The sequence below is a fragment of the Trichosurus vulpecula genome, chromosome 3, assembly GCF_011100635.1.
Source record: "Trichosurus vulpecula isolate mTriVul1 chromosome 3, mTriVul1.pri, whole genome shotgun sequence".
In the NCBI taxonomy this organism is placed as follows: Eukaryota; Metazoa; Chordata; class Mammalia; order Diprotodontia; family Phalangeridae; genus Trichosurus; species Trichosurus vulpecula.
This window is the reverse complement of record NC_050575.1, coordinates 280,686,134-280,830,312: the sequence shown is the minus strand read 5'-3', so window position 1 is coordinate 280,830,312 and position 144,179 is coordinate 280,686,134. Positions and strand designations below refer to the sequence as shown.

The 144,179-nt window shown below is 38.1% G+C and overlaps 1 pseudogene; it reads right to left on the bottom strand.

The window, feature by feature from the left end:
- Positions 1 to 50,051: 50,051 nt before the first annotated feature.
- LOC118842485 lies at positions 50,052 to 104,003 on the bottom strand (annotated as a pseudogene).
- Between the last annotated feature and the right edge of the window lie 40,176 nt (positions 104,004 to 144,179).

Below are 144,179 nucleotides of genomic sequence, written 5' to 3'. Positions count from 1 at the left end.
GATTTCAATAATTATTAAGGAAATTTTTCCTGACATCTAGCTGAAATCATCTTCTCTGTAACTTGCTCCCACTAATCCTAGTTGTTGGAACTAACTGTTCCTTATGACCACATTTCAATCAACATTATATTTCCATGGAACCAATTATAGCCCACATAAGCTTTAGGAACTCCTTATCTTACTTGCTATTCCCGACAAAGAGTAGGCTTCCTAGAGCTTGACTACATCGCCACTTCAGAGTTCTAGGGGTACCCCTGAGGAATTAATTCTGATTCTCTAAAGGCTTTGACTTAAGCCAATACCAGTGTGCTAGATAGATAATGCTATAGATATAGCATTGAGCCTCTAGAGTCAAGAAGACTTGAGTTCAAATTCAGACTCAGACACTTATGGACTGTGTGATCCTGGGAAAGTCACTTACTGTCTGTTTGCCTCAGTTTCCGCATCTGTAAAATGGGGATGATAATAATAATAATACCTATGAGACACTATTTGTAAAGTTTTTAGTATAGTGCCTAGAACATGATAGATGCTATTAAATGATTATTTCCTTTCCTCCCCCAACCCAGGATTATTAGCTGAGAGTCAATTTAGTCAGCCATCCTTAAATAGCTTTTGAGAAAGGGGCATTCAATAAGGTTGTACAGTAAGCGCAATTGGTATACAACACACCAAAAAAGTGTGACACAAGCAAATATAAAGTCTATAAGACAGTGGGCTTCAGGTTAAGGAGTGCTTTGGCAAAGGGGTAATTCACAGCTCCTCATTGCTAGAAGTCCTTTTCTCCAATTTATGGGATGCTGACGAAGTTCTTCTTAAGCATTGTGAATATGTGTGCACCTCTCCTTGGTTCCTTGTGCAGACACTGCTATCAGATGATCTGGGGACATCACAAGGACACCAATTCAAAGATGGGAGTGATTACTGTCCTAAGGCTATGGTGCCAGAATACCAATGGAAGATCCAACATTTTCCAGACCTTTCAAAACTGTCAAGGTCCACCCTCTGCTCAAAAGGGGGAGGAAGAGAAAAGGAAACTTGAGCAAAGCCCCCTTTCCCCACCTCAGGAGGTCGTTTTTCAGGAGGGCTCAGCTAGAATTCCAAACTTGCTCCATCATCTGAAATGAATCCCTTTCCATTTGTTTGATAATTATTGAACTCCCCCCATCCATCCCTATGCCCTGCCAAGCATATAACCAAGTTTCTAAACTATTAGAATGGACTGTCTCATTTATTTCACTTTATCCAATGGCCTTTCAAACTTAGTCTAGGGCCTTTTGATGGATTGTTATGTTCTCACCTAATTAAGGTAGCAGATCTAAAACCAGAACCAATTAATATTATGTGATTAATGCTTGCATGTGGTCTCTCCCTACAAATCCCTAAATTGAGTTTAGACAGACAGGGACACAAGTCCACAACTTTAAGAACTACAATGATAAGGATATCTCATGAGCAACCTGCCAACATGATGACTAAATCAAAGGTGATGCCTTGATTCAACGATTAAATTAAGCTCAACAAGCATTTGTAAAGCACAGACTGGGTGCTTTACAGTATACCACCACCAGGTGCTGCAAAGACAAAATAAAAGTCTGACCTTGTGGAGCTTATGTTCTACTGATTCCTGGAGAGACTTTTTTGTGATGTTGAGCACCAAAAGCAGAGAGAGCTATTTTGGGTAGAGAGACAGTTCAAAGTTGGACCAAGATGCATCATTATCATTAAAAAATTACAGCTGGATGCTTTAAGATTAGTAACTAGCATTGATCAACCAGTCAAGAAGTATTTATTAAGCATCTACCAATTTCTAGGCATTGTGCTAAGCTCTGGAGATTCAGAGAAAGAGACAAAAAACCAATCCCTTCTCTCAAAGAAGTTAACATTATAATAGTGGATATCATTTAGTCTAACTCCATTTTATTTTACAAATGAAGAAACCAAGGCCTCTAGAGATGAACTGTCTTCCTTAACATCATACCACTAATTAGTAAAAAAAAAAGTTAGGAGTACAAACCTGACATTCTAAATCCTAGTCCATTACCTTTCTAATACCCCGTAAATTATAACAAGACCCTTGAGACGTTTGGTGGGTTTTTTTTAAGAGCACTAAAATGTTAATTCTGTTTTAAAGAATATGTATCATTTATAACTAGGCATAATGACAACATGTAACAATGGATCAAAAGCAAACCTCAAAGAGAAGAAAATCTGAGTTCCAGTGCTACCTCTGACACACATTAACTGTATTACTCTGAGCAAATCACTTAACTAGTCAGTGACCTAAGCAATTATTTAAAACCATAAGCCACAGACTTTGTTCTAATCTCTACCAAAAGGCAGAGTGTCCTCACTAGGACTCCCTATAGCACTGATTTTATCCCCCCAAAATGTCTTTATTTTAACTAAGAAAATGACTTATATAAGTTTCTATAATCCTCAAATCAATTACATCTCATTACTTTATAATCACTGTGTATTTCCAACACATTGATGTGGACTATCTCCATTTCTTACAAAAGTCTATCCAGTGTGAAGCTGTCACCACAACAAGGAGGCCAAATGATCACAGAAATTACCAAAGCCAATAAATATATACCTCTTTGCTAAGTAGAAAGCCAGGGAAGCTAAGGTAACAAGAGTTTAGAACATTAATTCAATTAAAAAATATTATGGAGGAGAATAGTGGAAGAATACAAATTATATCATCTCATAAAACACCAGGATGTTAGAGGAAAAAATAAATTGGTATAATGCTTGGCATGAGACTCAGCTAATACAGAATTATGGCAAATGAAAAGTGAAATAAACCTGCCAGAATTTCTATACTAAGCTGTTTCCATCATTGAAAATAGTATAACCACTATATATGGATTCTAACTATTCATGCTCCAATGTGTATGTATATGAATATTTCTGTAGTGTCCATTCAAGATATGCATGTGTATTATAGACAGATAAAAAGATAGATAAATAGATATAGATGATATAGATATAAATATTTACAGAGAGAGAAAGAGAGAGAGAGAGAGAACTCAAGTGAACAACTATCTGAGCCCAGGAATAAATGATTAGAAAAAAGTGGTCTGGACTACCTTTAAGAATTCTCACAATGCTTTAAACAATCCCAAGAAGGCCCAAATCCTCTCTCTATCTCTGTCTTTTTCTGTCTATCTATCTATCTATCTATCTATCTATCTATCTATCTATCTATCTTTCTCCCATGCACACACATACACACACAATCCTTTGAATGCCAATATTGTTCTGATGGTGCTATATAGTTATAAATCAAGAAATATCATGATCTCTGAAAGATAAAAATAAGATGTGACCCTATAGACAATGGGCAATGGAAAGGCATGTGGTAGGAATAAGAAACTTGAAATCAATTACCAATAATGAATTATGCAGAAGTAGTGGAAATGATATCATCCATGATAGGAAAAGGAGGTAACACAGTCATGTAGTGAGAGCAAGAGATGATAGATAAATGAATAGATGAATGTCTTAAATGCATCACTGGTACACAAAGAACGTTAAAAAGTCCTTAGGAAAGGACATTGGGTACCTAAAGAGCATAGGAGCCACTACAGAAGACAGAGAAAGTACCTTGAAAGAGTGGGGATGCCAATGACATACTTCATAGACTTCAGAATTTTGCTGAGGGCTGGCTCTGCTCATGGGAGTTAGTAGCATATGGTCTGTCTAACCAAAAGAATTTATTTTCCTAAATCTTCAAACTAAAGTAAGAAAACAAAGCCATTTTATTTCTGTTTGAAAAGCCTGCCAAGGTTGAGTTTTTTAAGGACTTTCTAAACCTTTTATTGGTAAATCAGCTTAACTGCTTTCTAGGGCCTGAAATTTGCATGCTGGATTTCCAGGCTGTGAACAGCACTGAAGAACATGTTTAGTAATAAAAATTAATGTGTCTTTTTATTTTTGGTCAATGTAGGGGGAAAATAAAGCTCTCTACAGATACACAAATGTGGAGCTGCCCATGATACATTAGCTAAGTAATGGGACTAGTCAATGATTAATGTGCAGATCCTAGTTGGCACAGTGGAATAGAGTTATCACTTCCAATTCAGTTTTGTTTTCGTAAATCTGGTAGGCATGAAAACAAGCTTGGGAGCCCACATGGTGTGAGCCAGGCTGAGTGCAAAAAAAATTCTCTGCAAGTATGTCCTCACACAGCTTTGCTTGTGCACCTCAGTTCTGGCCTGTTATTCTCCTTTTGGGTTGCTCTCTTGTAGCCTCTGCCAATGTTTCTGAATAGTATGGTGGTTTCGTGTTGTGGATAAATGTCCAGTGTTTACTTGGATGAAGGTACCTAATTCATATTTCCCTGATTCTTGTTCAGTTTATAACCTAATCCTCCAGAGGTAGAAGGTGTATTCACTCACTGACCCCCACCACCTTGTCTCCACAGCACCTTTTCAAGTTGTGGTTGGAAAACCAAGAGAACTCCCAAGTCTGGACACAGGCATTTATTATGACCAAATACATTGCAAAAGGCAGAGTCACTGAAATTCAAATAAATTGAAAGAATAAGGTATTAGCTGCTTTGGGGAGGGGGTAGGAAAGGCAAACCAGAAAGTCTTAAGGAAAGAGAAAAATGCAAACACCTTAGGAGATGTTGAGTCTAAGATCAGAGACAAGCTGGGAGACAGAACATTTGGATGTTTCTTCTCTTTCCTGTGCCATGCTGGAGTCTGTGTAGCATAGTGGAGAGAGCCATGATGGAGGGAATACCCACACTGGTGAGATCATAAATCAATCAAAATATCAACAAATAAGAATAATATTCCACCTGTATATTATGAATGTATCGCTTTGATGAAAACATTTGGTACCTGTATAAAACAAGAGCCTCCCCATTTCATGACAATTCTATTTCAGTTAAGTAGTCTGCTCTTTAGAGCATGTTAGCAAATCAATAAAACCTCAAACCAAAGAATGACCAACACAATTTGATAAATAAATATATATTGGAGCCTTGATAAAACACAATCTGCTATGAACATCATTTGATCTTGCCTCCCATCCAAACATATTTGATTACTGAAAGATTGAATCACCTATGAATTGGTACCATGGGATGGCCCCTATCTCCTTAACCATAAAGTAAGAAAGCTCCAGTGTACCTACATTTTTAATATTTCAGATCCCACTGGATTTGGGATCAAAGGATCTGGCCAGCCTTGCCCTTCCCTACCTGTTTGCCCATGAGCAAATCACCTAATATTTCCGGGTCTCCATTTCCTTATGAGGGCGATTGGACCAGATCAGGAAGTTCATCTTTTTTTGTCAGGAACCCCTTTGGAAGGGCAAAAGGTATGGACCACAGGTGAAGCATATCAACCTTTCTCAGGATAATATTTTAAATGCATAAGATTGCAAAGGACACCAATTATATTGAAATAAAGACACGTTTTCCTGTCCAAGTTCACAGACCTTCTGAAATGTATCCACAGACACCTTGGAAATCCATGCTTCCCAGGGTAAGAACTTCCAGACCAGATGATTTCTAAGGTGATTTCTAGCTTACATTGTGTAGCCTGGATTGTGGGGGCCATTCCTTGGAGCAGGAGCAGACATACCCTGTCTTGTTTAAGTTCATCATACGGAAACTTGGGGGGAGCCTACATCTAATCATATGTGGCTGAGGGGCTGATACTGAGTGATGATGAAGAGTTCTTATGTTGGTTGCTGAGCCTGCAGAGCTATTGACACAGGGGCTGAGAGGAATTAGGAAATACGATAATAATGACAATTAATTTCATAACATTTTGATTTGCAAAATGTGTTATATATGTTATCTCATGTGATGCTTACAACAACCCTACAAAGTAGATGCTACTGTGATCTCTATTTTACAGATGGAGAAATTGAGACAGAGGTTAAATGACTTACCCAGGTCTACACAGCTAGTAAGTATCCGCGGCAGGATTTGAACTCACATCTTCCTAACTCCAGGTCCAACGTTTCTTCCACTGTGCCGCCTATCTGCCTCCCAACACCCCATCCCTTTCTCCATTCTTCCTTTGTTGGCAGTGAGTGAGTCAGGACTAGTTTGGGTTGTCTTCTAAGAATTAGGTGAGAAGGACCAGCTACCCCCATTTCACCACCTGGCCATCAAACCATGAAGACATGTCTATACTCTATCCTAACGCAGACACTAATCCTCACCTTCAGCCACCACTATTCTGCACTATGCAGCAGCTCCCACCTCACAGGCCTCCCACGATTATCAAACTTTTCAGAAGCCTGGAAACTTCTGCCTCGGAATTTAAGTTCTCCTAAGATTGGTAAAGAGCAAATAAAAAGAGACAAAGGTGGACAAATTGTCATGGCTGCTGCGGTCAGGTGGGAAATTGGTATAAGCTGCCCCTGCTCTCCCTAGCTTTCTGGAGGCATCTCGCCTAGTCTTCCTTCAGTCATCCAACAAAAGAAAGAAAATGATGGAGGAGCAGCTTACCCCTCCTACATATTTATTGAGTTCTGCCTCAATAGTCAATTAGGGAATTCTTCATTTCCCATTGCAAGCCCTTGAGCCATTAGTTCTTCTGGCTTAGCAACTATTTGGCTGCTCTTCATCATTCTGTCTCTCCATTGTACATTGCCAGAAGTGGCCTTCCCACAAGTTTTCACCTGTCAGACCAGAACCAGACAGGGGATATTTTTGAATATTACAACGATCAACCCCATTGCTGCCATCCACTCATGCTGCTATCAGTCATTTAACAAACATTTACCAGGCACTTGCTATGCGGCAGGAACTATGCAAAGCACTAGGGATACACAGAAAGGCAAAAACATGGTCCCTTACCTTAGGAACCCCTAATGGGGAAAACAACATGCAAATAACTATATACTTACAAGATATATGCAAAAGAGACAAAAGGTAATCTCAGGTGGATGCACTAGCAACTGCTGAGACTTGGAAAGACCTCCCACAAAAGGTAAGCTTTATTTGAGTTCTCTTAAAGAAAGCCACAGAGGCTAAGAGAAAGGCCTAGTTCTTGCTCCCATACTGATATCTGTTTCCTAGAAGCTAGTGGTAAAAAGATTAAAGTTTTATATCCCCTTCTTTTGGGAGCAGTCCAGAGAATTAGCTGAAGTCAGGATCAGCAATTGATTTAAATTACTGGAGTTGTTTTAGCATTTATATAGGGCTTTAAGGTTTCCAAAGGGTTTTACAAACATTATTTCATTTTATCCTTACAACCATGAGAGATAAGTGCTCTTATTATCCCTATTTAACAAATTGAGAAACTAAGGCAGACAGAGGTTAAGTGATTTGCCTAAGGCCTCACAGCTAGTGAGTGTCTAAGGCAGAATTTGAACTGAGATTTTTTTTTCTGACTCTAGGTCTATTGCTCTCTCTACCATGCTACCTAGCAACTTTGAAAAAGAAACATTAAATTTTTTTCTAATTAAAGATGGTCATCTCCTCCCATCCCATTCCATCATTTAACTCTATGCAGCCTCACAGGCTGTTCTGTTCATTTTTAAAATATGTGGAACTGGTTTGCTCAAACCCCAAACATGCTTTTCCATATGCTTCTCTTTTTCCTTTTATATTTCCTTTAAGTACAAGTGTTAAATCTGTGCCATATTTTTTATTACTTTTACACTGATGTTGTTGACATTTTTCAGAGTTATTTGATGTCTCAGAAATTTGTGAACCTTTTACCCAATCTTTTGAAAACTTTTTATTTTGCTGTTTTAAAGGGAGATAGAAAAAAGGCATTTTTTTTCTCCAGTGGGGGAAAGTACCTTATACCCTCAACAGACTTTAATTAGGATTATAAACCCCAGCTTCTTATCTCTTAACAGACTTTTATTGATAACCAACTCTATGCAGGGAAATGTGGCTCCACACTTTACTAGTGGAGGAAATTCAAGGGCATTTGATGACAAAGCTTTCACTCAGCCTCATCTGTCCCTTGCCCCCCTACCCAGCCAGCTCAGTCCTCCAGTCAATCTCTCCCAGACATCTGATGCCAGTAGAGAGAGGGGAATAAGATGAATTATGGCTAAATTTGCTCAGATGATTTGTGATCTCCAGCATTTGCACATGTGCTATCATGAGGGACATATCAGGCTATGATGGGTTTTTTTCTTTTTTTCTTCACATCTGTTGGCTCAATCGGAAATCCAAATACAAAAGCTAACACTTGGGAACAGCATGTGGATTTGTGATGCTCCTCTGGGATCTGAAGATTTTGAAAGCAAAGAGCCAGTTACACTGATTCATATAGGAAGAAGTGTTTGTGTATAAACTTACATGAACTAATGTTAGTGATTAAAAAGCTGGGGGGAAGAGAGCTCTATATTGATACACACTCACACACATATACATACATATATATACACACATGTATATATATATATACATATGCACACATGTTATATATAGATGTATATACACACAATATAGATATAGTGATATAGATATAGCTAGATGAGGGGAGTGAAGAAGGAAACTGCCTTTTTCAGTACTAGTTGTTCTCAAAATGGTTTTATGACCTTCAGAGAAAAACTGACATTTACCCTAGGAAGGGTAGCTTATAAGCATAGTGGCCAGTGAGAGACATCTCAGATAGTTGGCAGGGGGAACTCTACCTTCCTACAACATACTCTTCACCTCTTTCTTTTTTCTTTCTACTCTCTTCTTGTTTTCTTTTAGTCTGTTTTCTTTTATCTTTATCTTCCATTAGTCCCTCTTTTAAAAAAAATCCTCTCTCTTTTTACTTTTCCCTTCCCTGTATCTGTTAAGGGGAACCACTTTTTGTGAGGTAGAGCAAGGGGTCACTTATAAGGTGGGATTTAAGGCAATGCGAGATAGTGGAAAGGGACTAGATTTGGTGTTGGAAGACCAAGGATCATATCTTGCTCCATCTGTGTTATCTTTTTTCTCTATAGTTTAGCTTTAATAAAGGAAGTCATTATGGGGAAGGTATAGCACAGGACTGACTTAGGGACAGAGTGAATCCTTCTGATGAAGTATGAGGTTCTGGAGACTCATATTACCCAGAAACCTAGATATTTTACCCAAGTAGCACTGCAAGGGAGAGAGAATTAATAGCTCAGATGTCACAAAGCAAACCTTTGCTTTCAATTGCTGCCTTAAATATTTCAGTATAAATTGGCTATCATTCCTGCCAAATAATACTCCATACCCCACCTGGTTTATGGGGACCAATATACCAAGGAGAGAAGGGAATGGAGAAAGAGGTGGAATAAGTCATGAGGATTCCAAGTAACCTAAAGCCAATGATCTAGCTACACCTGTCAGACTCCTCATGGAGCTTTACCAAACTCAACACAGAGAAGCAGCTAGCCTACATCATGAATGAACCCTGACTCTCCGTTCTGCCCTATGATGGCTGCTGGGGTAGCAGAGGCAACTGCGTGCCAAACTATGCTTTGAGCTCACAAAGACAAACAGGAAACTGCTTATGTTCTACACAGGGATAATATGTACACAGATAAAGAGGTTGAGTGGAAGAGCGTATACACACATATACATACTCATATCTGTGTGTGGGTGCATGTATATATACATATATATGTGTATATACATGCATATATATATGTATATACACACACACACATATACATGCACACAGCCATTTTGAGAGCCCTAGTAAATGGAAGAACCAGGAGAAACTTGAAGAGCTTGGAGAAAATGGCACCTAAATTGAGTCTTAAAGGGTGGTAGGAAAATCAAGGGGCAGAGGAGAAAAGGGAAAGTATTTGAGGTAATGAGAACAATCTATGCAGAGACATGGAGTTGTGAGATGGAATATGTACAGGGAAGAGCAAGTAGTCCATTTTGACAGAAACGTAACATGTGTGTGGGGGAGTAATGTGAATTCAATCTGGAGAGGCAGGTTGGAGCCAAATTATCAATGGCTTTAAATACCAAACAGAGGAGTCTTGAGGCTATAGGAAGATGCTGAAGCTTCTAGAGCAGGGGAGTGGTCTGGTCAGACCCATGCTTTAAGAAAATCATTTTGGCAGCTGTATGGAGATCAGATTAGACTCTGAGACTCCATTTCCTTATCTGTAAAACGACAATATTGGACTCTCTGATTTCTAATATCTCTTCCAGCTCTAAGTCCTGTGATTTTATGAAGAGTTCTCAGAAGCCCTCTCTCTCCAAATATCTTCCCCATTGGTCAGAAACTAACATCTGAAAGTCCCACCATTAGTGATTCTTTCCTTTGGGTTAATCTATCCTTCAGTCTTGATTTAAGATGCAAATACTGCTACAAGGGGTGGCTAATTAAATCTCTAGTCTAGGCCCTTCATCTGGATTATTTTACCCTCTTTTCTCTCTCTTCCAGATTCTAACATCTGGAGCAGTATGAGAATACAGGTGCTAAAAGATCGAAGAAGAAGAAGGTAGAAAGAGATGGCCATAGAAAATGACACAGTTCACAATTCTGGCCAGCACTGATTTGCCTGGCAGTAACATCCAGAGATCATAAGATTAAGAATTAGAAGGAAATGCTACAGATGAGGTAAGATTCAGAGAGGTGAAGAGACATGGGGTAAATGGAAGGGTTGGGATTTTAACCCAGATTCTTTGACTCCAAATCTTGTGCCCAGATAGATAGATAGATAGATAGGTAGATAGATAGACAGGCAGATAGATAGATAGACGAAGAGAGATGGAAAATTGGATAGATAGTTGGATGAATGGATGGAAGGAGAGAAAGAGTAAGTGTAGTCATATAGAACAGTGCTTCTTAAACTGCGCGTCACAACCTTGTATGGGATCATGTAACTGAATATGGAGGTTGTGAAAAATTTAGCAACAGTAAAAGGTTTCTGAATGTGCAACGACCAAAAATTAATTCAAAATCAAATGCATAATGAATCTGAGGTGTTTCTGACAGAGCTTGCCCATGTTGCATGCTGCAACTTCACTGCAGCCTTGGTTCTGAATACACAATATGCCCACTTTGCACTGTGCATGTCATCACACCACTCAACACCAATGAACGCTGACAGGAACACCTCAGCTCAGATTTGAGACTATAGTATAGTATGAATTGTAGTGTTTTTACTGTACATACAAAATTGTTAAATGAATTTTGGCTTGGGATTAGGACAGAATTTCCAACAATTTCTGAAATGGCCCTAAACACATTTCTTCCATTTTGTACTATGTATTTATGTGAAGCAGTGTTTTCAGCATTGATGATTATAAAATCAAAATATTGATCAACTCTGAAAAACATTGAAAATGTTCTACAGCCTGTAGAGCCAAATATTCTACCAAGATTTAATTCTTTACGGAAAAATAAATAAGTACATCCATCTCATGAAAGCAAATCTCTTTTCTTCTTTAATAAATGGTAAAATTATACCAAAGAATTGTTTTAAAATAAATTTCTTTATGATTTATTATCAGTAAATATTTGATTTGCATACTGATTTCATATATCTATACACCCGAGGTCGCATAAAAATTTCTCAAGCAAAAAGGGGTTGTAAGTGGAAAATGTTTAAGAAGCCCCGATATAGAATGTTGGATGGAACACAAGTAGTGACATATTCAGGATCTGAACCCAGATCTTGAATTCAAATCAGGTGCTTTTCTTTTCTTTTCTTTTTTGTACCACCATTTGTTGGCATTAAGCCTTAACTTCTTTTGGATATATAAAAGCTTTGTTTATCTCTTAACCTGAGAACTACGTTTACACAGGTAAATGGGAAGGCACTGAGCTGGGCTTGGTGAATTCTCTTCTGCTTGTAATGGAGGACAGAGAGAAGACCGGGAGTTTCCAGAAAAATTGATGCCTACGCCAGCTTGGAATATGGAACTAGTAAGCAACTCCATACTGAAAATCAGGATTCTGGAAACTGTTCCAGGTTATGTGAGGGTTCTGCTGAGGGAACTTAAAAATGTTTCATCTAATCCCAGGCTCTTTTCAACCTATAAAATGAAAGCTGACTTACTCTGGAGAGTGATTAGATAATGTCTACAAAAGTGTTTTGAGCTCCTCCTGGGTCATACTATATTAACACCAAAGTTCTATGATAACTAGGGCCCAGATGGCTGCACTAGCATCCATAAAATTTCATGACTGTTCAATGAGCAGGCTGGGAGTCGTTCCCATATGGGAGAATTTTCCTGGGAACTTAAAAAAAAATTGAAAATTGTAATTGTACCATTTTTGTTTTGTTTTGTTAAACTATCAGAATGAATTGAGTGGCTTCCAGAAATCAGAGTGCACCAGGCTTCAATGTATTTCAAGCAGTTTTTATGAAGGAGGAGGGGAAAAGACCTGCATTCATCTCTCCTCCGAGAGTTATAAAATGACCTTTATTAAAAGTTGTGCGTCTAGGCCATCTCCAATACTCTTGCACATCAGTGTGGACCATAACAACTACCTCACAGTGACCTCAAATGTCAGCTCATTAATATCACCCATCCTGTAACTTTAAATTATAAACACCAACATCGTATTAAAAAACAATTGATGGATTGCCCTTTTATTTATAAAGTAATACTTTCAAATAAACCGCTAAGTGACAAAAACATGTTGGCAAGAACTGCAGTGCACAGTCTATACCTCTACTGGGAGCCTGTTGCCAATTCCTTTCCATGCTGTGATTTAATGGGGGTGGAGGGGGTGGGGAAGAGAGAGAATTACCCATTTTTTTCCTTTTTAAATGGAAACAGTAATGCCACTGCCTGCTTCCAAAACCTCACTGATTAGGAAAGAAAACAATTCTTTCTCCTGTCTTTTAAAGTCAAAAGGTAGCCTGAGTCAGGTACAGATAGGAGGAGTGGGCTGGATGTGGGGAAGGAGTAAGATAGAATTAACACACTCCCCTTCCCCAATAAGACTCTTCAGACTTTCAAAGCCCTTTAATCTATTTGCCTTTAAACATAGCGGGGGGGGGGGGGGGGGGGGGGGAATGGCATTTACATGAGTAAACAGCTACTTACATTTCAAATAGAAGTTTAATCTGTTTATTTAAAGGATTTAGAGCAAATCATTCAAACAGCCTTCCATGATTATAGCTATCATTTTTTTTTCCCTTGAAAGAAAATATGGGACAACCTTTACTGGACATTAAACACTAAAACTGGTTTACAAATACAGAATTTCATAGGAATACATAGCAGCTGCACCAGTCTTAATTAAATTGCAAATTTCTAAAAAGTGAGAAACTCAAATTTCTCTTTACAAACAACCATCTGCATAATCCCAAAGATTAAGGGTTAAACTAGATAATCTTGAGGTGCCTTCGAACTCTAGAATTCTATGACACTGAGGGAATTATTGTAATTCATTCTAAATGTCTTTTCTCCCACTTTTTTGTGGACCAGGTCTGTGTACCTGGGGAGAGAGAGCAAATACCAACAGTGATTTTAGTATCTATTAGGATTCATATCCAGTAGAATCTCAGAATTGGAAGGGAGTTCAGAACCCAAAGAGTTTGACCCCTGTCAGACCTAAACACTACTCAATATCCCCAAAAGCATGAATCAATCTCTGCTTGAAGACCTCCAATGAAGGTGAAACCACCACCTCCAGAGGCAACCTTTTGGCCACATAATTGTTAGGAAGTTTTGCCTCAAATCAAGTCTTAACTGTGTATTTACATATCCGCATCTATGTTGTCTTCTCTCTGTAGAATGTAAGCTCTGTAAGGTCAATGACTGTTTCAGCTTTGTCTTCCTATCCTATCTGGAATACAGTAACTTAATAATGTATGTGGAATTGAACTGAATTGAATTTCATACATTGTTCCTAGTTCCCGTCTCTGAGACCAAAGGGAACAAGTTGAATCCCTCTGCTGTGCAGAACTGACATGTGTTACAACAATATTAACTTTCAGGGTTTACAAACACACATCCACAACCCATGACCATATGCACCTCTCCCCAACAACCCTGTGAAGTGGGCAGGAGAGGTAATTTTGTCATCTCATTTTACTGATGGAAAAAAATGAAACTCACCCAAGACTATATACTCCGTAATTAGGGTGTGAGGGGAGGGGTAAGAGCAAGAATCCAGATTCCTCATCCAATATCCTAACCAATATAAAATCCACCTTAAAGTCATAAGTAACATGCTGAGTAATTTATTTGAGTATTTAAGAAAATGTATGTGTGTGTTATTGCACAACAATAATATTTTCTGATTTTGTGAGTAGGGGATCTACTTCCACAGGCTGGGCAGATCACAACCCATCTATAAATAAGTTTTAAAGAGTTTCTTAGAGGTCAGAGAAGTTACATGATTTGTCCATGGTCACTCAGCAAGAAAGTCATAGTATCATAAATTTAAAATGGAAAGGGAACTTGCAGGTGAATTAATCCAACCTCCTCACTTTAACAGATGAGGGTCAAAGAGATTAGGCAACTTGCCCAAGACTGTACAGGTACTAAGCAGAATGAGGATTTGAACCCAGGCCTTTTGATTTCTAATCCAGCACCCTTATCCATAAGTGTCAGGGTCAGGATTTGAATCCATCTCCCTAATTCCAAGAGAACACATCATTCTACCCTCCACACCAGGCAGCCTCAACACATAACCTCATTAGTACTTTTAAATGTTTCTAATTTCCCTTTAAAAGGATTTTCCCTTCAAAAAATTTTCTTCATCAATACCATTGTTCATTTATAATACATTAATAATTTTAAACATACCAAATTTATAGTGGGAAGAGAGATGAGATAAAGTGGGATGTTTTGGATCACCATTTCCCAAATTACTTTGTCCATGAAAGATTTTTGGGTTTGAAATATATTGACAGGACTAGTAAACATAATACTCCATGGTTAAGGTCATAGGTGAGTCTGAGCATGTCCTTATTAGCCAAGATTAGAGTTTCAATTCAAGGAGGGAGTAGGTATATGTGAAATTATACAGGGCAAAGGTCAGAGCTGTAGCATTCCACCTCTTCACCTCACCTTTTTCTTTCTCTGAGGAAAGAAACAGGAAAGACATGGGAAATAAAAGGCCAAGGTGTAAGGGAGGAGTTGTTTGCAATCTCACACAGCAGGGGTAATCAGTCAATAGTTGGTAAGAATCTATCAACAGATAGATTGACTAAATAGCTATAGATTGGCTAAATAGCTATTGTCTCCTTCGGGACACACTCTTGATAGGTCAGGCAGGGGAATGAAAAGACCCTTATTCTGATTTACGCAGAATGAAAGAATTTATGGCCAAACAAGAGATACAGCACATTATAAAATGTAAAATGGATAGTTCTGATTACATTAAATTGGAAAGTTTTTGCACAAAGCCAATGCAATCAAAATTAGGAGGGAAGCAGAGAACGGTAAAGAATTTTTACAATGTCTCTGATAAAGACCTCATTTCTAAAATATATAGAGAACTGAGTCAAATTTACAAGAAATCAAGTCATTCCCCGGTTGATTAATGGTCAAAGGATATGAATGGGCAGTTTTCAGAAGAAGAAATTAAAGTCATATGAAAAACGCTCTAAATCACTATTGATTAGAGAAATGCAAATCAAAACAACTATGAGGTACCACATCACACCTATCTGATTGGCTAACATGACAAAGCAAGAAAATGATAAATGCTGGAGAAGATGTGGGAAAATTGGAACACTGGTGCATTGTTGGTGGAGTTGTGAAATGATCCAACCATTCTGGAGAGCAATTTGGAACTATGCCCAAAGGGCTATAAGACTGTGCATACCCTTTGACCCAGCAATACCACTTCCAGGGCTGTTTCCCAAAGAGACCATATAAATGGGAAAAGGACCCACATGTACAAAAATATTTATAGCAGCTCTTTTTGTGGTGGCAAAGAATTGGAAATTTGAGGGGATGCCCATCAGCTGCGGAATGACTGAACAAGCTGTGGCAGATGAATGTAATGGAATACTATTGGGCTTTAAGAAATGAGGAGCAGGCTAACTTCAGAAATACCTGGAAAGACTTGAATGGACTGATGCTGAGTGAAGTAAGCAAAACTAGGAGAACATTGTATGCAGTAGCAGCCACATTATATGATGACTAACTTTGATAGACTTATCTCTTCTTAGCAATGCAAGGGTCTAAGACAACTCCAAAAGACTCATGATGGAAAGTGCTGTCCACATCCAAAAAAGAACTGTGAAATCTGAATGCAAATCGAAGCATATTATTTGTTGTCTCTTTTTTTTCTTTTTTTGTAGGTTTCTTCTTTCTCATGGTTTCTCCCATTGGTCCTAATTCTTATATATAACATGTCTAATATGAAAATAGGTTTAATATGAATATACATGTTGAATCTATATCAATTTACACTCCATCTTGCGGTTGGGGGCAGGGAGAGATGGGGACAAAATGTGAAACTCGAAATCTTATGGAATTGAATGTTGAAAACCAAAAATAAATTAAATTTTAAAATTAATAAATAAAAAGAACCTTACTCTGAGTTGGGAGAAAGCATCAACTCTTTCAAGATAGCTCATTAGCATCACTTTTCTCATGGAACCATTATTCATGCTGCTAAGATCACTAAGGTTCCCTAAAACACCAGTTTGGGAAATGCGATTCTTTAATCATTTTCTCTATGAAGTTATAATGGATTCAATTCAAAGCTTACAATAAACATTTATCAAGTGGCCACTCTTTTGCAGGAAGCTAGGGGAAATAAGTTTAGCTGAGACAAGAATTTACAGTTTAGTATGTCTTATAAGATGCAAACACAGGCAACCATAATACACAATATTACATGACTAATACCTTAAGGGTTTGCAAAATAAAGTGCTAAGTGAGGTCTGAGGAAGGACGGTGGCATAGTGGATAGAGGGCTATCCCTGGAGTCAGGAAGAACTGGAACTGAATCCTGCCTCAGACACTTACCAGCTGTGCAACCCTGGCCAAGTCATTTAACCTCTACCTGCCTCAATGTCTTCTTCTATAAAATGGGAAGAATAATAGCATCTACCTCATGTGTTTGTTTTGAGGAGCAAATGAGATAACATTTGTAAAGTGCTCTGCAAACCTTAAAGAATTATATAAATGTTAGTTATTATCACTACACAAGAAAGAACAAGATCGCCACCTCGTACTTAGAATGTTTGCAATCCTCCCCCCCACCCCCACCCCTACCACCAGGTCTAACTTCTTTCCAAAATTGCCTTCTTTTTGCTTTGTATATCTTTTGTGCATACTTATAGATATGCATGTTGATTCCCCTGATGGAATATGTACTCTTTGAAGGAAAGAATTATTTTATTGGTGTCTTTTATTTGTATTCCTAGTGCCTAGGACATAGCCTGTACATTGTTGTTGTTGGTCAATCATGTTCGACTCTTTGTGACCCATTCAGGATTTTCTTGGCAAAGATACTAGAGTGGTTTGCCATTCCCTTCTCCAGCTCATTTTACAGATGAGGAAACAGAAGGAAACAGGGTTATAAGACTTGCCCATGGTAACACCGCTAATAAGTATCTGAGGGCGGATTGCAACTGATGAGGATGAGTCTTTCTGACTCCAGACCCAGCACTTTATCCGCTACACCACCACATGCCCCAGCCTGATACGTAGTATTACCTCTTAAATGCTTACTGATCTTGGTTGAAAAGCTTGTTTTGAGTTGAGCTTTGGAATAAAATGGTAGGTTTTCATTGGGTGGAGGGATGAAAAGGAGGACATTCCAAAGATGGGGAGTGAATGGCATGAGCAAAGTCACAGAGGCAAGAAAGTTTAGGGAATATGACCTTCTAGAGAGAGAAGGCAGCCCAGTTTGGACTGGCATATTTAGTCAAATAAACAAGTCTTTATTAAAAGTCTACCACATGGAGGCAGAGCAGCTAGGTGGTGTGACAGTGCATGGAGTGCTAGGTCTGGATTCAGGAAGACTCATCTTCATTAGTTCAAATCTAGCCTCAGACAGTTACTAGCTGTGTGATCCTGGGCACTATGCCAAGATGCTTCTTATCTTACATACAGTAAACTCTTAAGAGACAGCAGTTAAATTGAACTCAGATATTTGTTAATTGACTAATTAACTAATTAACTAATATTGATGAAGCATTCATTAGTCAGCTCTAGGAAATAACTGAGATGCCCCTATGACTCTTCCTCAACACATTTAATTTTCCCTGCTTCTGTTGGCATCACACCCATGATCAGAAAATTCTTCCCTAAATAGTAGTAATTCCTCCCAAAAAAATAACATTTGAGAGAAAGGAGACAAATTAAGCCATTGGCTATATTTAACTCCCCAGATGGCATAGTGAAGCTTCCCTATTACTTCAACCTGTGTATCAGCTATGCTAAATATTTCTCTACCCAGCACTGTGTGTATAAACACTTTGGGGACACCTATAAAGCCCACGAACTATTGCTCCTGTTCAGGAAAAGTCACTCATGTGTGCTCACTGCATTCAAGCAGGTAAATTCCTCTGACCCTTTCAGAGGCTGGAGCGCTTGCTATAAAAGAGAGCTTTAGGAAAATGAAAATCACCAACAAAGCCACCTTTAGGGAAAAGATGGGGGCCATAAAACGGTCTAGAGACAGTTACAAGTAAACTTCAAAACGTGCCCAAGATTACTTTATGTAGAACTGTGGCTCATAAAACAGGCAGAAAATCTCAAGAGATTAGGGTTTTGTGAGTTTCCACCACTTCCTGATTTCTGAGATGTTAAAAATTCTAGTCTCATGGTCGGGCATGAGCAGCTCAAGTTCTCCTCAATTCTCTGCCAAAACATGTTTGCCGGTCCAAAAGAACCACTCTTAGAGACAGGAGAGGTGATCTTATTCCCCCTGGCCTATACAGATCTTAATGCCTCTGGCGAAATCTCAAAAATAAAGCCTTCTTGTCTCAGCTTAGCAGTGGGAAGGCCTCTTCATTGAGGAAATACAGGAAGTCAGACTGTTAAAATATCTCAGCTTCATTTGGACTTGGAACCAAAGAATGCTAGACCCAGAAGGGAGCTGATGGCTCATACAGTGCAACTTTCTCGTTTTACAACTGAGGGAATTGAGGCCTGGAAAGGTGAAGGGATTGGCCTACAATCACACATTTGTTAGTGGCCCAGTCAGAACTGAGATACAAGTGTACCCATTTTCTGTTTGGTGCTCTTCTGCTACACCCTACTACCTGCAGATGGAGCCCGGGAATATCAATAACTCAGTATATATTCAACTCAATTATAACAATTACACAGCTAGCACTTACATAGCTTTAAGGTTTATAAAATGCTTTACTCGTTGTCTGATTCATTCTGCACAACCATGCTATGAGATGGGCATCATTACTATCTCCATGTTGTAGATGAGGAAGCAAAGCCTAAATGAGGTTACATGACTTGCCCAGAGCCACACATCTATTGGGCAGGATTCAAGCTGAGGTCTTCCTGAATCCAGACCTGGCACTCTATAACTACTCCATCTTGCTACCTCTTTTATTGCTGCCACAATTATTTAGGCTAATAGTTTAGGAAGAAGGTGAACCAAGTTCTTTGCTTCTCCTCTTCCTCATTACCTACCACCTATTCTCCTGATGCAGAGCCAAATGCAATGAATGGACCAGCTTTTCATCTTTCTGATTTACTGAAGGTCATTTGGGCTTAGTTGAACCCATGGAATCTGATTTGGTATCTGCCTGACTTGGAGTCCCCAGAAGTGGCAGGTCTGGAGAGTGCAGGACAATATAATTTCATCCAAGGATGTCAGGGATCATTTCTTACTCCCCCCCCACCAGATATATACATACATACATTCATATATATATATATATATATATATATATATATATATATATATATATGTGCATACATTGTAGCAAAGGATATCTAGTCTGTCTAGACTGTCAGGATAGTCTGGGATCTCTCTGAGGGCCAAAGCAGATTGGATTGACTGAGGGGACAAAACTAGCATTTTATGTTGACTGTTTCTCCCTCTTTGTACCTCCTGTCCATCAAATAAAAGGTTCAAGATCTGCCACTTTTGTTGTTCTAGATCTGGAGTTCTCAACCTAGTATCTGTTAACTTATCTTTTTTAGTATTTTACTATTTCAATATAATGGATTTCCTTTGTGATCCTACAGATTTTATTTTATGCATTAAAAACATCATCCGAGAATCAGGCCAGCCATAGGCTTCATCAGACTCTCAAAGGGTCCATGACATAAAAAAAGGGTTAGAATTTCTATTAAGTCTCATTTGACCAATTTCAAGTACCTTTTATTTCTCATATAATCTGACTTCAAGAAGCTTAGAACTAACTGGGAAAAAAACTAGGAACATTGAGCTAAGTTAAAAATCTGGAAACTGGTTCAAAATTTTAGAAAGACATAAAGTAGAAGGTAAATAAGCAGATGACTGCTCTGAGCCCTCTTTCTCAACCAACCTCAGCCCATGACCCGTTCTGTAAAGAACATGTCTCATCCCCCCCCCCATTTCTTCAAATATTTGATATTTAACTAAATCAAAATTGAGGGATAGAGGTAGAAGAGGAACAAATGTGTCCCAGAACTGGAATAAAAGGCTAGCCACTTGACCTGTCCCCAAAACCTTTCTCTCTTTTGATGGAACAATCTGAGAACTCAGAACAGGGGAACATCTCTGGCAGTAGCCTACAACTGTATTATTTTTGTTATCCCTCTCAAAAATAACACCCACAGAGCATTTGCCAAGGCTCAAAGCAGGGAAAGTATTGTGTTTAGTTCTAGCTACCTCATTTTAGAAAAGCCATCAATAATCTAGACAGCTTCCAGAAGGATGGTGGCAGAACTGGAGACCATGCTATGTGAGGATCAGGTAAACAAACCAGAGATATTTAACCTAGAGGAAAGAAGACTTGTGGGAAGGGGTCAGTGGCCATGAGAATCATCTTTAGGTATTAAAAAAAAGATTAAAAAATTTTTTAAAAATTAAAAAGATTAAACTTTCTTCTGCTTATCCCTAAGAGCAGAACTAGGAGGAACCAGTGGAACTTGCAAGGAGGCAAATTTCAGCTTGATACTAAGTGTAGTGCCCTAATAAACAAGAAAGGAAAACAACACCTATACAGTGGAGTGAAGCGCATCAGAGGGTCATGAGATCCTACTCACTGGAAGTCTTAAGTCAAAGCTAAGATGGCCACTTGCAGGATATGTTGTAGAGCAGGGCTGTCCCACCTTAGGTTTTTATAGAAACAATAGACAGTATATTTTGATTTGCCCTTTTAGCGAGAGCTCTGCAGTAGCTCGGCTTCATTTACTAAAGCATTTATGTAAATTCCTATGCTTGCAGGTGGGCCCCATAAATCGCACTGCGGGCGGTATTTTGGATAGCCCCTGTTGTAGACTATGCAGACGCAGGTCAGTGGCACAGTGGGTAGGGTGCTGGGGCTGGAGTCACTAAGACCTGAGTTCAAATCCAGCTTCAGACACTTACTAGCTGTGTGATCCTGGGGAACTCACTTAACCTCAACTGTCTAATGGAAATCATAATAGGGCCTTCCTCCCAAAATAAATGTGATGTTTGTAGAGTGCTTAGCACAGTGCCTAGAACACAGTAGATACTTAATAAATACTTATTCCCTTCCCCTAGAGTATTCTACTTCGGATATGGGTTAGACTAGATGCTTTGGGAGGTCCCTTCTAACTCTGAGATCCAGGCATTGAGAGGTGCACAGGGCCATGAAATAGTTAACCTAAAAAGAGTGGTTGCCTGGAGTTATATTCTAGACTAATAAATTTTACTTTGTATAAGTATTAACTAGGTTGGCTTTCTTACTCATTCTTTGATATACTGTATTGGGTGAGACCCATTGCTCATGTTGCGTCCACATTTAAATGTTTTCCTACTTAAAACAGTCTGATTTTGAGAGTCTGAGCCAAGGCAATTTTTCTCACCATTTAATGTTTTCCCACTTGTCGAATTTTCTTTGCTTTTGTCTCTTGTAAAACAATCTAAGTGAGTCACATTGTGTTCATGAGCGTGTAAGAGGCAGAATGGGCCTAAGTGAGTCAGAAACCGGGGGCCTCAGAATTTATTGGAGACGGGTTGTAATGGAGCACGGAGCATCCGATTGAAGCAAGGCTTGAAACAGAGGCCCCACTCTCCTCAACTTTTTGTATAGAGCGGCAAGGAGGAGTAGGGACAGGCACTAAGCAGGAGTCAGAGGACCTGGGTTTAACTTCTGTCTTTGAGACTTACTGGTTGGGTGATTTGGGACAAGTCAATTAGACCCCCAGGCCTCAGCTTCCTCCTCTGTACAATGATGGATCAATACTAGATGGACTCTGACTGCCCTTCCAGCTCTTAGCTTATGTTCTTGTGATCCCTATACCCCAGAAAGACCTAGGATACTATTCCAATAAACCCTGTGGGTACTATAGAAATCCTATAAGGACCTCCCTGGAGGCAGAGTTTATTCCCCTCCTGCCTCGCTTCTCAGAATCCTCTTCCCTTTCTCATCTCATCTCTTTTTGCCTTAAACTTGAAGAAGAATTAAATGGGGTGGGGCAGGGGGAGTTAAAGAGAGCCAGATGTCTTTTGAGTATGTCTGCCTGAATTGTATCTCTTCAAATGTGAAACCACATTGAAAACAGAGGGAATTATATCTTCATTCACTTCTGAACACTAGACTCTGTGGACATACCCTGTGGCAGATGGGTCAGACTTTCAGAGGTGACAAAAAAGGGAGGAAGAGAGCATCACAGGCCCTTTATATCTGTAAATCAGTGCCTTGTCCATCATAGGCATTTAAAAACTGCTTACTGAATTGAACTGACAGGAGAGTTTGGTTTGGAACTCAGAGCCTCGGACACTGGTCCCACATTGCCAGTTAGGTCTAAACTATTGAGGGAAATATAGGGGAGGAAAAAACATGGAAAGGGGGGACATCAGGAAAACTCCATTAATTTTAAATAATTTAAATAGTGAGATTTATTCCCATGCCTGGTCTTCTAAAATGCATCTCAATTCTCTCTTCCTGTTATTTTCTCCCTCCTCCCCCTTCTCTCCCCCCTCTCCTCCTCCAGAAATAAACCTGGGTGTCTCTTGAACTCATTTCTGCTCTTTGCTTCAATCACTTTTCTCAGTAACTCATTCCATATGTATACAACACTCTGCGTGAAGTAGTTCTGCCTGAGTTCTCTGTTTACTCTGAGTTTCCTAATATTATGAACAATTTCCTAACAATAAGACCAATTAGGCTATGGAAGAGGGTTCCAAGCAAAGTGGTGGAATCCCGTCACTAGAGCAATTCAAGCAGGGGCCAGAGAAAGCACTTGGGAATGTTCTTATGGAATACTCTGACATTGGCAGGCCTGCTAGGCCCTATGAGCTAATACTGGAGATATTTTTTCCATCACTGACTCCTATGATGCCGAGTGGGTTCTATGACAACAAAATGACTGATATGTCATCCTTGTACAATAGCAAAGCAAGTTGTTTCTTTTTCCAACATGAGGGCCATAGAAAGAAAAAATAAAAGGCCCTCAGTTGATTAATGTGATTTGTTTTAACGATTACTGCATAGGTGGGGTTTTTATGTGTGTTTGTAAAAATTATTATTAGTGAAGCAATACCTGGCAAGTATTTAGTTCATACTTCAAAATGATATATTTTGGGAGAGGCCAAAATAAAGTATAAACCAATATAATTTTAATGGAGCAAAAGCCTCTTTACAAAGACCATGATTCTCATGTCCACCTCTTTTAAAGTAAACTTTTACTCAATGCTACATTGGTTAGTCATTTTTCAGTTGTGTATGACTCTTCATGACCTGTTTTGGGGTTTTCTTGGCTGGAATGGTTTGCCATTTCCTTCTCCAACTCATTTTACAGATGAGGAAACTGAGGCAAACAGGGTTAAGTGATTTGCCCAGAGTCACACAGCTGGTTAATGTCAGAGGCAGGATTTGAACTCAGGTCTTCCTGGCTTCAAGACCAACACTTTATCTACTGTGCCACCTAGCTGCCCTATGGATTTGTTTAAATCCAGCATTTTTCTAAACCAATAAAATTGTTCTTCTAACAGTAAATTTTCTCTAACAAATCATCTTCCAGCCAATACTATCATGATAAATCCATGGCTTTACATTTGCTCCCCACAAATACACAATTACATAAGTTAGCTTACATCGATGACTTTTTTCTCTTCCTGTTAGTCAAACCACATAAAATATTCCTCCAACTGAATATTTTTACTGAGACCAATGCATACACATTCCAAACAATGCATTTTTATTCAAATTCTTCAGAAGTTTAATCAAAAAAGTTTGCATTATCTGCTATCAATATGTCATTATTCAAACCATTCTCCTTTATTTGATTCAGCTTCCTTTCCCATACATGTGTCCATTGTCTACAATGCAATAATTCCTTACTCACTGTGACATCTTTTCCTTTGAAGCTCGTAGCAATTCCCATAGTATACAGCAAGTTATGATTGTCTGCTTTTTGTGCGTTAGGAAACTGTGAAAAGGAGAAAGTCATTCAATTCTATTGGAATATTTCATATTTTCTGCATTTATCAATAGACGCACTGAGGGTACCTGTGCCCAGACAGGAAAGAAAGGCCATATCACACACGATGATCACTGCCTCTATCCCAGGGAATAACGTTAGGCAGAGCTCGCCTGCAAAGACTGTACCTTTGAGGTCATAACTTTATCCTTTTTCTTTTCTCTGGGATCCCTTCTCCATATGGGATTTCTCCCCAAATACAAAGTGTTCCACTGGGGAGGGGGCGGGAAGTGATTTTACCATGTAAGAAAATATATAAAAACTCCATAAGGCAGAAAATACATTATATACATAATTCTTATTGGATCAATTTGGCTCAATTTAACACAGTAGACTTGCAGGTCAGTCATTACCCCCAAACCTTGATAATGATACATGCTAGTTCACATTTTCTTCCCCAGGTCCAACTAAAGCTAAACTAACTCTCTCTCTCTCTCTCTCTCTCTCTCTCTCTCTCTCTCTCTCTCTCTCTCTCTTTCTCTTTCTCTCTCTCTCCCCACCCCCCCCAGTCCCCTGACTAATTGCCTATTGGACATTTAAAATTAGATCCCATAGATATCTCAAACTCAACAGGCTCAAGACAAAGCCCCCCTTTTTTCAGAAATGGATATTGTTTTATTAGTGGAAATCGTATAAAGAAGATGCATTCCTATATGTTTTGATGTTGCACCCTCAGGATCCTGAGGCCTTCCATTTGACTTGCAAATCTCCCATATGTGTTACCTCCTTTCTTTAAAATGAGAGCTTCTTGAGAGTACGGACTGTCTTGCTTTTCTATGTGTATTCCCAGTATTTAACATAGGATTTCACACATCCTAAGTGCTTAATAAATGCTTTTTCATAAATTTATTTACTCACTCATGGGGAAAAATATTTCTTGGCTTAATTTCCAGGTGCATACCCTAGCACACAATCACCACCTTCAGTCTCAGATCTATATGCCCCTTAAAAGCCCCCTGGTATGAGGTGGGATGTACTTCATTTGGAGCTAAAATTGGGATCAAATCCTACTCTGCTATTTACCACCTGTGTAGCCTTGAGTAAGATACTTTACCTCTCTGAGCCTCAGTTTTCTCATCTGTAAAAAATAGGGGTAAATTAGATGATGTCCATGGTCCCTTTTAACTCTAAAATCCTAAAATTCCAGTTGAACTATTCCTTGTTCCTCTCTTCTCTCAACTATCAACTCCTTTGACTTATTTTTTCCTGGCACACAATATAGGGCAATGACCAAGGAAGATCGTTCTGTCATCCCTAACTCAGTCAATTTCTTCTCTTGGCACATACCAGATCATGAGTTCCGGAACCTTCTTATAAGAATCACCCTCTCCAATTGATTCCATTGACTGTCCAATTCCTGTTCCAGTTAAAACTATAATGAGTCTTCTGTGTTTTCATCCTCCAAACAGCATTAGCTACTACTATGAGCAAAGTGAAGCTAGTGACTGCACAACCTTCACTCGCTTAAATCCAATTCACTTACATGTCATGGCATCACCTCCCTGATGTCACCTCCTCTTCAAGAATAAACAACAGCAAATTCTATGAGCATATCTAAAGGGCCAGGACTACCTACACCCAGGCACTGGTTCCTGTGCCCAAGAGGAAGAATAAAAGAAGAAAATTTTACTTCAGGATGAGACTTAGAAAGATACATTGTTACCGCATAATATTGCACTGATGTACTAGACCTCCTGAATTCTGAATTCCTGTATTTCTTCAAATCTGTGATTTGACCAATCCTTCACCTACACAATTAAGGCCCCCTGCTCAGACTCCTGAAAACTTGAGTCCATTTTCCTCACCTTTTCCTCCTACAGTGGCTTTATTTACCCCATTAAACTGACTCAATCTAATAACATCGCGTCCTGACATTTCTTACCAAGGTTTTTTGTTCTTAATAATTCTGTAGATTGGTGTGTGTCATCCTCTCTTCCCTTGCTGTTAGACATGCCCTCCCTCTCTCAACCTCTTAGACAACACTACATGGGAGCTTTGTCCAGATCTTTTCTCGTGACTATCTACTAGTTTGCCCTGTTCAATCTGGGTTATAATTCACAGAGGCCTCCCTGATAGGAACAACAGTACAATGACTGCATTTGCCCTTCAAGGTCAGGATTTCAACTGACTTCCTGGTTCTTATACCTTAGGTGTGCTTCTAACTATTGACAATTGCATACTTCTTAGACGGCCTGGAATCCTTGGCTTCCTGACTTTAGTGACCAAAAGAATGCAAGTGTAACTGTAACCGGCCTAAAGGCCTAAAGGCCTAAAATCTTCTTTGTGTCATGGTCCTAGGGCAAGTCATTTCTCTCTATGTATTTCTAACTAACAAAGTTGATTCTATGATCCATATACCTTCACATTAAATTCATTAAATTTTCTAGTAGAAATAGAAAAGAAACATACATTATCTTTAATCAAAAGAGCATCAAATGAGACAGTATACGTAAAGCCCTTTGAAAATAATGAAAGTCATTTATTTACCTCTTAGATTTCAAGCTCCTTTACCCAACATTCAGTCTTCCACAATTGTTCGTCACCTTACCATTCATCTTAGTCTTATACTGCCCCACTTCATTTATTCTGAACGTCTGCCAAACCAGATTACTCTAAATCCTAAAAAAGTCCTGGGCTTTCCCACCCCTGTGCTTTTGCTCACATCGTGCCTTCTGATTGAAACAGGCTCCCTCCGCTTCATCACTAAGTTCCTACTGATCTATTAACTTAACCTCCTCCATGACGCCTTTTTTGATTCCTCCTATTGGCATTGATCTTTTCCTTCAGACTTTCATAGAAAGACTTGGGTGAGTTTCTCCAAATCTCCTAGCCCTGCAACTGTTTCAACTCTGTTAGAGGAATATGGGGGCTGGGAGAATAGAGAATATGGGGAGTGGAGGGAGAAGATCCGTACAAAGACTGCCAATCATGGATAATTATGCAAAGGGATGGGAATGGACATTTACTAGGGATGAGGATGACACCCTGAGGCACATTTCAACTCAAAAACCAAGACAGGAATGAAATTGAAGCCAGATCTTTGGAGCTGAACATTCTCTTCATTATTCCACCACACATTAAACCACAAACTCTGCCCTTTTTTATTTTACAGCTGACGTAAAATATCTGAAGATAATCAGTATTGCAGCATCCCCAAGTTAGATAGTCCATGAAATAAAAGTGTCTTCAAAGAAAGGACTGGAAGAAAATATAGGCAATGCCATCCTAAAAATGGGAGCTATGGCTTCCTAATCCACATTAATATTTCTAACAGGGAGAGTGAAGCTTTTTCATCTGTTTCAGACAATGTGATGATAGCTCTTTGATGACGACAGGAAGCTTTTATCCAGCTAAAGGCAATGAAAGTAGACATGGACAGAAAAAGAGACTACAGAGTAACTTTCCAAGTCAAATTTGAATTCAGAAGCATGCTCTTGCGGAGTGGGATGAACTACACCAAGGACTGGTTGGTTCTTCTCATACGTGAAATGTGCTACTGCCAATTGGCTTTGCTGAGACAGGAATTATCTCTGCACAAATGTAAATGAATAGACCAAATTAAAATGAATATCTCCCACCAATAATGTTCCTGGATAAAGAGCTTGAAAGCAGAGCAAAGTGGTGCCTGAACTAACTGCAAAAAAATTGTTGTTAAAATGTACTTAACATTGTATTTATATAAATGCATTTTATAAATTTAATGAAATAAATTATTGGCTAAAATCATGTTTCTAAGTCTGACTGTGTACCTCCTCTTTTCAAAACAATGCTCCACTAAGTGTATCTAGGAAAAAATAAAAACTTGGCAGCCTAGTATTTAAGGTCCTCCACAGTCTGGCTTCAACCTACTTTTTTAGGTTTAATAAATGTGTGTTGAGTTGAACTGAATTGAATTTTTGTATTTCTAAGACTTAGTTCAGGTATCGCCTTCATGAAACCTTCTCTGATTCACTCAATCTACCTCTACAAATTCAATTCTCTCTTTTTATCTGTTCACATAATATATCCCAGGAGTAGAATATAAGCTTCTTGAAGTCAGGAACTGTTTCACAGTTACATTTAGATCCCTAGTACAAAGTTGTAAACTAGTTCCTTCTTTTAAAAAGTTCAAATTAAGGTATGCTTTTTAAATGCTCTATTTAATCCATTAATACTAAGAATTTCTAAGACATATAAATAATAAAATGGTTTTGTTTTAATGAAGACATTTTGAAAATATATCCACAATGGAATAAAGATTTAAATGATTGAAAGGCTATGAGCAGAGTAGTTTGTGGTTCCTATTACTTTGCTATATTTCTTTGCCAAGAATGCTGCAAATAATTTGATAACATGTTTTAATGAAATCTGTGTCATGGTTCTTAAAATAGCTTCATACAATTTATACCATGACACAAAACTTCAATTCTACAGATTTTCTATTAGTATCGATGTGTAAACTGATAGTAATTGTAGACATTTCCCCCTGAAGTCAGAGAACCAAATTGGAACGTTTTTGCCCTAACTAAACAGCTAGACATAATTTCTACTTAAGGCAAAACTACTATATTGAGCTATAGAAATGAAAAATGCTTGTGTAGCTCTGCCTTTCATTCTAAATGAATATAAATGCTTAAATATGTCATAAATTTAGGCTGCAAGTAAATTACTGCCAAGTTTGGGTACATCTCATGCTCTACCAGATTCAGACTCCTGCAGCAAAATAGAAAACATTTGTTGGATAGATCTGCTGGAAGAGGAAAGGAAATGATGTAATGTTTATGATATAGGCAGTTTTGATAAAATCCAATTAGCACTGTAGGTTGCTCTGCAGAATGTTTCAAGCAGATTGGCTAGTGTGATTGACTACAAAACATATACACAATAATAATATCCCCATGCTGCTGAAGGACACGAACAGCAGGGGGCTCCCATTTCTTGATACATGCACCCAACTCAATGAACCCATGAAATAGCAGTAGTAGTAGTAGTAGTAGTAGTAGTAGTAGTAGTAGAGTAGTAGTTGTTGTTGTTTTTGTTGTTGTTGTTGTTGTAGTTAATAGTAGCGAGTAGTGGTAGTGGTAGAAGTCATAGTAGTAGTAGCATTCATAGTAGTAGTAGTCATCATCATTGCTGTAGTTGTAATCACAGTAGTAGTAGTAATAGTAGTAGTAGTGTAGTAGTAAATGATTGATAGGTGTTAGTTACATAGCACATTAAAGTTTGCAAAGTCTTTTATGTTTTTAATCTCATTTGATCTCCCCTTGACAGCTCACACTCTCATGTAGGGAACATGGGGCTGCTTATACAGTGGGGCTGCTGTCAGAAACACAGTGATTCTGGATTCGATGCATGTTTAGCTTTTAATGATAATTTACATTCATACAGCATGTTAACATTTGTAAATCACTTTAAGTACGCTGCCCCCATTTGAGCCTCACAACTTCCCTAGAACGTAATTACTACAAATAGATAGTTATTCCTATTTTCCAGATGAGGAAACTGAGACTTAGAGAGTCTATTTGAAGCTCTTTGTCCAGGGTCACCAAGCCAGTGTGTGTCAGAGGCAAGGGGGGAACCCAGATTTTCTTGGCTTCACGGCTGGCACTCTGTGTACTTAACCATGCTATGTACTAAACTATGCTATCTCCATTCCTGAGACCTTGGGTTATACTGACGTGTTAAGCTGATCTTTTTACATAAAGAAAATAACTGCTCAACCCCCACCCCCGCCCGCCCTGGTTTACAGAATGTGATAACAAGAACAGAAGGCCATACATCTGCTTTTTGGCACCATTCCTATTGTTGTCGTTCAGTCATTCTTCGGTTACATCTGACTCTTTGTGACCCCATTTGGTGTTTTCTTGGCAAAGATGATGGAATGGTTTGTCGTTTCCTTCTTCAGCTCATTTCATAGATGAGGAAACTGAGGGAAACAGGGTGAAGTGATTTGCCCAGGTTCACACAGCTAAGAAGTATCTGAGGTTGGATTTGAACCCAAAAAGATGAGTCTTCTTGACTCCAGGCCCAGCACTCTATCCTAGATGCTCCACTGTACTACCTAGTTGTCCATTCCTATTCTGGGGTTAATTAATCTGGATGGGCCTTAATTTTGAGCAGAGAGTCAGTCAATCATTGAAACAATTACAATCATTACAATAAATAGCTCAGAAGTTCTGGATGGTTTTCTTATATTTTGTGTGTGTGTTTTTCTCTTTAGTCATATTATTTTAAAAGATTTGTGTTTTGAGGCAGCTACGTGACACAGCGGATAGAACGCCAGTCCTGGAATCAGGAAGATCTGAGTTCAGATCCAGTCTCAGACCCATACTAGCTATATGAGCCTGGACAAGGCACTTAACCTCTGCCTGCCTTAATCCACTGGAGGAGGAAATGGCAAATCACTCCAGGATCTTTGCCATGAAAATTCCATGGATGACATGGACCATAGGGTCACAAAGAGTAAGACACAACTGAATGACAGAACAGCAACATGATGTGTTACCTATCTTCAGGGCCTATCTACACTGAAGTATTCATTGCAGTATTTGTTTGTGGTAGCAGAGAAATGGAAATAAAGTAGATCTCCATAGATTGTGAGATGGCAAAACAAATTGTAGTGTGTGAACATAATGGAGTGTCTTACTGTGCTGTAAGAAACAGTAAATGTCTTGAATGCCCAGAAGCATGGGAAAACACAGGAACTGATGCAAGAAGTAACACTGTGCATGATGACAAGGGTAGATGTAAGAAGAAAACAACTAAATGCTGTATGATTATAACAATCATGAAGCCTGACCTTGATGAAGAGATGAGAAAGTGTACCTCCTTCCCTCCTTTGCCAAGGTGGGGAACTGCAGAGGTGAGGTATTATATATACTTTGTGACTTAGGTCATATATTGCTTGGACTCGCCTTTTTTCTCCCTTTTTTAAAATAACTTTTAGTAGCCATTTAGGGAGAAATGAAAGAGGACCATTATTTAAAAATTAAAGTGATATAAAAAGATATCCATAAAACTAAACTAAAATAAAGATCTCCCTAGTCCTGCCTCCTATGCAAATGATTCTCTTATTCTTACGCCCAGAAAAAACAGCTACAAAAGCTGATACAGGGTAATGGAGACAACTTTAATCCCTTGTTTGCTATGCTAATGTTAATGGTCATTTCTCATTTAGTAGCCTACATGGATCCATTTGACGAATGTATGCATCAATCATTTAATTACTTGGTAATTATTGACATTTGAGGGCATTTATAATTATATGTATATGTGTGTATATGTGTATTGTATATATGTATATGTGTATATGTGTGTATTTGTGTGTATATATATATATATGTGTGTGTGTATGCCATCATGATCCTTGCACCCAAAACAACATTGAAAATGGAAACAGCAAAACAATGTGGGTATTGTCTGTGTGTGTGAAATGACTAAATGAGATTTGCTATTAATAGCTAAGGAGATTATAATAAAGGAAGGGCCCCAGCACATGTTGGTTTAGGAACTTAAGAATTTAGGAAACTATTCCAAATAACAGAATATCTACTCTCCTCCACGCTCTCCTAATCTCTAATACCAGTCACAGAATGAAGGAAGGAAGAAATAGATTAACCAATCACCAAGCTCTACTCCTTCATTATTGCCTAATTCCTCCCTCTAATAAAATATGGAACAACTCGGTGGCACAGTGGATAGAGTGCCAGGCTGAGAATCGGGAAAACTTATCTTCCTGAGTTCAAATCTAGCCACAGACACTTACTAGCTGTGTGACCCTGGGCAAGTCATTTGACCCTGTTTGCCTCAGTTACTTCATCTGTAAAATGAGCTGGAGAAGGAAATGGCAAACCATTCCAGTGTCTTTGCCAAGAAAACCCAAAATGGGGTCATGAAGAGTCAGACATGAGTGAAATGACTGAACAATGAAATCATACAGCACAGTAAATTCAACAAACATTCACTAAGAGCCTTTTAATGACTAGATTTTCCTCCCCCTTCCCCCGAACTTACCACTGTAGCCTTGACTCATGGAAGCTAATACAGATTACTGATCAGTGATAATTCAAAGGTGTTCATAGCAAAAAAAAATAAATAAATAAATTATCTCATGTAGGCAAGTTTCCTATATAACCATAGAATCCTAAATTTAGAGCTGGATGGGACCTTGAAGATAACCTAGTCTAACCTCATTTTGTAGCTGAAGAAACCGAGGCATAGAAGGGTGACTTGCCCAAGACCACACAGATACTAGCAGAGCCAAGATTTGACTGCCCAGCCCTCTGATTAAACCTCTATCTGCTTCGCCACAAAGGATTCCAAGTAATTGAAGTGTAACATACTTCCCCTTTAAAATTTACTCCTAGAGGCAGAGGATGCTAAGTCTAGCCCCAGTTAGGCTGCTCACTAGATTTGTGACTATGAGCAATTCAATTAACTTCTCTATGTTTTAGTTTCTTCACTCAAAAAAAAAAGAGAGAGGGAAAGAACTGTACTTGAGGGTTGCTAAGGTTTCTTACTACTCAAAAATTATATGTCTAACTGATAGTACACAGATAGCAAGGGTCTAAAAGATCACTCCCACATGTCTCAAAATAGAAATGAACCAACCTCCTTGAGAAGACGTGAGTTGGTGATTGTCAGTTCATTTCAATGAAATGTTTATCCTTTGGAGAGAGGGGTGAAGGCAGGAGGAAAAGGGAATAAACATTTATTAAGTGGCTCCTATGTGCCAGGTACTATGTTAAGCTCTTTACAAATATTATCTCATTTGATCCTCATAAAAACCCTGAGACATAGGTGCTATTATGCTCCCCATCTTATAGATGAAGAAACTAAGGCAGACAGATTAAGTGACTTGCCCTGGATCACACAGCTAGCATATGCCTGAGGTCAAATTTGAACTCAGCTCTTCTTGACTCCAGGTCTGGTGCTCTATCCACTGTACCACCTAACTGCCACTAAAATCGAGAATGCATGTCACATCCAGGCAGAATTTACACTCATCATTAATGTGGAAATTCACATGAGAACCAGTTTTGGGAGGAGGTGGGAGGGGTGGGGGGTATAAATATAACCAAAGTAAGATACCAAAGAAGTCACCATAGACTGAAGGATGATGATGTATGCTGAGAACCAGAATTTGCATAGAGTCATTGGATCTTTGAGGTAGGGGAGAGAGGAACGGAGAGAGTGGAGAGTACTTTTTTCCCCCAGTAAACAGTGGCACTCTGCACAGAGCCCATACCTTTCTCTCCACCTCCCACCACCATGTCCAAGGTCTCAGATCTCACCCAGGGCCCTGATGCTATCCTCCCTCTCTGAAGGCCACGATCCTTGACTACTTTTGCCTGGTCTTAAGACCTGAGGCAATGGACTCCCAGGATCAATGGCAGATCAACAGAGAAGGCAGCTTTGGTATTACCTAACGCCTAAGGTATTTATCACCTCCTCTTTCAACTGAATTGAGCTGAGATGCCAGGATTTTCATTTATGGTTCTAGGAGTAGGAACTGGACCAACTCCCTTAAGAGGATGTGAACTTGGGAGTTTTGAAGAGAGAGTATATTGTGATACAGCTGCTTCAAATTCTAGAATTTTTAATTCCACCATCTATATGGTTTAGCAGATGGAGTTTGAAACTGGAATCAGGAAGACCTAGGTTCAAATCCTGCCTCCAATATTTACTAGTTGTGGGACCCTGGGCAAGTCATTCGGCCTCTCTGTCTCTATTTCCCCATCTGTAAAAAAGGGATAGTAGCACTTATCAAATGAGATAATCTATGCAAAGTGCTATTCAAATCTTAAAGTCAGTCACTAAAACACTACATATTTATTATTAGTCATTCAATAAGCACTTACTATATGCCAGGTGCTATGCAAAGTGCAGGGGATGCAAAGAAAGACAAAAGATAGTCACAGTCCTTGAGAAGTTCACAATCTAATTGGGGGAAACAACACGCATACAACTATGTACAAACAAGCTATATACAAGAAAAATAGGAAATTGAAGACATTGTCTTCAAAGGAGATATTTGTGGTGGTATTTGGCTATTGCAAAAAAAAATATTGAATCCAGCCTCTTCCCCTTGCCTCCTTCCTTGCCCATGAAACCAAGAAACCCCTAATTAGATAAATGACACTTTAAAGCAAAAAAGAAAAATCCCTTTTTAGAGCCTACTTTCTGCCAGCCATTGTTTGTTCTAAGGGTTCCTCCATGTGTGGGGTATTTGATCTGGGTCATAAGTTTGCTAGTGGTTGCTTTTGACACTGTGGGCTAAGCACACAGTGACCTACACTTTAGCACTGGCTAAAGTCCTAAAAGCATCCTCTTTCTGCTTTGGGGAATATGGTCTTTCCAGCTCCAGCTCTCAGAAGCACCTAATACAGAGCAGGGAATATAAAAAAGAAAGGGAATGAGGAGAAATAGCACAGGATCATGGATCTAGAAGGCGAAGGCACATCTGATATCAAGCCCCTTATTTTCTTCAAATAAGAAATTGCAGGTCTAGACAGGTGAAGCCAGTGTCCAAAGTCACACAGGGATTAAAGGGCAGACTTGGGACTGAAACCTAGGAACTCTTGACTCCAAGTGCAACATTCTTCATGCTATATAAACTGCCAGGTCTTTGGGGAAACATTTAAATTCTAACTACTACTAAGTATGTGACTATTCTCTAGAACACCCTCCACAACTCACCATTTTCGATGATGGTGTTAGGTTGCCTTTAAAAAAAAGTAAATTGTTCCCACTAGTGTAACTATTGAGGCTTTGAGGGAAAGCCAAGGATGCTAAAGAGGGCAGGGGAAAGGCATATGTGCAGGAAGGGGAAAATAAAGCATTTCATTCTTTTTCTTTCTCCCATCACAACCCCTGACTCACTCAAAATATAAAAGACCTAATCTCCCTATGTCAATTACAGCTAGAATTATTGGTGTTTTCACTGCATTAAGGTGTAAGGATTTAGTAGAAAAGACTAAGTCAGAAATAAGTTGACAAATGGATAAGTAAACTTCAAAGATTATTTGTGTGGGGAAAGGGAGAATATTAGTGGAGGGGATCAATAATTGAACTTAATACTCATTCTTTATATTCACTTTTATAGTGGAGATTAATTGCAATCAAATCCTAATTGATCTAATTAACTAATAGAGGAACTTCAGGCAGAGAGGTTCAGTGAGTAACCCAAAATTGTGGGAAAATTTGATGAAAAGGCTTGGACTAGAACTCAGAGCTTCCCGAACCCACTATTTAGACCACATGTTTCCAGCATTGTATGCTTTAAATACTGTCATCTGGAATGAGTAACTTTAGGTTTTATTGCTTCCTTATGATGATTATTCAATTCGTTGTACTTTTAAAATATTAATGTTTTCTATTTTGCATGTATATTTTAATTCTCAGCTTTCATCTCTATATTTGGGCTTGTTTAAAAAAAACTCAGTGAAAAGGAAAAAAAGTAAATCAACCAAAAATTTGCCAAATCTCTTAAATGTGGTCCACACTGCATTTCTGAAGTTGTGACTGTAATGCTAAGACATTTTTTCCATGGTAAAGAGAGTTCATCCTGAAAGGAAACAAGGTGAGTGGCCATATGGCAATCACCAGGAAGGGGGAAGAATGAAGGCAAGCCTGCATTCCAACGTCTGCACCCCATTTCTGCTTCATGAAATGAACAACTTCTAGTTAGGGATCATGGTCCATTTTCCTTGGTGACAAAGTAGCATTTGTTTAGAGGATAAACGCGCGATTTCTGTACTGACATCAAAACATCTAACATGGAATATGAGCAGAGAGCCCAAATATATAAGTGGGTACAGGTCAGAGAGTGGCTATGCCCCAGAAGCAAATGGAAGGATTCCAAAAGGCCACTGGATACTCAGTGGCTCCTGGGGTATTAAATCTGTCTACTTTGCCCAGCACCTTCTCTGAAAACTTATGACCTTGGTCTGCTTTATATTCAAGTTTTTCAGTGAACATTTCTTGAGGGCTTACAGGGTACTTTACACCATAAGGTGTGGGTACATGATGTAGAGAAACAGATATGCAGCCTAAGGGAGAGGTTTACAATTTGATATGGGCTAATAAATAGGAAACAACATACCTTTTTTAGGTTCTGGAATAAACATGTTGATTGACAGTCAGGATACAGGCAGATGTAGAAGAGGGTAAAAGAGCACTAAACCTAATGTTAGGAGTCCTAGGCTCTCTTCTAGGGCAAGCTCAGTCACTTACTACCTGTGTAACCTTGCACAAATCATTTAGGTTCTCTGTGTCTCAGTTTCCCTTTCTGGTGTTTTCCAGGGTATTTTAATTCAATTTTGCTAAGTTCAGTGTGTGAAAAATTGGAAGCATTCAACTCTGCTTTCCTTCCAAATAGATAGAGTGTTCTCCCCTCTCCCTCACCCTCTCCCTTTTCCTCCCTATACATCCAACTCTCTCCCCGTCTCTTTCCTCCTCCCCACCCCCTCTTTCTGTCTCTCTCCCCATCTCCATCTCTCTCTGTCTCTCTGTGTATGTATCTGTATGTGTCTCTGTCTTTCTATCTCTCTATCTCATCTATCTATCTACCTATCTATGTCTCTCCCCCATCAATATTCTTAAACGTTATATGACCTAGATAATAGTACTTAAATTACTGACTTCTCAGAGTGCTTGTGATGCTTTGCAAATAGTAAAGCAATATAAAATATGAGTAGCAATTATCCAAGTTAGTAAAAAGTTGTGGTGTTTGACACTTATTGTACATATATGTAAAATTCTTCATTGAAATTCCAGGATGCTGAGAAGCCAGAATGTGTGAGAGATATATGCAAGGAAGTCAAAATAAAGGAAAACATTAACAGTCTCATTAGAGGAAAGTCACAAAAATTCTATCATAGGGTTTTTGATAGAAAAGGAAAAGAACACTTGTTCTAGATCATCTCTCTGCCCTACTGCCCTCCAGACTACCAAATTTCCTGAGACAACAACATTTATTGAACACTTACTATGTGCTAGGCACTGTGCTGGGGCTCGGAAATATGAAGACAAAAGTTAAATGGTGCCTGGTCTCATGGATATTAAATTCTATAGGGGAGATGATATGTATATATATATATATGTGATATATATACAAAAATATATCCAAACTGAAATAAAATAATAGAATGAAGGGAAGCACTTGCATATGTGGAGATCAGGAAAGCAGATAAAGATTCTAAGTAAGAGAAGGTTAAGGATATGAGCTAGTGGGTAAAAGGGAAACACTGAAAAGTTTTAAAATTAAGAATGATAAGTGTAAACACAACTTCTTGGGACACTTGGAGGAAAATATGAGAAATGTTCAGAATGAGAAAGCTGACCAACACCTAAATAATGGAAGTGCCAATGAGAGAAAAATAGGTTTGAGTAGTGGAACAAAACTTCACTCAAAAGATTTAACAAAACCTTGAAAATTAAAGAAGGAATCCAAAGTTGCCATAACAGTCCATCAGAGATAATATGGCATGGTGACTAAAGTGCTGTGCTTAACATCAGGAAGAACTTGAGTTCAAATCCATGCCCCCTCCCCCAAGACTTTCACTAGCTACATGATCCTGGGCAGGTGACTCAACTTTCTTCACCATCAGTTTTCTTTTCTGTAAAATGTGGATAAAAACATACTTCACAACTTGTCAAGATCAAATTAGATAATGTACGTAAAGTACTTTGTAAACCTTAAAGCTATAGGTAATACAATTATGATATTTCTGAACAGGAAAAAATAAGGGATCGTACTACAGAATGTGAGATTTGGAAGGGAATCTAGAAACCATCCACTCCACCTTCACCCTCATTTTATGGGTGAATGAACTATAGCTTAGAGAGAAGAGGATAGTCCAAAATCATAATAAAAGGTGTTTCTGGATCTAGAAATTAAAGTCTCCATACTGCCAGTCCAATGTTCTTTTCATTGTAAATGCTGCTTACTCCACCGTCAATAAATTTAGGAATAAGAAATATAGGCTCCAACAGTTTTTAAGATGGTCTTTCAGTTGTTTCAGTCATTTCTGACTCTTCGTGACCCCATTTGGGGTTTTCTTGGGGCTTTCTTGACAGCAATGCTTAAGCAGTTTGCATTTCCTTCTCCACCTTATTCTGCAGATGAGAAAACTGAGGCAAACAGGGTTAAGTGATTTGCCCACAGTCACACAGCTAATAACTATCTGAGGACAGTTTTGAACTCATGAAGATGAGTCTTTCTGAATCCAAGCTCAATACTCTATCCACTTCACCATCTAGCTGCCCCTAGAAACACAGCATATGCTTAATAAATACTTGTTAACTGACACCTTCTTGCAACAGGTTTTCCTAGCCCTCTCAGTTAGCAGTGCTTTCTGCTCCAAGGTTACTTTATATCTACTCTGTATATATCTGTTGTTCAGTTATTCAGTCCTGTCTGACTCTTTTCTAACCTAGTGGGCAATACTATCAATAAGGTTTTCTTGGCAAAGATACTGTAGTGGTTTTGCCTTTCTTTCTCCAGTGGATTTAGGCAAACAGATGTTAAGTGATTTGCCCAAGGTCGCACAGCTAGAGTCCATTTGAACTCAGGTCTTCCTGACTCCAGGCCCAGTACTCTATCCACTTAGCCATCTAGCTATCCCTGCATATATTTAGTATATATTTACATACTTGTTGTCTCCATCATTAGAAGGTGAGTTCCTTGAAGGAGGAGTCTGTTTTTTTTTTCTTTTTCTTTGTATCCTCAGTACTAAACCTGGTGCCTGGCACAAAGTAAGTACTTAACAAATGCTTGTTGATAGATTGAATCATCTTAGAGTATATAGAACAGGATATTTTGTTAGAAAATGACAGGAGAGGATAGAGATATTCTTCTTTACCTCAAATGAAATAATAGAAACTCACTAAATCAATAAAATCACAGGTTCATTAAAAAAACCTTCCTCATGCCCACTATGTGCTTTTGCCATGCCTTTTAGGTGCCCTCCACAATTTTAATTCTTTTGATAGAGTAGTATTCTAGCACTTATGATCATAAGGCATCACCAAGAAAACATGGCTTTTGTTTTTAAATGGCTCTTTGTTTTAAAAAGAGGCTGGAGGTCATTAGAAGCACTGCATTATTTCCCAAAGACAACACAGTCTCCCTTCTTCTAATCTGTTCTGAGCTTAGCTCTTTGACTATCTGTATTGTCTGTCCAAAAGACTCACTGTTGGAGTGGCTCTGTGGACTTTCTATCCAAATAGATTGTGAAATAAGAATTCTTCATAAACGTGTTTTTCCCTTTGCAAATAGGTGGGCCACTCTTGTAAATATACACATCAGACAGCATTTACTATGTGCCAAGCACTGCACAAAGTTCTGGGGATACAAATACGAGGAAAGAGAAAGATAATCCCTGCCATCAAGGAGCTTACATTCTAATGGGTAAAATAGTACATGAAAGGGACCTGAAAAGCAAATGAGGGGCAGTGGGGGGTGGGGAGTGGGGCAGGAAGCACTTTGTGGTGGCAAAGTCCAGAGAAACAGAATCAGAGTTGGGAAGGGAATGAAGGATCTTAACAGTTTCTGCATTATACTCTAGTTTGATGCGATCAGCACAATGCCATCCTCAAAGACTATCTGGAGTATCTTTTCATTCATAAGAAATCCCTCTTCCATTTAGACTCTACCTTGGACATCTTCTTTGATAGTAGCAAATTCATTTGTAAGTGTCCATTATATGCATCTCAAGATATAGCTTGCTTGATATTAGTAATCAAACGCTTACATAAACTTATCTCTGTTGTTGCATCTTTCAAGAACTCTTTTATTTTTTAACAGATAAATAGAAGATACTACATTGAAAGATCCAGAATGAGAAAAATATTTTTTAAATAAATGATGTAGGAATTTGTTTTGTTTGACTATAAATATTTGTTATCATAGTTTTATGTTTTTTTCTTTTCCTTTTAAATGGGAGTTGGGGAGAAAAAAACAGAAGAAAAGAAAAATGGTGTTTATAAATTGTTTGAAAAAATGAAACAAAGAAGAAGATAACTTGTTGGAGGAGAGCCTTGAAGGCAACATTTTGCTCTACCAAATCAAATGTTTTTTGAATTTTTTTTTATATTTAACAAATGACAAGCGCAGCAGGATCTTGTATTTTCTGCATCTTGTAGGCAACTGTGTGAATGTAAAGAAAGGCTTCCTGTCCCTTTCTCATACTTTTATCAAAGATATCCTTGAAACAGGCAGATTTTTTCTCACAAAGATTTTGTAGAGATGATCTAGTAGATATTAATACTTTATTGATTGCCTTTTTCAGAACTAACAAAATCCATAACTTTTTTTCACTAAGCATTTAGCATCTTCCTTCTTTTCATGTATCTTGAGATTCACTCCCTCTATTTCTTCAATATTGTGCTGTCTCTAGCATAAACCTTCTCTCTCTGTCTCTCTCCCTCTCTCTCTCTCTCTCTCTCTCTCTCACACACACACACACACACACACACACACACACACACTCATACATACACATACAAACACATACACAATCTATAGATTCTCTTTCCATCTTTGTTTTCTCATGGGGACTATAATGCTGGAAACCAAATGTGGGGACTCAGGTTGATACACAATATTAAAAACTGTGCAATTCCTAGCACCCTCTGTCCCTGGTTTCATTGCTCTGCCACAGTCACTACAGCAGCACAAGTGGGCTGCACAAGGCTAAGGAACATTTTCCATTTTTTCACTGGGTTTCATGGTCAAAAAATCCATTATCAAGTAGCCAGCATACTTGTGATAAATATCTCCAAACTTAGCTAGTCATTAGAAAGCAGACAAAATGTGTTCTTGGTACCATATCCAAAGCCTTTCTAACAAGGTAGTGCTTGCCAAAGCATAGCTTTTAAGAACCAAGGATCATGTCCATAATCTAATGAGGCATCAGAGCAAGACTTTATGGAGGATTTTCCTCATTGCTCCAAAATCAGTGACCTTATATCTTTCAGTCACTGGTCTTAATGCTTTATTATTCAGCCAAAAGAATAAATAAATAAATAAACAAAAACACGAACACCACCAATGACACCAACCTAACCATTATTCCATGTGAAAGTCCTTCACAACTATTTGAAGACATCTATCATGTCCCCCTTACGTAGTCTCTTCTTTAAGCTAAACATTTCCATTCCTTTGATTCATCCTCATATGGAATGGTTTCATGTCCTCTCACCACCCTCTTCATACCAATGTCCTTCCCAAAAATGTGGTGGCCAGAACTAAAAACGGTCCTCCAGATGTTGTCTCACCAGGACAGAGTAAAAAAAAATACCATCTCCTTTACCCTGGATATTATACTTTAATTAAGGTATCATAATTAGTTCTAATTAGCAGCTAATTAGTGACAGAGCTAGTCCTCAACTAACTCAGCCCAATAGTTTCTCTGTTATCAAAAGCATCAATATAAGAACATGTAAAGATCTATTGGATAGGTTGTTATTGTATTTCACTAAAAATACTTCCTAACTCATATGACAAGGTTTATCTAGCTCTTTCTTTTTTGTCAGAAGAATCTTGATGTAAACCTTGTGCTGCCCTCTTTCTTAGGGCCATGCCTTTTGGCTAAATAACTATTTAGGAGCCATAAAAATTGGCTCAAAGAATAGAGGTCCAAGAATGAGGTAGATTTCCCCTTGCCCACTCCTGCCCTCACTCATCCAGCGTTACATTTTCCTTAGCCTCACACTTGACATGTAATCCTCGGTGGTTGGTCCCTTTAAGTTCAAGCACTCTTTAGGAGCTGGAGAACTCAGTGCTATTCACTCAGCACTACCTTTATAGGACAACTCACACGAGAGGTCCAGGTAAACTGTCTAAGGTAACCACAAAGCTAAAAGGTGTTTCAAAGAATTACTCTAAGGAATTTGTTTGAAGTGCTCTCCCTGACACTATAGATGAAAGCCATCTTTATCCCTGAAGTAGAAATGGAGGAGAGGAAGAAAATAGGGAAACTGTGTAAGTCAAGTAAAGTCTTCACACTTTTTTGGCAGAACAACCAAATTCCCCAAGGATCCTTCCCCCAGGTATTGAAATGCAGAGTCCCTCATTTCCTCCTTGAAGTGACCTCAATTATCTGATCTGGCAATAACCTAATCCTGTTCATGTGCCCCAATATCCTAAGCTGCTCCTTGACACCAAAACCCATCTTTTTAACATTAATATTATCCCAGAGGTGTTATACAGTGTCTGAAACATAGTCGGCACTTAACAAATGCTTATGGATGGTTTATTTTATATAGCTATGTTTCATTGAACCCCACAATCTCAGAAAAACCAAAATTATGAATGGTCCTAAGAACAATGGGGAGACATTTATGCTCAAAGGGTAGTGATAAATGTATCATCTAGGAAACACTGAAACAGTCAAGCTGGTCATGTAATGAGAAGAAAAAAAGCATAACAAATATATAGACTAAGCGTTGCCCTGGTACCTACTGAAGACCTAGAGGAAGACCTCCAGAGAAGACAAGAGACAGTCCCTCTTCTGAAGGAACTCACAGTCTAATGAGGGAGGCAACATGAAAACAACTATGGACAAACAAGATATAACCAGGACAAATTGGAGATAATCAACAGAGAGAAAGTGAAGTAATATTTAGTGGGGATGGGAAAGGCTTTTCATAGAAGAAATTTTAGCTGGAACTTGGAAAAAAGAAAAATTATCAAGCTGCTTGAAAAAGAGTCAGGTAGCTGCTTATTTTTTTTTTCTGAATGACCCCCAAACACTATTTTTTCTGATATTTTCACTAAGGTGAGAGACATGCTCTAGGATTTTTGACTGGAGAATTTATGGAAGAACATGGACTAAAAAAGACACATGAGATGAAAAGGCATGGATGGATTTGTGATCTCTGCTGATGGAGATAGTACCTGAATCTATTGTATGCTTTAAGTGTAAGAATCATAGATAAATGCTTATATTGGATCCTAGACATAGCCCCAGATAAGATAACAGTCCCCAGCCTGCTGCTCCTTTCCTAGGGGTAGAACAAAAGAAGAGAAGGAAGAAAGCCAGGCATCCTTCCAGCAATCAACCATCCATCTATTTATCCTTTGACTGATTTATTCCCATCACACATATTTCCCTAAGGCAGATATGCAAATTAAACATGAAAAATCACGCCCCTGGGTTGCTTCTATAGAACTAAATTGATTTGTAGTAGTATTAAGAGTAGTAGCTGATGTTGTATAGTACTTTGCGAAAAAGACCTAACTACACTATCTTAATTGATCCTCACAACAGCCTTATAAAGTATTTATATATATATATATATATATGTATATATATATATGTATATACATATATAAATGTGTATGTATATATATGTATGTACATACATATATATTATTACTCTCAGTTAACAGATGAATAAACTCAGGCTCAGAGAGGTCAGATGAATCACCCATGGTCACAAAGTTATTAGGTACCAGAGGTGAAATTGAAACCCTGTTGTCTCCTGTCTTCAAGTTTTACACTTTTCTCCACACACTCCACACACATATTGCTTCTCTCATCACTTTTTTTTATATGTTAGAAATACCAAGTCACTATCTACACTCAGAGACCAAATAAAGACCTAATTCCTTGATTATATGTTAGTATCATCAAGATCAATTGATCACAGAACAATAGAATCATGCAACTTCTGAGAAGGGACTTCAGCAGCCATATAGTCCAACCAATACCTAAAATAGAATTCTCCCCAACAATACACCCAAGTGGCCAACTAGCCTTTGCTCGAATTGACCAGTTAGTTACCTTGGCTAAAAATTTTGAATTCTCATCCTCACCTCCACCATGAATATTTATTTGCTACATAGTGCTTAGAAATTCACATGGACTTTCATTCTGATGTCTGAAAAACAATTTAGCCAAACACAGTAAGTTAATCAACACTGCAAGTCTCCCTTTCCAGGACACATATTGTGCCCCTGTACTTGGAATATTATAGCAAAGACATGAGGTGCTTACTTCTGTGAAATCTGTTTGTTCTTCTAGCATTCCTGAAAAGATCACTTCTGATCTTCCAAGAGATCTTTCTTTTGCCTTGTCTTTCATATGCTTTGCAGATGATGCTACTGTGCACACTTGGGCAAACATTCTTCAAAAGGCAAGTCATATAAAATCAATTCCTCTAAACTCTCCAGACACTGTCCAAACATAAATGGACAGACCTGGCCCTGTCTGGGTTGTCACAAATGCCAGGAATTCATAAAAACAAAATGCTAGGGCTGAGCACACAACAGCAGAAATTTATCAATGGAACTCTCCCTGCCTTTTCAAATTAATTTATGGCTCAGGATCATAAAAAAGCTTTCAACTAGTCTGGTCTGTCTTCCGTTTACAAGTTTTCTGCTGATCCTGCTTTCACTTGGGTTTTTATACCTCAAATGCCACCTCCTTAAAGAAATACCTGAGGTTCTAAAACACATTGATTTCCTGTAATCAACTTCTATGTCACATAATTAAGTGCTAAAATATATTATTTCTTGTATTTATGTTGTTATTTCATGTATTTTCTAATCTCTCCTTTAAAAACCTGTAAACTCCTTCGAAGACAGGGACCATGGTTTGGACTTCTTTGTATATCCTATAGTGCCTAGTACAGTATCGAGTATATAATCAGAATGCTAGTTGTGGAATGTCTAATTGATTTCTCCAAAAAATTAGTCGTTAAGCTGTGGAGTGGGGCTCTCATAAGGATTACATTTTCTTGTAGGCTTTAGAATCCCAGGAAATGTTGTATTGAAGTCATTATCCATATAGATTTATTCTTCAAATTATCAGCTGGTGACATTGAGTTTGATTCTTGCAAAAGTTCTAGAGTGTGTATTAAAGAGATAGTTTGGGAAGAAGGTAGAAAGGAAATGTATGCTCACTATGAGCCAATATGGAAATCATCAAGAATTCAAGCCAGTCTCACCATTTTAGACAGTACACTAGACTGAGTGATCAGAAGAATATCAAGACGTAGTAGGTCTGGAATTTGCCAAGGCATTTAACAAGGTTTATTATACTATTCTTGTGAACAAGACAAAAAGACATGAGTTGAATGATAGTACATTTAAATAGTGTCATATCTGGATTAAAACCATGCTACCTGAATTCAGATCATTCTCATTTCTTTTCCACCGGATCCTAGATTCTGTCCTTCAAACTCTGGGCTCTGATAAGTGACCTTCCACCTTATCTTTCTTGGAACAAGTTCTTTATATCATTTCCAGGTCATTTCCAAATGATTCTCTGTGTATACCTCCTTTCCTTTCTAGCTCCCTTTTCTGTGTTGTCTCTCCCTGTTGCAAGGTAGCTCCTTGAGGGGGATTATCTTGTTTCTTCATATTTCCAGCCTCACTTCTTAGTACAGTGTCTGTCATATAATAAGTGCTTACCAAATGCTTTTTTTCATTCGTTTGTGAATGGAGGATAGTCAATAATGGAGATATGTCAATAAAGTAAGAGAATGAGTACTTACATATCACCTCCTATGTAATACACATTGTGTTAAGCACTTCACATAAATATCTCATTTGATCTTCACAACAACCCTGTGCTGTCATTATCTCCACTACACTGTTGAGAAAACTGAGGCAAAAAGAGATTAAATGGCTTGCCTATAGTCACACAGCTAGTTAGTATCTGAAGGCAAATTTGAACTCAGGTCTTCCTGACCCCAGGTCCATAGTTGTATCCACTGTATACCTAACTGCCTCGTATCAGGAAGGAAATCTCTAGTGGAGTGCTCCAGGAACTAGTCTTTGGCCTTATGCTATTCTTTATTTTCATGAGTGATTTGGATAATGGCATACTGATTGTATTTACAAATGGTTTGAGTGATAGTTTCCATTTGTTGTTGTTCAGTCTTGTCTGATTCTTTGTGACCCCATTTAGAATTTTGTTTGCAAAGATAGCGGAGTGGTTTGTCATTTCCTTCTCCAGCTCATTTTACAGATGAGGAACTGAGGCAAACAGGATTAGGTGACTTGCCCAGGATCACGCAGCTAAGAAGTATCTGAAGACAGATTTGAACTCACAAAGACCAATCTTCCTGACTTCAGGTTCATCACTCTATCTACTGTGCTACCGAGCTGCCTCCTGATAGCTACCATGTTGGATGATAATCAGGCTCCAAAAAGGATCAAAATAGACTATAATGATGGGATCAAAGAAGGTGAAATTTAATTTTAATATTTTGAACTTGAGTTCAAAAAAATCAAGTACATAAATATAGGAAGTCTTTCCCAATCCCTTTTTACCTCTGGTGACTATTTCCCACTTATCCAATATATAGATTGTTTGTGCATAGTTATTTGCATGTTGTTGCCTCCATTGGATTGTCATGTCCTGGAGGATAGGGGCCTTTTTGCCTTTCTCTGTATCCGCATCCTTTAGCATAGTCCTTGCATATAGTAGATACTTAATAAATCTTTATTGACTGATTAAAAAATACAAAATGGAGGAGCCATGACTAGACAGCCATTCATTTGGAAATTATCTCATAGTTTTAGTAAACTACAAGCTGAATATGAGTCAATAGTCAGGGAAGAGAAGAAAGAGAATGCTATTCTAGACTGTATTAACAGAAACATGAGAGTCCAGAATGGGAAAGATAAAAATTCTGGTACAGTCTCTCCTGGCCCATTTATCCTTTACTGTTTTATGCTTTTGCACCAGAATGTGACTACTTAGGTCTAGACAATGTGGTCTGCTTTGAATTGAAACAAACAGGCTTTGGTGAGAGGGAAGGAAGGAGGGAGGGAGGTAGTTATATCTCATCTAAATTGGAGTCAGTCAGCTCTGGAATGGGAATCCTTTTGGAGATCACTGAATTAGAGCAAAACCAAAAGCATCTAGTACTATACAAGTTAATTAATTTGGGGGGGGGGTGTAGCAGAGATCCCACAGTAAATAATGTTCCTTCCAATTACTGCTAATGACAGATATTTAAATTGCTCTTTTCTGTAACATTAACTCAATTTTCCTCCCAACACAACTTCCCTAAGAAGCTGAAGCAAGTATCTATCTTCATTTGATGGATGAGAAAGCATAAGCAAATGTACATGCACACTCACACACACAAATACAAACACAAAGCAATCTTTCCCACTGCCAGTAAGTAACAGACCTAGAAACAATCCGTAGGTTGCTTTACTTCCAATATAATCCAGTTTCTTATCTATTATATCATTTGGCCTTCTGGTTGCATATGTTTTTAATTTTCCAAGCTCTATAGCCAGGTAAACTGATCTTATCTTGAAACATAAATACATACATTTATAGAGTACTTTTAAGTTGTCAGAAAATTTAGATTCAGAAGAAGTGTTTCTAGTCTAAGTCATTCAATTTACAGTTGAAGAAATTGAAGTTTGGAGATCTTAAGGAACTTATTCAAGGTCATGCAGGTGGGAAATGGCAAAGCTGGAATTGAGCCCTTCTGATTCCAAATCTAGTGCTCCTTCTCCCATGCCATCTTTTCTCTCCAAAATTGGAAGGGACCTCAGAGGTCATTTAGTCCAACCTCTTCATTTTATACGTGAAGACACTGAGCAACTGAGGTAAGGAGACAGTTCCTAAGATGATTGTCCATGTGAAAAAAAATAAACAACCCCTTGAACTGTATCTGGTAGAGATCTCATTGGCAATGGAAAATGTGAGGTGGATAAGTTATGTTTTCAATGAGGTCAATAAATAACATTATTCTTCTTGTTTCAGTAGATCACTCACTAACATTGTGATGTTCTATGTATGTCTAGAGAAACTGGAGATTTAGTCAGAGCCTTTAAGCCCATGTGGTTCAGAGGATTTAGTACTGAAAGGAAATTTAGAGATCATTGACTATAAAGCCACTCATGTTACGGGTGAGGAAACTGAAGCTCACAAAGATTAAATGACCTGCCCAACATTGTATAAATATAGAGTAGCAGAGTCAGTAAGAGATAAGTAGCATTGCAGAGTGGTTAGTGAACTGGCATTAGGTTCAGGAAGACATGGATTTCAATCCTGTCTCAGACACTTACTAGGTATATGACCCTGAGCATGTCTTTTCTCTGTAGCTGTTTCCTCATTTACAAAATAAACATTTGGACTTGAGGACTTCTAAGATCCCTTCCAGCTAAGGACAGTGTCTAGCCAGGAACTGCTGCTCAGAGCACTGCAGTACAGAGAGAGGCTGTGCACCAGGGCAAATAGAAGTCCTAGATCTAGCAGAGTGAAGCCTGACTTTAAGCAAGGTGCAGGAAAAGGCAGTTCCGATACAAGTTCCGTGTCAGAGATTCAGAGCCAACTGATCAGACCACTTTGGGAGAATTGAAAGCATGCAGGTCTCCAGTCTGAGCTGGGGCTGAGATTCTAGATTAATACAACAGGACAGGAATTCCAAATCAAAGAGGAACCTGGAGATCTATAGCTCTGAACCTACAGAGTATATTGTTTGGAGCCATACAAGATTCACCTGGAACCCAACTCCTGACCTTAAGGAATTTATAGTCTAAGAAGGAAAAGATAGACATGGAGGGGGAGAGAGAGAGAGAGAGAGAGAGAGAGAGAGAGAGAGAGAGAGAGAGAGAGAGAGAGAGAGAGAGAGAGAGAGAGAGAAAGAGAGAGAGAGAGAGAGAGAGAGAGATGAAGTGAGTCATTTTTATGAAGCACAATTTTGGAAAAAGAATTGCTTGAGGTATTATGGATAGAACACTGGATTTGGAGGCATTCATTTCTGTCTCTCCACAAATAACAGCTTCATTTAGGACCCCATCACCTCTGGACTGAACTACTGGAATACCACTCTGAAATGTTCTCCATGTTTCTAAACTCATCCCTGCCCAATCCATTATCCACACAGCTGCCAAAATAACCTTCCTAAAACACAGGTCTGACTCTGTCATTCCTCTGCTCATAAATCTTCAGGGGTTCCCTATTGCCTCTAGATAAAATGCAAACTCTTCAGCTTAGCATTTAAAGCCCTTTACAATATGGCTCCAGACTACTTTTCCAGACTTATTTGATACTACTCTTTTTCACCCACTTAAATTCCAGTTAAATTTGCTGTTCACTGAACTCTAAGATCTATCTCCTGTTTCTGTGTCAATACAGTGATTTTGAATATGTTCATCACTATGCCTGGAAGGTACTTTCTTCTTACCTCTATGTCTTGAAATCCCAAGTTTTCTTCAAGGTTCATTTCAAATGTCACATCCTATTTAAATCCTTTTCTAGTCCCTATAATTGGTCCTGATAGGTAAGCATTTATTAAGCACTTGCTATATGCCCAGTACTGTGCTAAATGCTAGGGATGCAAATATAAGAAAAAAAAAGACCATCCCCACCATTAAACAGCTTACACCATAATGGGGGAGGACAACATAAAAAAGATGAAAAAAATTGGGGGGATCTTTTTTTGTTTTTTAAAGGGACAGCTAAATGGCACAGGGGATAGAGCACTGGCCCTAGAGTCAGGAGGACTTGAGTTCAAACCGGTTCTGTGGCCCTTGGAAGGTCATTTAACCTCTATTGCCTCCACCGCCCCAAAAAATTTTTTTAGCTATTCCAAATATTTTAATAAGAATCCGTTGCAAGGTTTAAAACACCAGTTTGTGGGGATAAACCCCATTGGAGAGAGAGAATACAGAGTGCAGGAAGCCATGGAGCTAAGGAATTATCTTGATTTTTGCAGGATCTGAGAGTCCACTATTTTCTAATCAACCTTGCACTGCTCTGTAATCTTATATTTCTCTTTTTCTGTATCAAAAATCTCTCCTTCTTGGTGACTAGGTCTATGGATCCTCTTGTTGTTAAAGTAAGCATCAGTAAGATGATTTGGAATTTTTACAGCATGAAGGTTAACCCTGGTAGAGGTGGCAGTGACAAATTTCTGATGGGCCCTTCTCAAAGGAACATGGTTGATGGTCAGTGGTCCAGTCACAGTAGCAAGCTACTAGCCAGCTGCTTCAGGAAAACCACTAGCTTGCCCCTGTGGCTTCCAGTGAGCATGAAAAGAACCGTGCCCAGGGTGGTGCTAGCTTGAAGTCTCTTCACATGCTGGCTGAAGGGCTTTTTGCCATGATTTGGCAGCTTTCTAGGCACATCCATAATAGTGTAATACCTAAGCATTTTGTAAATCTTTACTACATGGGTTCCTGAATTCTTATCACCACCAACTGGCTTTGGGATAATGGCAGGCACCTTCTCTTTCTTTTTCCTTTCAATCCAGGTTTTTGATGCAGCATATTTCCTCTTGTACATGGCTTGCCATGAATAAATTGCAGACCTCAAGTATCCACTGATCCTTTGAGCCAGGATTGGGTTCTTACTGCAGTGTTTTAGAGCCTTTTTCTCCACCTTTTCAGCCACATCTTCCTTTTTGTTATTCTTTTCCTTTGGCTCCTGTATTGACAAGGGTGGGGGGGGGGGGGCGGCCGGGGCGAGGGACTTTTTGTTGTCTTTTGTTTTGGAGTGCTTCTCAGCACTAAGGCAATTAAGTGCCTTTGATGAGTCTTGCCTTTGCTTGAATCAAGAGTCATTGACTGGAAACAATATGTATGATGTAGTGCTAGTGATTAAAGATCTTTGCCACATTCTTTTGCTAAGTAGGCACTAAGGCCCAGGGCCCTAAACAGGGTATATATGCTCTGAGGTTGGCATTTTGCTTTGGGGGCATACTCCTTGGAAGACTCCTTGGAAGAGTGTTGGTGATTTGGTTAGATGAGACTCTGGATAGCTGTTGGAGCTCCACTCCCCTGGCTTTGAAAACCCAGATGTTGGTGCTTTTCTCTGGTAACTATGTATGTAATGTCTTGGTCAGATGGCTAGAAGCCTGTCTGTGGATTTGTGCTATTTTGCCCTATTTATGTAATTTCATCTTGTAATTTCTGTTTGTGTTTTCTCTGAAGTGCAGGGTGCTGGCTTTTCCCCCTGAACTAAGTGAATGATATATGTATCTTTAATTAAAGACTGTTAGCCCCTTAAAGTTGTTTTCCTTAGAAAAGCAGATCAAAGAACCTGTGCTAGTAGCCTTCCTGTGTGCTGGTGTTATTGGCCTTATACACCACAGTAGTGGTAAGTAGCATTGTTGTTACAGCTCCTTTGGGGGGGAAGTTGTCCACCATCTTGAGAAAAGGGAAAGAGGGAAAAAATGTTTTTTAAAGAGCTAAAGTGTTGGGGAGGGAGGAGTCATGATGTCAGAGCCTGGAGAAGTCATGATGGCAAAGCCTGCCAGAAACACAGACAAGAAGAGAATGAAGCACAACCAATCAGTGTCCATTCAAAAATAGAGGCTCCACAAGGAACTCATGAATGGTGGAAGGGGGGCAAAGGAGCACAGGGATTGTCCCACGTTGGGAAGGCAATGAAGTCATAGAAGAGAAGTTCAGAGAGTTAGATGCACAGCTTCTTACCTCCTTGAATTACCTCCTATTTGGAGATCTGTTTACATGTGCACACCTCATTACAGTATAAGATTCTTGAGGACTGACACTTTCATTTTCATCTTCATATCCCCAGTACTAAGAGCATAGCAAGTTCTTTAAAACTGTGTTTGATGCTCTCTTGGTCCTCCTCCTACCTGTCTGACTGATCCTTCTCAGTTTTATTTGCTGGATCATGATCCATATAACACTGACTAAACATAAATCTCTCCCATGACTCTGTCTTGAGCTCTCATCTCTTTCCTTGTATACTTCCTCACTTGGTAACTTCATCAGCTACAATGGGTTCTATTATAATTTCTATGGAGATTACTGCCAGATCTATTTATCTAAGATGACTTCTGAGCACTAATCCTAAGTCAACAATGATCTATTTTATATTTGGAACTTGTTGTACTATAGGCATTTCAAACTCATCATGTCCGAAACAAAACTTATTATCTTTCTCCCCACACTCAAATTTAGTCCTCTTCTGAAATTCCCTATTTTTGCCAAAGGTACTACTGTCCTTGCAGTCACTTAGGTTCACAACTTCATTGTCATCCTTTATGCCCCATTTTCACTCACCCCACATATCCAATCTGTAATCAAATCTTGTTGTCTCTAACTCTACCACATCTCTCGTATTTGTTTCCCTCTCCATTCAAACAACCACCACCATAGTTCAAGACCTCATCACCTGCCAACTTCCTTATTGGGGTCCCTGTCCCAAGTCAATCTCCTCATTCCAATCAATCTTCCATACAACCACCAAAATCATACCTATCAGAAATGACAAATGCTGGAGGGGATGAGGGAAAATAGGTATACCAAAAAACTTAGTGGAGTTGTAAACTAGTCCAAAAATTCTGGAGAATAATTTGGAACTATGCTCAAAGGGCTATAAAATTTCGCATACCTTTTGACCTAGAAATACTTCTACTAGGTCTGTGCCCCAAAGAGATCAAAGGAAAAGGAAAAGGACCTACATGTACAAAAATATAGCAGCTCTTTTTGTGGTGGCAAAAATTGGAAATTGAGGGAATGCCCATCCATTGGGGAATGGTTGAACAAGTTGTGCTATAAGAAATGATGAGAGGGATGGTTTCACATAAAATATGGCAAGATCTATGTGAACTGATACAAATGTAAGTGAGAAGAACCAGGAGATCATTGTGCACAATAACAACAATGTTGTAATAATGATGACCTGTGAAAGACTTGGCTTGATCCAAGACAATTCCAAAGGACTCATGACGATAAAAATGTTATCCACTTCCAGAGAGGAAATGGATGACCTCCGAGTGCAAATTGAAGTAAAATGTTCTGGGTTTTTTTTTTTTTTTTGTGATATGGATAATATGAAGTGTTTTGCATGATTTTCAATGTTAAAAAAAAGAAACGTAAGTATGGTAGTAATGTTCTGAAGTTCACAGAAGACAACATACAATAAAGGAACCAGCAATAAAACAAAATATTCATTTTGTTAGTTTGAAATTTGGCATGCCAGGGTTTACTTCAAATGTCAGCTGTTTGGGAGGCAGCTAGGTGGCACAGTGAGTAGAGAACTGGCCCTGGAGTCAGGGGGACCTGAGTTCAAATCCAGCCTCAGACCTCAGACTCTTGACACATATACTAGCTGTGTGACCTTGGGCAAGTCACTTAACCCCAATTTCCCTTCCCCCCCCCAAAATGTCAGCTGTTTTGACTCTCTGCTAATAGACTAAGGGAGGAAATCCTATGATCTCTTTTTGTTGTTGTTCAGTCATTTTCAGTCATGCCTGGCTCTTCATAACCACATTTAGGGTTTTCTTAGCAGAGGTACTGTTGTGGTTTGCCCTTTCTTCTCTAGTTCATTTTACAGATGAGGAAATTGAGTCAAACATGCCCTGGGTCACACAGCTAGTGAGTGTCTGAGGCCAGATTTGAACTCTGGAAAATGAGTCTTCCTGACTCCAGACCCAGCACTCTATCCACTATACCATCTAGCTGCCCTCTATAATCTCTATGCAATTTCATATTCCTTTCCCTAAAACATAAAGTTACACCACTAATGTTTCTGAGGCTTGTGAAAATGGGGCAAAGATGCTTATCACGTCCTTCGTTTCGTCTTTATGAAAATGAATGATGATATGCATAAATTATTTTTTTAAAAGCAACCTCTAGGACATATCCTGGGAGGAGAAAAGATTGCGTTCAATCTCAAAACACTTGCAACATAGACATAGAATGACAGAGAGAGTAGAAACCTTGGAGATCATCATAAGTCAGTGGGGGTCTTAGGTAGGTCCTTTGTCCCAAATTACCTCATCTATAAAATGAGAAAGTTGAAATATATGTCCTTTAAGGTCCCTTCTAGCCCTAATTCTTGTGACTTTCTGGTGGGGTGGATGCAATCCCAGACTTGTAATCATCTGAGTTCAAATCTTTCTCTGTAATTTATCCTAGCTCTGGTGACCAGGGGCAAAACATCTCTGATCTCATTAACTCATAGGTACAAGGATAGTATTTTCTTCAAAGATTGTGATAAAATTTAAATAAGATGACAAGTGTACAGAACTTTGTAAACCTTAAAATATTATATAGTAGGAGTGTGTTAGAGCCAATTCCAATTGGCTCATGAGAGCCAGTTGTTAAATTTTTGGAATGAGCACTTATAGGTATTATTATTATATAGGTATTTGCCTATTAATAGGCAAAAGCTCCAAATCAAGTCTTGATTTATTATTTTGTTAATGATCTAAACTTTAAAAAGTGCTGGAGAAAATGTTAATAATGCATTTAATAATAAATTTAAAGATGTGTTCTGCATACATTATTTTGCTGAAAGACTCGGATTTACCAACACATCATTGTATATAATAGTTATATTCTTATCATCCAAACCTTATCATCACATTTACAGATAGTACTGACTAATAATGACAGTGTTTACAATGATGACCTGAGGGCATGGCAAGATCCCGAATTATTTCTTCATTCATTCACTGAGCACTCACTCATTTATATGATCTGCAAGGCCCAGGGCTAGGCATGAGGGGAGTTACAAAGATGAATTAGATCGGAAGGGCTGTGCCCTTAGGAAACTATAATTTAGTAAGAGAGATGATAATGTACACAAATAACTATAATATATTATTCAACATGGTTAGAGTCTAAGAAGAATACAGATGATAGTTCAGAGGAAAGGGAGATCATGGTAAATTCAGCATATTCAGTGTTGAGTATGTTCTATTCCATTCCTAGTTCTTTGAAAATAGGCAATTCATGTAGTATAGATGTCAACTTTTAGTCAAACCCAGATAATTAGTTAAAAAAAAAGTCCTCTAGCCCTGGCAAAACAAAAGGAGCACTGATCTTAGATGACCTGAGTTCAAGTCCTGCCACTGATATTTATTAGCTGTGTAATCTTGGTGAGTCATTTAACCTCTTGAGTCTCAGTTTTGTCTTCTATAAAATAGGGGACATAACACCTATACCACCAGCCTTAGAGGGTTATTGTGTAAACAACACTTGATAAAACTTAAAGATATGTGTGTGTGTGTGTGTGTGTGTGTACACACATACATGCATATATATGTATACCTATATATATATATGTGTGTGTTCCACATATACACACACACATACACATAAATTTGGTCTTTTTTTGGTTTGGTTTTAGTTTTGGTAGAGATCTATGCTTCCATTCATAAAGAGAACTTTCATTACATAAACTCCAGTGATACAGATGAGCAATTCAGCTGTGGCTTAACCTTAGGGGGTGGTGGCTCTTATTATTACTGTTGCTATCATTATGATTAATGCCATCATTATTACATTGTTATATTGCTCAGCCTGAGCTGCATTAAGAAAATTAAAAATACAGCTAGGGATTCTAATTAATTAATGAGGAAATGTGCTTTGCCTTCCAATTAGTAGTGCTTTGCCAACTGATTTTAATCTCTAAAGAGAAGATTCAGTCATTTCTTTCCACTCTCCCCCCAGATCTCTTGGACTTCATTCAGGCTAGCCTGACCAAGATTGGTAGCATGTGAAACCTGTTTCTCCACTTCCTGGTTTCCCCTCCCTTCCCTTTCTCTTCTTTTTCATCCTTCTCTCATCCCAGCCTTGCTGTAATCTGAGTTCTTCTTTTTTTTCAGTCAAATACCTAAGTATCTCTCACCATAGTGCCAGGTAAATACTGTGAAAAATGAAAGGCAAGGACTCTGAAGTCCCTTGAAGTGAGAGATGGCAAGGAGGAAAGAGGATAGCTAAAGAGAGATGAGACTGTGTGTTAGGGATGACCGTATTCACCCAGACTGAGTAAAAATCCAATCCAACTTCCTAAATAATTTTTAATGGCTTTAAGTCAGTGTTTATGCTTTTCAAATGTGATAGCTGCCTCTTCTGTCCCATGTTTAATTTAAGAAGCAGGTACTTGCTGCAAGTAAACAGCCCACAACAATAGAATTCCATCAGACATACCATGAGGCTCTTTCATCTCCTCCCTAATGTGACAAGTAGGGCTGGCTTTCTTTATCCTGGAGTAGAAGTACAATTACTAAGCTATGAATCTATGTGGTTGTTTGTAGAACTTACCCAGGAAACTGATACCCTCAGAAAGTTTCCCTTCATTCCAATGTCACTTCAGATAGGGCAAGGTAAAAGGATTACTCTGGTATTGCTGACCTATGCCCATTGTCTATAAAAGCAGAGACTGAATGGGGTAACTTAACCCCCAAAGAGATAACAAAATGCAATGTGTGTACTAACATTTGTTCCTGGCATTTCCCATGACACAGGCAAGTTGTTTTCCTGGGCTGTTCCATGCATTTAACAAATTGGCAAAGCAGGACCTGCTATGGCCAGAGACCCAAAGAAGCTGGCCTAAGAAGAGCAGTAGCATTCCACTGAGACTGAAGTGCTAGAAAGCTATCTGCCTACTGGTGCCCTTTTCATGAAAATAAAGTAAAATACATCACTTCCTTCTCTTTTAAGTTTATTCAAGGACATGGGAATGGGAGCCTGGAGACCCAGATTCTAATCTTGACTCAGTTTTCAGTTCTTTGAAATTTCAGTGTAATAATAATAATATTACAATTACAAAGTAATACAAATTTGCTGATCAAGGAGGGAAACTGATGATGCAAGACTAAGATATTTTATTGGCATTATTCAGTTCTGAAAATGAAAATTGCATGCTGTGGTTACTTCAGTGCATGAAAGTAGTTGGAAAGCCTGGGGTCTAATCTGAGGTTCTTTGGGCCATTTACCTTCAGTTCATGGTTTTCAGGACTATGCCCAGCCCTGTGTGCCCCAACCCCTCTTAGCATACCTACCTCAAAGACACTTACTACTTGTGTGACTTTAGGTAAAACCATTTAATCTCCCTCAGATTTAGATTTCTCATCTGTAAAATGATGGGGTTGGATTAATTGGCCACTGACATACCTTTCAGCTTTAGATCTTTGCATCTATAAACTCAAATAAACACGGCACCTGGAGCCCAGTATGGGCAAGAACTGTTTGCCTTTTGAGATTAATCATGATGCAGAGTCATTACTGTTGAAAGATGTATAAAAATAACAATGTCGATCTTGTATTTGGTTTCTGCCTGGTGAGCTAAACACCTCAGAGCTCTGAAAATGGAATCCACAACATGTGTAATGTCTGCAGCCAAACTTTATGCTTCCTTGTAATGGCAGAGCTAAACTTAGCCAAAGCACATAAGTGAAGGAATCCACAACAGAGATGGCCAAGATAAAGTTCCCCACTTAAATTCTGCTGCTTATTAGGGAACAACATCATAGGACAGTTTAATGAGGGGAAGGAAAGAAGAACACCTTGTCCAATTGAAAATGCAAGGAGAATTTAGGTAGGCAAAATGTAATAACCTGAGTTGGAGTTTAGCCAAGAATCTGTCTGACTAGCAAAGGAAGTCAGACCAGATGTTGCAGGAAGGGGCTTAGTTTGGCTAGCCATTTCAGTGATAAGCTCTGTATTCCAGGAAAATAGATCCACTCGTACACTTCATAGGATTCTAGAATTTTAGACCTGGGAAGGCTCTTAAGGATCAGTGACCTCGGATCTTTTCTGACCACTCACTACAATCAGTATTTTTTTTCCTGGTAGGTATGCTAGGGGTCAGAGGTTGGGGTAGGAAGTGAGAATTTTCCCAGTGGCACGTGTGCAGCTGATGCTGTGGGTGCCTGGTAAAGATTAGACTATAGCTACACTGAGAGGCTGATGACTCAAAAATGGGGAAGTTTGGAAACTGCCAAAGCTGTTCAAGGAGGTTGAGTAGGGGGCCATTTGGTTATAATGGGTGAAGGGAAGGTGTGATGATGCTATGGATAAGCCCCATAATGGGCTATCATGGGGAAAGTGGGATGCGACCCATTTCCCACCCTCTTTTTGATTAACCATGCCACGCAGAGATAGTTCTCATGAAGTCATGCCATGGCTCCCCAGTGAACTCCAGCTTCTACCTTCAAAACTACTGATCTTCACAATTCCTTCATTTTACAGATGGGAGGCATGGTTTGTACAGTAATAGAGCCCAATCTAGAACCCAGGTCTTCTGAAATCCAGTGATAATTCTGCTAAACCATACTGCTTCATTAATGTGATATCCTATCACATCCATGTGATATCCTATCACATCCATCAAGTATTATTAAATTAGAGAAGACACACATGTTAACCCCTTAATTAAATGAACGGAAATTGTCCTTTCTAAGATTTAAAAATCAGAATAATAGCTAGCATTTATATAGAGCTTTATAAAGTTCTTTACAAATATATTCTCATTTTTCCTACTAATAGCTCTGGAAAGTAGGTGATATTTTTTACATATGAGGAAATTGTGGCAAAGAATTTAAGTGACTTGCCCAAAGGACATAGCTAATAAGTGTCCAAGGCCAGATTTGAACCCAGGTCTTCCTGACTCCAAGTACAGAACTCTTTCAAAAACTGTACCACCAGCCACCATGATGATGAATCAAATGATAATGTACACAAAGTACTTTGCAAAATTTAAGTTCTAGATAAATTTGGGATATTATTTTGGTGGTGGTATTGTCTAAATGGCATAATGAGAATAGTAAAGAGTTTTGGTGATATCCATTATGTGCTTTCTATACAATAGTGAAGCACTGCCCAATTGGTTTTGCTTTTAATTTGGAAGAAACATGGAAAATTTATATGACAACATATAAAAGTCTTGTTGAATTTGATGATTTGATGGGTCGCTGATCTCATTAGTCTGGATATTTCTTCTCCCTATGTTTATCATGACATCTCCACACTGATTCATCCTATGAATACAATTCATATTCATATCCTTCAACAAATCTTCCACAGAAGACACAAAAATTCCATAGAAGCTTTTATCTGATCATTCAATATTTCAAAGTTACTATCTCTATTCTCTCCCATTCTGGCTATATAATCCTCCCGTATCCTTTTCTAGTCATACATGTTCTTGATGATGCCTTTTGGGTCATATCTCCCACACAAATCATCTTTGGAAACATGTCACAACTTATTTATATCCACCACATGGACTAGAAGACCTTTGAGGTCCTTTCCAAATCTAATATCTTATCCTTTTTACTAGAACCATTACTGGCATATGATGGCTACTTAATAAATGTTAATTGATCATATGCTTGGTTGATAGGATTGATAAACTTTTATCTTTCTGAGATGATGGAATTCCATGATTCACCATGATATAAAATCACTGGATGACCATTTTGTTAAATAGCAGTGAGCAACTTAGGATCATTTATATCACTGTGCAGTTTCCAAAATGCATTCCAACCCAGTCTATTCAAATATGTGCCTAACTCACCTTCTTTATAAACATCAGTCCAAGACATCAATAGCTATACTTATATCTATACCTGCAAATATTGGGCTGCTAGGTGGCCCAATGGATAGAGTGCTGGCCGTGGAGTCAGGAAGACTCATTTTCTGAATTCAAAACTGACCTCAGACACTTACTAGCTGTGTTACCCTGGGCAAGTCACTTCACCCTGTTTGCCTCAGTTTCCTCATCTGTAAAATGAGGTGAAAAGAAAACGCAAAACACTCCAGTATCTTCGCCCAGAAAACTCCAAATGGGGCTACAAAGAGTCAGACATGACTGAAATGACTGAACAACAACTGCACATAGATTTTAGCTAACTAACTTAATGAGCTTCTATCCAGCTACATGTCATACTCTGGGCAATATGCATTTCCATACACTTTAGTTTTTCAATGTTGAGGTGAAACTAATCTTTTAAATTGTGAATTTCACTAAGAAGAATCTATAGTTTTCTAGGGCTCAGTGCATTATGATTTATGAACAGGAAGAATACTTGCAGAATCTCACCACCAATAGGAAATCTTTGGATGCTGCATAGGATATATTCCATGACACCAGCAAGCACCTTGGGTAATGCTATTTCTCTCTGTTTTATTCTATATTTGATGCTAGTATCTAGCCTCAAACCCAATTCACTCTTGAGCTCATAGATTAGACAATAGTTCCCTGCCCTCCTAGCACAGAGTATATGTAAATACTAAATAGTAACTGTTTCTCTTTTGGCCAGGAACCCTGAGGGTCATCCCGACTGGTTTGATTTTTTAGCCTGAGTTTTGATTAAAAGGGCCATCCCTTGATTAATTTCTTAAAGAGTTAAACTTCTATTCACTGAATGGGCATTACCTCACTCAAAGAGAAAATGTGAAAAGACCTTGCCCTAAAAGGGCCAGGGTATCCCAATGCATCCTGAGCCATCTCCAGTCATCCTGGTGAAAATCAGGCCACTGGACCCAGATGGTTCTGGAGGAGAAAATGAGACTGGTGACTTTGCACAGCCCTCACTCAATCAAATCAAAGTCAACTGCAAGTCATGTCATCATGTCCCTGATGTCACGGTCCTCTTCGAGAGCAAAGGACAAACACAACAGCTGATGCTAGTACTCAGTGGATCATTTTAATAAAACAGCTCAAAGCAATTATGAAGAATATAAGCCTACAGAGAGTTTGGTAAAGATGCAGCTAAGTTTGATCATCCAAGAGCATTAATAAATGAAACAAGAGGAACAACAAAGAAGCATAAAATAGACCAGATCCTCTGATGTTTCTATTGTGATTTATTCTCATCTATTAAAAAGGAAGAGTCTATATCTATATAAAAGGAAGAGTCAGCAGCAGTAAAAAGACAAAGTCAGGAAATGTTCTTAAAACTGATTAAATATATGAGCAAAAACAAATACTAGAAATTTTACAATTGTAAAGTAACTCGGATTGATTTTCAAAATAAAACATAAAATTATTTTTTAATTTAAATTTATTTATTTTTGGTTTACAACATTCACTTCCACAAGTTTTTAAGTTCCAAATTTTCTTGCCCTTTGTCTCCTCCCCACTCCTCACCCAAGATAGCATGTAACCCAATAGAGCTTTTACATATATTTTCACATTAAACATATTTTCACAATAGTCAAGTTGTAAAGAAGAATTATAAGCAATGGAAAGAACCACAAGAAAGAAGAAACAAAACAAAACAAAATGAGGGAGAGAGAGAGAGAGAGAGAGAGAGAGAGAGAGAGAGAGAGAGAGAGAGAGAGAAGAGAGTGCAAATATTTTGCTTCAATCTGCATTCAGACGCCAAAATTCTTTCTCTGGATGTGGATAGCTTTTTCCATCATGAGTCTTTTGGAGTTGTCTTAGAACCTTGTATTGCTGAGAAAAGCCAAGTCTATCAAAGTTAGTCATCACAGATACAATGTGTCTGTAATTGTGCACAGTGTTCTCTTGGTTCTGCTCCCCTCACTCAGCATCAGTTCATATAAGTCTTTCCTGGTTATTATGAAGTCCGTATCTTCCCCATTTCTTATAGCACAATAGTATTCCATTACATTCACACACCACAACTTGTTTAGCCATTCCCCAATTGATGGGAATCCCCTTGGTTTCAATTTTTTGCCACCACAAAAAGAGCTGTTATAAATATTTTTGTATATGTGGGTCCTTTTCCCACTTGTATGATCTCTTTGGGATATGACCCTAGAAGTGATATTGCTGGGTCAAAGGGTATGCACATTTTTATAGCCCTTTGGGCATAGTTCCAAATCAGAGCATAAAATTCTTAAGGGATGAAAAGGACATAAAAATATCATTGAAAATCTAGTTATCGGAGGAGTAGGATAGGTTTTTCCATAAGACTCAAATTTTCTTCCAAACCATTTGATAGAAATCCCCACAATTCATTTGGAAACAACTTATGACAAATCTACCTATAAAGGAAAAGATCAAGAGTTGACTGATTTCTTAACGTGAATTCATTGATTTTGTTTCAAGCAGTGTCACTGGAATAGTCACTGCTGATTTTTCTTTTAAGAATTTCCTGCTGTTTACCAAATCATACATAGTCTTGGAAAGTATAAGCAATTGCATAAGACACCCTAATTCAATAATGTTTGAAGTTATAGTTTCCAATCACATTTGCCGTCTAATGATACTTAGTTATACTAGCAGGAGCATTGCAAAAAGGAAACAAAATACAAGCTTCTAACTATGCTCCGTGGTAGGCAGTTCCTTACAGAGTACTTCACCTTGCATGAGGCTCTGGAGATTAAGAGAAGATGACAAATTTGATTAATGCCTTTGAGGGGAAAAAAAAAAAAAAAAACTAGTAGCAGTGAGATTACATAACCTGGGAAAAAATGCTAAGGTGCTTACTTAAATACATTTCCAAGGATATTCAGAAATAATATAAACAAAGATATTTGCTAAGTGTTCTCTACCTATTCTGAAGGAAGAAGTAGAAACATACAGAGCAAGGAGATTGAAGAGTTTGAGCAGGAGTTATTAATCTTTTTTTGAGTCACAGACCCCTTTGACGGATGGGTATACCCTGCAGATCCCTTCTCAGAATCATGTTTTTAAATAGATAAAATAAAATAAACAAGATTACAAAAGAAGCCACTTGTATTGCAATACGATTATATTGGAACAACACTAAAATAATTTTTTTTTCTAGTTCACAGACCTGTCGCTGAGTTAGAGCAGGGCTTCTTAAACTTTTTTTGCTGAAGAACCCTTTCCCATTTCCACCGCATTCCTTGGAGTCGCGCGGCCTGAGAGCATGCGCAGTGGAAAGCGTTCTTGCTCTGTGTTCAAAACCGAGGCTACTGTGAAGTTTCCCGATGTGACACGGGGAGCTACTGCCAGAAACACCTCAGATTCATTAAAAGATTGATTTTTAATTAATTTTTGGTCATTGTGCCTTCAGAAACCTTTTACTGTTGCCAAATGTTGCCGTACTGGGTCGTTACTCACAGTTTAAAAAGTGGTAAGAGGATGGCAAATTTTTCTGTCTGTGGTAGTCCTAAAACATTGGGAGGCACAGAATCATGTTTATGTAGGAAAGTCACTTCTAAATGTATAATTCTATGACTCCCTAGCAGATGGGAAATGAGGGCAATCACCCTATGTCAGACAATATTTTTTATGAGGCACAAATTACCAATGGACCCAGAATTCCATAATGAGGCACAAATTACCAGTGGACCCAGAATTCCATAATTAATGCAACATTGCCTTCAACAATCCATTATTCTGCATGTGCGCACACTTATTAGTCATTGCAGGTGGTCAGTCCGTGATGAAGTGGAGATGATCAACAGGAACCTCTACCTTCCATCGTAATATCAATGGAATAATTCTGAAAATCCTTTCAAGGATTTTCTATTACTAAGCAGACCCTGAGATTGTGCACACACATCACATAGGATCATTGCTGGCTCTTTACTCATTGTAGTCAAAGCAAATTGAGTGGTAGATTTTGAACCCTGAGGTTTTGACAAATGTTCTGATTGTTACTTAAACATTTCTTCAGCCGATTTTGGTAATTTAGTCAATTGTTAATTTGATGATTCCTGTTACATAATTCTGTTATTAATCCCTCTGTAGGTTGTCTAATTGATTGTAATTCCATTTCCTAGACTGCCAAGGCCAAGGACCATCTGATGAAAAGACTCATGTCCTGACAGCAGAGAGTCTGAAGCTTTAGGAAATCGCCTTTTAACCTTGGTAGGACTTGCCAGGGTTCCTATTCTTCTGGCATAGCCTTCAAGAATTCAATACTGCCTCTGCTTATTTAAGTGATTGGTTGTTATTCGGACATATTTGGGTGAAAAAGGGTGAGTTTGGTAGAGGCGTAGGAGTGATCCATAATTCCTCCTATAATAATAAATAGAAATAGGGTTTTCCTTAAATGGAGTTCAGCTTTACAATTTTGCATGCCTGATATTTGTCCCTTTAGCAAAGGAGATTAGATAGATGGTAGATAGATAGATGATAGATAGATAGATAGACATTTGTAATGTATATGTATACATATTATACTCAGTAAGACTAACTTAAATATTTGTATGCAATAATATCAATCATATACATAAAAGAAATCATCTTTACTTGGCCACTGTAATCATTGTCATAATTATTGCCAAAATATAGGCTAATTAACAATGATGGGAATGGCTCAAAATCATTTTTTAAAATACTAACATATATAAAAAAGAATAATCTTAACTTAGTTTTATAGAATCCTACTCTTCTTTCAAGGTGCAATTCAAATACCTTCTACAAACCTTTTTTTGATTCTAAAAACTACCTTGTATTTGTTGTTTTTATTCTCTTTATGTCTATTCCATATGCATTTATATATGTACTTATCATCTTCAGAGATCACTTCATTCTTATATTTGTATCCCGAGCACAGTACCCTCCATTTAGTATGCATTTAATAAGTACTTGTTAATTGAAAAAGTCCTAGAATTTTAGAATTGAAAGTCATCCTAGAGATCTTCTAAAGCAGTGGTGTCAAATTTAAATACAAATGAGAATGACTAAATGGTACATAAGGATCCCTGTGGGATTTAGTAAAATCACACCTTACCGTTTTAGCATTAGCATTCTCGAAAATAGAACAAAATGACATGTTTTATTTTATTTTTATTTATTTTGTTAAACATTTCCCAATTACATTTCTGGGCTATTCTAAGGGGTATTGTGGGCTGCATGTGGCCCACAGGCCAAGTGTATGACAACTCTGGTATCTACCATGTGTCCAACTTTTTTAATGCCATACTCCTTCAACATTATTTTTTCCTTGCTGGTGGGTGGGGGTGAGGGTAGGATAAGAATCAAGAATTTTCCTAGTGACATTCGTGCAGCTGCCATGACCACTGACAGGCAAGTATGGGATGGTAAACTGCTAAATGACCAGCTTTCAGGGGGCAAATGTGTGTATCACATACTCTTAAGCTTAATCTGCATTATTAACATTTCCTCTAACACTTTCTTACATCTAGGCAATCAGCAAGACAAAAAAATCAAACCCTGATTTGGAGTTGTTAATTTCTTAGGTTTACATGTCCATGCTGAAAATTTAACAAAAATTAACAAATTTTTAAAAACTTAAGAAAAGATGAGAATGAGATCACAATAACAACAATAACTAACATTTTATGGTATTTAAGTTTTCTAAAAGTTTAAGTACATTAACTCATTTGACCCTTACAACAACCCTGTGAGTCAAGTGCTGACCTACACATCTTAAGGAAATGAGATAGAGGTTTATGGGTAGTGTGTGATCAGAATAACAGCTGACATTCATATAGCATTTTAAGATTTATAAAGTGCTTTTACCCATGATGTGTCATTTACTTCAAAATATCCCTTTGAGATAGGTGCTACAGGTATCATCAACTCCATTTATCCAGGGCACATAACTAGTGCCTGCCAATGTCAAGATTTGAACGGAAATGCTGTTATAGCATTCAATACCACACAAAAGTGTGTCTCATAACTAAAGAGACAATCATCCGTAGGCAGGTATGCCTGCATGAGTGTGTATGTGTATTTACACATAATAAATATCTGTATGTGCATGTATGTAAATGTATATATGTGTGTATAAAACAGCAACATCTATCTTTGGGAAAACTAGTGAAAATGGTGCAGTGAGTGATAGCATTGAATTCTGGGTTCTTAAAAAAAAAAAGCTACAGTGAGGCTGGCCTCTAGACTGCCTGCATCCCCTTGATGCCTCCCCTCAGCTTTAGCCCAAGAAATGGCCTGATAGCCCATCCATGCACTTAGCAGAGGGACAGGGAGCTTCTTGTGAGTTTCTCAGGCACTGAAGGTAAGTGCAGGTAATGCCTTGTGCTGTGATACAGAAGGTAAAAAGGGTTAGGGTCTGACTAGATAACACCAATGTTTATATTTCAAAGCAACCTCCTTGTTTGCTTTCCTTTCAAAAAAGAAAAACTACTGAGGGTTTGCTCACCTCAAGAATACTCATCTGGACAGGAACTTACCCATTTGTCAGGTGATCCTATCAGTGCCACATTTCCAAAAGACAGTCCCTGGATCTATTTCTTCTCCTAACATGAGTCTGTGCAAACATCCCAAATGGACTCATGTAAAAGAATCAAATGCATTTTGATGAAACTAGAAATTATCTCAAAGCCTTTATCTTCTTGGCCACCATGTACTATGTAGGAGTCTCATCTTAAATTACAAATTTCCAGGATCAACAAAGTATCACTTTACTAAGCCTAAAAGCAACTGGAGTTTTAGTAACTCAATATGTCACGAAGAGAGGCACGTGGTGTGTTTATTTTTCAAGCACATGGAAGGCACATTATTGCCTATTAATCATCTCTCATAAATTCTGACTTTTCCAATTTGGCTATATGCCCAGGCCTAAGAACCAGGAAGTGATCTTTCTAAAGAAAAAAGGCATAATACAAAGCCAAGCATGTTATTATGTCACATATACCCTTCAAAAACATAACTGACCAAAGGACTTGTGTTGTCTATAAATGACTTTCTCTATTACCACTGAAAATTGGCTGCAATAAACTAACTTAAAAATTAAATCCTTACAACAAAATAATAATAATAATGGCCAGCATTTCCATACCACATTCAGGTCACCTATGCATTTTCCATGCATTTTCTCATTTAAACCTCACAACAATTCTGTAAGGTAGACACTATAGCTGTTATTATTAACTCCATTTTACAGATGAGGAAACGGAGGCTCATAGAATTTCCCAATAACAATAGCTAGCATATATAGGTGTAGATATAGATATATAGATATAGAAATAGATGATACAGATATAGATATAGATATAGATATAGATATAGATATAGATATAGATACAGATATAGATATAGATATGGATATGGATATAGATACAGATACAGATATAGACATGGATATGGATATAGATATAGATATAGATATAGATATAGATATAGATATAGATATAGATATAGATATAGATATAGATATAGATATAGATATAGATATGGATATGGATATAGATATATACTGCTTTAAGGTTTGCAAAACATTTTACAAATATTGCTTCATTTTACCCTCACTACAACCCAGAGAGGTAGGTGCTATTATTATCTTTATTTTACAAAGGAGAAAACTGAGGTAGAGGTAATTCATCCTACCCAAGGTCACACAGATAGTAAATGTGTGAGGCCAGATTTGAACTCAGGTCTTCCTGACTTCAGGTACATTGCTCTAACTACTGTGCCACCTAGCTGACCAAATGACTTGTCCATGGTCACACATGTGGAGCTGGGATTCAATACCAAGTCAGTTCTCAAACCAAGACCAGTTCTTTTCCCACTATACCATATATAATGCATAGAAATGGATAAAGAACTTCTTTTACTCTCCACCCATATACTTTTAATTTGGGTTTACAAATCATTTCTTGTCAACCCAGGGCTGATTCAGATAGAAATTCACTTAAGGGAAAGAATAATACAGTAGTTCTCAAACTTTTTGATCTCGGGACCATTATACTTTTAAAAATTATTGAGGACTCATTCCAATGAGATTTTGTTTATGTGGGTTATATCTATTGATATTTACTGTATTGTAAATTAAGTAACCTTAATGTTATTATGAAAATAATTTTAACCTTGAAGACCCCTTAAAAGAGCCTCAGGGACCCCCATGGATCCTGAACTACACTTCCAGAACTGCTTATATAGTGAGTAGAATGCCAGAGTTTGAGTCAAGAGGACCCAGATTCATATCCAATTTCTTATACATACTATGTGACCCTGGGTAAGTCACTGCTCCCTACCTCGGCTTATAAAATGCTTATAACTGTTTTCATGGCACTTACCTCACAGGCTCAAATGAGATATTGTATATAAGTATTGACTATTATTGTGTCACAGTAAGGTTGTTATCTATGTGGTTGAAAGCTCCCCTCACTCATCATCAGTTCATCTAAGTCTTTCCAGGTTATTATGAAGTTCATCTTCTGGTGTCTTGTCTGACTCTTTATGACCCTGTTTTGGATTTTCTTGGCAGAAAAACGAGTGATTTGCCATTTCCTTCTCATTTTACAACTAAGAACTAAGGCAACTACAGTTGAGTGATTTGCCCAGGTCACATAGCTAGTGTCTAAGGCCAGACTCGAACTCACAAAGATGAGCGTTCCTGACTCCAGGACTGGAACTCTATTTGCTGTGCCACCTAGCTGCCCCTGATACTATTCATTAAGACCATCTAATGATGCTCGTTTTAAACCCTGCTTTTGTCAAAAGTAATTGTAGGTTTTATTATTCCACTTCCTTTACAAACAGTTTTTCCTCCCCTCCTCCTTGCCTAGAAAGAATGTGAATGACCTTGTAATCTCTTGTTAGAGATGGTTGTAGAAGGGATTAACAATTAGGAAAGGGTGGGACTACATGACCTCACTTATTCTTTCCAACCCTGCTATTAAGGGAATCCATGAACTAGTTGCCAGAACTATGAACAGAGAGAGCAAGGGTACTTTTGCCCTAAGAATCACATTCATTTCACTGGAATGTCTCTCCTATTCAACAAGGTGGAAAACATGAGCTGGTATGTTAATTGAATTTGAGTTAACTTGGGATATTGAATAAAAAGCATTTTTAAAGTAAATTAAACTGATAGTGGAATTTTATGAAACTGGTCATAAAAGATAAACAGATTTTCTTTATGTTAGATAAACTTCACATTCCCATATATTTGTTTGGCATCCGATTTTCCTAAGATGCCAATAAAAAAATTTTAAAGTGCTTTCCTGAGAAGTGCTTGTTACACCAGTGTTCATAGTTATTTGTAGAGGGAAATAGGTTTTGTTATGAAACAATAAACCTATGCAGATTTATTAACAGAGGAAACCCAAAGCTGTCTCATGAACTGATCAGATTCAAACTGATGGAATTAATAATGCGGATATAATGAAAAATATCTTTTACACTCAAAACTATTGCCTGCATAATGTCACCACATAACACTGTTTGTTTAACAGCCCTTCAGTGCTAGCTTTCCATTACTTGCAGAAGCCTTCACTGAGATGGAGTGGTTCTATTTAAAACATGATATTTGCTGTATATCATGTTACTACTGGGCTATTCCCTACAGATGAATGAAAGCTGAGCAAGAAGGAACAAGAAACTCTACTTAGATGTTTGATTCAAAGATCACAGAATGACAGAGTTTCAGAGTTGGAGGGATCTCAGAGGTCATCTAGCCCAACCCATACCCCCGACCCCCCCAAAAATATCCCTTCGAAAACATACCCAACAAATAGTCATTCAGTTTTTGCTTGAAGACATCTAATGATGGGGAACCCTCTCTGACTTACAGCCAAATTGGCCTACTGGCTGTTCTCCATATATAACATTTTGTTGGTGTTGTCTGTGCCTTTGCAACCTGAATTATATTATTATATAATCATATTATATTGTAACCTGAATTGATCCTCCTGTTCACTTCAGCCTCTCGAAATCCCTGTAAGACTCAACTTAGGTACCATTTTCTATGCAAGACCTTTCTTGATTCTTCCAATTCTTGGTGTCCTCCCCAGCACAAGCTCCTCTCCAAATACTTAATATTTATCTTGTATATATTTTGTATGTCCTTGTCCATGTACATGTTAGAGTAACCATTCCATTTATATCTTTGTATCCCAAAGGCCTAGGACAGAGCTTTGTGCAGAGTAGAAAATAAGTGCTTCTTATGTTGCATTGAACTATATATATGGCAAGAAGATACACTATACACTGATGTTTGTCCCTACTTCCATGCTCTAAAATACCATCTTGCCCCAGGACTCACCAAGGTCATGCTCTATAGTCCCCAACCTCAACCAAAGGTAAGCTTTGCAACCTTTCCCTTTGCTATGATTTGTGGTATTGACAAAATGCACAAAAATTCTGAGTTGTGGTCCCATTTTTACGCAATATAATATAAAAGAACTTTGGTCTAGTAGTATGGAAATCTGGCTTTTGTTAACCACACTAACACTACTAACTCACTGTGTGATCTTGGACAAGTCATTTAACTTTTTGACGCCTCATTTGTCAAATGAGCAGGCAGGACCAGATGAATTCTAAGGACCCCTTCCAGCTCCAATATCTTACAAACTTGGTCTTGGTTACAAACCACTTTTATAGTTGGACTAATACCAAAACTTTCCTAGGCTTCTCATTCAGTGTCCTTGGACAAGCAACTTTTGGGTCACTAAGAGAATGGAATTCATTTTTCTTAATTTAGTAGGAAAAGAGTTGGAAGATGAATGTTCGTAACTTTTCTAAAATGTAAAATTAAGGGAACAATTTTCTTAGGTTCTATGTTTTGAGAGGCAGTGTTGCATAATGAAAGAAGAACCAGACTCAAAGTCAAGAATTCAGATCCTACCTCTAATACTTACTGGCTATGTGACTCTAAGTGGGTCATTTAATTTTTCAGTGCACTAAGCAGCTCTCTAAGATGAAAAGTTGCAGAGAAGGTGCCAACCTGTATTGGTAGAAGGAGTCTCCTTCCCCAGGAGTTCCCTGTACCATCCAGTCCCTATCACTATCTCCATGTGTGTTAGTCTTCTCCAATTCCCATAATTTACAGTCTTTGGATTCAAAGCCACAATCATCAGTCCTCCCTCTTCCTCCTCTACCTTGCCCCATCTCCACCCCAAGAAAAAGTCATCATCAGGAAACTGCATCGGCTTTGGAATTCAAACTTAAACAGAACCCTTAATCTCCTCTGCCCCTTGATTGGAGGGCTGGAGGTCAGAGGAAAAAACAAATCTTCGAGACATCTCTATTTAAACTAGGTTCAGAAGCCCTGCCACCTCTTCATTTTCTATCAGCTGTACTCCTTGGATTGAACTCCACTATTGTCATGCCTCATACTAGGTACCTTTTCTCCTCCCTCCCACTGCTTTTCAGCTTCCTTTTGTGTGTTGTCTTCCCCCATTAGATTTTACAGAGTAGATAGGGTGCAAGGCCTGGAGTCATGAAGATTCATCTTTCCTGAGTTCAAAACTGGCCTCAGACACTAGCTGTATGATCCTCGGCAACTCATCTAACCCTGTTTGCCTCAGTTTCCTCAACCATAAAATAAGGTGGAGAAGAAAATGGAAAACCATTCTAGTACATTTGCAAAAAAAAACAAACGCCCAATCAGAGTCATGAAGAGTTGAACATGACAGAAAAATGACTGAACAATAAAATAGAAACAAGGGCAGGGGACTGTCTTTCTTTTTACTATTTGCATCCCCAGAGCTTAGCACAGTGTCTGGCACATAGTAGGAACTTAAATAAATGTTTATATTGTTATTGTTTTTAAAGTAGTAAGTCAAAAGTTAATAGATTCAAAATTATATGAAAACAGAGAAATTCAGTTTGATAGATGAGGGATTGTGGTTAAGCTCTCTCTAGGTTAAAGATAGATTGATGCTGTTGATTGATAGGGGGGAAAAGACATTAGAAGAACATTAAAATCGCATAGCTTTTGAATTAAAGAGTTTAAAAATTATTTCTTTCTTAATTTATAGTCTTCTGCTGCTGCTATAGGCAAAAATCATTCACGCCGGTTAAGCAGTCTTTAAATTCACAGAGAACAATATGGACCAGCACTCAGGTATTCCTTCTGGGCCATTTGATTCTGCACTTCCTCCACCCCCACTTCTTGTGAGGTGCTAAATGCTCTGAATCTTCCCTCCAGCCTTTCTCCTCTTGTTCTCTCCCTCCTTTTCCTCTGTCCTTTCCATTCTTTTTTTCTCTACTCTGTTATTTCTCCCTCCTCTCATTTCTCTTCCTTTCCCCTTACTGACTCTTTTTAAGTGTTAAATAGGCTGAAAGGAGGTGTAAATATTCTGATTCCTTTGTCTCTTTCCTCAAAATTTGAGTTCATGGTTAAGATCTGAGCATTTATTCTGTATCACATTTTCCATCCCATAGCCTATGATACTGAACATCCTAAAGTCAATAGCTCTCTCACTGTGGATGCTATAGAATATAAGGACACAATTAATCATACTCAGCATTTTCAAGTAGTTTATAATAGAGAAAATAACTGAGAGGATAAAATCATTTTGTCTGCAGTTCCCCAAGAAAGCTCTTGTCATTAGCTAAATTAATCTGTGAAAGAAAATTAGGGAATGGAGTTAGAGTATTGTCTTCTCAATTATTAAAGTATGGTTTTCAAAGGTTTAGAAAATGTTTAGACAAAACTTGGTTTAGTCGACAGCATGTGTGTGTGTGTGTTTCTATGTATGTATATTTGGAAAGTGATAGAGGATTGTAAATCAAAAAACAATTCCCTAGTTTGTTGTTATTCTGTCATTTCAGTCAAGTCCTACTGTTTGTTGACTCCCTGTGGGGTTTTCTTGGATGTTGAAGTGCTTTGCCATTTCCTTCCCCAGATCAGTTTACAGATGAGGAACTGAGGTAAATAGGGTTAAGTGACTTGCCCACGGTCGCACAGCTAAGTAGGTATCTGAGGCCAGATTTGAACTTACAAGATGAGTTTTCCTGATTGAAGGCCTGGCACTCTATCCACTGAACCACTTAGCTACCCATTTCTACTTAGTTTCCGAAGAGCCAACGTTTCTCCAAAGGTCTACTTTACTCTGAAGGAATAAATTTACTACTAATTGCAAAACATAATACAGTATAACATTCATAATATATTTTCTATGAATAAGATACCATGCTTGGGCCTAGGGAAGCAAAGAGAACAAGTGAGCTCCTGCCTTCCAGGAACTTCCATTTTATGGGGAGAGGAATGTAGCATATACACAACTAAGTAAATATGCAATAATTTGGGGAAGAGAGAACATTATCAATTGAGATTATCAGGGAAAACACATAGGAGGTGGTACCTGAGTGAATGAAAAATAAGAATCTGGACAATTATTTATCATTCGCAGCATTTCTGTACATTAAGTAGGTAGTATCAATTTGTATGTGCATGCAAATATTCACTAATGACTCTGGAAACAGAGCTGAGGCTCCCCAAAAAATATGGAATGAATTAAATAGCAGTGGCTGGTTTTGTGGTGTAACTAAGAAAAATTAAAAGGAATAACTTTAGAAAAAATGCCAAGACAAACTTATTTTCATAAATGAATGCAGAACATTGTTATCTTTGTAGTGGTTAAAATATCACAGCATAAATTAAAACAATGCTCCTAAATCCAATGGGCTATTTCAAGGCTTGACTGTCTAGTAAGCAAAAATTGGATTTGATTTAATCTAGCACATTAGGACAAAGTATGCATACCAATGTTTAAATTATGTATATGAAGACTATTGCTGGGCCTATGAATTTCACTATCAGATTATGGTATAAACACTATGTGTGAAGCAGCAGTAGTAGTAGTAGCAGCAACAGCAGTGGTAGTAGCAGCAGTCTTAGTAGTAGTAGAAGTAGCAGCAGTAGCAGCAGCAGCAGCAGCAGCAGCAGTAGTAGTAGTAATAGAAGTAGCAGCAGTAGTAGCAGCAGTAGTAGTAGTAGTCTTAGTAGTAGTATAAGTAGCAGCAGTAGCAGTTTTTGCCACAGCAGTTGGAGGAGAAGGAGTTTTAGTAGTAGTGAGTCTACCAAGGATTTTATATACCGGGGGTCTCAAATGTCTGAATGCAGTTCTAAACTTTAATTGCATAAAATTGAGCCAAGACTTCATTGTTGTTCAGTCATTTCTCAGTCATGACTGACTCTTTGTGACTCCATTTGGGGTTTTCTTGACAAGGATAATGGACTGATTTGCCATTTTCTTCTAGGAAGATGAGTCTTTCTGACTCTATCCTCTGAGCCACCTGGCTGGCTGACATTGTTCAAATCTCAACTAAAATCCTAACTCCTCAAGAAGACTTTCCCAAGCCCCTTAATGCCATTGCCTTCCTTCTTTTTGTAATCTCCAACTTATTTTGCATTACCTCTTGTTTGTTTGCATATTTTCTCCCCCATTAGTCTACGAATTCCTTAAGAGTAGGGGCTATGCTTTCCCATTCTTTTTGTACCTTGTCACTAGTACCGTGCCTGGCACATAGTAGAAGCTTTATGCATCTTTGTTGACTGACAGAAGGATAGTCTGAGTGTTGCTGCCTAAGAAATATTAAAAGACCTCCAGAAGAGCACTAATGAGGACAGATGCTCTACTGAGAATTTGTTGAAGTACGTGGACGAGAATTTCATAGAATGAGAAAGTGTAAACCCCGGAGTACTTAACCTTTTCATTGCCGTATATCTTGCTATGGGTTCACCACTGAGTTCAATGTTGAGTACCTCTCTTTGCCTACTACATTTAAGCCAATTTCCAGCCATGCTTCACTTTTCTTCTCCAACATTTGCCTGCTCCCACCCCCACCACATGCACGCACACACACACACACACACACACACATGCACACACACACACACACACACATGCACACACACACACACACACACACACTTTCCAGTTCTGGAATCATAATCTATGCCTAGACTTAAGTCTCTTCCTTCGCCATTTCCAATACCACGTGCAATTATATGGTGAGGTACTTCTGAGGATTCTTATACTTAGAAATAAACCCATTTTCATTAATTATACATAGAATTAAGGGATTTCAAAACAGGAAGAAACCTTAGAAACTCTCTAGTCTAATTTTCTTGTTTTTACAGATTAAGGAACAGGCTCAGCAGAATGAGTGCCATGTTTAGGTCATAAAAATAATTAGCTCAAGAGACAGAATTTGAACCCAAGTCTCTTGACTAACTGTAATATGAGGAATGAAGAAGGGTTTATTCCTATCAGACCCTTCGTGGCACCCCTCCCTCTAAAAATTTTAAATTATATTTATGCCACACTAGCCTTCTTTATTGACATGGAAGTCATCTTAGTTGACTAAAAAATTGCAAGTGACTTATGGAATTGTCAATAAAATAGGTAGGTATGTTGGTTGTAGCTTGAGCTATTCACATGTAAGATTTAACTATAAAACCAAAAGACATAAAAATGGTTAATCCAAGTTTTGAAGGAGCATATATGTATCTGTAGACATATATGATCCTTTGGATTTTCATCTGGTTCTATGGTACTTTTGAAAATCCAGATGTAGCACATCTGCTATATTCTCCCTAACATAAATATGTACATTATTAGACTATCACAGAAGGAATATGTAACCATATGGAATAAAGAATTAAATAAATCTCTACCACCAGCACCTTATACTTTATGTAGTATCTAATTGAACAGAGTGACGTTACATTGTTGAAATGCTAATCATCATACAATGAGGTCACAAATGTTGCTTGGCTGATCAGATAATGAAATGTAGCACAGTATGACAGATGAAGATTTGAATGAGCTTTTGCGGTTGAACAGTGGAATTGTTTCATTGATGAAAGATTCTTCACTTTAGAATTATTATAATCAGCATTACTAATAATAATAGAACAATAGGTCCTCGACATCTAGATGGTGCAGTGGATAGAGCTCAGGGCCTGGAGTCAGGAAGAACTGAGTTCAAATCCAGCCTCAGATGCTTACTACCTGTGTGACCCTGAGCAAGTCACTAAACCCTGTTTGCCTCAGTTTCCTCATCTGTAAAATGACCTAGAGAAAGAAATGGCAAACCACTTCAGTATCTTTGCCAAGAAAAACACAAAGGTGGTTGAAAAGAGGTGGATATGACTGAAAAAGGCGGAACAACAACAAAAATAGGGCCTGATGAATTTGATGAGTCCCACATTCAATTTGATTTGATTATAGTTTGAGCTCTTCGCAATGAGATAGGCTGTGTCCTGGCACTCCTGTGATTTGGTTACAGTAACTGAGACTGCCTCCTTATGAATAGTTGACTGAGGCTTAGGAAGAAGGGGCAGCGAGGTGGCTTCAGACCCTATCTGAGTTCAAATCCAGCCTCAGACACTAGTAGTATAAATCTGAACAAGTTATTTAACCTTTCTGCCTCAGTTTCCTTGATTATAAAATGGGGATAATAATAGCACCTACCTCCCAGATTTGTCGTGAGAATTAAATGAGAAAATATTTGTAAAATGTTTCACACAGTGCTTGGCACATAGTAGGTACTTAATAAACCCTTGTTTTTAATTATTTCTATCAGAGGAACTACCCAATCTGTGATCTATAAGAACAATCTATTTTCATAGCTAAGTACTTTTCCTCTCTTTCTTTTCTAACTTTTCTTCTCCCTTAGACTTCCAGACCAGAATTCAGTAAGGACAGAGTGGGGATTTTCCCCTTTATTGTTACTTCTGAGTAGCAAAAGAAGAAGAAAAACATACTTTCAAGAAATGCACATTGCAAGTGGCCTGTGCTTGCTTAGTTCAGAGGCTAATAACCCTGAAAATATAATTTCCAGTCTGAGGTATTATTACTTTATGAGCAATCCTAACATCGAGAGAGTGGGAATTCCTAAGATTGATAGCTGGTTACCTACCTTCTAAAGAGGCACCTTCCTCAGAAAAGGAAAAGAAGATCCTCCACATATGGTCACCCTGAAAGTGAAGTACAAATACCATGCCATGAAGAGCCACTAGAGATAGCTCCCTACATAACTAGACAGCAATGTGTTAATACCGCTGTGAACTGTTTGGACAATGCAGGTCCAAGGTGGATGGGCAAAATTTGTTCAATGGTTCTACAAAGTGTCTTTTCCTTCCAGGAGGAAGGTAGAAGCATTTTTAAGTGATTTGTGTTTCTTCATTTGTTCATGAGCTACCATAAGTCTTTTAAATTTTATGTATTTTCCATAGCAGATGAAATAAAGGCCGTCCCATGTTTTATTATGTAATTGAGTACCTAGGTAGAAATAAGGACCTTATCATTTACTTTTGGGCAAACCTAGATAGAAAGCCATACCTAAGCTCTATTTAGATTTTTTCCTGGAGAAAACCTATGAGGTATGAGGCAACAAGTCAAAAATACAAAGTGATGCTTTGGTGTCAGCCTGCAAGATCAAACCTAGATCTGTATGACCCCAGAGTCCTTTGGGGGACAGTGTGGGGGGGGGATTAGGCTAAGTATTATAATAGCAATGAGAGAAAGAGATAGAAACAGAAAGAGATAGGATGGATGGATAGACAGACAGACAGATAGATAGATAGGTAGACAGACAGACAGACTCACGTGTCTCTCACTGTACCATATAAAGCTTAGAGAGTTTGAATGATTTGGCCAGGGTGACACAGGTTGTGAGTATTGGGCAGGATTCAAACACAGAGTTTCCTCAATTCCATATCAGGTTTTACTTCCACTCCTCTATACTATGATGCCTCTCTTACTTCTTTACTATCTTGCTTAATTGTCACTCATGGTAATTTACCCTTCCAAAGAAAGCACACAAAGCCCTGTGCCCACTGAAAATGTTCAAACGACTACCCCTCAGTCCCAACTCTGAGACCAATTCTAAAAACCTTTCTATATCCTCCATCACTCTCTCCTTAAATAAAAAATATTTGAGAATTAAGCTGCCCTTAAGGAGATAGAGAGAAACCTCAAAGGTGAGGCACTTTTGATCACCTAAAATATCCAAATAACAGCCTTATCTGTTGTTGTAAGGAACAAATGAGTCTATCTATCTATGCAATATTACTAAATCTTGTCATTTCTACCATTATATCTCCAATGTGGTTTTCCACACTCATACAGCCACCATCAGGCTCTCATTACCTCTCTCCTGGACCATAGCAATAGCCTTCTAATTGGTCTCCTCAATTTATGTCTATTCTCACTCCAGTCCATCCTTCACTCAGCTTCTGACCTCCAATGGCTCCGTTACCAACAAGATCAAATATAAAATCTGTTTGGCACTCAAAGCTCTTCAAAACCAGACCCCTTCCTACCATTCCAATCATCTTACACAACTCTGCCCTCCCCCTATGAACACTACAGTCCAACTACATTGGCCTATTTGCAATTCTTCCAAAATGACACTCCATCACCCATCCCTGTGTTTGTCTGCCCCTCTATGCTGGTGCGTTCTGCCCCTTCATCTTTCCTTCTTTGTTTCCCTAGCTTCCTTCAAGATTCAGCTCAAGTTCTACCTTCTGTTAGAGCCATTTACCAGTCCTCACAGATGCTACTAGTGCCTTCCCCTCCCAAAACATCTTCCATCTACTTTGTATATACCTTGTATGTATGCACCTAGTTATTTACATATTGACTTCACAATTAGAATGTATGTTTCCTGAAAGCAGAATTTTTTTTTGCTTTTTCTGTTATCTCACTGGGATACACCAGTGCTTAGTACAGTGCCTGATACATAACAATCACTTAAAAATGCTTATTGACTGACTAAGGCTCAATTCTTGTGACTTTGCACAATCATTTTTTCCTTCTCCTACCAAACCAGCCTTCTCCATCTGACCTGGTTTTTGTAGCAAGTCAATAGCAACGAGCTCTGGACTTGATAAGTAATACAACCTCCAGGATTCATCCAAACATAGAGCTGCTAGTGCTCAGGTCACAGGGCAGTATAGCTGAACCCTGAAAGCAGTGAGGGCCCCAGGTCAATATTCTCCAACTAAATGGTGGACCTTGAAAGTAGAAGCTTTTTTACCAAGAGAAGCTATTAATATCCCAGAATATTTAGCTTTGATGTTTTCATAAAAAACAAGTCCATTTAAATTCAAAGTATTCCTACATATTCATTTGGAAACATTTTAATATTTAAATGTTAGGCACAACTTAAATATCAGATTTATTTCTTAAAATAAACAGACTCCTAATGATACTTTAAAAGAAATCATCTCCCTATTTTATCTTCTTTATTTTTTGCCAATGGTATCATTGCTATGTCAGTCACATTAGTTAAACTCATCTCTGTCCATTGTCTCCAAACCACAAAAGTATCTACCTCCCTGATTGGTTATAAGCATAAATTGAAGAAATGTATGTAAAGTGCTTTGTAAACCCAAGAATACTCTGTGAATGTGAGTTATTATCATCAGTAGTTGTAGTAGCAGTAGTAGTAGTAGTAGCAGTAATAGTAGTGGTGGTGGTGGTGGTGGTGGTGGTGGTGGTGGTGGCAGTGGTAGTGGTAGTGGTGGTAGTGGTAGTGGTGGTGGTAGTAATAGTAGCAGCAGTAGCAGCAGCAGCAGCAGGAACAGCAGTAGCATTGGTGGAAGGTAGTGTAGCATAATAGATAAACAGACTAGATAGATAGATAAGGTAAAAGACTTAGGAAGACTTGGGATTTAAACTCCTGGAGAAGTCACTTAACTTTTTTCACTTTTATCTTTTTCAAAGAGTTATTGTGAGGCTAAAATGAGATAACATTCATAAAACACTTTGGAAAACATGAAGCATTATAGAAATGAAACTATTAGACTAAAAGAAACTCTTCGTGACCCCTTTTGGGGTTTTCTTGGCAAAATACTGGAGTGGTTTGCCATTTACTTCTCCAGCTCATTTGACAAATGAGAAAACTGAAGTAAACAGGGTCACACAACTAGTAAGTATCTGAGGCCTGATTTGAACTCAGGAAGAGGAATCTCTTTGACTTGCTAATCCATTATTCTTGAGCTACAAAAATTTTTTTTTTTAAATGCAATTTATTTATTTAACATATTTGGTTTTCAGCATTGATTTTCACAACATTTTGAATTACAAATTTTCTCCCCATTTCTACCCTCCCCCCCACTCCAAGATGGCTTATATTCTGGTTGCCCTGTTCCCCAGTCAGCCCTCCCCTCTATCACCCCCCTCCCCTCTCATCCCCTTTTCCCTTTCTTTCTTGTAGGGCAAGATAAATTTCTACGCCCCATTGCCTGTGTATCTTATTTTTTAGTTGCATACAAAAACTTTTTTTGTTTTTGAACATCTGATTTTAAAACTTTGAGTTCCAAATTCTCTTCCCTCTTCCCTTCCCACCCACCCTCCCTAAGAAGTTGAGCAATTCAACCTAGGCCACACATGTATTATTATGTATAACCCTTCCACAATACTCATGTTCTGAAAGGCTAACTACATTTTGCTCCTTCCCAACCCATCCCACTTTATTGCTTTATTGAATTTTCTCCCTTGACCCTGTCCCCTTTCCAAAGTGTTTGTTTTGATTACCTCCACCCCCATCTGCCCTCCCCTCCATCATCCCCCCCCCCGCCTTTTATTTTTTTTTTTATCTTCCTCCCTCTTCTTTCCTGTGGGGTAAGATACCCAACTGAGTATATATGGTATTCCCCCTCAGGCCAAATCTGATGAGAGCAAGGTTCACTCATTCCCCCCTCACCTGCCCTCTCCCCTCCTCCCATAGAACTGCTTCCTCTTGCCACCTTTATGCGAGATAATCCACCCCATTCTCTCTCTCCCTATCTCCCTCTCTCAGTATGTTACTCTCTCATCCCTTAATTTCATTTTATTTCTTTTAGATATCTTCCCTTCATCTTCAACTCACCCTGTGTCTGCTCTCTCTCTTTTACATATATATATATATATATATATATATATATATATATATATATATATACACACATATATATATACACATAAACACATATGTATATATATACACATACATACATATACACATAGATATATACATACATACACATTCACTTATATATATACATAAACATATATACACACATATACACACACACACACACACACACACACATATATATATATATATATATATATATATATATATATACACACATATATATATATATATATATATGGATATTCCCTTCAACTACCCTAATACTGAGGTCTCATGAATCATACTCATCATCTTTCCATGTAGGAATGTAAACAAAACAGTTCAACTTTAGTAAGTCCCTTGCAATTTCCGTTTCTTGATTACCTTTTCATGCTTCTCTTGATTCTTGTGTTTGAAAGTCAAATTTTCTATTCAGTTCTGGTCTTTTCACTGAGAAAGCTTGAAAGACCTCTATTTTATTGAAACTCCATATTTTGCCTTGGAACATGATACTCAGTTTTGCTGGGTAGGTGATTCTAGGTTTTAATCCTAGCTCCATTGACCTCCGGAATATCGCATTCCAAGCCCTTCGATCTCTTAATGTAGAAGCTGCCAGATCTTGCGTTATTCTGATTGGGTTTCCACAATACTCAAATTGTTTCTTTCTGGCTGCTTGCAGTATTCTCTCCTTGATCTGGGAGCTCTGGAATTTGGCAACAATATTCCTAGGAGATTTCTTTTTGGGATCTATTTGAGGAGGCGATCGATGGATTCTTTCAATTTCTATTTTGCCCTGTGGCTCTAGAATATCAGGGCAGTTCTCCTTGATAATTTCTTGAAAGATGGTATCTAGGCTCTTTTTTTGATCATGGCTTTCAGGTAGTCCAATAATTTTTAAATTATCTCTCCTGGATCTATTTTCCAGGTCAGTGGTTTTTCCAAGGAGATATTTCACATTGTCTTCCATTTTTTCATTCCTCTGGTTCTGTTTGATAATATCCTGATTTCTCATAAAGTCACTAGCTTCCACTTGCTCCAATCTAATTTTTAAAGTAGTATTTTCTTCAGTGGTCTTTTGGACCTCCTTTTCCATTTGGCTAATTCTGCCTTTCAAGGCATTCTTCTCCTCATTGGCTTTTTGGAGCTCTTTTGCCATTTGAGTTAGTCTGTTTTTTAAGGTGTTGTTTTCTTCAGTGTATTTTTCAGTATTTTTTTGGGTCTCCTTTAGCAAGTCATTGACTTGTTTTTCATGGTTTTCTCGCATCCTTCTCATTTCTCTTCCCAATTTTTCCTCTACTTCTCTAACTTGCTTTTCAAATCCTTTTTGAGTTCTTCTATGGCCTGGGGCCAGTTCATGTTTTTCTTGGAGGCTTTGGTTGTAGGCTCTATGACTTTGTTGTCTTCTTCTGTCTGTATGTTTTGGTCTTCTTTGTCACCAAAGAAAGAATCCAAAGTCTGAGACTGAATCTGGGTGCGTTTTCGCTGCCTGGCCATATTCCCAACCAACTAACTTGACCCTTGAGTTTTTCAGTGGGGTATGACTGCTTGTAGACTAATGAGTTCTATGTTCTACGTTTGGTGGGGAGGTGCCAGCTCTGTCAGAGCCGCACTCCTCCTTCCCCAAGGACCCCCAGTCCAGACTGGGCTTAGATCTTCAGCAGGCTGTTGCACTCCTGCTCTGATCCGCCACTTAATTCCTCCCACCAGGTGGGCCTGGAGCCGGAAGTAACAACAGCTGTAGCTGCCCCACCTCCGCTGCCCCCGGGGCTGGAAGCCGAACCATGAACTCCTTCCACTCCCGCAGCCTTTCCCACTAACCTTCTCCGCAGTCTTTGGTGTTTGTGGGTCGAGGGGGTCTGGTAACTGCCGCAGCTCACATATTCAGGGCGCTAGGGCCCCCTCCGCCCGGCTTCTGTTCTGGATCATCCACGCCGCTGAGGCTGGGCTCTGCTCCACTCCGTTCCCAGCTCCCAGCTCCGTGTGGAATAGACCTCACCCAGAGACCATCCAGGCTGTCCTGGGCTGGAGCCCTGCTTCCCTCTGCTGTTCTGTGGGTTCTGCCGTTCTAGAATTGGTTCAGAGCCATTTTTTATAGGTTTTTGGAGGGACTCGGGTACGGAGCTCACTCTAGTCTGTGCTTACCAGCCGCCATCTTGGCTCCGCCCCTCAGGCTTTTTTCGAGCTACAAAAATTTACAATACAAATACTCTATCCACTGTGCTTTTCATTCTACCTTGCCCCATCATTTTATTATCAACCTGCTTCCAAGTGTGTATACTCTCCCTCCCTGAATTCTACCTCTTCCTTTGGGACATCAAATCAGTACTCCCATTGTCGCTGCATGGGCCTACCAATCAACTTGCCTATGGCTCCAGTCATCCACTCACCATTTCTGTGATTTTCCAAACCTAAACATCTCTCCTAAGCTACTACTCTCCTCTGTGTGCTTTTTCCTCCCATTAGAATGTAACCTCCTTCAGAGCAAGGGCTGTTTCTCTTGCATAAAATTCAGCATATAGTGGTGCTGAATAAATAATTTTCATTCATTTGAAGTATGCGAGATCAAACTCTAGCTCTGCCACTTACTATGTGACCTTAGATAAATCATTTAATCTTTCTAGGCTTCAGTTTGCCTACCCATAAAATGAGAGGACTGAACTGGATAACCTTTAAAATCACTTCTGGCTCTAAATCTATGATTCCATAATCCCATAGCTCCTAGTTCTTGACTATTTACTGAGAGTTGTTGTCTATGTCACTCTTTTCTCTGGACTTCATCATTCTTATTTTTGTCCGTCTCACTTCTGAACATAGCTTGCCAAGAGATCTTTGCTCGTTATGCTTTGACTCCAGTTTGACTGTTTGGTACTGACCTAGTCACTGCTCAGATCTCTGCTACTGGACTAATTTGGAACCACCTCAACTCCCTATTCTCAGCTCCGTGCCCACTACCTGGCCTACTTGCACCCAGTGACTATAAAATACTTTGATTATACTAGTACCAAGCCAACATTCCCCTTTGGGAAATGAGCATAAGAAAATGAATTGGCCATCATGACTTTACAACAAATGGATGGAATGGTGAGAAGTGGAATTAGACACTTTCCGTTAGAAATGTATTTACTAGAAATATTTAGGTTAAGAGTAGTCATCAGAGGAAGACTAGCTGTAGGAGGGAAGGTGATTCCTAAGGAGCTCCAGTACCCACTCTGAGGACTCCCTCCCATATGTAGTAAGTACAAGAACACTCCTGGTGTTAATTTATGGATCTCCTCCCTCCTTGCCTTGGCCAAGTGCAAAGGGGCTCCCTTCGCCAGAAATAACAAAATGGACGCATCTGGAAGCCATTCCTAGGGCTCTGTGGTGATTAGCGAAAATTCGGGGGGTGAGCTGCTTCTCTTGTCTGTTGTGGGGCCCAACTGGAATTCAAGGGGATTGGGGAGAGGGTGCATAAGGAGATTGCACTCTTGGGTTTCCTCTCCTTCTAATGTTATTTTTTTTCTTTCTTAAACAAAGTGGCCAAGAGTGCCAAATTTCATCCTCTGTCTGTTGCAGTATATACGATAGGTCACTAACACAAACTCATCCAAGTAATGCTGTTATCATTCCTTTAGGATATATGTGTGTGTGTATATATATATGTACACACACACACATATATATACACGTACATATATGTGTGTATACGTATCTATATGTATATGTACATATATTTGTGTGTATATGTATGTATGTATATGTGCATATGTGTCATTTGGATATGTTTATGTATGTATAGATACCAATCCTGATCACGTCTATATACATATTTTTGTAACCCAAAGATGTAATATATTTTTAATGACCTAATATTTGTATATTTGCTCTTTCATCATCAGGGACTTAATGATTCTTTTAAAAAATAGATTGCCTTTCATTCCCATGTTTTCCAACCTTGGCTTCATTTCTCCCATGATGACTAAATGTGGAGACAGAGCTGAGAGAGGAGAGGGGAAAGGAGAGAGGGAGTAATGGATTACATGGAAATGCAATCATATACTTGTTCCTAACCTATGACACATTCTACCTGCCTTTTCAACAAACTGACTCAGTGGCCCCTGTCCCTTCTCTCCAGGCTTCCTCAAATTTGATACTGTGGCCAACCTACCACATGGGGTCAATGTGAGAACGTGATGAGATAATAAAAATGAAAGCATTTTGAAAAGTTAAAATACTATATATGTGAGATCATTATAATGTGACCTTTTTAATAGCACTTTTGTCTTTATATGACCAGCACATAGCACGCCGCCTGGCACTTTGTAAGTCCTTGATAAATGATTATTGGTCGATTAGCTTACTCAAATAAACAACAATGTTGCTAAGAACCCGCCTTATTTGTATATTTTTGATTCTGTGATTGAAATGTTTCATCCTGCCCCATCCTCCACTAAGGCTGGAGTGCCTGATGCTCTTTTCAAGTGTTCAGGAACATTATGTTTTCATGATACTGTTACTTCTGTATTGCTGTCAAGATCTCTAACAGCTTGAGTTAGCAGTTCCATAAGTTCCAGTCAAGCAAGTTAGATATGCCATGTGCTCTGCACACTACTTTTTGAGGGAGTAAGAATCTCTTCACCACTCTGTGCACTGGTTTGTGCACGTATTTACAGTGGACCCATTAGTATCAATTTTGTCCCTTCTTAATCTTTCCTCTTATTTCTGGTTTTCTCCATCTGGACAGTAACTTGCTAATCCATTATGCTTGAACCACAAAAATTTACAGTACAGATACAAAAGAACAAAACTCTTGGCATGTGTATTCAGCAGATGATTTATAGAACTGAAATTCTAAAATCAGGATCATTATTGGACATGAGATAATTTTGTCTCAGAAAAAAAGTTTGTCCCCCAGAGGACAGAGCTAATAGTAATGGGTGGAAGATACAGAAATGGAAAGTTAGACTTGATTTGAAGAAAAGCATTCTAATAATTAGAGCTATCTCAAAGTAGGATAAGCTTCTTTGGAAGAAGATAGGTTTCCCTTCATTGGAGTTCTTCAAACAAAGGTTGGATGGCCATTGGACTAGACATCAGATAAGAAGGATTCTTCTTAAGTTATACATTGGACCATATAGGCTTTTAGGCCCCTATCAACTTCAAGATTCTATAATTCTGTTTGAAAAGGAGGGATGAACTAAATGAAGTGTCTTGAGATATATTTTAGCACTTAGATGTAACTAGCATTGTACTTAGTACTGTCGGTGAAAGAAATGGGTAAGACAAAAGAGGTATAAAACAAAATTGTTGGTAGATAGACAGGTAGGTAGATGCATACATACATACATACAATCCAGTTGAGAAGAAGAGAAAATAATGAAAGTACGATATGATACTTCAGTGCAGACTATAAGTGCATTCAGAGTTAGAAAGGGAAGAGATAAAGGTAAGGAGTTTTCAGAGAAAACTTCATGTACAACTTGATCATGACTTGAAGCATACATAAATTATCAAATCAGTTATTTTACTGCCTATGCCTATGAGCATGTATACTACATCATTATGCATACATAATAAATAGGAAATTGGAAACTACTTTCACCTTAAATAAAAATTGGGCAATACACACAAATACTCTCTTGTGTATTGCCCTGAAATAACTAACAAAATGGTGATTACTTAAAAGGCAACATAGCTATAAACATCCAATATAAAAAATTTAAATTTAAAAGTGCTCTAATAATTGAAAAAGCAAAAATTAAGTTTTCTTGGAGGTGTAAGTTGAAAATTGTGTTGATACTCATATGTCTTTTGCAAAATAAAATTTATCTTAATTCAAGATTACTGCCTTATAATATAGTTTAAGATCTCATTTACAGTTTTTCATTAGTTCCTTTGTTATTCTTGACTTTTCTTCCAAATGAATTTTGTTATTATTTTTTCTAATTAAGTAAAATATTTTTGGTAATTTAATTGGAATTGCATTGAATATATAAATTTGTTTAGGTAAAACTGTGATTTTCATTATAAGATTATGAAAAGCTTTTTGCTTCATATCTGTTTTAGAATTCTGTGGAATCAATAGATATCATTTTAATTTCAAAAACTTTTTAAAAATCTCTTCTTCTACATATAAAATTAAATAGCTAAAATTTTACATGGTTATAATTTTCTGTTTTTAAATTCCAAATAACTTTAATAATAGAGAATTAAAGAACTGCACTAAATTTCAGAGTTGGAATGGACCTCAGTGGTCTCCTAGTCCAATATGTTTGAGATACTTCTAATTCTTAGAAAGTATTTCTTTATATCTAGCCAAAATGTGACTCCTTGCAATGTCCACTCGTTGCTCCTACTTTGTTTTACCTTCTCTAGCCAAATAGATCAAGTCTAATGTCTTTCCTAAATGACAATTCTCCAGAAATGATGACAACTATCAAGTTCCCCCTAAGTCTTCTCTTCTCCAGGATGAATGTTCCTAATTCTTTCAACTAGCCTTCATACGTTATATATTCAAGATCCTTCGCCGTCCTGTTTGTCCTCCTCTGAAAGTTCTTGAATATATCAATGTCCTTCCTAAAATGTGGCAACCAGAAATGAGTACAATACTCCAGATGTGATCTGACAAGGGCAGAGTGCAGCAGCACAATCATCTCCTTGTTCCTGGATGCTATGCTTCTCTAAGCATAAGCCACCTATGATCACACTAGCTTTTTTGGCTATAATATGACACTGTTGACTTCTACTAGACTGTCAGTTCATTAAAACCCCTAGATCAGAGGTGATGAAACTTTTTTTGTATAACTTACCCCTTTAGCAGGCTGGTAAAACTTATGGACCTCTTAGAATAATAAAACAAAAATAGATAGAATTACAAATGAAATCAAAGGCTAGTGGAAATAAAGATGTAATTTTTCCCATATAAGTCCATGGATGCCCTAAAATCTATCCATAGACCCCTCCAAGGGTTTTGTGATCCTTAGATTAAAGATTCCAGATAGATAGAGAAAGAGAGAGAGAAACACATAAATATGTACTATGTATTTACATGTGTGTGGAGAGAGAAAGAAAGAGAGAGGGAGAGAGAGGGAAATGAACTGCTGTCTAGTCACACCTTGGTTTTAATTGTGAAGTAGATTTCTTTAACTCAAGTGTAAAACTTGGGCAGTTAGGTGGCACAGCAGATAGAGTGCCAGCCCTAGACTCAGGAAGACTCATCTTCCTGAGTTCAAATCTGGCCTCAGATACTTACGAGCTGTGAGACCTTGGACAAGTCACTTAATCTTATTTGTCTCAATTTCTTCATCTGTAACATGAGCTGGAAAAATATTTGCCAAGTATATTTGCCAGAAAACTCCAAAAGGGGTGGTGAAGAGTTGGATATGACCGAAACAACTGAACCACAAAATGTTTCTGGTGACAGATTTTTTTTGGGGGGGGGGGAGGAAGAGAGTGCTTTAGGTGGTGCAGTGGATAGGGTGCTGGGTCTGGAGTTGGGAAGACCTGAGTTTGAATCTGTCCTTAGACACTTACTAGCTGCATGACTATGGGCAAGTCACTTAACTCTGATTGCCTCAGTTTCCTCTTTTGTAAAATGAACTAGAGAAGGAAATAGCAAACCACTCCTTTATCTTTGCCAAGAAAACCCTAAATAGGGTCACAAATCAGATATGATTTAAATGACTAAATAACAACAGATTTTATATTTGTCCCTATATAATTTCATTTTATTCAGTCCTGACCATTGCCTAGCCTATCTCATATCTTTTTGGATCTTCTCAATGTCCTCCAGTGTGTTCTTTATCCTTCCCAACTTTGAACCATCTGAAAACTTGGTAAATATACCATCTATGGCTTTATCCAAATCACTGATTAAAAAAGTTGAAAGACAAAGGGCCAAGCACAGGCCTCTGGACTCCTGGACTGCAGACCACCTTCCAAGATGAGCTTAAATCATTTTGCCTACTCTTTGGTTCTAGCCATTCAATAAATGCTGACTCTATCTTATTGTCCTACTATCTAGCCCACACAAAAATAACAAGAGAGACTATATCATGTGTTTTTTTAAAAATCAAGACAAAGGAACACTGCCTACAATATAGGGAGTAAGGAGGAGACCATGTGGGACAGAGAAAAAAAATCTAGTAATGACAAGAGTAAAGCCCACTAACAGAGGCAGTCACATGGAAAATTAGTGCTTTGAATAGACTGCATCAGCTCAAATGTTAGTGAATTACCACTCACTCTAGTAAAGGATAGAAACTCAATGTGAATATTATTGATTTCATAGAGGCTCCAGACTAAAGGGACCTTTGAGGAAGGACCATCTTGAATATCACTCTTTTTTCTAGCAAGGCAGAGAATCTGAATCATTACAGAGAGAGATAGAGATCAAGATACAGAGAGACAGAGACAGAGACATAGAAAGAGAGAGCTGCTTTTTTTAGATGTTTCCAGAAAAATTATCACAGAATCTTAGAGTTGAAAGGACCCTCAGGGATCATCTAATCCAATCCATGACTGAAAATGAATTATTTCCTACATTATCTGAGACAAGTGTTCATCCAGCCTTTGCTTGCAGACCTCCCATGAGCCTCCCTAGACTACCCATTTGCAATGACAATTTAGATTTGAAGATGTTTCCCACCCATTAGAAGGCCATGTGACCTGCTTACATCACAGAAAGCCTAAGTCACATGTGGTGGGAGGAGCTTGCTGAGAGGAAAAGGAAAGTGTGTCACAGGAAATGCTGAGAGAGCAGGTAGAACTGAGGGGGAGAGTGGATGCAGATATATTAGCTGTGCTGTGAGTGTGTTTGTGGGAAGACCCCAGCAGGGGGGTGGAAGGCTAATGGGATGGCAAGGCTCCATGCTGTGATATCGTGTTTTAAGTTCCTTGCTGTTATAATAAAGTGGGCTTACTGGTTTTGGGAGTTAGTTGCTGCTTGGATGAGTTGGACTTATTGGATATGGAATTTGGTCCTCTGGTGTTTGAATAAATGTTTTACTTCTACCTTCTATATGGAGAGTCTTTCATATTTTTCTATACAGTACTACATAGGCATATTGACGATTATTGACAATGTCTATATTGTGATTATTGCCTTGCAAATACACTATTCTAATTTTGGGACAATCTGTTGGGGATTAAAAGGCTAACTTTTTCCCTTTGCAACTTCTACCCACTGCTGCTAGTGAAAAAACTGTCCTCTTTTAATACTTGAAGACAACATATCCCTCCTAAGTCTTCAGACTCCACAATTTCTCCAGGTCCAGACCAGTTTCCACAAGCAGCAAATGCCATTATCACAAAAATCTCTATAAAGCCAAATTGCTTCTGAGCTTGAGCTGGGAATCCACTGAAGGGCTTTAAATGTTAAAAAGTTAAGTTTATGTTTGAGCCTAGGGGAAATGTGGAACCACTGGAGTTCACTAAGCAGGGGAGTGACATACTCAATCTTCTGTTTTAGAAAAATGAGTTTGGCACCTGTATGGGGGATAGATGGATTAGAGAAGTGAAAGACTTGAGGCAGAGAGACCAATTAGAAATTTATTGCAGTATCCCAGGACAGGTGTTAAAGGTTTGAACTGGAGGTGGTGGTTATCTGAATGGAGAAGAGATGGAAATAGGATGCTATGACTAGAATTGCCAACTAATTGACTCTGGGAGTTCATGGAGAAGGAGGAGTTAATGATGAAGGATGGCTCCAAGGTTGTGAGCCCAGGTTACTGGAAGTATTTCCTTAATACTTCTGTTGACATTGTAGGCCTTGTGGAGATATTTGCTAACTTCTTTAAGTCTATTCAAGGTGAAATTATAGTCTTAATGGGAATATATGATGGTGTAACAACACAACTCAATAATGAGGCATAACTACTGATTGCTACATTGAGAAGCACATTTATTATTAATCATGATTTTAGAGACAACTGAACTTTCTCTGCTGAAAAAAGATAGTAAAACAAAATATCCTTGGAAAAGTATATAAAGAACAAACAAATATGAAAGATAGATACAGAAATCAAGGCCATATTCCCAGAGGCAAGATTGAAAAATAGGAAGCCTCACTTCTCTTGGTGTAACATGAATCAGAGGCCACCCCTGCCAGTAACCTCAAAGGGATTACCAAGCATGGAAAGGAAGAAAAGATACTATGTAAATGCCGATTGTTAGATATCATAATAACTTCCTAATCAATCTCCTTGTCTCCCTCTTTTCCCTTACCAATTCATCCTTCGGTACCACTTTGACATTCCTAAAGTGTGGTTTTGATCATATCATATCTTTGCTCAAGATGCTTCAGTGGTTCCTGATTGACTCTAAGATGAAATAATAATCTCCTTTGTTTGGCATTTAAAGCCCTTCCCAGTCTGGTTCCTGACTATGTCTCCAGATTTATTTCACATTATTTTCCCTTGTACTTTCTATGATCCAGTCAACATGGCTTGCTTACTGTTTGCTTCATCTCCTGCCTGGTTCTTTGCCCAGATTTTTCCCCAAGACTAGCTGGAACAGTCTTCTTCACTTCTAACCTCTTTGAATTCCAGACACCCTTCAAGTTTCATCTCATATGCCACTTCTTACATGAGGGCTTTCCTGATGGCCCCAGGCATTGGCTAGTGCTCTCCTCTCATCCCAAAATCACTTTGCATTTTCTTCTCATTCACTTATCTTTGTGTATGTTGTATCCGATCAGCAAAATGTAAACTTTTTGAGGATCGAAATCTTTTTTGGTTTTGTTTGACCTTTATATCTCCAGTGCCTGCAATGGTGCCTGGCATGTGCTTAATAATTAAAACCACTTGCTGAATATGTACAGGAGAAGCAGTGCATTTTACTGTTTTCATTCCAAATGTAAACAAAATATCCCATTCTTTGCATTGAAAAATGACATTTCTGACCCATCACCAATAGGACATAATGAGATGGATTGCACAGAACCATGCACACTCACTTATTCTCCCCTGTGAGCCTGGGCACATGTTGGTGAAATAGCTAGCTGTAATGAGGGGTGAATTTGTGGCTCTTGAGCAGTATTTTTTCCCTCTGGAGTAACCGTAGAATAGGAGCTTCAACCAGTGACTTTGGTCTTATATTCAAGTCTCTTTAATTAACCATCTTGACACTTTGGATATATCATGAATAAAAATCAACAGCTCTTAAAGGCAGTCTCCTTTGGATTTTCTTTCTCCCGATAGTCCAGAGAAAAGACTACTTAGTAGGTGAAAATGGGGTTAATGAGTTGTACATGGAGAAAGTATGTGCATTTTATTCCAATAGACATAGTCAACATTTTTGAGCATTTGTCAAATATCCTGGATAAATGTTACATTTTTAGAAATCAGGATCCAAGTCCACAGGCCACATATTAAGGCAAACAGCATGTTTTCAGGTAATTAGTGTTTATAATCAGTTTGTGAAGCTAAAGTGAGTCCAGATCCCAATGTGCCTAGAAACAAGTAGGAAAGCTTTTGTATGTGCTCATGCAAATGCCAAATTAACATCTGTATGCAATCTAGACTCCAGTCAGGTCCAAAGTATTGTTGTGGTCTTGGCCAATTCACTTCAAAGCCTATACATTTTAAACTTCACATCAGTAAGAAAACAATGTTTTCTGTTCCTTGTGAGTTCTGAGTTTGGAGGGGTTTTTGTTGTTGTTGTTCAAGGGGGGAAAAACCCTTCACATTAATAAGACTTATAAATCACAGCTGTTTCCATGTGGCTGCCCCTCATAATAGCATTTTGTATTTTAGTAAGCTTGGAGATCTTCATGCTTACCCCATTCTTCCAAAATCTAAAGCATCCTGGATACTTTCAAATAAAGCAGCATTTTTACAATGGAAAGGAAGCATATGGGTAGTTAGAGCAAAGAAGATTCTAAGCTTGGTGTCAGAAAGACCCGAGTTCAAAGCTCGCTTCTGACACTTACTGGCTATGTGAACCTGGGCAAGGTGCTTGAAATTGCCTAGAACTAATATTCTGCATCACAGAATACGTTCTATGTGCTGCACAGGTGAAGGGACTTCCCAAACCTAGAGTTCACTATGCAATCACAGATCTTCTGAGTATTCAGTGTTAGAAAAAGAGGAAGACTGATTACAGCATTTCTCCTTTAAGCCATTTGTCCGTGGGAACATTTGTTTGAAACTGACAAAAGACCTGGGTGGTTTAAAACACTACCCTACATGATACATGAATGACTAATTTCATAACAGATCAATCTGTAAACACATCAATTTGATTGAATTCTGTAAAAATAAAAGTTTTAGAAAAGGGTTGGTTTCCATTTAAAAAAAAGATTGTTTATAGAGTTTGTTTCCATGATGCTGCATTTCCAACTTACCCTGAATTCTTCATGTTTCAGCTATTTAATGCTATGTAGACATTGCCTAGATAGGGTCATGGGATCAATTATTGATCTAGAGCTGGAAAAGACCTTCGAGGTCATCTAATCACAAGTAATTCTGAAAGTTCCTGCTTAAGCACCAGGGAGTTCAATCTTCTGACCTCATTTTTCAGGTAATTCAAAGGGCGATGGAAAGATGCACAGTGAGTATAAATAGGCTGAAGCATATTAACAATGATGATTTTCAGGGATCCTATCAAGTGGTGCCTAAGACACCATCTCTGACATGTCTAACTGAAAAAAGTCATGAGTCTGTCACACGGAAAGAAGGATGGATAACAGAGAGGTAGCCTGAGTGTGGCTTTGGCCTCCAGAACATCCTTTGTGAAGGAGTTATGGAATGACATGGGCAAGAATCAAACAGGATGAGAAAGCCTGGATAATATGGGATCTGTCCTGGTACAGAGCCTATCCACTTCAACAAGAGCAGAGACTCATTAGAGTTTAGAATATGGAGCAATCTCTCTCTTAAAAAAACAATAAAAGACTATTTCATAAGTCAAGGGACCCAGAGAGGAAAAGTAACTCATCCTAACTCCCACACCTAGGTAGGGGCAGAAGTAAGACTAAAACTTAAGTCTCTAGTTCCCAGACCAGGGTTCCCTACTGTCTTATGTTTCTTTCTCCTTTGGGCAGAACTACAAATATGTCATAGTTCTGTGTCTTATTCTTCAACTTCTATGTGCTAAAGTCACTTTTTAAAAAAATAATAAATAATAAAACTGTACTATGGAATTTGGGTAAGAGGAAGCTGCCTCCCAGCCCTCAACTCCCATCTCTCATCCTCAACTTAATTTCTGCATAAAGACAAATTAACGTAGTAGTAGAATGGACTTTAATTCAAAAATACTTGAATTCAAATCCCTCTTCTGACACGTAGTAGCTGCATGATCTTGAGTAAGTCAGGTAACCTCTCCTAGTCTAATTCTCTTCAACCGTATAATGAAGATAAAGATAGATAGATAGACAGACAGATATAGATATATATGTAAGTATATATGTGCACATATACACGTATATCACAGAGTTACTATAAGAAACAAATGAAAAAGTTCTTTGCAAACCTTAAAGTGCTATGTAAATGTCAGGGATGAATATTGTCTAAATTACTCTGAGCAGCCAATGAAGGTTCTAGAAAAAAACAAAATTACTTTTCTCTCTGTTTCTTTACATATTTTTATGCTCTCAGCACTTTCCAAGTATAGTGCAGAACTAGTGTTCTTTTATTCTGGTAATCCTAATTTTAGATATCCATAGTCGAATTCTTCTCTAACCTATTCTTCTGAAATATATCACAGCTCCTCCCCAATAAGATCATTGGTTACAAGAATGCTTTATTTTTTTTCAAAAAAAATATGTCTGTTGGAAAGTTTTTGTCTAGTCATCTAACCAAGCCCCTCATTTTATAGATGAAGAAACTTAGACCAGAGAGATTGTGACTTCTCCCACATCACAAAAATAATAAGCGGCAGGATCAGGTTTTGAACACAGACCCTACGTGTGATGGGAATAATATATACTAGGGTCCCTGTCACATAGGTTTAGCAGGCTTTTCCTAAGGTCATATTCTGCTCAGACTAGGCTAATTTTTCTTTAGAAAGTATTGAAATCATTCTTAAAGCTCAATTGGCCCAGGAGACTAAGTTTCAAATAATTGATGCAGCTTCTTGGTGATCAATGAACAGACACTGGCACACTATAGAAGAGTAAGGATTTCTGTCCTCACATGCTCCTGACCATCATGACACCATGGCAAATATGGAGGCAAAGAAGGTGTCAGAAACTTAATGCTATATCCTAGCTGAATATCCTTTCTATGTGGTGGATAAGCAAATTTTCTTTCTGTTAACTGTTAGGAGGTATCTAAGTGTCTAATTGTGTTCTAATACTGAACTTGAAATACCCAGCCCAGGCTGAGGCAGACCTGGCCTACAGCACAATGACTCCAAAGCAAACACACTTTCCTAAGGTCCTCCACTGAATCATTCACAGAGAAGCTTCACGTGTAGTTATTTGGTTTTGAAGTAGGATATTGACCTATCGACAAATTCATTCATTGATGTTAATTTTGCTAGCAAACTAAATGTTATATTTCTTAAGAGAAATACTTACAAATAAAACATTGAGCCTGAGAGGTCATCTGGTCCAAACTCCTGCCCCCTCCCAAATAGAGAGATGCCATCTCCAGAGGTGTCAAACTCACTTCTATGGAGTACAAGAAGCCATCGAACTCTTGACTGTAGCCTAAACCAGATTAAAACATATTTGGGAAATGTTTAACAAAATAAATAAAAACACAATACTACATAGATAATGTCAATTCATGCTATTATAAGTCAATTTGCTACCTACAGGGATTCATTTTTACTTCAGTTTGGCACCGCTCTCTATAATGTCCCTGATAGAAAGTCATTTAGTCTCTGTTTCATTTCTTCTAGCATTTTAAATATTTCCATGAATCTATTATCTCATCAATGTGGGTCCTCAAAGTCACAATGATAGTAACAACCATAGTGCTAACATTTATATGGTGCTTTAAGAGTTGCAAAATTTTTTACGAATATTATTTTTTTTCCTTCGCAACAATTCTAGAAGGTATGTGATATTATAAGACCTATTTTTAATTGTGTAAACTGAGGCTGAGAGAGGTTAAGTAATATCCCTAGGGTCATATAGATATTAAGTAGTAGAGTTGGAACTTCAATTCAGGTTTTCCTGACTCCAGCTCCAACATTCTTTCCACTGTGCCACTTAGCTGCCTCTGGTACAATTTGCAAATCAACCATAACTTGACCATCAACCAGCTCTTGTCCATGTCCTTCCATAAATCATCAATAGTTGTCCACTCGGGGCGGAGCCAAGATGGCGGCTGGTAAGCACGGACTAGAGTGAGCTCCGTACCCGAGTCCCTCCAAAAACCTATAAAAAATGGCTCTGAACCAATTCTAGAACGGCAGAACCCACAGAACAGCAGAGGGAAGCAGGGCTCCAGCCCAGGACAGCCTGGATGGTCTCTGGGTGAAGTCTATTCCACACGGAGCTGGGAGCTGGGAACGGAGTGGAGCAGAGCCCAGCCTGAGCGGCGTGGACGATCCAGACCAGAAGCCGGGCGGAGGGGGCCCTAGCGCCCTGAATATGTGAGCTGCGGCAGTTACCAGACCCCTCGACCCACAAACACCAAAGACAGCGGAGAAGGTTAGTGGGAAAAGCTGCGGGAGTGGAAGGAGTTCACGGTTCGGCTTCCAGCCCCGGGGGCAGCGGAGGTGGGGCAGCTACAGCTGTTGTTACTTCCGGCTCCAGGCCCACCTGGTGGGAGGAATTAAGTGGCGGATCAGAGCAGGAGTGCAACAGCCTGCTGAAGATCTAAGCCCAGTCTGGATTGGGGGTCCTTGGGGAAGGAGGAGTGCGGCTCTGACAGAGCTGGCACCTCCCCTCCAAACATAGAACATAGAACTCATTAGTCTACAAGCAGTAATACCCCACTGAAAAACTCAAGGGTCAAGTTAGTTGGTTGGGAATATGGCCAGGCAGCGAAAACGCGCCCAGATTCAGTCTCAGACTTTGGATTCTTTCTTTGGTGACAAAGAAGACCAAAACATACAGCCTAAAGAAGACAACAAAGTCATAGAGCCTACAACCAAAGCCTCCAAGAAAAACATGAACTGGCCCCAGGCCATAGAAGAACTCAAAAAGGATTTGGAAAAGCAAGTTAGAGAAGTAGAGGAAAAATTGGGAAGAGAAATGAGAAGGATGCGAGAAAACCATGAAAAACAAGTCAATGACTTGCTAAAGGAGACCCAAAAAAATACTGAAAAATACACTGAAGAAAACAACACCTTAAAAAACAGACTAACTCAAATGGCAAAAGAGCTCCAAAAAGCCAATGAGGAGAAGAATGCCTTGAAAGGCAGAATTAGCCAAATGGAAAAGGAGGTCCAAAAGACCACTGAAGAAAATACTACTTTAAAAATTAGATTGGAGCAAGTGGAAGCTAGTGACTTTATGAGAAATCAGGATATTATCAAACAGAACCAGAGGAATGAAAAAATGGAAGACAATGTGAAATATCTCCTTGGAAAAACCACTGACCTGGAAAATAGATCCAGGAGAGATAATTTAAAAATTATTGGACTACCTGAAAGCCATGATCAAAAAAAGAGCCTAGATACCATCTTTCAAGAAATTATCAAGGAGAACTGCCCTGATATTCTAGAGCCACAGGGCAAAATAGAAATTGAAAGAATCCATCGATCGCCTCCTCAAATAGATCCCAAAAAGAAATCTCCTAGGAATATTGTTGCCAAATTCCAGAGCTCCCAGATCAAGGAGAAAATACTGCAAGCAGCCAGAAAGAAACAATTTGAGTATTGTGGAAACCCAATCAGAATAACCCAAGATCTGGCAGCTTCTACATTAAGAGATCGAAGGGCTTGGAATGCGATATTCCGGAGGTCAATGGAGCTAGGATTAAAACCTAGAATCACCTACCCAGCAAAACTGAGTATCATGTTCCAAGGCAAAATATGGAGTTTCAATAAAATAGAGGACTTTCAAGCTTTCTCAATGAAAAGACCAGAACTGAATAGAAAATTTGACTTTCAAACACAAGAATCAAGAGAAGCATGAAAAGGTAATCAAGAAACGGAAATTGCAAGGGACTTACTAAAGTTGAACTGTTTTGTTTACATTCCTACATGGAAAGATGATGAGTATGATTCATGAGACCTCAGTATTAGGGTAGTTGAAGGGAATATGCATATATATATATATATACATATATATATATGTGCATATATATATGTTTATGTATGTATATAAGTGAATGTGTATGTATGTATATATCTATGTGTATGTGTATATGTATATATGTGTTTATGTATATATATATATGTATGTATATATATATATATGTAAAAGAGAGAGAGCAGACACAGGGTGAGTTGAAGATGAAGGGAAGATATCTAAAAGAAATAAAATGAAATTAAGGGATGAGAGAGTAACATACTGAGAGAGGGAGATAGGGAGAGATAGAATGGGGTGGATTATCTCGCATAAAGGTGGCAAGAGGAAGCAGTTCTATGGGAGGAAGGGAGAGGGCAGGTGAGGGGGGAATGAGTGAACCTTGCTCTCATCAGATTTGGCCTGAGGGGGAATACCATACATACTCAGTTGGGTATCTTACCCCACAGGAAAGAAGAGGGAGGAAGATAAAAAAAAAAATAAAAGGCGGGGGGGATGATGGAGGGGAGGGCAGATGGGGGTGGAGGTAATCAAAACAAACACTTTGGAAAGGGGACAGGGTCAAGGGAGAAAATTCAATAAAGCAATAAAGCAGGATGGGTTGGGAAGGAGCAAAATGTAGTTAGCCTTTCAGAACATGAGTATTGTGGAAGGTTTATACATAATAATACATGTGTGGCCTAGGTTGAATTGCTCAACTTCTTAGGGAGGGTGGGTGGGAAGGGAAGAGGGAAGAGAATTTGGAACTCAAAGTTTTAAAATCAGATGTTCAAAAACAAAAATTTTTTGTATGCAACTAAAAAATAAGATACACAGGCAATGGGGGGTAGAAATTTATCTTGCCCTACAAGAAAGGAAGGGAAAAGGGGATGAGAGGGGAGGGGGGGTGATAGAGGGGAGGGCTGACTGGGGAACAGGGCAACCAGAATATAAGCCATCTTGGAGTGGGGGGGAGGGTAGAAATGGGGAGAAAATTTGTAATTCAAAATGTTGTGAAAATCAATGCTGAAAACCAAATATGTTAAATAAATAAATTGCATTTAAAAAAAAAATAGTTGTCCACTCAGCATGCTAAGAGTCTTCTTCTTCTTGACACTATGACACTTCTCTTCACACTATGGTCCTATTTTTGCTTTCTTTAGGGTTATCTCTTTTCCCTCATGTAGCACATCAGGGATTATGTCCAAATATGGTTACTCCAATGTTAACAATGGGTAAATTCGTTTGTTGTATAAATTTTAACAAGACTTTTGCATTTTTTCTTTTATTGATAAGATTTTATTGCTAAGATAATCTAGCTTATTTGAACATCATGTCAAGTTTCTGATAGACACACTTCCAGAAATTACTTTGTTTTTTATCAGGCAATGCTGATCTCCAGAAAATGTTGCAATTATTACATTCAAAACCAGTGCTTTCTTTGGCTACCATATCTCTCTAGTTGGCAAGGATAGTTACTGTTTTCTGCATGAAGTTGTTCCTTTAGGGGTCTTCATTGTGCCAGTTAATCTATATCAGTTAAACTTCTTTGGGATATGGTCAGAGTCTATGCCAATATCTGTTCCTTTATCTATTTCCTATTTTGTGGCATCAGTAGCTTATTTGAAAAGATCGATTTGACTCACATGCCACATCTTCCCTTTTAAAATTCTTTCTTATAGTTTCATGCTGATTTTTATCTACCAAGTCAATGATATGATGTTATATAGTTGATTCAGAAATTAATCCCACATCAGTAACCAGTGGTTTCCTGTATGCTAAAATATAGTCATTATTTAATCATTGTGATTTTACCTGTCACTTGTCATGACAAGCCCTTTCTGATTCTCTTCTCTAAAAAAAAGATCCATGATAAATCCATGAGAGGTTTCTCTGTAGTCTACAAGACCCATTTTTGATTCTGAGTTTGCCATTCTGTGCTATTCACACCTTTGAATAGAAGTGACTGAGTGTTAAAGCATTATGTTGACTGAATGTGGAGCACCCTATCAAGTTCTTTTTTCTCAATTTCATGTAAAAACAATTACCATTCATTTTTTAAAAAAATTTTGAGTTCCAAATTGTCTCCCTCCTTCCCTATACCCCTCCTTTAGAAGGTAAACAATTTGATATAGATTATAAATGTGTAGTCATTCAAAATGCATTTCCATGTAACCATATTGCAAAAGACAACAGACAAAAAACAAGAAAAATAAAGAAATTTTAAAAGTATGCTTCAACCTGAGGGAAATAAAGAAGTGGGATATAGCCATTTCTTATCATCTAGTTAGGTAAATAAAACTAATGCATATAATATTATTTCAGAACAATTTTATGCCAACTAAAAGTGAAATAGATGCTCTAGGCAGACAAAAATCATTGTGAATTAGACCACTGGAAGAGACTTCTGGGAAGAGGAATTTTTGGTGAAGCATCAAGTAGTATTTGAATAGGAAGAAGGAAAGAAGAAAATCACAGATCATAGGGTTACAAGTAGGAATAGATGAATTAAGGGACTGAGGCAAGAGTGATCATCTATGGACATCTACAGGACAGACAGATTTGCCTGAGTTTATGTTGGACAGTTGGGGTGAATTGGTAGGATGGGATCAGATTATGGAGGACCTTGGAAGTTTAAAAGAAAAATTAGTAGCATTTTAGAAGAAAACTGTGTGCTTAGAAATTCTCTAGGTTCAGAGGACCTACTTGAGCCAGCTTGAACCCAGCCCTGGTGAGCCAACTGTTAAATTTGACATGTGAGCATTTATACCTTGGCAACTAGCAAACACTGTAAATCAGGGCTAGACTGATTGTTTTGTTGTCTGGACTTTAAAAGTGATGGAGAAAATGTTAACAGTGAATGTTAAACTTAAAAGTGTGTAATGTGTATTTTTTGGGGGAAGAGCCAATTGTTAAACATCCACATACCCCTGTATTGGTTCATTGACTCATCCTAGTAATAATATCACATAAGGTCTAGGACTGTATAAGATGAGAAGGAAGTTATATGCCCTATTTCTTTCTTTCCCTTTCTTAAGTCTTCAAGTGAGAGAATACTATATGGAGTCACTTGTCATTGCCAGGTACTTGTCTTAAAATACTTATAATCGCTGTAAGCTGAATCCTTCCTCTCTGATGCTCTGCTTCTATCACTTCTACAGCCTGGACTAGCCAGGAAGTTGACCCATGTTGGTAAGCAAAATGGGCTCTTAGCACGTAGTTCAACAAGTGCCCTTGAAGAGTTTGGCTTTTGTTTCCTTTGAGTAATTCAGTGTATTTCATTGAGTCTTACTAAGTGCTAAGCCCCAGGCTCTAACCCCTATTAGGTATTAACCTAACCTATGTGGATGTGAACCTCCCAGGGTCCTAAGGGGAGGGGCTAACTCAAGAGCCAATCATAGCAGCCTAAGTTCTGGTCATTCAGATGACGTTCGATGACGTCTGAAACCCGATAAGAAGAGAAGACAGAGCCATTTGCGCAGGGCGCTCACTCTTGGTGGCATTTGGAGACTCCCCGGCAGCTGTAGCTAAGAAGCCCTCCAGCGTGTAAACCCAGATGTTGGGACTTTGTTAAACTCTGGTAACTATGTATTGGGATTTGAATCAGACAAGGTCTGTCTGTTGATGTTTGTACTTTGTTTGTATTTTTCTCTGAAGTTCAGTATGCTGGTCTTTTTCCCTGAACTAAGTGAATGATATTTGTATGCTGAATTAAAGCAAGCTTGTCAAACCCTTAACATTGCTTTCCTTAGTTAAGCAGATCAAAAGAACCTGTGCTTTTGCAGCATGCTGGTAGCATTCTTGTTGTTGGGCTTATGTTGATCTTTCACCCCCACAACAGCTGCTAGCTGGATTGTTGAAACAACCCCAGGGACAAAGGCAGAGGAGCAAAAATAGCAGCCAGCTAGCATTTATATAGGGCTTACTATGTGCCAGACATTAAGTGCTTTCCAAATGTTATCTCATTTGATCCTCCAAACAACCCTGGAAAGTAAGTGCTATTATCAAACTCATTTTATAGGTGAGGGAACTGAAGCAAACAGAGGTTAAGTGACCTGCCCAAGGAAACAGCTAATAGTTAACATTTATCCAGTGCTTACTATGTGCCAGGCATTGTACTAAGCACTTTACAGTTATTATTTCATTTGATTTTCACAACAATCCTGGGAGACAGAGGCTATTATTATTCCCATTTTACAGATGAGGGAACTGAGGCAAAACAGAAAAGAAGTGACTTGCCCAAGGTCACACAGCTGGTGCCTTGGGTGGGATTAAAACTCAGATCTTCTAATCTCCGGGCCTAGGGCTCTATCCACTGTGCTACCTACCTGCCTCAGCAATGATTGAGCAGTACAAAATAGGAATTATAATTTAGCGTAACTAACTTGAAGACAGGATTTAATCCACACCAAGGAAGCAGGAGTGTGGCAAGCATCCAGAAATGGACTTGTAGTGTCAACAAACTTGCTAAGTTAGTCCGATAACTGTGAGATTTGTAAGAGTAGAAGGGCAGTTTTTAAAGGAAGAGCAGATTTTTGTCTAGAGATTTTTACCTGATTGCTGGGAGTCATGTTCATTTCAAGTCTGTCCCATCCAGGCTAGACTCACAATGCTCAACAATCAGCAATGCTCGCTATTACCTCTTATTGTTGTTGAGTCATTTCAGTCACGCGCAACTCTTCATGACTCCATTTGGGGTTATCTTGGCAAAGACACTGGAGTGGTTTGCCATTTCCTTCTCCAGCTCATTTTATAGATGAGGAAATTGAGGCAAGCAGGGTTAAGTGACTTGCCCAAGGTCATGCAGCTAGGAAGTATCTGAGACCAGATTGGAATTTGGGAAGACAAATCTTCCTGACTCTAAGGCTGGCACTCTATGCACTGTACCGCCTAGCTGTCCCACTATTACTAGATAAGACAAATATATTAGGAGTTCTTAACCTGGGGTTCATAAACTTTTTAAAAAAATTTTGATAACTATTTCAGTATGATGATTTCCCTTTTAATCTTATGAATTATATTTTATACATTTAAAAATATTGTTCTGAAGAGTCCATAGGTTCTAGCAAACTGACATTTTAGATCAGGTTTAAAACTGCTGGTACAGTATGTCTTAGTACAGGTTACATATGTATGTACATACATATGTATGTATATATGTGTGTATATTGAGAGACAGAGAGAAATTTCAAGACATTTTAACCAATTCCTATGAGTTGATGCTGCTGAGCTTCAGAAATAGTAGTGTCCCCCCAGATCACTGGCCCAGCTCCCAGCTTGTCTCTTCAAGCCATCTTCTAAGGAAGCATCTCTTGCAGAGAAGGGGCACAGCATCCCTGTCACCAACCATACCAACAATGGACCAACTGCTACTAATGAAGCCAAGAGACCATAATAGCAACACCCACCCAGATGACTAGCCCTTCTTTTAGTCTGGTCCCTGCAACCATCATTCAGGCAAACAATACTTATACAGGTAGAAGCCTCTTCATCTCTGACTCTTCTCTCTCCTTTCTTCCTTCAGGATTGAGTTCAAATGTTACTTTCTTCAGAAGGTTTTTCCTTGTTCTCCCTCCCCCATGAATTCCTGAGATTAACTTCCATTTACTGCAAAAAAGAAACATATATTTGTATATATACACACATATATACATATATATGCATACATATATACAGATGTATATATACCACACATATGTATATGTATCTTGTATGATATAACATATAAAGCATTTTTGAAAACTTCAAAGCACTATATAAATGTTAGTTTATATACACACACATACATATAAAACTATTTGCATGTTGTCTCCCTCTCTTAAAATATGTTATCTTCCAGAGTAGAGACTTTGGCCTCCTTATTTGTATCTCCCAGGTGCTTTGCAGGGATGGAATACTGGGCTTGATGTTAGGAAAACTTGAAATACAGACATTTTCTAGCTATGTGACCTTGGTCACTTAACTTCTATTTGTCTCCGTTTTCTTCATCTATAAAATGGAGATAATGATAGAATCTACCCCCTAGGGCTATTGGGAGGATCAAATGAGGTATTTGTTAAAAGTGTTTACACAGTGTGTATCACATAATATGTGCAATGTTAGCTAGTAGTAGTAGTAGCAGCAGCAGCAGCAGCAGCAGGAGGAGGAGGAGGAGGAGGAGGAGTAAGTGCCTAGTAAATGACTGGTTGACTAACTGGCCTAGCAATTGCTTTTACGGTTGCCGTGCAGCCCTTACCTCCTCAGCAGCCATAGCTACAGAAGTCAAGGAAAGGAAAGTCCTCGCCACTAAATTCTTTGTCCTCGTTATATGGTTCAGTATTAGAAATGGATAAAATTCTATCCAAGAAAATGATATTAAGAAAAGGCATTGCCATCTAGTTTGATACTGCCACCTAAGGGCCTTTCCACGTGACTTAGAGCTGAAACTTCTTACATGGGCTGTCTTTTCCTGTTAGAATGTGAGCTCCTTGAGAGCAGGGACTGTTTTGACTTTTATTTTCATGTACAAAGTTTAGTGCATCACCTTATAAATAGTGAGTATTTATTATTTTTTTCTTTCATTCATTCCTTCTCTGAGGTTATTGGGATTTGGGGGAGTGGCAGAGTGGGGTGAGCACAGAGAAAGATGTTATCCAAGTTTTTCATTGAAAATGCACCCAGTGATAGAACTAGCTGTAAAGTAAGTATCAAAGGGAAAAAACTCCTGTTCCTGATGTATTAACAAGTCAATTCTATCAAACCTTTAAAGAAAAATTAATATTAACACTGCACATATAATTCTCAAAATTTTAGAAAGGAAGCATCCAACCAGATCCCTTTTATGAGACAAACTTATTGCAAATGCCTAAACAAGAGGAGAAAGCAGAAAAGAAGAATTAGGGATCCATATCCTTAAAATTCTCAAATATTTTAAATAAAATCCTGTTGCAGCTAGCATAATAATAGGTAGCATTTGTGTAGTGCTATAAGATTCACAAAGTGCTTTATGAATAATATCTCATTTATCTGTCAAAAAGGCCATAGCAATTCATCCAATAAATAATTCATAATAACCAAATTGGATTTTGATAAGGATGCAAGGATGGTTCAGAATTAACAAAAGAATCGACACAATTAACTATATTAGAAAATGCAAACAATTAATATGCTTTAAGTTACAAGGACAACTTTATTAAAAATTCATGAAAATCTAAACAATTAAAATGGCTAAAAATGCATAGTTTTGGGATGTTCTTCTGACGTCCCTGCCCCAGCAAGGCCATTTGGAAATGATTAATTGCACTGTGGACTTCAAAAGGCTTGGACTCTGTCAAATTAAGACAGGCAGTAAATTCCATAGGTAGGAACATTCCATAGAGAACACCTTGCTTTCCTCATGACAGAAGCATACTTAGAAAGAAAGGTAAATTTCAGCATCTCTAACAATGAACTTCACCCAATCAGTCTCTCTGTATTCAAGAAACAACTCAAAACCCAGGTATTATGGTTCTTTAATAATGTCGGAAGGTCGTAATGTCCTCTCAGGAAGATTTTGATCTGTAGGCAGGTTTCACACGAACACATGTGAACATGTACATGTCCACACACGTACATATACATGCAGAAACATACACCTCTTTTGAGGGATTTCCACCATCCCCACTGCACCCACTCTTAACAAAATGAAGAAATGCTAACTGGACACATATCCTTTGAAAGGTTGCCAGCCCTTAACTTCTTGGGCAAGGACTTCTCATATTTCCACAGATTGAATTTAAATCATTCCACAGGACAGTTTAGTTTTGGATCTTATATGTTCTTCTGCATCTCTCAAGTGCCGAGAAATTTGACAAGTTAAAATAAAGAATCAGTCTCTTTCTCTATATTTTGCTGATGATGTTGGATTGTGAATCTGTCAGAAAAACAAAGACCCTTAAACAAAACAATCACATTGTCTCTACCGCCAGCTCCCCTACCATGGGCCAGGGAAGATTATCACCCCATTTCCACACTCTCGAATAGTACTTCAATGTAGGGTATGCAAGTCAAAGCCAAGCTTTAAGTGGTCAGGTTTTATTTCTGAATCCTTCAAAAGGCTAGTGGAACCCTCCAGGGTTGTGGTCAGTTTCAGGAGCACTCAGGGTTGAGGCTAGCCTGAAATTTTAATTTGATCCAGAACTCGAAGTCTCTAACTCCAGGGGAGCTTGGATATTATTTGTTAATGCATTTAATGTTGCTGTAGAATATAAATATAATGTTACTGCCCAAGATAGGGCATAATCTGTAGCTACTAAGGAATTAAAGAAATAGCCCAGCTAGGTTACTGGAAGAACTTGAACTTGAAGTCAAAAGATCTAAGGTAAGTCTGCTATGTAGCAGAAACCTTGGGCAAGTATTCCAACTTCTCTAATCCTGTTTCTTCATCTGTAAAATGGGGGTAATAATACCTACCTCACAGGGTTTTGTGAGTATTAAATACTATAATTTATATAAAAGCATTTTGCCCACCTTAAAGTGTTTATAAATGTTCACTATTTGCTTTTCCTTCCTATACTTTAAGGTCCCCAAGGGTAGACTGTGTTTTGTCTCAAAAAAGGTATTTTCTCTCATGCCTAAGCACATGCTTAATAAATGTTCAATTTCATTGAAAGGAAAGTCAACCTTTTATAAAGTACCTACATTGGTGTAACTGGAAGGTTATGAAAATAATAAATGATTTACCTTTATAGTATAAAGAGCCCATTGTGAGAGGCAGCTTGGTAGAGTGAATAGTCAGCTTCAGAGTAAGGAAGACCTAGATTCAAATATAGCTTCTGAAATATTTTAACCATGGTCAGACTCCAAGCAATTCATGTAACTTCTCAGTGTCCCTAGATATGTCTAACCTGAGACTAGAAGTTAGAGTGAGAGAGACAGAGAGAGAGAGAGAGAGAGAGAGAGAGAGAGAGAGAGAGAGAGAGAGAGAATAAGGTATGGGGGAAGAAAGGAAGGAAGAAAGAAAGAAAGGAAGGAAGAGAGGGAGGGAAGGGGGAAGGAAGAAAGGAAGAAAAGAAAGAAGGAAGAAGAAAAGAAAGAGAAAGAGAAAAAGAGGGAGGGAGGGAGGGAAGAAGGAAGGAAGGAAGAAAAAAAGAAAAAAGAGAAAGGGAGGAAGAAAGGAAAGGGGGGAGAGAGACAGAGAGAGAGAGAAAAGGAGCAGGAGCAGGAGCAGATTATAGTATTTTCCTCACAACAATCCTATCTTTTTCATTCTCCCAACGACCTCTTAAAGTAGGTTTTCTCCTAAAGCAAGGGGTTCTATACTCTAGCCTTGGAAATCTCATTTGAGTCCCACAACTTCACCTGTCACCTCTATGCATATGACTCCCAGATCTACAGCCCAGCCCTGCCTGACCTACCTCCTGGGTCCCAGATTGTCACCTCTAGGATTTCCATGATGTCTCTACCTGTATTTTTAAGAGAATGAATATCAATTCAACACATCCAAAATGGAGCTTATCTTTCCTGAGGAACTTTTTTTTCAAACTCCTAACTTATGTGCCTAATACCACAATTCATCCAGTCTCCTTTGTTAAAAACCATGGGTCTATCTTTAATGCTTCACTGTACTCTCCTTATATTCAGTCAGTCTTACTGATTCTAGCTTCACAATATTTTTTATCCTTTCCTCCATAACATATTTTATCTTTTAATACCATAATAATTCAGATTTCTTCTCTGTTACAAGGAGAGGACCAAAAAACTTTACATGGATTTTTCAGATCATAGGGGTGCCATACCCCTAAACCCCATGATGTAGAAGGGGTAACTGTAGTTACTCCTATCCATTCCTCATGCCTTATCACCTCCACATTTTTATCAGAGGAAGAAATTGAAACTCAGATAGGTTGGGCAGCTTTGCTGATGTGACACAGCTAAGAAATGTCAGAACCCAGACTCAAACCCAGATCTCCTTACTATAAATCTTAACCTCTTTCAACTATACCATGCCACCCTTAGCACAAAAATTATTTCTCACACAAGCCTGGCACTGAGCATGGAATTCCTAGTAGCTACTAAAGTATTGCCTACAGATGTTCCTCTATTTAAATGCAAATATATTAGCTGAGAGGGGTAACCCATTGGTTTATCATATAAGGGTTAAGGGGATGGGTCACCAAGGAGGAGATGGGGGTGGAAGGAGAGGAGGAAAAGCCAACAGAAAGGTTTGGTTGGAGCACTACATAGCATGGCTCTAGACAACATGAGGTCACTGAAAATCTAGGTCTCTTGGAGACAATCCCTAAAGAAGAAGAGAGATTAGCCAAGACACTAAAGGGAAACTTGGCCTGCTTAATCATTTTGTTCAGGGCTGGCCCTAATACTCAACTATAAGATTTTCTCCTAATCCTCAAGGCCCCACAAGAGATTCTACTGTTTGGAAGTAGGCTTGTTAAAGCATTGATTTTGGTATTCCTGTTATTGGCTGTATGCTTTCCAAACTTATATCAGAAGTCCAAAGGGTAATGCTGTCACCACCCAAAATGAGCTGCCTAGAGAGAGCCCTTTAGAAACCTGTCATCAGAAGGCATGGCCAGCCATCAGACCGAGCAAGTTTTCAGTGGTTTCAAATGTTTCTTTAGTGTTCTAATTTATGGTATACTATATTGGTGGGGCCTTCCTCCTTAATGTGTTCCTTCTGTGCATCAAGTTTGCAATAACTTCAAAGGGAGATCCCTGGGTAGAAGAAGAAGGTTAGGGATAGGGGAACGCTTTCTTGGCAGGCTCACAGATCAGTATCGCAGACTATGAAGTTAAATGAAATCTGTGGCTTCAGGAAAGGTATAGGAACTATCTTTAAAAAGAAGAGATTTTTTTTTTCCTGTGAGCAGTGTAATCATAGGGCACTTGTCTCTCTTCTCAATGAGCTTGGTATTAATTTAAAGTGACTTAATGTTGCTGTCTGATTGACTCTATTATCCTTGCTAGCAGAAGGAAGCAATGGTGTGGAAAACCCAAAATGGTAGACTACTCAGTATACCAGAGAATCCAAAGTATATTTCTACTTAGATTTTAACATATTGTATAAATCAGATCTGTATTCTTATTTTTCCATGTTTATTGAGTAATTTTCACACCTGGGAATTCTCTATAGCAATGAAATCACTCATCCATTCCCAATCCCTAACCCTTATCACATAGCTTTTAGGTATTCTATGTGGTACTAAATGCTGTGAGGAATTCAATGTCCTCAAATAGCTTACATTCTAGTTGAATAAACAAAATATACCCAGACAAAAAAGTTAAGGAATAGGAAGTCAGGGTTAGAGATCTTGACTCTGAACAATATACTTCCATTTCTATATAGTATTTACCTTTTCCTATTGAGGGAGCAATTATTAATAATAATACTTTATATAGCAACACTATTATATTTACAAAATGTTTTAATTACATTAAAATATTTAACAGATTAAAACATGGATCTCTGACTCCATCTTTCCTAAGACCCACCCAGATCCTATGCCTTGGGAGATGTCTGTAGAAATATGTTATTAATTTAATGCTAAAATTTGTTTATAATTTTTACGGTCATCAAGAGTGAACCAGAACTTGGGGAAAGAGGATTTTAGAGGAATGGAAGCAAGGAGCCATGTCAGAATTGAAAACTTGGTGGATAATCCACAAAATGGATGATCAAGTATCCACCAAATTGTTACTAAAGTTCTAGTTCTGGGTTACATCTTCTCTGGAAATAGAATAAGGATAAGTTCTCTTCATTGAAATGATGTTGTAATAAAAAATTTTTAGAAAAAATAAATTATATAAAATTAAATAATAGATAGAAGGTTTGAGAACTGTTAGAAGGAAAGCGGCCATTTAAAATCAAAATAGCATTTTTTGTTTATCATGGGATTGTGACACAGCTAAGAAAATGTCAGAACCCAGACATTATTTTTTGGAATTACAAAGCTATTTTTAATACTCTGGGGTAAGCACCATAGGAATAAAAAATACTGGGAGAGCATAGCCCCCTCACCCCCAGGAATGCCCTGGAGGAGAGCAAGGCTGCCTTTTTTATTTAATGGACAATTTTAATATTCAAAACTTCATATGAGAGAAAGTTACTGAAAACCTGTATGAAATGCTCAAATGTGACATCACCAGGTCATGCCAAACTGAGCTGCAGCCCAGCCATGGCTGTGAACATGTGTGGACACTTAGGTTTGGAGGGGCTGGAGGGCATAAAACTGTATGTAAAATCTACTGGGGCTTCCAATCTCTCATCAGTTCTGTGTTTGTTCCCCATCTCCCCCTCCTCAGAGCAGCACCTTCTATAGTGTCGTCCCCATCTGTTGCCTAGACATCATCAGGAACCTTTTTATGTTTTGTGTTCTCTCAAGCTTGATTTTCTAATGGGATATGTGTGGCCAGTGAGTTGTCTAAATATTGCTCACAGAAAAGCATGAATCTCTGAAGTCTCACCTACTCCTCTTCAAAGAAGACTCCCTTCCTTGAGGGGAGTCAGATTAGCGTTCACAAGGTTGACTGAACTGCTCTCCTCTATCCTCCTTCCTGTATCTGTTTCCTATATCCATCTGCCCCTCCACTAAATATCATAAAATGAGTTTTACAGAACAAATCCTTTTATTAAGGGAATTTGTTTTATGAAGTTTTGATTCAGTCAAAGTGCCAACTTGAAGGCCTAGAGGGCCATATGTGACCTCGAGGCTATAGATTCCCCACCCCTGGGCTAGGAGAGATGATTTCATTCTTCTATTCATGGAGTTTCCCTGGTTACAGCTCATATTTGAAGGCTTGACCCCTTCTCACCAAATGTTACTTACAGAGAAGACCATCACAAATGGTGAATAGAAAATAAACTTGCCTGTCCAAACAGATAGTAAATAGATATCAGAGAAGTTTCACAGATTAGGATATACCAGACAATACACTGAGTCAACTGTGCTCTCCCACTGAGAATAGGATATCACCATTCAATTGATAGAAAGTCCCTGATCTTACCCAAGGGAAAATTCCCCAAAGTCTCTAGGGAAGCAAGCTGAAAATCAGAGACATACTGAGAGGAGTTGGCTTTCCAAAGCCTGTTCTCTTCCTCCAGATTTCTCATGAACAAAGTTCTGGAAAGATGTCTATCCTGTCTCGAAGCAGGAGGAAAGATGAGTATCTCTCTTCTCCCCAACTCTCATGCCAACTCTGGCCTTCATATAGACATTCAGCATTGAGTCACCATTCCCTCCATCAATGAGAAGAGTGTTATGCAAATGCACTAGGCTTGAACACTGAGGCTTCATTATTATCATTATTTTTGTATACCAAATTAATCTGATATTAACCTATCTCAATATTATTTCTGTCATTACAATAAATTATTATTTCAATAGAAAACTCTAGTCATGTGGCAAGTAGTAAGTAACAAAAACTTCTGTCTCCTTGGGTATTCAACAACAACAAAAAAGAGTCCCAGTTCTATAATATGTGTAGTTACTATACATGAAATTATACCACTTACCAAGATACCTGGGACAAGCTAAATTGCATTTTAAGCATATTGGCTGCTAACCTCTATTGAACCACAATCTTCACTGTTATTCGGTTATTTCACCAATACTTACTATCAAAGAATTTAGGAACGGAGGAAACCTGAAAGATCATATGGCCCAAGCACCTCTTTTTACAGATGAAAAAATTGAAGAACAGAGAGGCTAAATGACTTTCCCAAAGACAGAAAGTTAGGTAGTAAATAGTGGTCTGGATTTTAACCCAGGTCCTCTTACTCCAAATCTAGTCCTCTTTCCACTATTTCGTATTTCAAGGATCCATGATCTGAACTGTGTTGTAACTGTCTCCACTAGTGCAAATCACAACCAGTCTGTGTTTCAGTAGACAGTTATACAAATTACTATGATTGAAACAAAACAAAACAAAACCATCGCCAAATGGCTAGCCCTCAGGTGATAAGCCCCTCCATAACTTAGCTAGATTGGTCCTCAGATGTCATCAGACCCACGTTCAAAGCCTTTATGCTTTGGTTGTTGTGAGAATCAAATAAGCTAATGTATGAAAAGTGATTTAAAAATGTTGAAGTGTGATACAAACGTGAGATAGAAGCAACAGCATTCAGCGCTTATACTCTACTGGCATAGCTTTCAAATACCAAAGAGCATTTCCATACCAAAAGGAGGCATTTGGGTAGCTCTTTAATGGTAGTATAGAGTAACATCATGTACTATTTATTAAGAACTATTTGGTGCCTGCTATCTTTGTAAGGACAAAAAGAAAGCATTGTCACTTCCATTAAAGAGTTTAGAATCTCAAGGTAAGAATTTAACCTATAGCCATCACCTTTGAGAACCTCCTGAAGGGGACCATTATTTTGACTGACTCATGGATGAAAGTGAACAAACAGGAATTTTCCTTGGTTGCTTTCCAGTCTTAGTTAAGAAACCCGAACATTTCTCCATTATGTTACTTTTCAGCTCCAAAACTTTAGGATAAAGTATGCTTTACTTCCACCCACAAAACTTCATGGGAAATAAAGCCATCAGACTTATAACTGTGTTTTCATAACTCCATATGAAAACCAAATCTTTCTAACAACTTTGGGATAAACCGCCCTAGAGTCTGAAAGTAAATTTAGACAATCTGGACTGGGAATAATCTGGACATGGGCCTGATGATCTTCTAGACCTCGAATAGTAACCCCTTTTCACTCTGTCGAAGACTGCAAAAGTGGTTTTTTACAGCTGCCTTGCTATTAAATAAAAACATGAATGCCTCTTTGGTCAATGCAGGATGCATAAAGGAAAACCTTGGAGAATCGTGACAGAGATCACACCATGTTATTTCTTCTGGGTTCCACTTGGTGACCTGATTAAGGAAATTGCTTGCAGGCGGTTTTCTGGCATAACAGGGCCCCCCAAGCAATATATAGCAGAGACTTTGTGAGGGCCACCTTAGGGGCTTGGGCTATTTGGCAAGGCCCTGTCCCAGCAGGAGTAGGGTTGCTTCTGAGGAATACCTTGGAGAACATACAATATTGCTGTCTCCTACCTATGTTTATATAGTTACTGATTGGAGGCATAAATATCCTGAACCCTTTCCTAAATAATCTTAAGCTATATATGCTTTTATGTAACTCTAGGTTACTTGTTTTCCCTCCCTTCAAATTTTTAAGGCTTAAACAGCAGCAGATTTGAGAATATGAAAAAAAATGAGTAAAAGGACATGAAATTTGTAGCACTATCCTTTTCCAAACTATCATTGACTATTTTCTTCTGAATTAGATGGCTCAGAAAAAGAAAGAGTAACATTAGACAGCATTATCTTAAATTATCTCAACTTCTAAAAACTTTATGGTGTGAGTACCTGCTGCTACATGCAAGACACTGTTCTAGGATATATGGAGAAAAAAAGGAATATAAGACTTAGTCCTTGCCTTCAAAGAGCTTACACTCTAGTTGGAATAAGATCAATACATGGGAAAGTATAACAAAACACTCAAGTTGAACATAGGAAGCCCTTCCCATTAGCCAGAGGTGACTAAAGGAGTTGACAAATGTTATACTAACATGACGAATGTTATACTAACACCATAGCATATGAAGTAATGTCTTCTATGTCCAATGACGTTAAATCAATTTTTAAAAAAATCAAACAAAAACTTTAATCAATTAATCATCAAGTATTTCTTAAGCACCTACTATGTTCCAGGCACTGTGCTGAGTGACAGTGATCCAAATACAAAGAATGAAACAAATACCACTTTCAAAGAGCTGTAAGAAAGACTAAGACCTAGAAGTTGCTGTAGGCAACTATATTATACTGGTATATGAGTTGACCGAACAGACCTTCTATATTCAAAGCCAGAAATAATCCTTCATGAACACCCTATTTTGAGCTGAATTTAATCATTCTTTAATGACTAAAAGGCAATGTGGTATAATAAAAATAGTGGTGGATCTAGAGGGTCCTATGAGGAAGCTAGGTTGGAATTCCATCAGTATAGTAAACTACTGGTGAGTTGCTTCTTTGTCCAATTTGGATCTGAATCTTTTCTGCAATTTATAGCCTTAGAGAAATGACTGAGTTGTGACTTGCCCACAGTCACAAAGCCAGTATGTGTCCCAGGTGTTACTTGAACCCATGTATTCTAAATTACAAGGCCCCACTTTCTATCCATGACATTACACTGCCTCTCTTCATGTCCAAAACTATATATTTGTAAGCAGGGGCAAGCCACTTTGCCTGTATGATTTTGTTTCATTTGTAAAATTATGATAATAGCACTTTCCCCCCAGGATTCTTCTGAGATGCAAATGAGATCATATATGTAAAGTGCTCTGTAAACCATAAAGTGCCATATAAATACCAACTATGCCTCATAGTGATGTGGAAGTGACTTGGGGTTTCAAAGGCTATGCTATCAATGTTCAAACTCTAGCAAGTCCCACTGAGGCTTCATTTATGGACCCAGTTACGTGTCTGTCATCTGAGGACCTGCCCCATCTAGTGAACTCTATGAGATGGGTAGGTATTTTGGCTGCAGCAACTCTTGGAAACTGTCTATGGAGGCTCAGGTGGTTCTTAATCTGTGCCCAAGGAGGGAACAGTCATTCCACTTGACATCACAGATACTTTAATATATAAAATAATTTTAATTGTGTATATAAATGTGCATGGTGAAATTTGTCTCAAAAATTCACCAGTCCAACAAACAGCTGGGGATAACCAGCTCTTCCTCCCTGAAGTTGGTGAATATATTTTCTCCTAAACCCTCTTAATGTTTTCAGTAGAGTGAACCCAAATAATTTGTTATTACAATAATAATAATATTCGTACAATGCTTTGAGATTTGCAATGCATTTTATAAACATAAGGTGTCCCAAAAATCTTAGTGCAATTTTATGCTTTAATAGCTTAAATCTCATTTAATCCTCCCAACAACCATATGAAGTAGGTTCTTTCATCCTCATTTTACAGATAAGGAAATGAAGGCTGAGAGAAGCTGAGTAATTTGACCAGAACTGCATAGTTACTTATGTGTGTGAGGTAGGATTTGAACTCAGGTCTTCCTGATTCCATATCTAGCATTCTATGCCATTCCTTTCATGTAACTGTCCACAATTGTGAGTTCTCGCTCATGGAAGAGAGTGGACTGGGAGAAGCCAAGACCAGGAGTCTGGAAGATTAGCTGCCAAGAGTTTTAATTTCAAGTTCACAATCCATAACGTCCTAACAAAATGGAAAGCACAAGCAAGGTTCAAAGTCCATGTAGTAAACCAAGAATGGCTTTCAGAATTCTAAACCTATGGATTTGGGCATAAACATGACAGGGTGCCCAAGCTTTGGATCTTCGTCAAGAGGGACAAACTGGACAGTAAGGCACAGATGATATAATAAAAGTATATGGACATAATTCAGGGTGGGCACACAGAAGCATGAAGGGAATGCATTTTAGACTGAGAGAAGCATCTCAAGACCAAGAAACAGGTTATGAGGTCAACATAACAGCACGATTAGGGTTTTACTCTTGGTCTCCAAGGAAATTTGCCTTCTGCCTTAGTTTTAAACAGCCTCCTATCAGTTAATTAAAAAGCACTCAAGTGTCTACTATATTTATTCTGGGCACTATGTTAGGTTCAGGGGATACAAACACAAAAAGGAAAGTGTCTCTACCCTCAAGAAGTTTGCATTTTTTTCCTGTGGTTATTTCTTTTTAATTTATTTTTAGTTTTCAACATTCACGTCTATAAGATTTTGAGTACTAAATTTTCTCCCCCTCTTTCCCCTCCCTCTTCCCCAGCATGGTGTACCATCTGACATAGGCTCTACATATACATTCATATTAAACTTATTTTCACACTAGTGATATTGTAAAGAAGAATTAGAACCAATGGGAGGGACCACAAAAAAGAAGAAACAAAAAAGAGAGAGAGCAAATAGTATGCTTCTCTCTGCATTCAGACTCCATAGCTCTTTCTCTGGATGTGGAAAGAATTTTCCATTGCTGAGAAGAGCTAAGTCTATCAAAGTTAATCACACAATGTTGCTGTTACTGTGTGTAACATTCTCTTCATTCTGCTCATGATGGAAAATGCTCTTCCCTCCCCAAGTTCATCATTGCACGGTTTCTGGTTCAGCCCCATGTCGGACTTGCCAGCTTCTGATATCACTTCAAAATCTAAGATTCTGTTATTCTGTGGAGCTGACAAAAGAACAAAAGGAAGTTTAGTTGAGCTTGCACAGAAAGAAAACAGGTCAAAAAATATACTAAAGAAGATATTAAAGGCATGGTCTTGGCCATGGAAATGAGCTAAGAAAATGGACCTTCTTCTCCTCTTCACAGAGATGAGGAACTATGTAGAACATACTTTTCAGACCCATTTTCATTGGTTTTACAAAATGCATTTTTTTTTACTCTTTGGCTTTACTTTTATTATTATTTTTGTTAAATAGATGGGTCTCTGGATTGGGGAGCAGGGAGGGAGATGGATGGGATATACAAATAAAAGATTGCAAATTCCTTTTGAACATTTCAGACTGGATCAGCATCTCAAACTCAACATGTCCAAGATAGAAGAATTTTTCTTTTCTGCCAAATCAATCCCTCTTCTGGAATGCCCTATTACTGTTGAGAGCAACATTGTCCTTTTAGTATCTCATTAGTGTTATACTCAATCCCTGCAAGTCCATTCAGTTCTCAAATCTTGTTGCTACTCCTACTACACCCCTTGGATGCATGCATTCTTTTTGAGGGAGAGAAAAAAGGGGGGGAAAAGAAAAGAAATTTATGTGATAACTTTATTATGTGTTTAAAAGGATTAGCAAGTATGTAATATGTTGGCATTTCATGTGCAACATCTTTTTTATTATACTATATTATACTTGCTTTATTCCATAAATTAAAAACAAAATAAATTAAAAAAAAACAAAAAAAGACTTCACGTGATGATTAGAGAAAACATTACCTCCTGAAGTAGCCCTTTCTACTTTTGGACAGCACTAATTGTTAATTTTTTCCCTTACATCAAGACTAAATTTCCCTCTCTGTAACTTCCACTGTTTTCCTAGGTCTGTCTCCTAGGACCAAACAGAATAGGCCTAATCCTTCACCTATATGATAGCCCTTCAAATACTTAAAGACTGCTACTGAAACCATTCCCTACCCAACCCTCAATAACCCCACTGGCCCAAAGTTTTCTCTTCTCCAAGCTAAATACTCACAGTTTCTGTGACCAGATCTTAAACAGCATAATCTCAAGGTTCTTTATTATCTTAGTCACCTTCCTCTGGATGTCCTCCTTCTTATCTATGTCATTCCTAAAATATGGTACCCAGAAATGAACATGATCTTCTAGTTATGGAGTGAGAAAGGCTGAGCACAGGAGCACTATCACCTCCATAGTCTTAGACATTAATCATCTCTCAATGAGCTTATGATCTCGTTAACTTTTCTGGCTGCCATGTGGCTACTTCATCATCCTAATGTTTCACATCTGCTGAGCAACCTTCCTCTATGATTTCAAACTTAATTCCTTTTGTAATAAGTAAAATGCAGGGTTACAGAGAAGGCAGTCAAGAGGAAAGATAATGAGTTTGGTTTTGGATACTTTGTCTGAGATGTCTATATGTTATCCAAGGAGAGATGACTAGCAGGTAGTTGGTGACGTGGAACCGAAGCTCAGGAGAAAGATAAGGGTTGGATATGTAAATCTGGCATATATTTGCATAAAATAAGAATAATAAAAGGAAATTATCTAGCACTTAAAAATTTGCAAAGTATTTTCCATATGCTATCTCATTTGAGCCTCGTTATAACCCATTGAGGTAGGTACTACATTTCACAGAGGAGGAAACAGGCCAAGAGAGAGATTGAATCCATTATCATGCAGCTAATATGTATCAGAAATAGGATTTGAACCTAGGTCTTCCTGACTTCAACTTCCAGGCTTATTGGATCCTAGAATACTTAAAGGAGAGTAAAGACTAGGAAAGTAGGAAGGGGCCAGGATATTAAGGGTTTTAAAAGTCACACAAAGGATTTTATATTTAATCCTAGGGGTAATAGAGAGCCATTGGAGTTTATTAAATATGACAAGTGATATGGTCAGACCTGCACTTTAAGATTAAACACCTCTGTAGGTATTGAAATGTCTCTAATGAGCAAAAAAAAAAAACAAATCCCTAGGTAGATTATTCAATGGAAGTAATATTTGTGAGGTTTTTACATGTCCCTCAAAATATTTCATATGGGGAACTATGTACTGTGCCTAAGTTTAAGGTCAGTCCAAACCTTGGGCAAAATATTTATAGAATTAGGACAATCATGTCTATATTTTATGGGATTCACATGATACAGAGAATAAAAAGTATGTTTTCAAAATTGTAGTACATTTTGGAAGATGACATCACAATGCAATGTAAGAGAACCTCCATTCAAATTAGTGAAAGATTGCTTAAAACAATGGATGCCACTCAGGTACAATCTCCATTTTCCACCTTTGAGGTCAGTTGGACATGACTCACTTCCTTTAAGCTAGTGGATCTTTAGGTCACATGGACAAAAATGAATGGTTATACCTGCTTCTAGCCTGTTGTAAGCACAATTATTTGATTGGGTTTGGCACTATCACTGATGTTTTGAAGAAGGGAAATTCTCAAAGAGGAAATTAAAATAAATTTTCAAGGTTGAGCTACTTCTTTTCCTCTTTCTAAAGAAAAAATGACTAGCAGTTTGTATGTAGTATTTCCAATTTGCATAACCACAGAATGGCAGTTCTCCACCCATACATCCCCATTCATGCCTGGAACTTGAATACACCATTGTCATGCAGAGAAAGAGATAGAATGCTGGAGACAGAGACAGAGAAAGAAAGAGACAAAGACAAAAAGACAGAGAAAAGAGAGAACTCAAAGCAGAAAGAAGTGTAGTATCAGAAAGGTGAACCTTAGTCTTCATAACAGAAAGGATACAATGGACTAAGTAAGAACATAGTGTGATACTCATAAGATCCCTACACCTTTTCAGGAGCTTAGATTTGGAATTGGAAGGAATTTCGGAGACCTGTCAGTTGAACTTCTTTATTTTACAAATGAAGAAACTGAGGCCCAGAAAAGTTAAGTGACTTGGACATCTTTAGCACTGTTCTTAATGTTGTTCTTACTATTGGATCAATGCTGGGCAAAGGAACTTGCAAGGTAGAAATGAAAGCCATATTTACCAAAATTATTTCAAATGTCATATATACTGCTGAAAATGAGAACTAATCTAACTATAAATAACAGAACATATTTATGTTTTACTTAACTTACAAATTATTTTAATTTCAGCTAAACTCTTTTCTCTCCAACAATTGTTATAAATGTGAGGACGTGGAACATTAGAGAGAAGCCTGGTAATGGCATATAAATGCATTCTTTGCAATATTTTCAGGCTCCTCTCTTAAATGCCAATCAGTAGTTTCCAAAGACATGAAGATATCAGAAAACAGAGAGAGAGGTAGTCAGTCAGCCAGAAAGTATGATTCATAGCAGGGTATCTTGAATATTCAAATGCAATATCTGTGTAAACCTAATTTCCCTGGAAATTAAATTTCAGAAATTGAGCAATGTACCTTTCAAAATAATTCTGAGAAATCAACACACAACAGGATTTTGCTATAAGAAACTCTTTGTATTTTCTGGGTAAAATCAGAACTTAATTTTAACAAAAGCTTTTGTACAAAAAGACATGTAGTGGGTATAGGACCTGGGAGAATAAGAAGCAAATTATCAATGGTGATTTTTTTTCCAAGTCACAAAATTGTACTGAAAAATTGTACTGGGCACTGAATTTTGTTGGCTTAATTTCTAGCATTTGCTCTTTTAGAAATTCTCTTCAAAGTCATCAAACTTTATGAGGACAGACCTTGTCTATGAAATAATTTGAATTCACTTTTTGCAAACCTTTTTGTCTCTGGAGACAGCTAGGTGGTATAATGGATAGAACAATGGAGTCGGGAAGGCCTGAGGTCAAATCCAGCCTCTGTCTGACATTTACTAGCTGTGTGATCCTAGTCAAGTCACTTAATCTCTGTTTGCTTCCATTTCCTCAGCTAAAAATGGAAATAACAGCGCCTATTTGTAAGGATCAAATGACATCCTATTTGTAAAGTGCTTAGCACAGTGACTGTCACATAAAGGCTTACTTACTTCTCTATAAATAAACTTCGTTTGGCTGGACTGACTCTAGGAAAAATCATAAAGTAGACAGATTTGAGTGTCTTGACCCTTTCCTTTCTGCTTCCTCTTTCCTCTCCTTCTGCCAACAAGGCATTTCCTCTCCAGTTCTCATGCTGGTCCAGGGACCTTCTTGCCTTGAAGCTAATCAGTCTGACAAACTAATTCACCTTCAGGTGTAAGGTGCTACCTGTCAGAAGATGTCTAAAGGAGACAATGAACCTTAATTTGGAGAATTTCAGATGCTGGAACATGTGGTTGGGTAGGGAATAATTTTGAACAGGGGACTTTCCAGGACTACTCAAATCATATCAAGAACCAAATCAACAGAGAGATACTAAAGTGGCTTGCCATTTCCTTCTCCATCTTGTTTTACAGATGAGGAAACTGAGGCAAAAATGATTAAGTGATTTGCTCAAGGGTCACACAGCTAGTAAATGTCTAAAGTTGGATTTGAACTCAGGTCCTCCAGACTCTAGGGCCAGCACTCTATCCACTGTGCCCCCTAGCTACCCTATCGTTTTAAAGGAAGATGACAAAATCTTAAATTGTAGAATTTCAGGTGCTGTGATACAGGGTAGGGTGCGGAATAATTTTGAACAGGGGCCAGGGCTGGTCAAACCATATCATAGGTCAAATCAGCTGAGAGAGCCAGCTTTGGAGTTGGGAAAACTTGGGCTCAAGTCTCGCCTCTGACACGTACTGATCCTGAGTGATCCTGGGTAAGTCACTGGTTTTTTCAGCATTTCAGGCAACCTTTTAAGAGCGTAAGTTGTAAAAGAATTTCTGATCTGCATCAGTAAAGGAAGTATCCTGATGAGAAATACCTAACACCAGTAAAATCACTTATCATGTGAAATAGTGGGTGGAGGCACCTATTCAGTTATAACCTTGTATGCTTGCTCCATTTGGACACAAGTCATTCCTTCCTTAATCAGCTACGTGGTACAGTGTTTACAGCACTGGGCCTGGAGGCAGGAAGGCCTGAGTTCAAATCTAGCCTCAGAAATTTACTAGCTGTGTGACTATGGGCAAATTACTCAACCTTTATTTGCCTCAGTTTCCTCAAGATGGGAATAATAGTAGCACCTACTTCTCAGTTGCTATGAGTATCAAATAAGACAATACCTATAAAACAGCACAGTGCCAAGCATACAGTAGATGCTAAATAAGTACTCATTCCCTTCCCTCTTCTCCACACACCCCCTTCACTATCATCTTCTAACTATAACTGATCCTTTCCATTACTTTCAGCTATCTAAATTGGATTTGGGTTCATGTCTACTAAAATTAATCCTCAGCGCTCCTATGCCCTCTGAATTGCTTTCCCATGACCTGCCAGTAATTAATCACATGATATCTCATTGTAGTAATAAAAATTAATAATTTGCTAAAAATAGAAACACGGGATAAAATCGGGAAAATGCATTTACAGCAAACATTCTCCATTCCCATTTCTCAAAGCAATCCACCTCCCAACTTCTAGGGACAGAAGATTGCCTTGGCCCTGGCTCCACACTGCTTTTATCAGCCTGGTGCTCAATCTAGAAGATGAGAAATGGGTCTAGAGACTTGCCCATCACCACAGGAATGCTAGAGCCTCAATGCCTGAAAGTCACTGCTACTCACCACAGGAACCTTGAGTCATCAGAAATCCAGAGAACTTGTGCCTGGCACACAATGGGTGAGGTCTGCCCAAGGATGCTTCCAGCCCACAGCCCACGCTTTGTAAGAGCAACGAAACCTTCCTGGGCTGCCATGCTGCTACAGCATTGATGGCTGAGATCTGGAAACAGCATGAGAGTACTGGGTCAAACCCTAACAGGGGAGCATGACCCCAAGCTCAGTCACCATTTTCTTCCCCTACATCTTCCTTCTCCTCTCTTGGGCTGTCAGTGCTGCTTTCAAAGCCTGCCTTAGAGATATATCCCCACATATGCATGGTCTCCTGGGACAGGATATTCAGGACCCTCTCTTTATTGAGTAAACCTATTGGGAAAAGATAGTTCTCTGAGGAGAGTCTTGGTAACTCCTTACGTTATAGAATTCCCAATGCTGTCAGGGGCCCCAATGCTGACTGCTAGGATCCCAAGACTTCTTATACAGGCATATCCAAGAGAATGGGGTGTCATCAAGGACTTGGCAGTCACTGAGATGATGACATTGAGTCATCTATGCCTAAACCCGAATGTATTCAAGAATATTGCAACACTGTACTTTCCAAGGGGTGCATGATGCACAACGAAACATAAAACATGGGCTTACAGGAAAAGGCATCCAGATAACCAAATTCCCCAGAAATCCTACAAAATGGTTTCACTTGGCTCTCTTCCCCTCCTTCCCTCTTGAAACAGTTCTACTATCACAATATAAGGAGCCCCCCTAAACATTGATCCTTAGGGTAGCCATCTCCTTGCTTTTATCTACTACCTATAAGCAACCTCAAAATAGGAAACAGTCTGGCAACCCTCTTTAGGGATATTGGCAACAGCTGCTGCCTTTCTTCTCCCACAGTTCAATGGCCCTGGCTTTCTGATTATGGTAATAATTGATATCTTTTGGTCAGCCTCTACTAAACTGGTGACTTATTTCTGGATCTCAAAAACAGCATATTCAGTCCTGTGAAGTCTGCATCCAAGTGCAAAGGAGCTGTTCTAGGTGACCATTGAGGTCCTTTCCAGCTCTAAATCTATCACTCTATGATTGTGAGATTTTTATTAATTCTTGTGGGAAGTACCCAATCCCCACCCCAACCCCACCACCAAACCATGTTATGTCAAACCAAATCATAAAATAAGAGGTCAAGGAACAAATCCTAGAATTAAAGAAGAGATTTTTAGAACTGGAAAGGACCTAAGAAATCAGATGATCAGGCTACAACTTCCTCATTTTACAGATTGAGATCTAGAGAAGTGAAATTACTTATCCCAAATCTCATAGCAGTAATGTGGCTCAATGAATAGATTGCTGTACCGGAAATCAGGAAGAATGGAGTTCAAATCCTGACTCAGACACTTACTAGTTGTGTGGCCTGGTCAGGTTACCTGACTTCTCTGTGTCTCAGTTTTCTTATATGTAAAAACAGGGATAATAATAGCACTTACCTCACATGGTTGTTGTGAGGATCAAATGATATATGTAAAGGACTTAGCAAACCTTAAAGCACTATATAAAGGCTAGCTATGATTCTGAAGTCAAACCTAGAGCTTTGAAGTACCATGTTCTTGCCACAATGCCTTCTTTATACCATCAGGTGACTTGAATTAATAAAGTGCCACAGATGCCATTGTGTTGGCCCTACAGTTTCATTCTACTTGTTCATGAAGTAATCTGGTCCAGTAACTACTACCATTTTTCTATCTGCTTGGAAAGTGGGTCCCTAGAACCATATCAGTTAGATAGAGATAGATATATAAATAGTTAGTAAGCATTTTTACTTTTTACTTTCATATGACTCAACTTCTAAACTCCAGTAATAGTGAGTTAGCTCCCACTTCCACTGCGAGCATTCAGGAAATGTACAAATGGGCTATTAACAAAGATGAAGTAAATTAAATCATATCTGTCATGAACCACTGGCAGGATTATCTTGAATTGATAAATTCTTTTCTAGACCCATCAATAACTCTTTTTACTGCCAAAGAAAGTTTTCCACAAACATTGGGTTGGCAGCACAATGTTGTAGAAAGAGCAAAGCCAAACAAGTTGTGGTATACGATTGTGACAGAATACTACTATGCCATAAGAAATGAGGAGCTTTATGATCTTAGAAAAACATGGAAAGACTTGCATGAAATAATGAAGAGTGAAATGAGCAGAACCAAGAGAACATTGCATGCAATAACAGCAATATTGCTTTAAGACTACCTTTGATAGAATAAGTGATTTTGACTATTATAAATACCCGTTAACTGCAAAGGACATATGAAAGAAGGTGCTATCTACATACAGAGAAAGAACTGATAAATAGAAGTATGATAGAATAATTTTACATACATACATATACATACTCACATATTTGTGTCTAATGGTAGCCATCTCTAGGATGGGGGTGGGGAGGGAAGAAAAATAAGGGAAAAGGGGAAATTTACATAAAACTTTATTATATGTTTAAAAGGAATAGCAAGTTGTACACAATAGATTTGCAGTTTTATGTACAATCACCTTTTTTATCATACTATGTTATGGAAATGCTTGCTTTATTCCATGAGCAAAGCATTTAGAATTGGAGGAACCAGGTTCAAATCCTAACTCTCCTACTAACTGCTTCTGTGACCCTGGGGAGGGTATTTAACCTGTTGGAGTCTCAGTTTCCTCATCCGTAAAAATATAATTGGACTAGATTACATCTAAAATGCCTTTTGGCTCTCCAACCTATCTTTCATATCATTGCTAAAATAATCTTCCTAAATTACAAATCTGACCATGTCACTCCCTTTCTCAAGCATCACCAGTGGACAAAGAACAAAATATGAATACCTCAGCTTGATATTGTAAAAACTTTCATAATCTGTACCCAGACTGCCTTTCCACTTTTAGTTTACGTTACTCCTCTTTATATGTTTTACCTTCCAAACAAATTAGCCCACGTACTATCATCTTAGCTCAGGCTTCCCTCTCTTCTTTACACCTACCTCTTAGGATCCCCCATAGGAAGCCTTTCCTGATCCTCCAAGTTGCTAGAAAATGAAGGAGTAAAGGAGTGAAGGAATGAAGGAGTGAATGAATGAATGATAAAAATTTAGTAAACACTTACATGTCTAAAAAAACCCTGTGCTTAATGCCAGGGAATAAATATAAACATATCCTCAAACTATCTTATATCCCCTTCCCCCACTATATGGCCTTTGAAATATAAGCTTCTTGAGGGCAAAGGATGTTTCTCATTTTTGTCTGTATTCCCAGAGACTAGCACAGTGTTTTACATCTATTTTAATAAATACTTGTTGATTCAAAATGAATTGAGTCTATGAACTACTAAAGTCAAAGGTACTTCTAAGTGCAAATAAACATTTGCTTTAAAAAAAAACCTGATGTCAGGAAATTGTACGAACTATTGTTGGCTATTTTAATTCCAAAAATATTCTCTTTCAAAAAAGTATCACCTTAATTAGCTAACTCCCAGATTACTCTGAAAACATTTTAAAAATTCAGATTTCACATATTTTTCTATAGCATAATTTATATTAAGTTCAATAGGCATTATGTTTCTACAATATGAAAGGCACTTGAGATATCTTAAAAAACCAGGAACAGTCTCTTCCCTCAAGGAGTTTACATTCTAGTAGAATACATTTGTGACTTGGATTAGCAGTGATTTCCTTCTCCATACATATATCATCTTTGGGTCCTTAAAAACACCCCTTCATAAAGAAAGGAGTATTTAATCAATATGTAGACTGACAATAACACAACAGAATCCTATCTGTTAATGTGTTTCTTCCTCAGGGACTTGGCCTTGGAGGAGTGGAGAGCTTAGTCATTTGCCATCACAGAAGCTTCTAGAGTTCATCCCTGTCAATAAAAATAAAAAATGAGTGGCTGTATTTTCTGCATTTCTTCCCATCTGAAAGATTTCATGTTTGTACAAAATGCAAATCCTTAGGGGAAATGTGATCATTTTTGTTCCTGTTTCAAAAGGAGAATAGAAAAAAAAATTTTTGAAAGATTTCAAAGGGCTTTGGGAATATCAGATTACCTTCATGAATCAGTGTTTTCTTGCACTGAGTATAAATAAAAATACATTTTTAATTTCTTTCCAAATATGCATAGAAACTAAAGGAAAATGTGCTTGAAGTTATGCTTCATACTGGAATGTTGAGTTCCCATGATCCCAAAATACTAAGAAACTAGCTTGAGATGTTTCACGAAATCCAAAATTCACTTTGCTCTTGGCATAGGTAGAAAGTTACAAGTACATTGCAATTTTCAGGTTAATCTTAATCCAACTCCAAGGCTTGGGAGGGGGGGTTGGAGAAGCAACATATAGAATTGGGGGATACATATGGGCATTGGGAGCAGGTAACAATTGAGCAAAGAATAGAGTCACTCAGGAAAAAGATCTATGAAAGTGAAAGAGGGTAGAAAAATATAAGCAAATGAAGAAAGGGGATATACAAAAGCAAGAAACTAAATAGATCCCTCTTCTGACTGCTCATAGGAGCAGAGGTTGTGCCTTTTTTTGTGGGAGACCATAGTTGATTCTGATCAGAGCTAAGTCAAATATCCACAACAAAGTATTTCCATCAACTGTGTGAATTAAGGATTAATGATAGTATTCTCTAACTTAAATGCTTAACTCCTAAGTAGCAACCTTTTTGATTTCTATTACAAGATCTCCTAACTTTATATCAAACTTTTCCCAACCTCACACAGTTGATTTTGAATGTGCTTCTTTCTTCCTTAAGAATTACTCTTTGGTAGTCACTAAGCAACTTCCAGAAAGCCTAGACTATTCCTAAAGAAACAACAAGAAAAAGAAGAATTGGTAACATTTATATAGCACTTACTCTATGCTAGACACTGGGCTAAACACTTTATAATTATTATGTCATTTGAGCCTCACAACAACCCTTGGAGATAGGTGCTATCATTATCCTTTTTACAGATGAAAAAACTGAGGCAAACAGAGGTTAAGTGACTTGACCAGGGTCACATAGCTAGTAAGAGTCTGAGGCCAAATTTTAACTCCTGTCCTCTTGACTCTAGGCCTGTCCCTCTATTGACTTCACCACCTACCTGCCCAAGAGCTTCAAAGAACCCCGAGAGTTTCATTCCAGGCTCCAGATGACCTTAAAGTCTCTGTACCAATAAGGTGAAACTTGGACAGAAAGCAATCCAAAACATTCTTATGCTTTACGTCATTAATTTTATGACATTCTTAGAAGATAGGGAGAAAGCAGCTACCATTATCTCACCAATCTTTCTGTTTCCTTTGCTGGATCAGCAGCCTTATCCTGACAACTAAGTCTGAGTGTCCCCTGAGGCTCTGCCCTTTGCCTTTTTATTTGCTGCCATATACTCTTGCTGATTTCATCGGTTCTCATGTTATCTGTCTTTAACTAGTCTCCTGTCTTGTCAACTGCCTGCTGGACAACTCCATCTGTAGGTCAAATAGGTGTCTAAGTCTCAACAAGTCCAAAACAGAACTCTTTATGTCCTATCCCCCTTCTAAATGTCCCACTTTTCAGAGTTCCTCACCAGCCTCTCAACCACCCATTATTGCAATTCTGAGGTCTTCTTTGACTTTTCTCTCCCCTTCAACTCTTAGTCTGCTCTCTTCTACCTCCCCACATGTATCTTTCAAATATATCCCTTTCCATTTACTCACACAGTTACTGCCCCAGTTAAGGACCTCCTTACCTTATGGACTGTTGTAATAGCCTCCTAATGAGTCTCAGAGCTGCTTCCAGTCTCACCCTTCCCCAATCTATCTACCACAATTGTTTTCTGTCCATTTCAAAAAGGACCATTGACATCATGGGATGGTGTCTTGATTCGCTCATGACCTAACTGCTTCAGCCTCACTCCCTCTTCCAGAGTCATCAAAGTCCAGTGGCAAGACAAAAATCAAGACAACTGGTGATGGTCCAGGATGAAGAGGATAACCTGGGCATCTGTGATGTCTGACCAAGCTCTAAGCACTCCACAGTGGTCGTTTCACCCACCTTCATGGCCATTGAAACAAATTGTTGTCATCTGCCCATTCCACCTGGGGAAATTTTCACATACTTAAGCAAGACATTCCTCTAACTCACTAATAGCTTTGATATCTGCTGGTTACCCTCAACCTGATTTAGCCCATCTGCTGAGATGGTTTTACCAGTGACTGCACACGATACAACTTCTTGGAGCCACAAGTGAGAGAGTTGGATAAAAAGTAGACACCAAAAGTGAATGAGCAGCCCTGAAGAGGGCTCAGCAAGCCCTCACACCAGATTCATCTTCCCTGCACATCCCAGATTGACATATCATGTCACTCCCTTATTCAGAAATCTTTAGTAACAATCTATTGCCTCTAAGACACAAAATATCAAGCCTAGCACTTAGAGTTTTCCATTCTGGCCTTCATTTACCTTTCAAGTCTTATTTTATATTACTTTATTTATTACATTTTATGTTACTTCTTATCATATACTTTCCATTCTATCCTAATTGATCTACTAGCTGTATCAAGTACTTGATGTTTTATCTCCCCTATACATTTGCACAGATGATCTCTCATGCCAAATATATATTCCTATCTCTTAAAATTCCTAATTTCCTTCAAAGCTTAACTCAAATGCCATTTCTTACGTTGGATCTTTCCTAATCCTTCCAATTATTAATGTACTCTCTCTTTCTCTCTTCCTCTCTCTCTCTCTCTCTCTCTCTCTCTCTCTCTCTCTCTCTCTCCCCCTCTCTCTTTCTCCCCCCATGGAAGTTATTTACAATTACTTTGTATATGCCTTGCATTTATGTGTGAACATGCTAGTCCTTCACATGTCCTCCCCAATTAAATTCAAGGTCCTTGAAGGCAGGGACGACTTGTTATTTTTGTCTTTGCATACACAGGGCCTAGTATGCAACAATGGTTCCCTGCATGAAGTAGGTACTTAATATTTATTGAACTGATTTGAATTATCCCCAGTTTTACTAAAGTATAAAGAGGGTCAATGCTTTGTTTAATTAGTGGCATTGCTAGCCTACTCAACTCTTTCCACCCAGCTATTTGATTGATTACTATTATTATCCCCATTTTACAAATGAATAAACTGAATGTAATGGTAATTAAGGTGGGACTTTTTTATTGTTTTCTCTTTTGGAATGCTGAGGTAATCAAGTACCTTTGATGAATTTTGCTTTTCAAATGTAATGGCAAGCAAAGTGGACTTTTTGTTGTCTTAGTTTTGGAGTGCTTCTCAGCACTAAGGAATCTTTGATTGAATCAAGAGTCTTTGATGACCTGCTTACATCAAGGGAAAGTCTAGTTCACATGAGTTTGAGTCGCAAGGTTTTGATACCCTTTGACCCTGAGATGTGTATATAAGATCTGAGTTTGGCATTTTGCCTTTGGGGGCACACTCATTGAAAGAGTGTTGGTGATGAGACTCTAAGTAGCCATTGAAGCAGCTCCCCTGGCTTTGAAAACCCAGATGTTGGTGCTTCTCTCTCTAGTAACTGTTTGTGTATTGCTTGGACAGACAGATAGAAGCCTGGCTGCTAATCCATGTTTATTCGCTCTGTTTATATAATGTATGCTTGTAGTTTCTGTTTGTATTCTCTCTGAAGTTCAGAGAGCTGTCTTTTCCTCCTGAACTAGGTGAATGGTATATGTATGTTTAATTAAAGTGAGATTGTTAACCCCATAAAGTTGCTTTCCTTAGAAAAGCAGATCAAAGAACCTGTGCTGGCAGCCCTTCTGGTGCTGGTGTTATTGGCCTCCCCCAGCCAAAGTAGCTACAAGTAACATTGTTGTTGCACTGAAGCAGGCAGAGGTCAATTGACTTGTCCAGAATCATACAGATAGTAAGTGTCTGAATTTTCATTCAGGTCATCTTTACAACAGATCTAGTTCTCTATCCACTGTAATACCTAGTTGTATTTCAGCGTTGGTATTCACAGAACACCAAATGACCCAGATCAAAGACACCAGTGTGTTAAATAGGTCATCTTTGGAGGATTGACAAGTAAAAGGATCACACAAAATGAAAAGGTATGGATGGGCTGCAATATTCATTGTTATATCTCATTAATGAGACCATAATGTCATTTAAGTCTAGAAAGATTGCTATGTGACTGCAAATCATGGAAGAGCCAAAATTCCAAATAACCAAATGGGTAAAAATATTCTATAGTCAACTAGTCCGTTAACATTTATTAGATGTCTGCTGTGCTAAGCACTAGAGATACAAAGAAAGGCAATGGTTGATATAAGCACACTCCAACAGTCACTAATCACAACTTGCATAATATTGTTGTCATTATTCAGTCATAGTATTGTTGGTCAACCGATATAAGAGGTTTGATAACTCTTTAGGCATAATTCCAGATTGCTCTCCAAAATTGTTGGATCAGTTCACAATTCTACCCACAATGAATTAAGGTCCCAATTTTTCCACATCCCCTCCAACATTTGTCACTTTCTACTTCTATCATTTCAGCCAATCTAGTAGGTGTAAAATATCTCAATTATATTAATTTCTATTTCTCTAATCAATAATGATTTAGAGCATTTTTCATATGACTATAAATTGTTTTGATTTCTTCATTGGAAAACTACCTGTTCATGTTCTTTAACCATATATTAATTGGAGAATGACTTATATTTTTATAGATTTGACAAAGTTCTTTATGTACTTTAGATATGAGAGCTTTATCTGAGAAGCTGTAAATTTTTTTCTTAATTTTCTCCTTTCCTTCTGATTTTGGCTACCTTTGTTTTATTTGTGCAAAAACATTTTTAAATTTAATATAATTGAAATTATCCATTTTATACTGCACACTGCTCTCTGTGTTGTTTATTCATCAATTGTTCACCTATCTACAAGTCTGATGAGTAATATGTTCATGTTCTTCTAATTTTCTCGTAAAGTCTTTCTTTATATCTAGGTCATGTATCTATTTGTACCTTATTTTGGTAAATGATGTAAGATATTGGTCTATGCCCAGTTTCTGACAGACTGCTTTCCAGTTTTCCCAAAACTTTTTACCAAATAATGAATTCTCAAACCCCAAATCTTAAGTCCTTATACTTGTCAAATACAAAGTTATTATATTTATTTGCAGCTGTAAATTATTCTATCTACCTGTCTGTTTGTTAGCCAGTGCCAGATAGTTTTGATAATTGCTGCCATAATATACTGCTAAAGTACTGCTAAACCTCCTTCCTTTACATTTTTTCTATTATGTCCTTTGATATAAGGGATGTTATTTAGGTCATACCTATATGATCTAATGGTTTTCCCTACTTTCTTCAATTTAAGTCTGAATTTTGCAATAAGGAGCTCATGATTTGATCCACAATTAGCTCCAGGTCTTCTTTTTTTTGTTTTGTTTTGTTTTGTTTTTGAACATCTGTTTTTAAAACTTTGAGTTCCAAATTCTCTCCCCTTTTCCCTTCCCACCCACCCTCCCTAAGAAGTCAAGCAATTCAACATAGGCTACATGTGTATTATTATGTATAACCCTTCCACAATACTCATGTTGTGAAAGACTAACTATATTTTGCTCCTTCCCAACCCGTCCCCCTTTATTGAATTTTCTCCCTTGACCCTGTCCCCTTTCCAAAGTATTAGTTTTTGATTACCTCCACCCCCATCTGCCCTCCCCTCCATCATCCGTCCCTTTTTTTTATCTTCTTCCCTCTTCTTTCCTGTGAGTAAGATACCCAACTGAGTATGTATGGTATTCCCTCCTCAGGCCAAATTTGATGAGAGCAAGATTCACTCATTCCCTTCTCACCTGCCCTCTCCCCTCCTCCCACAAAACTGCTTCCTCTTGCCACCTTTATGCGAGATAATCCACCTCATTCTATCTCTCCCTATCTCCCTCCCTCAATATATTCCTCTCTCATCCCTTAATTTGATCTTATTTCTTTTAGATATCTTCCCTTCATCTTCAACTCACCCTGTGTCCTCTCTCTCTCTCTCTCTCTCTCTCTCTCTCTCTCTATATATATATATATATATATATATATATATATACACACACACACACATACATATATACATACATGCACATTCACTTATATATATATATACATAAACATATATATATATATATATATATGCATATTCCTTTCAACTACTATGATATTGATGTCTCATGAATCATACACGTCATCTTTCTATGTAGGAATGTAAACAAAACAGTTCAACTTTATTAAGTCCCTTATGATTTCTCTTTCTGGTTTACCTTTTCATGCTTCTCTTGATTCTTGTGTTTGAAAGTCAAATTTTCTATTCAGTTCTGGTCTTTTCACTGAGAAAGCTTGAAAGTCCTCTATTTTATTGAAAATCCATATTTTGCCTTGGAGCATGATACTCAGTTTTGCTGGGTAGGTGATTCTAGGTTTTAATCCTAGCTCCATTGACCTTCGGAATATTGTATTCCAAACCCTTTGATCTCTTAATGTAGAAGCTGCCAGATCTTGGATTATTCTGATTGGGTTTCCACAATACTCAAATTGTTTCTTTCTGGCTGCTTGCAGTATCTTCTCCTTGATCTGGGAGCTCTGGAATTTGGTGACAATATTCCTAGGAGATTTCTTTTTGGGATCTATTTGAGGAGGTGATCGGTGGATTCTTTCAATTTCTATTTTGCCCTGTGGCTCTAGAATACCGGGGCAGTTCTCCTTGATAATTTCTTGAAAGATGATATCTAGGCTCTTTTTTTGATCGTGGCTTTCAGGTAGTCCAATAATTTTTAAATGATCTCTCCTGGATCTATTTTCCAGGTCAGTGGTTTTTCCAATGAGATATTTGACATTGTCTTCCATTTTTTCATTCCTTTGGTTCTGTTTTATAATATCTTGATTTCTCATAAAGTCACTAGCTTCCACTTGCTCCAATCTCATTTTTAAGGTAGTATTTTCTTCAGTGGTCTTTTGGACCTCCTTTTCCATTTGGCTAATTCTGTCTTTCAAAGCATTCTTCTCCTCATTGGCTTTTTGGAGTTCTTTTGCCATTTGAGTTAGTCTATTTTTTAAGGTGTTGTTTTCTTCAGTGTATTTTTCAGTATTTTTTGGGGTCTCCTTTAGCAAGTCATTGACTTGTTTTTCATGGTTTTCTCACATCCTTCTCATTTCTCTTCCCAATTTTTCCTCTACTTCTCTAACTTGCTTTTCCAACTCCTTTTTGAGCTCTTCCATGGCCTGGGACCAGTTCATGTTTTTCTTGGAGGCTTTTGGTGTAGGCTCTTGCACTTTGTTGACTTCTTTAGGACGTATGTTTTGGTCTTCTTTGTCAGTAAAGAAAGAATCCAAAGTCTGAGACTGAATCTGGGTGTGTTTTCGCTGCCTGGCCATATTCCCAACCAACTAACTTGACCCTTGAGTTTTTTAGCGGGGTATGACTGCTTGTAGACTAAAGACTTCTATGTTCCACATTTGGGGGGGATGTGCCAGCTCTGCCACACCAGCATTCCTCCTTCCCCAAGAACCCCCAACCCGGACTGGACTTAGATCTTCAGCAGGCTGTTGCACTCCTGCTCTGATCCGCCACTTAATTCCTCCCACCAGGTGGGCCTCGGGCCGGAAGCATTCCTTCCATTCCCGCAGCTTTTCCCACTAACCTTCTCCACTGTCTTTGGTGTTTGTGGGTTGAGAAGTCTGGTAACTGCCGCAACTCACTGATTCAGGGTGCTAGGGCCCGCTCCGCCTGGTTCCTGGTCTGGTTGGTCCGAGCCACTCACGCTGGGCTCTGCTCTGCTCTGCTCCCAGCTCCCAGCTCCCAGCTCCATGTGGGATAGACCTCACCCAGAGACCATCTAGGCTGTGCTGGGCTGGAGCCCTGCTTCCCTCTGCTGTTTTGCGGGTTCTGCAGTTCTAGAATTGGTTCAGAGCCATTTTTTATAGGTTTTTGGAGGGACTCGGCGGGGAGCTCACGCTAGTCCCTACTTTCCAGCTGCCATCTTGGCTCCACCCCCCTCCAGGTCTTCTTTTAACTGACGGTATAGTTTCTTTATCTTTGGTTGCAAAGTGTATAATCAATCTGATTTTGATATTGACCATCTGGTGATGTCCATGTATAGAGTCACATTTGGGGCTGTTGAAGAAGAGTGTTTGCCATGGCCAACAAGTTATTTTGACAAACTTCTATTGGTCTTTGCTCTACTTCATTTTGTACTCCAAGGCCAAACTTGTCAGTTGTTTCAATTATCTTTCGATTTCCTACTTTAGCATTATAATACCCTGTGATGAATGTGACATCTTTCCTTGATGTCATTTCTAGATGTGGTAGGTCTTCATAAAACTGAATGACTTTGGCCTCTTTAGCATCAATGGTTGGATCATAGATTTGTATTACTGTGATGTTGAATGGTTAGCCTTCCATTCAACTAGATATCATTCTGTCATTTTTAGATGGTACCCCAGTACTGTTTTTTCTCATCCTCTTATTACCTATGAGAGCTATTCCATTTCTTTTAAGCGAGTCTTGTCCGTAGTAGTATATGTAATGATCACCTGAGTTAAATTCATCCATTCCTGTCTATTTAAGTTCACTGACACCCAGGATATTGATGGTTAATCTTTCTATCTCCTGTTTGACCACATCCAGTTTACCTTGGTTCATAGATCTTACATTCCAGGTTCCTATGCAATATTGTTCTTTACGACATAGGACTTTCCTTTTATCACCAGACATCCACAGCTGAGTTTCCTTTCATCTTCAGCCCAGCCAATTCATTCTTTTTGGAGTCACTTGTACTGTCCTTCTCTCTTCCCCAGTAATGGGTTGGAAAACTTCCTACCTGAGGGACTCATCTTCAGATGTCATATCTTTCATGATTTTCCTACTGTCCACGGAGTTTTCTTGGCAAAGAATAGATTGCCAGTTCCATTTCCAGTGGATCACCTTTTGTCAGAACTCTTCATTTGACCTGTCCATCTTGGGTAACTGCACAACATAGCTCGTAGTTTCATTGAGCTATATAAGCCCTTCTACCACAATAAGGCAGTGATCCAGGAGGATTCTTTTTATGCACAAGATTAGAAACATTTTAAAACTCGTTAAGGATAGAAGTGACCGGCAATAGATACCCCAATGCTACTTTGACCTTTAAGGGAAAAAAAGAAAACATTTTTAAAAGTTTCTATTATTTTGAGTGCATCCTCTATGGAGGATTTGTGGGAACACAGAGACAAGAATTGCACAGAATGAAGAGAAATGGAGGGGAAATAATCTGTATTGTTGGGGGTACAACACACACGAGTACGATCAAAGATCCAACCAAGTATCAAAGGAAGTATATTATTAGTACCTCCATGTAGACCCAAGGCCACTTTATTAGTTTGAAAAAGTATAATAATTTATTTGCACAAAAGTTACAAATTTTCTATCTGAATTTGAATTTAAATAATTTTAAGTTTTGTTACAATTGACACAATAATCTAAAGACTTCTGTGGAGTCTCTTATCTTACCAGTTAATAAAAAGCACTAAGCAACCTTGAGAATCCATCAATATTATAGTAAAATAGGGGAAATTGGGCTTTTTAAATTTTGTAACATTCAAAACTTATTGCATGTGATTTTTGCTACACCAAAATTTGTATAACCCAGTTCAGTTTCTAAGTTATCACTACCAGAAGCTTCAATCCTTTTGCTGTTTGATTTTCACCATCATCATAGAATTCTACCTTTGTACATGTCAGTTTATTTTATTTTTTGACAGTCAGTATGTGGTATAAAGGATAGAGAACTGGACATAGCACCAGGAAAGTGTGAGCTCAAATCCTGCCTCAGATATCTAATAGCCGTGTAACCCTGAGCAAGACACTTAATCTCTGTGTGCCTCAGTTCCATTATCTGTAAAACGGGAATAATGATAATAATAGCACCTACCTCCCAGGATTATCATAAGAATCAAATGAAATTTTATATATATGCATATATATTTGTATATGCATAGATAGATAGATAGACAGTGCTCACAAATTTTGTGTTGCTGTTGTTCAGTAGTGTCCAACTCTTTGTGACCCTATTTGGGATCTTCCTGGCAAAAATACTGGAGTGGTTTGCCGTTTCCTTCTCCAGCTCATTTTACAGATGAGGAAATGGAGGCAAACAGGGTTAAATGACTTGTCCAGAGTCACACAGCTGGTAAGCATTTGAGGTCAGATTTGAACTCATGAAGATGTCTTTCTGACTCTAGGCCTGGCATTCTAATCGTGCCACCTAACTGCTCCCATAGCAGCTGGGACACAGTAGACACTTCATAAATAAAAACCTTGATGTTTTACAAATGCTAATTATTGGATAATCATTATTATCGTTATTATTATAATTATTTGCCCTGAGTATTTTCAAATGTAGACTAATTTATTACAGAGAATAGGGAATAGCTGAAGCAGGAGAAAAGCAAGAGGTACTAGAGTCTACATCATGCAAGGCCAAAACCGAGCCCCAATTTTCAGGAGGGTTATGATTAGCAAATTCCTCAACTACACTTCTGAGTTACTTACCTGAAATAATTGTATTCAGCAATATTTGAAAACGGTTTTTCAACATCAAGTCATAAGTATTTCATGAGCTATTCAAATGGAGTGGTGGCAGTATCATTTTTATACCATTTATCTGGAGGGAACCTTAGAGATAAGCTATTCAACCCTCTCCTTTTACAAACAGGGAAAGTGAGGCCCATTCACTAAGCATGTTCCCAAAGTTTCATAACTAGTTAGTGATAGGACTGGACAGTCCTCTAGGTCCAGGTCTTTTCCTATACTTTTTGCTCTTTCCCCTATGTCATGCTACCTTTACACTTTGTAACCCAGATGCATATAGCACTAACATTTAATGAAGCACCTTAATAGCCTTTCATGACAAACAATTGTGATATTTAAATAGTTTGCTAGCATTTTATAGTGGTCTGCTTTGTTAGTGAAAATAGCTACCACATTTGACCTTCCCTACATCAATATCTAATATGTCATGTGATAAAGTGTCAAAGTGCTATATAAATATTGGTGATGATAATGGTGGTGGTGGTGGTGGTGGTGGCACCTTCAAAGGTTAGAAAGTGTAGCTGTAACTGAACTAGTCCATACCAAAGTGGTCTGTGCTAAAAGCTAATGAATTTTAAAGACACTCAGGGACTTCATTCTCAAGAACTATCAATAGGACCAGAATTCCTCAAGAAGAAAAAAAGATAGTGGTTAGTGTTTTTAAGCCCCCTGCAAAAAAAAAGTGACTGAAGAAAGGCATAAGCAACTTCTGATCCACATTCCTGCTTTCTTGTCTCTATGAAGTCTTTAAGTAAAATGATCTCTGAGTGTATGGAAATACAAAAAGGGAACAGACAAGCCTTCATAAGCAAAGTTCTACAGCAGACCACAGCTCCATGGCCTCTCAATAGTCTGAGAAGTGTAGACAATAAAAGATCCCACTGTACCTATTGTTTATATATTTTCCTAAAAGAAATTCAGCCTTGTAGGCTTTACTTCAAAAAAATGAATCTCTCACGTGCACACTGAAATTGCTCAATTATAATAGTAACATTTAAAGTAGTAACTGCTCAGTTATTGGTGGATAACATACAAGACAAAAACAGGGTGATGCATCAACCCAAATTGCCAGTGTTAGTGAAGGTTTCCTGTGCAGAGTCCAAACAAGAGACAGAATTGCTATTAATAGCAAGGATCTCAAAGCGTTCATAGTTTCATTTCAATGAATATTCAGTGAAGTCCACAGAACACTGAAGAGATGACCTAGTCATTCACTCTGTAGAGTTGGGGGAGGGACAGCAAGAGAGGAAAAATAAAAAACGTGTTGCTCAGACTTTGACATACAGCTAGATGAGCAGTCCATTGAATCCTTCCATCAACATTCACAAGTGCTACAGAAGTTGGGCTCAACCTTTTGTAAAGGGGAAAACCAGGCTGGATGACATTTCTTAAAATTTCTCAGTCCTTCCAATGCACATAGATGGCAAACCACTACCAAAGCAATGTCAATGAGGAAGATGAAACTGAGAAGAGCTTCTGACACTGAACAAATAAATAAATATATATATATATATATATATATATCAAAAGGAGATGACTCAAAGGGCACTAAAAACAAGAACACTGGGCATATTTGGGTTGAATCATGTAAGCTATGTTGACACAAGTACAAGAAATGGTGTAGAAGGCATTACTGAAGGTGTGTGTGACAGAAAGAGATGTTGGACTATCACACAGAAAGAATGAAATACACAATGCACAATCCAAGGGTTATACTGGTAGTCATACAATCACAGAATTTCCATTCTGGAAGAAACTTTGATGGCCATCTAGCCCAACTCTTTCCTGAAAAATAATCTCCTCCATGACATACTTAACATGTGGTGATCCAGTCTTTTCTTAAAAACCTCCAATGAGGGAGATCCCATTACTTCCCAAGCCTGTCTATTCCTCTTCTAGAAAGCTCAAATTATTAGGTTTTTCCTAATATAGATCCTAAATTTCCTATTTGTAACTTTGACCTATTACTGTAGTTCTTAAGTCAAACAAAATGTCTAATCCCCCTTCTACCTGACAGACATTTTAATACTTAAAGACCCACGGCATGTCCTCTCTTAAGTCCTCTCTTCTCAAGGTTCAACATCCTCCCTTCCTTAAACCAAACTTCATATGGCATAAACTCCTGGCTGCCCTCCTCAGGATGACCTCTAGATTATCATTTCCGTTCTAAAATGAAATGCCAGAAATGAAAACAATACTTCAGTGTGGTCAGACCAAGGCAGAGTACAGTAGGACTATTGTTACCTCATCATTCTTGGAAATCATGCCTCATTTGATGCAGTCCAAGATCACATTGCTCCTTTTTTATTGCAGTATCACATTGACAATTCATATTGGTCTGGCCATCCATCAAAGCTTTTTCAAACTAAAGGCCCTCAGTTTCCTCATATGTAAAATGAGAGGATCTGACTTGATCATTTCTAAGGTGCCTTCCAGCTTTGGACCTGTGATCTATTATATCATGCTGCTGAAATATCCTCCTTCCATCTTGAACTTTTTAAATTGTTTTTTTTTTCAATTCAGGTGTAAGATTTTACATTTATTCTCATTGAATTTCTTCTTAATAGATCCAGGCTAAAGTTCAGATCGAACTCTGTCGTACAGTGTCTTATCTATTCCTCCCAGCTTTGTGGAATCTGAAAATCTGATAAGCATGCCATCTCTGCCTTTATTGCTATTATTTTAGAAAGTGTTAAAGAATGAAGGATTAAGCATAGATCCTGCTAGTACTCCACTGTAGATTTCCTTCTTTGATGAAGTCAAGCCATTAAGCACTTCTCTGTGGATCTGGTCTTTCAACCAGTGTCAAATCCATCTCATTATACTATTATTTAACCCATGCTTCAACATTTTCCACCAGAATAGCATGAGAAATTTTATCAAATGCTTTGTTAAAAACCTAGGTAAACTATATCTATAATATTTCCTAACCAGTTCAAAAACCCAATAAAAAAGGAAATAAAGTTAGTCTGGGATAATTTGTATTATAAAGTCATGTTGATTCTATATGATCACTGTTTCCTTTAAGAAAACTAACCATTTCTTGAATAATATATTCTAGAATTTTGCCAAGACTCGGAATCATTTTCACTGATCTATAGTTTGATTTCATTTTCTTCCTTGTTTGAAAACTGGGACAATATTTGCCTTCCTTCAGTCCCTCAAAACTTCTCCACAATCTTACAGTTATCATTGACAATAGCTTAGCTAATTCCATGTAGGAATTCTTTCAATACTCAAGGGGAAGGAAAGGGAACAAGCATTAATTAAATGGCTGCTATGTGCCAGGCACTGTGCTCAGTGCTTTACAAATATTTCATTTGATCCTAACAATAACCCTGTGATGTAAGTACAGTCATGGTCTCCATTTTACAATCGAGAAAACTGCACCAAAGATTAAGAGATTTGCCTAGGGTCTCAAAGGTACTTGGCATCTGAGACAAGATTTGATTTCGAGTCTTCCTTACTCCAGGCCCAGTGCTCTCTACACTATACCACCTAGCTGCCTCAAGAATGTACTTCACCAGGTCCTTGTGATTTGAACTCACTGAGCAAGACAATATTAAGCTTTTAATGTTTTGATATATTTAAAGTATGAGAGGAAAAGATTCCATCATATTGTTTAGAACATCTCTGGAGGATTTATGAAAAGATATAGACAGGATTGACATAGGATAAGAAGGATTAAAGACATGTAATAGGTTTAGTAGGTGGAAGGAGAAGCCACTCTGATAATGGATTATGTGTATGCGTACACACATATATGCATATATATGCACACATACACACATACATATAAATATGTGTATGTATATACATACATAATAGTAAGGAGACCTTTGGATTGCAAGTCAGGAGATGTAAGTTCTAGTTTCAAGTCTTCTTTGATTAGCACTGAATAGATTTATGTTTTCTTCATAATTTTTAAAAATAATTTAGAATGGAAAGAAAAGACAGGAAGAAATACATAAATACCTTATTGGAAACACTTTATCATTGCTTTTTTTTAAAACAATAATACTACAAAAGGTTCTATTACCTTGTTTGTGAATGTGTTGGCAGGAGTATAAAATTGTGGAAAAAATTTAACTGGTTTTGTTCCTTTCTTTCTCATGAATCCTCATTGTTGTTGTTGTTGCTGCTGTTCTCGTTGGTGAGTTGTTTCAGTCATGTCTGACTCTTTGTGATCCCAGTTGGAGTTTTCTTGGCAAAGACATTGGAGTAGTGTGTCATTTCCTTCTCTGGATCATTTTTACAGGTGAGGAAACTAAGGCAAATGGGGTTAAGTGATTTCCCAGGAACACACAGCTAGTAAGTTTCTGAGGCCAGATATGAACTCAGGTCTTCCTGACTCCAAGCCCAGTGCTTTATATACTATGCCACGTACTTCTTATTCACTGTTGAATTTAGAATTCAGACCATTATTCTGTGAAAGGACCTAATTTATTTTCAATGTCATGTGTCTTAGCAATTTTACTAAATATATTAAGTCCTTTTCTAAAGATAGGCTTTTATGTGTGTCATAATAGTTTGAGTATCAGCGATCTGTTATCATAAGTGTACATAACAGTGAACATTAAAAAGCCAAGTTGAATTGCAATAAGCATGTAATACAAATACAAATAATTGGCAAGTTTTATGAAGATGGTGGGAGGATGTTGAAGGATATAAGCTTGAAATGTCAAGTTATTATTTTCCATCTTTATTAGGTAACAACTTATTGCTAAACAAAGCCTCTCTTAAAAAACTTAACTCACCTTTAGAACAGCGGATATGAAGCTTAGAAAACCACCCCGCTGATAAATGAAACCTGCAGTTTTCAGGGAAGTATCAGAATGCAAACTATATTCTTGTTTGAACAGACCTAAAAGAGAGGCCAGTTTGTGTTTGACAGTGACAAATTACTTCCAAAGAAAATAAAGCTATGTCTCCCAGTTCTCCCATTCAACAGACCTGTTTCACTATCTGTCTAACCTTTGTCTCTAGCTCTGTCTCTATATTCATGTGATCATGAAAAATGAGAATGAATTATTTATGGTGTTGAATTTATATGAATCATCCACTTTTGATGATTCCAAAAGACTTTAGAAACTTTTTTAAATTTAAAAAACAAGAGAATAATATTGGGAAACATCATTAAAAATCAATTTGAAAGAATTGAAACAAGTTTTTTTAGTAAGTTTTTATCAATGTTGTCTGGGCTTTGCATAATCATAGTTATCCCCAGTGTCTGTCTCTCTCACCCTTTCTCAAAGTATCATCCCATATTACAAGTAGCATTTTAAGACAAAAAGAAAGAAAATAGGAAATATTTCAGCACAACCAACAGTTCTGGAGAACAATTTGGAACTATGCTCAAAGGCCTATAAAACAGTGCATACCTTTTAACCCACTACCTGATCATTATCTCAAAATCAAAGGGAAAAGATCTGTATGTACAAAAATATTAACATCAACTCTTTTTGTGGCGGCTAAGAACTGGAAATTGTGGGGATGCCCATCAGTTGGGGGTTGCTAAACAAGTTCTTGTATATGATTATGATGGAATACTATTGTGCTATAAGAAATGATAAGGGGGATGGTTTCAGGAAAACCTGAGAAGACCTATATGAACTGATGAAGAGTGAAGTGAGCAGAACCAAATCATTGTACATATTAACAGCAATATCATCATTAGCTGTGAAAGACTTCACACTTTAACCAATGCAATGATCCAAGACAATTCTGAAGGATTCATGATGAAAAAATGTTATTCACTTACAGAGAGAAAACTGATGAATTCTGAGTGCAAATTGAAGTATAATTTTTTTCACTTTGCTATTCTGTAACATGGCTAATATGGAAATGTATTTCACATGATTTCACATGCATAATTGATATCATATTGTTTGTCTTCTTAATGGGTAGGGGATAGAGAGAATTTGGAACTCAAATTTTTTAAATGTTGAAAATAAACTTTTTTAAATAAAGAAAAATTTTTAAAAAATATTGTGTTAGAAATGCTAGGTATGCCAATAAGAAATTGAAGGAATAAAAATAAGCAATGAGGAAACAAAACTATCACTCTTTATATCTGTTATGACAGTATACTTAGAGAATCCCAGAGAATCAACTAAATTGTTGTTAACTGAAGTTAATTGAACCAATTAACAACTTTAGCAAAGCTGAAGGATATAAAATAAGCCACATAAATCATAAGCATTTCTATGTATTACCAACAAAACCCAACAGGAAGAGATAGAAAGTTCCATTTAAAATAACTGCAGACAATATAAAATACTTCAAGATGAACCTAGGTACTATATGAAAACAATTATGAAACCCATTTCCCACAAATAAAAATAATAAAGATGATAATTCTTTCTAAATTAATTTTCTTATTCAGTTCCATACCAAACTACCAAAAATTATTTGGCAAAGCTAGAAAAAATTATAAAATTCATCTGAAAGAACAAAAGGTCAATAATATCAAAGGAACCAATGAAAAAAAATGTGAGGGAAAGCAGCCTCTCCAGTACCACATTTCAAACTGTATTACAAAGCATTAAACGCATCATCAAAACAATCTGGTAGTAGCTAAGAAATACAGTGATGGCTCAGTGAAATAGATTAGGCATATGATATACAGTAGTAAATGACCAGAATAATCTAGTGTTTGATAGACCAAAAGATCCAAGATTTGAGGGTAAGAATTCACTATTTGACAACAATTGCTAGGAAAACTGGGAAGCAGTTTGGAAGAAACTAGGCCAACATTTCATATTATATACTAAAAAAAAGATCAAAATAGGTAAATGATTTAGGCATAAAGAGTAATATCATAATTAAATTAGAGGAGCATGGAAAAATTTACCTGTTAGATTATATGGATAAGGGAAGAGTTTGTAGCCAAACAAGTGTAAGTAAAATGTATTATTTTGATTACAAGAAACTAAAAGGCTTTGCACAAACAAAATCAATACAGCCAAAATTAGAAGGAAAGCAGAGAACTGGGGAGAGGGTGAGAATTTACAGCAAATTTCTCTGATGAAGACCTCATTTCTCAACATGTAGGGAGTGGAGTCAAATTTGTAAAAAACAAGCAAACAAATAAACAAACAAATAAATAAGAACCATTCCCCAGCTGATAAATGGTCAATGGATTTGAACAGGCAGTTTTTAGAAGAAGAAATCAAAACTATCAGTAATCACATTAAAAAGTTGCATTGATTAGGGAAATGAAAACCAAAACAACTCTGGGTTGTCACCTCACACCTATCAGATTGGCTAACATGACTGAAAAATGTAAATAGCAACTGATGGAAGGGATATGGGAAAAAATGGGAGCATTGATACAATGTTGATGGAGTTGTAAACTGGTCCAACAACTTGTAGATGGTCTAGCTAATATTTATATAGTATCTTGTCAGTTATTTTAAGTGTGGTGGGGTGATTTGATTGGTTAGTTCAATCCCTATTTGTTATTATAATTTTATTATTATTATTATTATTAAAACAATAGCTGAAAATTACAAAGAGCTTTGAGCTTTAGATGTATAATAATAATAATAATAACAATAATAATAATAATAATAACTGACATTTATTTGGTGACTTTTGAATTTATTAATCCTTTATACACATTATCATGTTTGAGCCTCACAACAATCTTATGAAGTAACTCCTAGAGGCAGCATTATTTCCATTTGCAAATGAGGAAACTGAGGCAAAGAGAATTTATTCATTTTTTTCATCATCAATAGCCAGTGAGTATCAAAGGCATGATGAAGAACCCTATTCTCTTCTGAATTCAAATATAGGATTATTTGACTGTATTCCAAAATAATTTCTAAAAGGTGGAAAAGAAAATGTATTTGATTTTAAAAGCTGGAGTAAGCCACAGAAGGTTTTCAAGTGGGGAGTAGGGAAAGAGAGAAGGTAATCATTCATATTGGCAACTGTGTGGAGGATTAACTGGAGAAAGGAGAGCAATGGGAAAGGTAATAGTTCAGGCTACAATTGGTAAGAGCTTGTATTCTTGGACCCTC